This window comes from Podarcis filfolensis (assembly GCF_964270895.1).
Source record: "Podarcis filfolensis genome assembly, chromosome: W".
Lineage (NCBI taxonomy): Eukaryota > Metazoa > Chordata > Lepidosauria > Squamata > Lacertidae > Podarcis > Podarcis filfolensis.
This window is the reverse complement of record NC_139619.1, coordinates 26,734,575-26,878,753: the sequence shown is the minus strand read 5'-3', so window position 1 is coordinate 26,878,753 and position 144,179 is coordinate 26,734,575. Positions and strand designations below refer to the sequence as shown.

The 144,179-nt window shown below is 44.5% G+C and overlaps 1 protein-coding gene across 1 annotated transcript; it reads right to left on the bottom strand.

Annotated features, from left to right (window-relative positions):
• Window positions 1-32,144: 32,144 nt before the first annotated feature.
• On the bottom strand, window positions 32,145-121,383 carry LOC310753720 (steroidogenic factor 1-like). The gene is made up of 7 exons (XM_083595069.1): window positions 121,167-121,383; window positions 96,945-97,086; window positions 89,861-90,447; window positions 84,069-84,218; window positions 58,583-58,702; window positions 57,618-57,765; window positions 32,145-32,430 (listed from the first exon to the last, which is right to left on the bottom strand). Exons 1-7 carry the CDS (start codon window positions 121,269-121,271, stop codon window positions 32,183-32,185), a joined length of 1,500 nt encoding a protein of 499 aa, XP_083451195.1. The 5' UTR covers window positions 121,272-121,383; the 3' UTR covers window positions 32,145-32,182.
• Window positions 121,384-144,179: the final 22,796 nt, after the last annotated feature.

Here is a 144,179-nt window from a genome sequence, read left to right as displayed (position 1 = left end):
TCAGGCGCCTTCTTCCCCTCCATTATTTCATTACTGACCTCCAACAAAGGTTGTATCAAATAATCCTTCAATGTCTTATAGTAGTTAGAGGTCAGTCCATCTGGCCCTGGTGATTTGCCCTGTTTCAGACTCAGGATGGCCTGTTCAATCTCTTGTCGTGTTATTTTGCCATTTAAAATTGTTCTATTTTCTTCTGACAGCTTTGCTAATCCATTTCTCTCCAAAAATTGTGTAATCTCTATTTCATCTTGTGGCCCTTGAGTATATAACTTTTTAAAATACCTCTGGAAGCACTTTCTAATCTCTCCCGGGTTCTGAATGTTCCTTCCTTCAACCTCTAAGTTTGTTACTGTATTTAATCTTTGTCTCCTTTTCAACTGCCAAGCTAGCAGTTTCCCACATTTATTTGCCGATTCAAAAGTTTTTTGTTTCATTGTTTTAATCTTCCATTCTATTTCCTGATTTATCAGCTTGGAATATTGCGCCTGATAAAGTTTAATTTCTCTCAGAATCGGTTGGGACTTCGGGTTAGATCTTAACTTCTTCTCCAACTCTTTGATACTTTCCAGAATTTTATCTTTCTTTTCATTTTGCAGTCTTTTCTTTAAGGAATTCTGTTGAATCAAGAACCCTCTCATCACAGCTTTACTTGCATCCCAGATAGTTCTTTTTTCCACCGTAGTGTTCAAATTAATCTCAAAATAATCCTTTAAGGTTTTTTGGGCCTTCTTTACAATTCTTTGGTCTCTAAACAGGCCATCATTCATCTTCCATCTAAAGGAGCCGATTGGGATCAATGTCATATCCATTCTCAAGGCGTTATGGTCGGAGCATGTTTTGGGGCAGATTTCCACCTTCCTCACCTTAGGTGCCAGACTTCTAGTTATCCATATTTGGTCGATTCGTGTCCAAGTCAGTTGAGCTTCAGAAAAGAATGTTCCTTCTCTTCCCAGGGGGTTTCTAACTCTCCAGATGTCAACCCAGTCCATATTGTCAGTCATTTCAAAAAAGGTCTTAGGTAGTCTTCCCTCTTTAGTAATGTTCTGGTTCTGTGACTTATCCATATTTGTTGATACGACCCCGTTCATGTCCCCCATCATGATGACGTTGTTGTAATCCAGATAATCCAGCATGGTCTCGTGCAACTTCTTATAAAAATCCGATTTTCCTTCATTTGGAGCATAAATTCCTAATATCAAAATTTTTTCTCCTTGATACTGTACTTCTATTGCGAGGATTCTTCCACTTTCATCTTTAAAGAGAAATTTTGGTGAAAGGCTCTCTTTTGCATAGATCACTACACCTCTCTTTTTAACTGTATCCGATGATATAAATTCTTGACCAAGCCTTTTATTTATTAACACCTTTCTATGGAGCCTAATCACATGTGTTTCTTGTAAGCATATAATGTCCAATTGTTCCTCTTTTAAAATATGAAAAATTTTAGACCTTTTTTCGGGACTGTTACAGCCATTTATGTTCCAGCTCAAAAGCTGCAGAGACATCCTGGATAGGTCTGGTTATTCTTTCTGGGGTGGTACCTTGTTCTCCGGTCCTTGAGGATCCGAGGGGGCGGGCTCCTCTGGAAGTTCTGGCGCTGGCAATCCAAGTCCTTTGTGGAGGTCTTCTCCGTGTGCTCCCAAAAACTTGTCTCTATCTTCCACTGTTTTGATTTTGATCTTTCTCCCTCTGTAGGTAAAGGATAATCCTTGTGGAAACTCCCACCTGAAGATAATTGCGTTGCTTCTCAACAGTCTTGCCAATTCCGTGTAGTTAGATCTAAGGTCCAGCAACTGCTTAGGAATGTCCTTGTAGATTTCAATTCTCTTGCCCAAAATGTCTAGTGACTTTTCGTAGTGCAGGCCCAAAATCTTGTCCCTTTCCTCCTTTGATCTCAGTGTTATCAAACAATCTCTGGGCTTCTCTGTCCTTCTGACTCTGCCAAGCCTGAAAGCAGATACAATTTTAAAGTCTTTTTCCTCTAACTTCCAAAACTTGGCAAATTCCTTAGTTAGAAATTCAATAAAATTATCTTCTTCCACCTCTGGTATTGACCGTATCCTCAAGTTGGTCTCCCTGTTTCGCAGTTCTGTCATCAAAAAGTAAATCTGATGTTCTCCAACTTGTTTGCTGAGTGGTCTTACTTCTTTCTCAAGTTCTTCCAATCTTTGACTAGTATCTTCAGCCAGTTTACGATTTTCACCTACAGCCTCCTTTAATTCTCCAATAGACTGGGCATTCTGTGCAACTTGTCCAGTCAGCTTATTCAAGCTTTCTGTGTTCTGTTCAATTTTAGCTGTATGCAAATCAGCCTTCTTGTCCAGAGCCTCCAGTTTCTCCAAAATTTTCTCCAAGACAGAGCTACTTGTCCCTGAAGCCATATCTCCCAGGTGCAGCTCCTCTGTCTCACCCTCCCCTGCCTGTATTAGGGAGGCCGCCTCTATGTCTGGAGGCAAAGTGGAAGGCAAGGCCGGCACAGAAGATCTACGCTGTGAGGCTGCAGATAAAGTTAGAGTTGTTTGTTTAGTCCTTCCTCTTCTCCTTGCGCCACTCATTCCAAAGTTATCTGTAATCCAAGGTCAATCCAAGTTGTTCCCATGAGAAAGCAGAGTCCCAGATACAATAGTCAAACAGAGGCCGGGAAAGGGAAAGTAAAACAAAGTCACTGCTGTAAGTCCAAAATCCTCTAGAGGGAGCTTAATACGTCTTCAGGGAAAAGATCAAATCCAAGTTAAACTTATAAATTTAAATCCATGTCCATCGCCTCCACAATGTATTATTTTTAGCAGAGTAAAACTTAAAGCGAAACAGTGTTTCTTACAGTGCCTTGACTGCAACAGTTTCAAAGTATCCAGTTCCAACTCAGAATGTTTCAAAACCTGAATTCAATGTATCCAAAGTTGCAAACTGGTGCTCATCCAGGCAGCTCCAGCACCAGAGATTCTTATTTATTTTATAATCCACTGGTGCCACAGAAGAAGGATATCAATGCACCCCGAATATAACCAGCAAAAGTCAATAGCTCAAAGTCTTTCACTCAGAAAACTGCTTTAACAGGGTGCCAGCATTTAGTTAACGCATAACTTTTTGTCTCCACTCCTCCTGCTCTTTGCTTAAAGTTCAGTATAGCGGGAGATGGGCTTCCTGCTTATCCTCACTCCGTTTTCAGCCAGATTTCAACTTTTTTAAAAAAGTTTTAAAAGTTTCATAAAGTTCTCAAAAAGTTTCAGAAAGTTGACAAAAGTTTCAGAAAGTTTTCAATGTCCAAATTTACTCACGGGTTGTAGTTTCCAAAGTTCAGAAAAGTTGCAGGAAGAAAGGACAGCGCTGACCGGCAACAGCAACGCGGCTTCACTTCGCTGTTTGCGCAACGACCCACAGCGCCGCTACCCCCTCCGCGATCCGGAGCCCCTTACGGGGTCCCTTCAACGTTTTGGGGGCTGCTTCTGGCGCCCGCCGGGTCCCGAGACCACAGGCTTCTGCCACCTGTGGTTTTCCTGAATGGGTCTCCGCTTCGCCGTAGCGGACGACCCGTTTACAGCGGAGCTCCCTTCTCCTTACTCGGAGAAGGCAGCCATTACCGGTCGCGCCGCCTCATTACAGCTTTTAACCACTTAATTTCTGAATCAACATCGTTTTAGCCTTCAATAATTTTACAATATTTCCTAAGATAGTCCTTAAATTTCTTCCAATCTTCTTCCGCCGTCTCTTTTCCCTGGTCTCGGATTCTGCCGGTCATTTCTGCCAGTCCCATATAGTCTATAACTTTCATCTGCCATTCTTCCACGGTGGGTAGATCTTGTGTCTTCCAATACTTTGCGATGAGTATTCTTGCTGCTGTTGTAGCATACATAAAAAATGTTCTGTCCTTCTTTGGCACCAGTTGGCCGACCATACCCAGGAGAAAGGCCTCTGGTTTCTTCAGGAAGGTATATTTAAATACCTTTTTCATTTCATTATAAATCATTTCCCAGAAAGCCTTGATCCTTGGGCATGTCCACCAAAGGTGAAAGAATGTACCTTCAGTCTCTTTACATTTCCAACACTTATTATCAGGCAAGTGGTAAATTTTTGCGAGCTTGACTGGAGTCATGTACCACCTATAAATCATTTTCATAATATTTTCTTTTAAGGCATTACATGCCGTAAATTTTATACCGGTGGTCCACAACCGTTCCCAGTCCTCAAACATAATGTTATGACCAATATCTTGTGCCCACTTGATCATAGCTGATTTAACTATTTCATCCTGTGTATTCCATTCCAACAGCAAGTTATACATTTTTGACAAGTTCTTAGTTTTGGATTCTAACAATTCTGTCTCCAGTTTTGATTTCTCCACCTGGAAACCAATTTTCCTGTCTGACTTAAAAACCTCCATTATTTGATAGTAATGGAGCCAATCTCGCACTTTATCTTTCAATTTCTCATAACTCTGCAATTTCATTATATCCCCTTCTTGTTCCAAAATTTCCCAATATTTCGGCCATTTAGACTCCATATTAAGTTTTTTCACGGCCTTTGCCTCCATTGGGGACAACCACCTAGGAGTTTTGTTCTCCAGCAGGTCTTTATACCTAATCCAGACATTATACAGTGCTTTCCTGACAATATGGTTTTTAAAAGCTTTATGAGCTTTGACCTTGTCGTACCACAAATATGCATGCCACCCAAAAGTGTTATTGAACCCTTCTAAATCCAAAATATCTGTGTTCTCAAGAAGTAGCCAGTCTTTCAACCAGCAAAAAGCCGCTGATTCATAATAAAGTTTAAAATCTGGCAGGGCAAATCCCCCCCTTTCTTTTGCATCAGTTAATATCTTAAATTTTATCCTGGGCTTCTTGCCCTGCCAGACAAATTTAGAAATATCTTTCTGCCACTTCTTGAAACAGACCATCTTATCAACAATTTGCAATGTTTGGAACAAAAATAACATTCTAGGCAATACATTCATCTTTATAGCTGCAATTCGACCCAACAAGGAAAGCTTCAATTTTGACCAGATTTCTAAATCTTTTTTTACCTCTGTCCAGCATTTTTCATAATTATCTTTAAACAAATTCACATTTTTAGCTGTCATATTAATCCCCAAATATTTCACTTTCTTAACCACAGTTAAACCTGTCTCATTCTGAAACCTCTCCCTTTCCATAGGTGTTAAATTTTTCTCCAATACCTTAGTTTTAGATTTGTTCAATTTAAATCCTGCAACTTGGCCAAAATCTTGAATTAATTCTAAAACCCTTTTAGTACTAGATTCTGGCTCTTGTAACGTAAGTACCAAGTCATCTGCAAATGCTCTCAATTTGTATTGTTTGGCTCCGACCTGTACCCCTTTAACCAGCTGATCCCTTCTGATCATATTCAGCAAGACCTCCAGGACTGATATAAAAAGTAATGGGGAGATTGGGCACCCCTGACGTGTCCCTTTTTCTATCTTAAACTCTTCCGTAACCACATTATTTACAATTAACTTTGCTTTCTGCTCTGAGTATATTGCACCTATACCGTTTTCAAATCCTTGGCCTACCCCCATCCCCTGGAGATTCTTCTTCATAAAACTCCAAGAAATATTGTCAAAGGCTTTCTCCGCGTCCACAAATATCAAAACTGCTTTAGTATTTATGTTCACTTCTAGCTTTTCCAAAATGTCTATTATATTCCTTACATTATCTGACATATGTCTTCTCGGGAGAAAGCCCGCTTGGTCCCTATGAATCTCCTCCATCAAAACTTTTTTCAATCTCTTAGCCAAAATATCAGCAAAGATTTTGTAATCCACATTTAGTAACGAGATAGGGCGGTAGTTCTTAAGTTGGTTCTTTTCAGTCTCAGTCTTCGGTATAAGTGTAATATAAGCTTCTTTCCACGTTTCTGGTGCCCTTTTCCCCTCCAAAATTTCATTACAAACTTCCTTCATAGGTTGTAGTAGCCACTCCTTCAACGTTTTATAGTATCTGGAAGTAAGCCCGTCCGGTCCCGGGGACTTGCCCAGTTCAAAGTATTCAAAGTTTAAGCACATACAAATTTATAATCAAGTAGAATGAGCCTTGCCCATCCCTGTAAATAAAGGGCAGAAAATTTTGGCTGCAAATGGTAGGGCTGAAATGACTGAGAATGTTAAATATCTTATGAATTCTGACTCTCTGGCCATTTTTACCCATACATAAGGGAGCAGGTGATTGTTCCGCAAATGACCAGAGGGGGAGCACACAGAATAATGATAGCCCACATTTTTTAATAGAGACCTGCACCCCAATTTCCTGTACATAAAGAAGACAGTACTCCCTTTGCCTGGGCTGCAGGAAACATGATCCCTTAGAACTGAGTTAACAGAAATTCAATTTGACCAACTTCTATTGCTGGTTTTGGTGAAAACTTGAATTCCTGAGTTTCTCTTTTTTGTTTTAAATCTAATCCTATTTTTTAAATCTATTCCTTACCCTTCCCTTCCTTTATTCAAATGGTAATTTAGCCAAAAGATGCAACACTTTTAATGGTAGAAGAAGAAGAAGAGTTTGGATTTGATATCCCGCTTTATCACTACCCGAAGGAGTCTCAAAGCGGCTAACATTCTCCTTTCCCTTCCTCCCCCACAACAAACACTCTGTGAGGTGAGTGGGGCTGAGAGACTTCAAAGAAGTGTGACTAGCCCAAGGTCACCCAGCAGCTGCATGTGGAGGAGCGGAGACGCGAACCCGGTTCCCAGATTACGAGTCTATCACTCTTAACCACTACACCACACTGGCTCTCTCTATGGTATAAAAGATTTGCTGAAACTTGAACTCTGCACATGCACAGAGGCCATGTCAGCTTAAAATAGATGAGGGGAGAGAGAGGGAAAAGGAAAAAAAGGAGGTTTGGAGAGAGAGCAGACTGCAGGGAGAAATTTATTCAAATTTCTTTATGTAAAACTTGGACCCATTGAGGGAAATCACCCTTATGTGTCCTTTGCTCCAGGGGCTACTTAAGACAAAAGGGTTAAGTACTGGACCATCAAAAGTCAAGAGGTTGCCAAGTTCCAAATTTAACATGCAAATTCTTTTCACAGGTAAATATCAGAGCACTGCCACTGTGAGTTCCTCTCTTGAGTAGTCCCCCCCTCAAAAGGAATTTAAATGAATTTTATAACCGGTTTTGTTTGTGTGCCTATGCATTTTAGGAACAGCATTTCCTGAAAGATTTTCACATGGGGAAAAAATTTTTCCCCTTTCAACAGGATACGTGAACCTCTAAGAAGTCTCAACCCCATTAACAAAGTGTTTGTCCCTTCTTTTCTCCAACAGCACAAATAATAATGAGGGGATTCAAACAGTAATTTAAATATTCTATATCTGAGGTTCTCAGAAAAGTAATTGCATTTGTATTAGTGGCTTTGACAATTTTTAAGTTACAAATAATCTGTTTTCATTTATTAATCTAAGCACAACCAAACATTGTTTGTGGAACGGTATTTGTTTACCTTTTTGCCTGAGTATTTCTTATTAATTGTGTCATTGTGGCTAGTTCAAGGTACTTGCACAACTTTAAATTGCCATTCATTTTTTCTCGGTATTAACTCATTTCCCAGTATTTTGCTATTAACATTCTAGCCGATGTTGTCACATCAAGAAACACTCTTTTATTTTCATTTGGGATACTCATTGTTAGAATGACAAAATAGATAAGCTTCGGGTTTCTTAATTGTGTGTCCTAGCATTTATTTATTTTCGGTTCCTCATAGGTCATGTTGTTGTTTTTTGTGTGTGTGTGTTTTTTTTAACTTTGAGGACATATCCATCATATGTGGAATAAGGTTCCTTCATTTTGTTGCATCTCCAAAACTTATTGCTGATATTTATTTATTCTGACTGATTTGGATGGGATTAGGTACCATATGTAAGTCATTTCCATGAAGTTCTTTTTATCAGATAGCACATGGTGAATTTTAAGCCTTTTTCCAACGTTTTCCCATTTTTCAGTCCAGTAGTAATCTGTGTGGTTTTGATGATATCTTTGTATTATTTAATAATAATAATTCTCTAAATCTGATGTCTTTGTGTCAAGTCCGTTTTCATCTGACTGGTAATCTAATTTTTTATTTTCTTTTTTTTAGATATATATTCACCTTTCTTGTATTTCTACCCTTTTCTTCCTGTATATGTGGAGTAACTAAGTGAAGGAAAGCAAACAAACTTAGCAGATAATAATAATTATATGGAAATGTGATGATAATATTCAAATGAATAAAATGCTTAACACGCTAAGATGTTATTATTTGCAACTTCCCAAGATAACTCAAGGAGATTTTTTGGAGGGGCTTTTGCCCCTTTTCTAACTGTGTCTTTAAGTCGTCCCCCCCCCCAAAGAAAACCTTTACAGGATATCCTTTCTACAGATGTTAATGCAGACCCAATGATGGAAAACCCTCAGCCCAATTCCTCGTGACCACAAGACTATTTATTACCTGCAACAACAACAGACACCAGAGTTTTCAAAGTGGCTACAGCAATCTCTTTCCAAAGGATATAGACTGACAGGGGAGGGGGGGCTGACAAAGGGGGGAAAGTTGAATTGCAAGGACATTCTCTCACTTTTAAACCTCAAGACTGTGCTCCAGGAATGAAAAGATATGTAAAAGATCACAATTGCCTCAAGATATGCAACTGATATTTAATTAGTTTGTTGTGTGATATTATGTAGAAATGCTAAAATGTGTCTGACAGTATGTTATTTCCACAAAGGGGGGACCCAATTATTGTGTGTACTGTAATTGTTTTTATGTTCAATGTATGGTGTCTTATTGCTTACACCAGTGGAGGATTCTCATGCATTTTGAGCCTTTTGATAGATCAGGCTATTGCGTAATCCAGTATTTAGATTAGATCATGTTCCACCTGGCACTCTCTGCAGTGTGCCAACCTTCTGTACCCATTTTTAAATTGTTTTAATTCATTTCACGAAAAATAAAAAAGCAAACTTCAGGATCCATGCAACAGCAGATGCATGAAGGTGTATATGCTTTGGTTTATCCCTTATAGAGTTAAATTGATTAATTTGGACAAGTGCCCATTTTAAGATTTTTTTTATTTTTTTTTACAGATTGGTTTGAAAAGTTGAGAACCATGGTGCTATCTAAATTCTAATTGGACTCAGTTTGAATTTGACAAGTGTATCCAGGCTGCAACTAGCTTTTTCGTCCTTTAAGAGCAAGTGAGCAACTTCCCCACAGTACAAGACTAGAGCCTATAATAAAAAGATCCCATTGAAAGGTCAAGGCAAGGACATCTCTCTCACGACATGTCCAAACCTGTCCAAATCTATGGCAAGGTGACATGGTCTTTATGAAAGCCCTAAAGGGATTCACCAGGGATTGTTGCTGCTGTGGTATGATGGAGGAGAGCTAAGTTTGACGCTTGAGAACACACATACACAAAAGGCATAAATAAAACAAACTGCATTTTTCAATTGTTACTGGACCTTCCTGCTAAGTGAAAAGCATAGACCACTATTGAGTAAATGTTTCTCCCAGAGTGTTAGAATGCCGCAAGTAATTTAGTAACAATGCAACGTGTTATTTTTATGTGATATCCTATATTTACACAAAGGCATCCATTTACAACATACCATGTGATTATTTGTGGGGCAAAATTTTTAAAGAAAAATTCTAGCCCCAAAGGGGGGATATTGTGATAGGAATTTTGAGGTCTTGATATATGGTAACGTTCATAAGTGTAACAACCAAGCACACACATAGACCAGCACAGGAAGACCGACCTGAAACCATTTTGATTCCCAAACTGACCAAATATTTTCCCTGCAAGGAGGGAGGGGGCGTCAGGGAACCTTCCCATTGTCTCAGGAATTGAGTAATCAGCATTTTAATGGGTGACACACTATCAGGAAAGGCAATCAGATAACCTGGCAAATAGGAAAAACTGTGGGAATGTTCAGGGGTGCAGGAGAGGATATATTGTGAGATTATATCCTAATCCAACTTGTGCTAACAGGTTCCCAAAATATCAGCAGAGTTTATAGACATTCCCCTTTAAGTTCGCAACGGTAACGCTTGCACAGGTTCGCTAGAACCTCTATAATAATTACTCTGGTAATTTCCCCTTTTGTTCCCTCTTAAAATACAAGACACGACACAGTCTTCATAAAAGTATAAAAGAGTTTACTCACGTTCTGTTCACAATATGATCCCAGAAGGCAGACAGCTTAAAAAGGTAAAATACATTTAGAATCTATCTTGTAGCAAGATAGTCCTTTTTTTTTATTCTTTTTATTGAGTTTCAGTTACAGCATCGAAGAAAAGAAAACCAACAAAAAAGAAAAAAAACAAAAACACGAAAAACAAGACAACAATTTCAAAAAGAAAAAAGGAGAACAAGAAGGCAAGAAAAAAAATATCCGCATCTAACACCAAAAAGCAACAATCTCTGTTACAATTCTATATCTTATTCATTAAAATTTTATATAATTAGATATTTAGATCTTTCTTCTACACCCCTATTGACCTCCTTCCCTCCCGATTTCGGACTTCTTGATAAAAAGAAATTTTCCATTTTCTGCAGATAATACTTGTTGATAGTTTGCGCATCGTAAGTTTTATAACAGACCTGCTATAGTTTTTAGATTTCTATGGTTTCCTTCAATGTATACCATAAATTTGTTCCAATCACTAATAAACTTTGTATTTTTTTGGTTTCTAATTTTTTGCGTCATTTTTGCTAATTCAACATACTCGAATAATCTTGTTTGCCATTCCCTAACCGTTGGTATGTTTGTACTTTTCCAATTTTGTGCAATTAATATTCTGGCCGCTGCTGTTGAATATTGGAATAAAATCTTATCTTCCTTTTTAATTTCATCCCCAATTATACCTAGTAAAAAGGCCTCCGGTCTTTTAGGGAAAGTATATTTAAATATTTTTTTTAACTCATTATAAATCAAGTCCCAAAATTTCTTCATTTCCTCGCAAGTCCACCACATATGGTAGAAATTGCCTTCTTTGATTTTACACTTCCAGCAGGCCTTATTTCCTGTTTTGTACATTTTTCCTAATTTTGCTGGTGTGATATACCACCTATATATCATCTTCTACAGATTTTCTCTAAGGGTAACACTTGCCGTAAATTTTATTCCATTATTCCATAATTTCGACCATTTTTCATAATCTATATTATATCCCAAGTCCATTGCCCATTTTGTCATAACCTCCTTTATTTCTTCATCTTTGGTGTCCCATTCCAATAGTATATCATACATTTTAGATAATAATTTGGTTTTACCTTCAATTATTTCTATCTGAAATTTGGATTTTTTTTCACTTATCCCTACTTTTTTATCTTCCATCCACATTGCGTTTATTTGATGATATTGTAGCCAGCCTGCTAATTTTTCATTCAAATCCTCATATGTTCTCAATTTCCAGCCGCTTTCTGATCTTATTAGTAGGTCTTCGTAAGTTAATCTTTCTCCTTCCATATTTGTTTTCTTAATTATTAAAATGTCCATTGGCGATAACCACCAGGGTGTTTTCCATTCTAGGAGTTTTTTATTTTTCTCCCAAACTTCGTATAGTGGTCCTCTAATGATGTGGCTTGAAAACCCTTTATGTACCTTTTCTTTATTTAACCACAAGTAGGCGTGCCAGCCGAACCTATTGTTGAACCCTTCTAAGTCTAATAAGTCAGTATTTTCCAAAATTATCCACTCTTTGATCCAACAAAGGCAGGCGGCCTCGAAATATAGTTTCAAATTTGGGACCTGGTGAAAGAACCTCTTTAGAGCAGACCCAGTGACCTCTGAACCTTGGTCACACTTGAACCCTTGCACCTTGGTGGAGAACCTTAGTTCCACCTCTGCAACCCAATCCTTGATCAGTTGCGTTGCGTCCTCCTTCGTTCTCAGCGTTAATGCCCAAGAGTTTTGCGTAAAATCATCTATCAGCGTCAGCAGAAACCTGGCTTTGCCCAGACTTGGCTGTGGCATAGGACCAAAAAGGTCTGCGTGCACAAGCTCAAAAGGCTTTGTGGTTACTCTCTCCACCCTGGGATAACTGTATCCCTTATTCTTGGCTTTCCTGCAAGCCCTGCAATTTAGAAGTTCACCACATTCTCTTACCTTGCACCCTTTGGTGCACTCTGACAACATCTGAATGTCTTCACAGGGGCCATGTGACATTCTCTTGTGCACACGCAAGCACATGAAACATGAGTGCGAATGGTGGCTTTGCCAGCATTCCCCTCACCCTCCAGAGATGTTTCCAGAACAAAGAGGTTGTTCTGATTTCTCTCAACACGTACTAGCTGCTTCCCCCCTCTGGAAATTGTACAGACATTCTTCTCAAAACAAACCATATACCCCTCCTGTAAGAGACAAGGTACAGATAAAAGACAATGTTTTATCCCTGGCGACACGTAGACTTCCAGCTGCGCCTGTAAAACAGAAACAAACACATTTCCCACATTGGTTACACGTCTCTATGACCCATCAGCAAAACACACTGATTTCCCAGCTGAAACAGCTCTGCAGTTCCTTATCTTGACACCAGGTGTCTCAGACACGAGATGTTTGTTTGCAGCAGAGTCTACAACCCAACGCAGCACTCTGTCCTCACTGGAGCTGTCCTTCGCTGTTGCCTTAGCAACAGACTTCCCGCTGCCCCCGTCCTTGGGGCCTTTGCAGGTGTCCTCTAACACTGCCATTGAAGCAGATAGATGATAAACATCGTCCTCCCCCTCTGGTCGTCTCTGCGTTTTCCCACGCCTGCCTCCTCTGCCGGACTGGTTGCCATGGAAACCTGGCTGGTTCCCATGGGAAGCGACCTTGGAAACATCCTGCCCTGTCTCCCTTGCTCTCTGTGGGCAGCAGCGGCGCAGATGGTCAGGGGAATTGCAAACAAAGCAACGACGAACGGAAAACGCCTGAACTGAGCACTCCGCTGGTCTGGCCCCTCTGCAACCTGAGGAACCGCCCGAGCCAGCTTTGCCCTCTCTGAGACGCCGTTCTTCTTCATCCCCCAAACGGCCTGTCACATACTCAAGCGTCAGCTGTTGCGGATCCATCGACTCCAGAGTTAGACACAGATTGTCATAACTCTTGTCCAGAGAGCTGAGCAAGATATAAACCTTCAGCTCCTCCGAAAAGTTCACTTGCAGCAATCTCAGCTGGTTGAACACAGAAAGCATCTCGGTTACATGCTTCCTGATGCCATCCCCAGGACGCAGCTTCATCTCAAACAAGCGTCTGGTGGTGTGTATCTTTGCCCCAGCTGTTGTTCTGTGGTGCACTCGTTCCAGTGCACGGTAGGCCTCAAAAGCAGTCTCAAGCCCTTCTACCAATGGCAGTTGCGAACCCTCCAGACTGAGCACTATAGCTCCCAGGGCCTTTTGATTCCTTCTCTGCGACGCGTGTGCGTTTGCAATATCCGCTGCCGCAGCTCCGGCTGCTGGTTGGGGTAATGGACGCTGTTGGACCGCGTCCCACAAACCCTTGGCTACCAGCCAGGCCTTCAGCTTCCTACTCCACTCCTCCCAGTTCTTGCCGTCCAACTTTTCAAAAGGGACGGAGTACGATTCATGGCTGTCTGCCATCTTCTCCCCCGGGGCCCAGCTTACTTACAAACAGTAGTAGCTTCTCTCGCACCCGGTTCAAGCGCAGACCTTCCAGCGAGCTCCCTGCCTCAAGATCAAAGGCACAGCTCCAGCTGGCTCCAGCTTTTCTCCAGCGTCTCTTCAGCTGGCCGCAGCACACACCGGCACGAACGCAGCTTGCTTCACAGCGTTTGCTGACAACTCCATAACCTATGCGGTGATTGATTAGAAGCTTTGCTTGCCCCCGGAGTCCACACGCTTCCGCTGCGGTGCTCTGCTCCAAAGGGCTCCTCACAGCTTGCTTTAGCAGAGTGGATACGCAGCGTAGAAACAGAAGCAGTTGCCGTGTGTGCGTAACAAATCAGGCTTAACGCACACTTTCTTCCTTATCTTACAAATAGCTTTATTCTCGTAGAAAAACAACAGATCGTAAATCTCCTGGTGACACAGCACTCATTTCTGCTCCTCTCCCGGAACGGAGCAACACACAGACTGAGAGCGACAGAGTAGAACACTCCCCTCAGTATTCTAAACACGCCTCAGAATGTGAGACGTCACTCAGAACTTCTTAACCCTGTAAGTTCTGACTCTCTCCATATGGACGAGCGCCTGACCTGGTTCTGCGACCGCATCAGCTTCCTCATCCTCCTCCAAATTTTAAAATCCAAATCTCAAAAATCTCAAAATACAAAACAATTCTTCACTGCCTTGGGTCACTGTGAACTCTGAGGGAAGGGGGGGGGGGGTTGCTTAATCCCCACTGCACTATGGAACAAAGGACCATGTGCTTACCAGGAAGTTAACTCAGAAAAATACTACTCAACTCAAAATCACAATCCAACGCAATCCTTCAAAAATATGCAGAAATATGCAATACTGGGGCCAATAACCCTTTGTGGGAATGTTCAGGGGTGCAGGAGAGGATATATTGTGAGATTATATCCTAATCCAATTTGTGCTAACAGGTTCCCAAAATATCAGCAGAGTTTATAGACATTCCCCTTTAAGTTCGCAACGGTAACGCTTGCACAGGTTCGCTAGAACCTCTATAATAATTACTCTGGTAATTTCCCCTTTTGTTCCCTCTTAAAATACAAGACACGACACAGTCTTCATAAAAGTATAAAAGAGTTTACTCACGTTCTGTTCACAATATGATCCCAGAAGGCAGACAGCTTAAAAAGGTAAAATACATTTAGAATCTATCTTGTAGCAAGATAGTCCTTATCTCCTCTCTTGGCTGGGAGCCAAGAGAGCATCCTTAGATGTTTCCTCATCGAAGGAAGATGGCAGAGAGAGAGAGAGAGATGGCTGCCTGCCCTGTGCTTTTATCATTTACCTGCACAGGTGAGGCCACACCCACCTCTGGTCACATGCGGAGGAAGTCCGTCCCCAGGAAGTTTACCTGCTTGCTAGACAGACATCCCTCCCCATGTTCTAACATGTGCACTCTAGGAATGTTGTTATTCACTGCTCCTGTGTTTACATCCCACAAAAACAACATTCAAATTTCTGTTTTAGACCGCCTTTTCTGTGATGTAGGTATGATGTATCTGGGGGGTGGTCTTAGGTTACACCCCTTCTGTGATGTATGTATGGTGTTTCTGGGGGTGGTCTTGATCTACAGGGCGGCAATTTCAAAAGTCTATAGAAGGCCTTGCGCGTCATTGTTCTGGGTTCCTCCTCCCTCCTGCGATGTGATGAGTGAGGACCCTGTTGCAACAGATCAATAAAGATCAGGCTTACTAGGTGCTTTGCTTCTCAATATTCTCTGGTTGGCTTCTGTTATTTTCTCCTACCAATAGGGAACCTATGTAAGGACTCTATACGGGCTCTTGGATACCCCATAAGGGAAAAGGGCAGATTTTGTTTACAACAATCCCACCCACTCTAAAAGGCTGTAGAGATAGTTAAAAGCCAAAGGCCTGGTTTTTGCCTAGTGCCTAAAGAGGTGCAATGAAGGTGGCAGGTAAGCCTCGCTGGGGAGAGCATTCCTCAAGCAGGGAGTCACCACAGAAAAGGCCAGTTCTTGTATTGCCGCACTCCAGATATCCCACGGGGGGGGCACACACAAAAAAGCCTCAGGTGACAATTGCAGGGTCCAGGTTGATTCCTGTGGGGGAGGGGCACCATGGTGGGGGGCAGGGATCCTGGTATTTTAAAATGCACCTGCTAGTCTTATGTAGCTATTTCCTCAGCTGAAGAGGAAAAGGCGGGGAAAACAGCAGCAACTGCCACCCTCCGTTGGGTGCCATCTGTCCACAGAGGAGTCAGTTGGGGAGCAAAGTTGTCTGACATGCAACAGACTGAGTCTCTGTTTGCAATCCTTATCCTGGATTCCCTAGACGATAGTTACCATGCTGTGGCAAGCCAGCTGGCAACTTTACCTGCGCAGGAGCTCACTGCTTCAAAGGATTTGGAGACCCTCCAAAATGAATATGATAGGAGGAACGCAGCGGAACCAGCTTGTGTGTTTCAGGGGGGAGCAGTGTGGGACAGCATTCCAGCCTCCAGGGGGAGCCAAGGTGTTGGCAGCTGTGAAGTGCTGGCACTGTGGAAACGAAGGCCACTTGCAGCGTCTTTGTCCAAAGCCTAAAGGGAAACAAAAGAAAAAGCCTGCAGATGGCTGGAAGCAGGGAGGGGGTGAGAAACCCAGGCCTGTGCAAAACAAGACTTTGTTTGCTAGCACTGCTGCTGCAAAGGCCAAAGGCCATTTTATTGTCAATTCTGGAGCCACGAGGCACATCTGTGGAAATCGACACCTGTTTATTTCCTTTACGCCTCAGGATGGGGAATCCAACAGGCTGATGGTAAGACTTTGAGAATTGCAGGAGTCGGGACAGTGAAACTGGCAAGTCTGCACACCACCATCAGCAAAGTACTTTTTGTTCCACATTCTACAGACAATTTCCTCAGCATCCCACAGCTGACTGAGCAAGACTTTGAGATTTTTCTTCAAGAAGGGCATCTGCGTTATTAAGAAGGGCAAAGAGGACATTTTGCATGCTAAGTTTGTAGATGGCTTGGTCTTGCTAAATTATGATGACAAAACTGTTGATGTGTCTAATGTTGAATCTTGTTGTGTTGCACAAACTAACAAAGTTCTTCATTCAGGTTGTATTCACGAACAGCACAGAAGATTTGGTCACATGTCATGGCAGGCACTGGCCAAGATGCCTGGGATGGTTCAGGGTTTAACCACAAAGCCCTGTAAGTTTCACATGAAATGTGTCTCTTGTGCAGAAAACAAAGTGAAGGTTGCTCCCAAAGGCAAGGTGTCTAGCAGACAGGCTTCCAAACCCTATCAGCTAGTCCATGCAGACCTGGTTGGTCCACTTGCGCCCTCTTTGGGTGGAGCAAGGTACTTCATGGTTTTAATTGATTCTTTTTCCAGGTACATTCATGTGTTTATGCTCCAGCAGAAGTCAGAAGCGTTTCCTAGGTTCAAGGCGTTCTGTGCTTGGCTGGAGAATGCTTACAATAAACGCATTGGCTGTTTTCTGATCGAGGCGGTGAATTCACTTCTCAGCAGTTTGAAGCTTTCCTGACTGCGAAGGGAATCCAGCATGACCTCTCAAGTCCCAGATCTCCATGGGAGAATGGACTTTGCAAGTGGACAGGCCAAAATTTGCTGCAAGGCCTAAAAACCTTGTTGCATGATGCCAATCTCCTTGAGAAATATTGGGCTGAGTCTTTGAATACTTTTGTTTATTCATACAACAGGAGACTGTCATCACCTATTGGTTGCACTCCGTATGAGACGATGTTTGGTAAGAAACCTTGTGTCAGGCACATGAGAATCTTTGGTTCTGACATGTGGGTCCACACCCCACAGAGCAGCAAGCTTGGGAAGCGTGGGGCACATGGTTTGTTCATGGTGTACGAAAATGGTGCATACAGGGTATTCATGACTGACTCTCAGTCCGTTAGGATCACAAAGAGTGTTGAGTACAATCCTAAGTGGGGGGGGGGGGGGATGTGGGAATTTTCCTTTTTAAAAACAAAAAATTATTAAATTTTCCATTTTAACAATCCAATCAAATCACATTAAGTATTCCAAATTATACAAATACATATCATATAGTTCAAACAATCTGCCAAATTATAAATTTTTATAATTTTTAAAATGCATCTGCTAGTCGTATGTAGCTATTTCCTCAGCTGAAGAGGAAAAGGCGGGGAAAACAGCAGCAACTGCCACCCTCCGTTGGGTGCCATCTGTCCACAGAGGAGTCAGTTGGGGAGCAAAGTTGTCTGACATGCAACAGACTTTGCAGCTAGCTTTGCAGGCTGCCTGGAGGACTGAGATTGTCCCACAGGCTGGAGGTTTCTGCACTCCTGCTCTGTGGTGTGGCTGCGTCTTACACGGGGGTTTGACTCCTAGGGTTCCACGTATATGCAGAAAACTAGCATTGCTTGCACAAGATCTAGTGGGAAATTGGATGACCCTAGGACAGGCATGGCCAAACTTGGCTCTCCAGATGTTTTGGAACTACAACTCCCATCATCCCAAGCTAACAGGACCAGTGGTCAGGGATGATGGGAATTGTAGTCCCAAAACAGCTGGTGTGCCAAGTTTGGCCAAGCCTGCCCTAGGAGATCTCGCCAGCAGAATGACAAGTAGTCAGAATGCCACCACACACACACACACGGGAGGATCCAGCAGATTTCAGGGACCCCCAAGGCCGTGACCATGAGGGTAGATGTCCTTTCCTAGCTGGTTTCACAAGCCATTGATCACATCCTTCCAAGCCCATTTTCAAAGTCTGAAGAGTTGTTGCAGAGAAAACAGGGTGCCAAATCCCCCCCCCCCTTGCATAGTGTGGCTGTCTCTCACCTGGCTGTTGTAGATTGCATAGACCAGGAATATGTAGAGACCCTGTAGGAAGACAGAGGAAAGAATGACCTGGAAACAGCCGCTGGGCCAGCATCCTTGCTACGTTAGCCCCCCAAACAGACATATAGGGAAGAAGAAGAAGAAGAAGAAGAAGAAGAAGAAGAGGAGGAGTAGGTGGAGGAGGAGGAGGAGGAGGAGGAGGAGGAGGAGGAGTAACTAAGTGAAGGAAAGCAAACAAACTTAGCAGATAATAATAATTATATGGAAATGTGATGATAATATTCAAATGAATAAAATGCTTAACACACTAAGATGTTATTATTTGCAACTTCCCAAGATAACTCAAGGAGATGTAGAGACCCTGTAGGAAGACAGAGGAAAGAATGACCTGGAAACAGCCGCTGGGCCAGCATCCTTGCTTCGTTAGCCCCCCAAACAGACATATAGGGAAGAAGAAGAAGAAGAAGAGGAGGAGGAGGAGGAGGAGGAGGAGGAGGAGGAGGAGGAGGAGGAGTAGGAGTAGTAGTAGTTTGGGTTTGATATCCCGCTTTATCACTACCCGAAGGAGTCTCAAAGCGGCTAACATTCTCCTTTCCCTTCCTCCCCCACAACAAACACTCTGTGAGGTGAGTGGGGCTGAGAGACTTCAAAGAAGTGTGACTAGCCCAAGGTCACCCAGCAGCTGCATGTGGAGGAGCGGAGACGCGAACCCGGTTCCCAGATTACGAATCTACCGCTCTTAACCACTACACCACACTGGCTCTCTCCCAACCAAGGCCAAATGATGTCTCTCTCCCAACCAAGGGGCAGAACTGCCCCTTTCACAAAGAGATGGGCAATTGCCATCCCTTGGCCTGATTTCATGCAACCGTTGGCTTAATTCATCCAGGGGGAAAGGAGGACAAAAGGGGGGGCAGAAAAGAGAAAGTGTGGGGATTGGTAGACAAAGTGAGAGAAAGGGTCCCGTCCATTTTTTATTCCTAGTAACTGAGACAAACTGCCTCCGACTTTGGAGGTAGAACACAGGCCAGTGTGTGTGTATGTGAGCCCCCAAACCAGCCCCCTTTTAAGGCAGCGTACAGCAAAAACTAACTTTTGACCAATATGGCCTCAATACCTAGCCAAATTTTTGTTTCCCTCAGTCCCCCCCACCCCTGCCCACATCCTGAAGAAGAAGAGCTCTGGTGGATTCAGAAGCTTACCTCACTATTTTGTGACATTTTGTCTGGTCATAATGAAGGGCCTTTGGGCATTTTTCAAAATAAAAGTGGCACTGCATGCAGAAGTCTAACCTTCCTCTTCCTCCTCTCAGCACATTTGGCGTTTTCTGCTCTAGAGCTGGCACTTGCAACAAAGAGAGGTTCAGTGATGTCTCAAACAAATACAATACAAATGAATTAACTGTGTGTTGTGTGAAATGACACTTCCTTTGGTCCATTTCTTTCTCTTGCATTCGGAGACAGGAAGCCACCTCAGAAGTCTCAGTTGATGAACCTTCAGAAACACAACTGCAGGCCAAGAGTTTTTCTAGTACATCCCTCCCCCCCCCCAACTTAAGCAACATCCTGCTCTCAAGTCCCTGAGCTCAAAAATTTCAACGGAAGATGTCTCAAAAGCCTCAAAAGGACAGTGTCTCCAGAATGATACTACTGTTTTGTAATAGTCTTCATCAGCTGGAAATAAGATACAAGGCATACAACCGATGAATGATAACAAAACTGAGCTACCTGCATACACATTGTAAAATAAAGCAGAGTATACAAAACACAATAAAAGGTACATACCCAATATTTTCCAACAGAATATGTAAGTGAGATTCATGCTAAGGATCACTCCAATCCAATCAAACCACATTAAGTACTCCAAATTATACAAATACATATCATATAGTCCAAATATTCTGCCAAATTATAAATTTTTGTTGGGGCTTCCCATGCTTCAAGTTCAGTGGGGCTCTAATCATCTTATGTTTCTACTGCCTTGAGTTTCCAATATTTCCTTCTTTAAATCTTCCTGTTGTTATCCTCCCTTCTTTTTGTGGCCTCTGAGTTGTTTCCACAGGTGAGTTGAAATAAACAATAATGTGCTTCTGTGTGAAATTTGTATGACTCTCCTTTTTTTTGCAGCTGGTAAGTCTGTTGTTTGCAGAATGTCCTCACATGCTGGTGTTTATGCCGAATCAATCCAAAGTCCTTCTCTGGTGGCAGACGCCATCTTCACTCAGTTCCGATGAAATAAAATCTGGGCGTTTGCACATTAATTTTCTCAGACAGGTTGCATCAAACATTAGTCTTTCTAGGGGAGATTTGCCAAATCGGACTTAAAATACAGCTATAATAACAAATTAAGAGCTCACCTCCCCCAAGACTATTTATCTCTGCAACTCGTTCTTATCCCGTAATGGCGGATCCCAATTAAAGAACGCGTCACATCACCCTTCTCAGAATCCGTCCAAAGTTTTTTGGTGTCTCTCTAGCGGCTAACAAGATCCTGCTTCTTTCTAATATCAATATTTGGAGAGTCTTTTATCTTCTTCCAAACGTTTCAAAAAACAAAAGCTTTAGTTATATAGTATTATTATTTCCACACAGTTTATATTTTCCCATCTCACTTGCTGTAAATAATGTAAACGGTTCTTCGGGGGATGGGGGTTGTTAGGTATTATCGTAGTAGAAAAAGAAAAAGTTTTATCCCCCCTCCTTTCTATTCCGTTCCAACATACCGGCTTAGATGTTATTCTTAGATGTTATCTTTCTTCCTCTCTGTCACTCTTGGCACCTCAGTGGCTGGCTTAATTGGCAGATTAATTACCCCTTCTTCGCTTGAAGTATGTCCAAAACTTAAATCGAAATTTTTATCTTAAGAAATGGAACTAGGTGCGCTCGCGGAGACAGCGTCCAGGAGATCCGAACTCCCCCGGGGGCTTTCCATCCAGTGCCCCCACCCCCTCCTTCTCTACGAACTTGGGGGTGGTTTGTTGGGCACCGCGGATGAGACTGCATCTTCCCTTCCACCGGGAAGAATTTGGGACAGATTACTCCCATCTCAGCCTCTAAATTACCTCGTGGGAGCTGGAGAAATGGTATTGTCGGCCATCTTCTGTGGCGCCCCTAGCAGAGCCCCCTGAAAATGTGGGAATTTTCCAGAGTCACTCACAAGAGGATGAAGAGGCTGAGGAAGAAGAGGAAGCTGAGGATGATGATCAGAGTTCAGATTCCAGCTCAGTGGGCGGCGCTGCTGCTGATGTCAGCGACAGTGATGACACAGCAGACTACAAGAGCGCAAAGGCCTCAGTCAGACCATCTGATACATCTGACACTGAACTGGAAGAACCACTGTTCACCATTGGCCACTTTTCTCCTAAGAAAGAGGAGATGAGTGCAGAAGACTTGCGTCTAGTACGCAGATCTGAAAGGGCCACAAAAGACAAACCTCCAAACAGATTTGCTGATGAGTTTGCTAGGACAGCAACTGTGGTTCTTGGTAGCTCAGAGAAGGTGTGGGAACCTGCAAGCTTCAAAGAGGTTCAGGTGTTAACCTCTAAAGATGCTGAACCATGGCTTAATGCCATGAAGGCTGAAGTTGATTCCTTGGATAGGAACCAAACCTAGTGCCAGTAGTCCCAGGAATGAGGCTGGTTGGCAGCAAAAGGCCAAGACAGACCAGACTGGCAAGGTTGTCAGACACAAAGCCAGATTGGTCGCCAGAGGTTTTTCACAGGTACCAGGACAGGATTACCACGAGACCTACTCACCCACCGTCAAGTATGAGAGCATTAGGCTAATGCTCAAGATTGCTGCAGAAGAGAAACTGCATGTTTCTCATCACGATGTGAACACAGCTTTTTTGTACAGGGTTTTGGGGGAGGAACTGTATATGCTTCCACCTGATGGAGTGCAGGTACAGAAGGGAATGGTCTGTAAACTACGGAAATGCCTATATGGTCTCAAGCAGAGTGCCAGGTGTTGGAACACAAAACTCACCGAGACATTGCTTTCTCTTGGTTTTCACCAAGGCAAAGCTGATCCATGTGTGTTTGTCAAGGAGGAGGGGCAAAACAAACTGTATTGTTTATGTTTTGTTGATAATCTTCTTTTGTTTTGGAAGAATCAGGCTTTGTACGAAAGCACCCTAGCTCAGCTGAAGGAGCACTTTGACATGAAGGATCTTGGTGAGGTATCCAACTATCTTTCTTTGCAGGTGAAGAAGGACCAAACAGGTAATTTTCTGGTACACCAGACACAGAAAATTGCTGATGTATTGACCAGGCTGAATTTGGTTGATGCAAACCCAGCAGACACACCGATGGTGACAGGTTACCAGGTAGATAGTACTGCTGAAGCATTTTCTGACACCACACTGTACAGATGCATTCTAGGCAAGCTGAATTTCATTGCTAGATGTTCAAGACCTGACATAGCTGTAAGCACTAACCTGCTTAGCAGACATGCCAACAATCCTACTGTTCAGGACTGGAAAGCTCTGAAGCGCATAGCCCACTATTTGAAGGGGACTTTGCACTACAGACTGATGTTCACTAGTCAGAAGACTGCAGGTCTTGAAATCTTTGCAGATGCTTGCTTTGGAAGTGATACCACGGATGGTACAAGCACTTCTGGAGTATGCTACATGTGCAAACATTGTCTGTTTGACTGGTTGTGCAAAAAGCAGACAACAGTAAACCTAAGTTCCTGTGAAGCAGAACTCAATGCCCTGTCATTTTCACTCATGGATTGTGAATGGTTGGTGCAACTGCTTCAGCACATCAGAGCTTCTGTGAAATGTCCTATACAAGTGTATCAAGACAATAGATCCTGGACTTCCGGTCGGCGCCAGCGCTTAATGGTGGTCTCCCGCTGAGCTCCGCTCAGGGAGACTGCTCCACGAGTTCGGGTCTGACCGCTACGGCGAAGCGGGGACCCCTAAAATCACAGGCGCGGAAGCCTGTGAGCACGGAGACTCGGCGGGCACCTTAAGCGCCCCCCTTACTGCAAAGGAGCCTTTTTAAAGGCTCCGGAGCGGCATCGGGTGAGCGCGGTGCTGAGTCGCTACCCAGCCCGTGGAGTGAAGCCGCGTCGCCATTGACAGAGAGCGCCGATTCCTTCCTGACATTTGGAACCTAATTGGATTATCCGTGAGTAAGACTGAACAACAACTTTAAAAGAATACCTGAAAATTGGCTGAAAACGGAGAAGGCAAAAAGTAAGGAAGTCTGCCTTCCCCGGACTGCATGATAGCTAAAGCAACGAAACACAAAGCTGCAATTTGACAGAAAACAGCTTTAAAACTGACTGACTCAGACATTGGATTTAAACCTCCCCCTCAGCAGGCAGGGGCAGGGGGGGGGAAGACTTTGATTTGTACTACCTGCATGAAAGAAGTATAGAAGTGGAGTTTTCTACCGTTTTAAACCCTTGGGAAGGACTGCCTGGAAAGTAAGCCACCGGGACTGAGAACTGTCATTAGAGACTTGCTACAAAGTTGGTGCTTTGCCTTTTTATTACAAAGTGAGGACTTTATTTGTTACAAGTTTGGGACTCTGGAAAAGTTACAAATTGACAGTACTACTATTGGAAATATATTGGAAAATTGGTTGCTACTTTTGAAGGGAATCCTTGTTTCTTTGTATTCTGAGCTTTGGACTGCTCCCTCTAGAGGGTTGTAGGGAAACAGTTATTAATTACACTGTAAAGAACAAGCTGGTGGAGTTTTCCATTTGAAAGTAATTCCCGTGGGAAAGACCTTGGGACATGAGTGGCCCAGCAGAAGAGATAACAACAAGAGCTAAAAGTAAAGCTGCACAGAGAAAAAGGGGCTCAATATCAGGTTCAGCTGCAGCAGGCGTAGTTACAACTTTACCTATGGAGCCAGTGACACAGGCACTAGTCAAAATAAATGAGGCTTTGGAAGCTCTGACAAAGCAGAGCACAGAGAACTCCAAACAGCTGACAGAACTGTCAACAAAATTAGATTTAAATACAGAGACAATAAATAAATTAATTCAAGAAAATGATGTAACCCGAAAGATTGCTGAGGAGGCAAAAATTTCTGCAGAAACTACACAGGAAAAGCTAGTACCAGTCTGCAAAAAGCTGGATGAACATGAGGCGGCCCTGTCTTTATTGGAACTACAGAGAAAAGATAGGAATCTGAGACTGAGATTGATTCCAGAAAGTGAAAAGGATAACTTGATAGACTTTCTTACAAAAGAGTTTTTGGAATTTTGGCAGGAAAATTTGAAAGAGGAGGAATTCAAGATAGTAACCGCCTTTAGACTGGGCAGGAGACAAAATAGAAAGAGTCCAAGGGACTGTTTGATAACTTTAAGATCTAAGGAGGAGAGGGATAAAATACTAAATTTACATTTTCAAAGAACTCTGGAGATTGAAGATTCCTATGTGCAGATATACAAAGACATTCCTAAATATATTTTGGAAGTGAGAGCTCATTACAAGGACTTGGTCACTCTGCTGAGAAAGAATAACATACTATTTAGATCGGAGTTTCCACAAGGCCTGTCTTTCAACTACAAAGGAAAGAAAATTAAAATAAAAACAGTGCAAGATAAAGAACAATTTCTGGAAAGGAACGAGGAGGACCTTCTGAAGGAAGTGGTGGAACCTACAAATCTAGAGGAAGTACCAGATATTTCAAATTTATCTTTTGGGCTTAAAACACCAACAGGAGAAGAACTGCTTGGAGCAGTCGGGGGAACAATTAAGTAAATAACAAGATGTCTCTGCAACTTCTAAGTTGGAACTGTAATGGACTAAATCTTCCCAGAAAAAGGCGTGAGGTTTTTCATATTTTAAAAAAAGAACAATTGGACTTGATTTGTTTGCAAGAAACCCACGTGACTAGAGTACATCGAAAATTACTTATTAATAAAAGATTAGGACAGGAATTTATTTCATCAGACAAAGTGAAGAAAAGAGGAGTGGTGATCTACGCAAAGGAAAAGTTGGCCCCTAAATTAATTTTTAAAGATGAACAAGGAAGATATTTGGCAATTGAAATTCAAGTTCAAGGAGAAAAATTATTGATAATAGGAATTTACGCTCCAAATGAAGGGAAGTCAGAATTCTTTAAGAAATTGCATGAGACATTAATGGACTATTTGGATTACAATGTAATTTTGATGGGAGATATGAATGGAGTGGTCTCTACAAACATGGATAAAGCACAAAGACAGGTAGTCTCCAAGGATGGGAGACTACCAAAGACTTTTTTTGAAATGACAGATAATATGAACCTGATTGACATTTGGAGAACAAGGAACCCTCTTGAGAGGGAGGGAACTTTCTTCTCTGAAGCAAAAATGACCTGGACTAGAATTGACCAAATATGGGTAACTAGTGGGATGGCACCAAAGATAAAGAAAGTGGAAATCTGCCCAAAGACTTGCTCCGACCATAATGCTGTAAAGATGGAGATGAACTTAACAACAGCTGGCTCCTTCAGATGGAGGATGAATGACTCCCTATTTAGAGATGAAGAGGTGTACAAAAAGGCCCAGAAAGCGGTGAAGGACTATTTTGAGATAAATCTGAGAACAGAGGTGGAGAAAAGAGTAATTTGGGACGCAAGTAAAGCCGTCATGCAAGGATTCTTAATACAACAGAATGCTATAAAAAGGAAGAGACAGAATGAGAAGAAGGATAAGATTTTGGAAAGGATAAAAGAAGGAGGAAAAAAACTGAGATCAAAGCCAAAGTCACATGAAATTTTGAGAGAAATTAAGTTTTATCAGAGGCAATATATGGAACTGATGAATCAGGAGATAGAATGGAAAATAAAACAAATGAGACAAAAGACATTTGAATCGGCAGACAAATGTGGGAAACTTCTGGCATGGCAATTGAAGAAGAGACAAAAATTGAATATGGTTACAAGCCTAGAAGTTGAAGGAAAGAACATTTATAAACCAAATGAGATTAGAAACTGTTTTCAGAGTTATTTCAGGGAACTTTATGCACAAGGGCCGGTGAATGAAAAAGAGATAGAAGAATTTCTTAAAAAATATGGATTACAAAAAATTTCTGAACAAAGTAAAATGATATTGAACCAGAAGATAACTGAGCAAGAAATAGAGGGAGCCATTCAAAATATGCAATTGGGAAAATCTCCAGGACCAGATGGACTGACCTCCAGATACTACAAAGCATTGAGAGAATGGTTGATACAACCGCTGAAGGAAGTCTGTAATGAAATTTTAGAAGGGAAGAAGGCACCTGAATCGTGGAAAGAAGCGTATATTACACTTATACCAAAATCTGAGACTGAGAAGAACCAGATCAAGAACTACCGCCCTATATCATTACTTAATGTGGATTACAAATTTTTTGCAGACATTTTGGCAAAAAGATTGAAGAGAGTTTTGGTGGGTGAGATTCATAAAGACCAGGCAGGCTTTCTTCCAGGAAGACACTTATCTGACAATGTGAGAAATATAATAGACATTATGGAGCTACTAGAAGCTAATATTAATACTAAGGCAGTATTAATATTTGTGGACGCGGAGAAAGCCTTTGACAATATCTCTTGGAGTTTTATGAAGAAGAATCTTGAAGGGATGGGGGTAGGCCAAGGTTTTGAGAATGGTATAGGTGCAATTTATTCTGAACAAAAAGCAAAATTAATTGTAAATAATGTGGTTACAGAAGAATTTGCTATTGAAAAAGGGACACGACAGGGGTGCCCAATGTCCCCATTACTTTTTATATCTGTCCTGGAGGTCTTATTAAACATGGTTAGAGGGGACCAGCTGGTTAAAGGGATTCAGGTCGGAGCTAAACAATATAAACTGAGAGCCTTTGCAGATGACTTAGTACTAACTCTACAAGAGCCAGACACTAGTACAAAAAGAGTCTTAGAGCTAATACAAGTATTTGGTCAAGTAGCAGGTTTTAAGCTGAATAAACAGAAAACGAAAGTATTGGAGAAAAATTTAACAGGTGCTGAAAGAGAGAGGTTTTATAGTGAAACTGGATTAATGGTAGCAAAGAAAGTGAAATACCTGGGGATTAATTTAACATCTAAGAATGTGAACTTATTCAAAGACAATTATGAGAAATGTTGGACAGAAGTTAAGAAAGATCTAGAAATATGGTCAAATTTGAGTTTTTCCTTGTTAGGCCGAATTGCTGTTATTAAGATGAATGTTTTGCCGAGAATGTTGTTTTTGTTTCAAACACTGCAGATTGTGGACAAGATGGATTGTTTCAAGAGGTGGCAGAAAGACATATCTAGATTTGTCTGGCAGGGCAAAAAGCCCAGAATAAAATTTAAGATATTAACTGATGCAAAAGAAAGAGGGGGGTTTGCCCTGCCAGACTTAAAACTGTATTATGAATCAGCGGCTTTTTGCTGGCTGAAAAACTGGCTACTTCTTGAGAACACAGACATTTTGGATCTGGAAGGGTTTAACAATAGGTTTGGTTGGCATGCATATATATGGTATGACAAGGTAAAAATTCACAAAGGTTTTAAAAACCATATTGTTAGGAAAGCATTATATAATGTTTGGATTCGGTATAAAGGTTTGCTGGAGAACAAAACCCCTAGGTGGTTGTCACCAATGGAAGCTAAGGAAGTGAAAAAACTTAATATGGAATCTAAATGGCCAAAATACTGGGAAATCATAGAACAAGAGGAGGGAAAAGTGAAATTGCAGAGTTACGAGAAACTGAAGTCTAAAGTAAGAGACTGGCTTCATTATTATCAGATAAATGAAGTTTTCAAACAGGACAGGAAAATCGGCTTTGAGGTGGAGAGATCAAAATTAGAAACTGAATTGTTGGAACCCAATACTAAGAATTTGTCAAGAATGTATGACTTGCTGTTGAAATGGAATACACAAGATGAGATGGTTAAATCAGCTATGATTAAATGGGCACAAGACATTGGTCATGACATTATGTTTGCTGACTGGGAACAGTTATGGACTACCGGTATAAAATTCACGGCATGTAATGCCTTAAGAGAGAACATTATGAAAATGATGTACAGGTGGTACATGACCCCAGTCAAGCTTGCAAAAATCTATCATACGCCCAATAATAAATGCTGGAAATGTAAGGAAACTCAAGGTACTTTCTATCACCTTTGGTGGACGTGCCCAAGGATCAAGGCCTTCTGGGAAATGATCTATAACGAAATCAAGAAAGTACTTAAGTGTACTTTTCATAAGAAACCAGAGGCCTTCCTCCTGGGCATGGTAGGCCAATTGGTGTCAAGGAAAGATAGGACGTTCTTTATGTATGCTACAACAGCAGCAAGAGTTCTTTTAGCAAAGTATTGGAAGACACAAGAACTACCCACGCTGGAAGAGTGGCAGACGAAGGTGATAGACTATATGGGACTGGCTGAGATGACTGGCAGAATCCGTGACCAAGGGAAAGAGACGGTGGAAGAAGATTGGAAGAAATTTAAAATTTATCTTAAGAACTGTTGTAAAATTAATGAGTGTTAAAATGTTATGGGTAATGTAAAACAGAATTGCAGTGACAAATAATTGGGTAAGAGAAAAAGGATTAAAGAAAGTGAATTATAAGTAATTGAAATTAGGAGTTGCTGGGAAAATTTAAAACAGGGATGCAGAAAAGGGAGGCATGGGGAAGTCGTTGAAACAAGGTTTAAGAAAAAGAGGATATGAAATTATACGTGTTTGTATGTTTGTTTGTTTGTGTACTGTCAGCTGTGTTGTGTTTTGATATATGTTGGAAAATCAATAAAAATTTATATATATAAAAAAAGACAATAGATCCTGTTTGGCTTTGCTGAACTCAGAGAGTTGCAAGCAAAGAACCAAATACTTGCAGATTAAATCCTTGTGTTTATACAATTCTTGTTGTCTTTCTGTATGCATTTACCACTACTGTTAGTTATATTACCGTATTTTTCACTCTATAACACGCTCCCAACCATAACACGCACATAGTTTTTAGAGGAGGAAAACAAGAAAAAAAATATTCTAAACGAAACAGTGGATGTATGATTTTTGTGGTTCATGCTGTGGCCACAGACATGTGATCTGACAGTGAGTTTGGGGTAGCCCAATGCAAAAATCCTGAGGATCCATGTGGATCCGTGCTTTGTAACCACGTTTTTGCACCACTGCGGCCCCAGGCAACAGTGGGTGTGTGATTATTTTGGTGCAAGCTGTAGCCATGGACATGCTATGTGATCTGATGGTGAATTTGGGGTGACCCAGTGCAAAAATCTGGAGGATCTGTGTGGATCCGTGCTTTGTAACCATGTTTTAAGTGGGGAGGGAAGGAAAAGCACTCAAGGGACAAGAAACACGCGTGGGGTGGGTGGAGAAGGATGCTGTTAATAATGCAGAAGAGGGGTATAAGAGGAGAAGGCTCTTATAAGAGGAGTGGGGAGGAGAGAGAGACAGAGAGCCTGCTTGCGAAAAACTTTGCTGCTATTTAGCGAGTGGGAAGGAGAGAGAGACAGAGAGCCTGCTTGAAAAAACTTTGCTGCTATTTAGCGAGTGGGGAGGAGAGAGAGAGACAGAGAACCTGCTTGAAAAATCTTTGCTGCTATTTAGCGAGTGGGGAGGAGAGAGAGACAGAGAACCTGCTTGAAAAATCTTTGCTGCTATTTAGCGAGTGGGGAGGAGAGAGGGACAGAGAGCCTGCTTGCTTTAAAGGAGCCAACCGGACAGGAGCCGCTTACATTCGTGTAAGCGGCTCCTCTCCTCTCCCGCTTTGCTCCTTTAAAGCAAGCAGGCTCTCTGTCTCTCTCTCCTCCTCGCTCAGCGGCTCTTCTCCCACTTTGCTGTTTCAAAGCGAGCCACGGAGGAGGGAAGGAAGGGGAACCATGGATCCTCTGCTCACGACTGCAGCAGATTCCCCCGCCATCCGTAGGCATTCACTCCATAACACGCACAGACATTTCCCCTTACTTTCTAGGAGGAAAAAAGTGAGTGTTATGGTGTGAAAAATACGGTAGTTTCCTTATACATTTCCCTTCTTCTTATTTTCATTATCCATCACTGTTCTTAATCTTTCCTGTTATGAGGTTTGTTTCCAATTCTACTGGTTTTACTATTTCATCTTATCTTTCCTGTACACAACATAAATTTTCCCCATTCTAAAGATTATTTGGAAAAACAGGAAAAAAGGAAAAATGGTGGCTCGTATTTTAATTCTGGTGCCCAGACAAATGCCATTGCAGAAGGCCAGCATTTGCCCACTGAAGCCAATTATTGCAGGAGACTAATGAGTCTTTAGCTGAGGATTATGGGGAGGGTGGTGTGTGTGTGCATGCGTGTGCGTGCGTGCGTGTGTGCCCCTGCCTTTCCGTACAGAGCCGGCCAACTGTCCATGCATAAGAATTTCAAACTCCCCCAAACTGCTGCTATTCCCAGGCTCACTTGTGAGGACACTATTCAAACAGCTTCAGCCATGGGAGGTCTGTAAATAGCCTGCCTACCATCTGCTGCAAAAAGATGTCCTTCAGAGAGGGAGAGAAATGTGCAGAGACAGGGATGTGGCCCTGCTGCTGGAAACTTCTTGCACCCAAGGTGTTGACCACCCATATCATGCTCTCATGGCAGGACTCAGCCCTGAACCTGTAATGTAGTGATAAATTGAGCAGAGTCTCTGATCAGGTGCAGAGTGCCTTTCTGCCTACCGCCCTGAATGGTACCCAACCAAAGATGCAGACTTTTTTGAGGAGGGGAGGAAAAGAAAACACGCACACACAGAGCTATAACTGAATTGAAAACTTTATTGGAATGTCTTATTTGGTAAGATAGTTCACCACTAACCAATGCTCAGAAGGACCTTCTGAGTAAAATGTTGAGAAGGGAGACACCTAAGAGCACTTTTTATTTCAGAAAAAACAAACACATACAGGCAGAGCCTGGCACTTCCAAACTGTCTTCTCCAACTCTTTCAAACCAGAAGAGACACACAAAAGTAGTCCAAACATTATATGTGGAGCAGAAAATGCTGCAAAGTGTAATCAAAACCCACAGGGAAATATATATGAGAATGCAACTAACAGATAACCAGCGCAAACTATAAAAGGAGCACCGGACTTGCTCAACTCATAGCTGCAAGGCCTCGGAGAAAGGTCTCCCAAAATGAAGCCCCAAGGGGGAGAGTGGTTTCAGTGTATCTGAGGCACAACAAACTCGCTCTCATGGTGGCCCATGGGCCATAGAAATCATCCTTGTGGCCAACCTGGCCACTACCTGCAGAGGGACAGACGGGGTGCAGGGGCCGTCCAATGGGTAGCTGTACTGGGCCTTTTTCTCTCCATCTTTTCCCAGCCATCTAGCTAGAGGACCATGCCTGGAGAGCAGGTGGGGAGCTCGGGCAGATGCCTCCTCTCTCACACACCCTGGGAGAAGACTCCTCTCCCGCCCAGTTAGGAAAGCCAACCCCCACCCAAAGCATCCCCTAAACAGCCTCCAAGGGCAGTCCCCACACAGCTTAGCCCCATGGCTTTTAGAGAGCGAGAGCCTGGAACTCAGGAGGAATCACACCAAAATGCAGGCAAGGGTTGGGGTTTGCTCCCGCAGCTGCCTGGTGGGGAAACCAGGCGACCTGGAGCTTCTCTATGGCATGTATGAAAGTCAGAACTGGGAGAGGTCGCCTGTGGGGAGGGGATGACAAGACATTCACCCTTCCCTGTCACCCTACACCCCCCCAAACCCGGGGCCTGACCTATCTGCCACCACCCTTGCAGCTCTGCTGCCGTGAGTCTCTTCCCCAGACGAAGGGGGGACAGAGAGCCTTGCTTTGCGCTCTCAAGTCCGCTTGGTGTGGAGCATTTCAATCAGGAGGCTGTTGCAGGGCACGTCCCCGCTCAGGTGCTTGTGGTACAGGTACTCCTCCACTTGCATGCTCAGGGACCGGACGTCAGCCAGCTGCACTAGAAGCTGGCGGAACTTGTCTGTGGCGTGTGGGTAGTTGCAGAGGGTGTACTCCATCAGGGCTGCGTTGGCCTTTTCCTGGGCTTCCTTCACCACACTTGAATTCTCCACGAATTTCACATCTGCAGCAGGGGGGAGGGGGAGGGGAAATAAGGGGGGGAATGCATTGAATGGGGTAACCTCTCTTGAATGGAGGGACTTCCTCCTGGGCACACAGGCCGCAAACATGGAAGGTGTCGCTTGCAAAGCTCGCACAAGCCATCGGCTGAAATCTGCAAAACGGCTGAGGTTGATGGAGAGGCTCCCCTGCGAGGAGAGCCTGCAGCGGTCGGGGCTTTTTAGTGTAGAGGAAAGGGGACCAGAGGCGACCTGATGGAAGCATAAACAATTGCATGTGGTGTGGAGAAAGTGGAGTTTCCCCCCTCCCTCTCGCATTAGGCTGGTAAAGGCTATGCAAGATAAATAAACCATATCTGACAAGCGATCTTCTTCTTACTTTCTGATGTTCCCTAAACAAACCTTCACTTCAAAGCCACTCTGTTGTGTTCCTCTCTAAACACCAGCTGGAGGGATTGGGGCTTAATCTGTTTGGCCTTCCCAGGTGAAAATAGGGCTCAGCTGACATGGAAACCATGATCCAAGGTGCCTCAAGCAGCTCAGCCAAAGAACAAGGGGTAGGAGGATGAGAGAGACGGGTGTGAAGGTGCAGTGATAAGCACATCCCTCTTAAGCTGTCGCCCACCTGCCTGAAAATGTGCCTGCTCTGGGGGACTTCCGGTGCAGCGCGACCTCGTCGCAAGCGGGGATTTTACCGTGAGGGAAATCCCGGGCTATTTGAGAGGATTAGGGGTGCTACAGGGCGCAGTGGCCCCCAAAAATTACCTCTGGTGGGTGTCCAGAAGGGCAGGTTCCCGGCAAGACCAGAAGCGGCAAGCCCGGCCGTCAGGTAACTTCGAAAGAAGTGAAGAGAACGGCGGAGCGGAGTCGCGGGTCGAGGGAAGCCATTATCTACCTCCGAATAGCGAAGCCCCGAGCTTGCCGAGGAAGCGCTACACTCTCAAATTAAAGAAATCCGAAGCTAAATTATCTACAAGCTAATTTGAACAACAAGGAAGCCCTGGAGAGGAAAAGAGAAGCCTGCGGAGTTCAGCTTTAGCCGAAATCAACTCCGACGCAGCACAACCAGCAGAGCTGGAAAGTGAAAGTGAGTTGCCTGTTTCTCTCCCATAAAAAACTGTTTAAAAAGTAACTTCTTATTAGAGACATTATCAAAATAAGGGAGAGCAGAAGAGTAAATTGTATAAATTGGAAGTCCCCGGTGTAACGGAGGGAATAAATTGAGAGAAGGAAAGCTCCTCCATTTTCGCTTACAGAATAAAAGGCATAGAAACGGAAGAGAAGGTTCCGACGCCATTAAGAACTCACAAGCTCAGCAAATAGGAATAATACTAAGAATAAGAACATTTGGGAACAACTTTTGGGAACAACTTTTGGCTACTGTAAAATACATTTATTTTTGATTAGTTTTGCTCCTTTTTCCTTTTTTGAAATCTTTGATATAGAAGAGTTTGAATTGTTGGAGACATATATATAAACTGTTTCTTCCCTTCCCCCCCCATTGGAACAACGAGATATTAATGAGACTCTGAGACCTCTAGTGGCTGAAGGAAGACAACACAAGTTGTTCCTCATTTTTGTCCTTTTTCCTCTCTTGTTTGTACTTTTTACTTTTTCATTCCTCTTTATTTTTTATCCCTTACTGAAGGACTTACCACTTCTTCCAACCTGTTGATAATTGAAGAGTGGATAGAACAGCGGACATTGGACATTGGTTACAAACTGGGTATTTTAAGTATTTCGAACCAGAACTGAGTTATTTTCTACCATGGCTGAAATTAGATATTGAATTGCCTTGCTATTCTTTTTTCTGTTAGTCCTGGAGGTGTACCTCATAGACTGCTTCTGAATTTGAAGATCTCCATCTCTCCTTCTTTATAACTCATTATAAAGTGGAATAACCTGAGTAGAGGCAAGAAGGTGGATAGGAATGGACACTAAATTGATATACAGTTATATCTGAGATTATTGATTGCAAGAGGGTAAAGTTGGGAGGTGGGAGTTGAATCTTAAATAACCAGAAGTGTAAATCCGAAATTGAATAATTGAAAAAGGTTAAATTGGTAAATTCTGAGGGATTGGCAAGAGGTTACTATTCTTATTGGTGGGATTAAATAGAATAAAATGTCTAACCCATTGAAGAAGGGGACTGATGGGGGGACACCTGCGGAGAGGAAAGGGTCTAAGCAAGAAGCAGACTTCAAGGCTGATATTCTAAGAATGTTTGCAGAAATTAGACAGAGCAAAAAGAACCTAGAGTCTAAATTAGAGCAGGTAGACAAAAAAATTGGGAGAATGGATAAAAAATTTGATGAAACAGTTAAGGAACTGAAAGGTCAAATTAAAGAAGTGTTTAGAAGGACACAATCGGTAGAAGAGGGATTGAAGAAGACAAAATTGGAAATGAAAGATGTTAAGCGGGAAGAAGAAAGGATAAGGGCAGAGATGTTAGAACTAAATAAAGCACAAGAGGATATGAAAGATGTAATAGCTATGAATGAATTACGACAGAGGGAGGTTAATCTGAGATTTAGAGCTGTGCCAGAGCTACAAGGAGAAAATATTAAGGAGAAATTGATAAAAGAACTAGCGCAATGGTTGGACCTATCAATAGAAGAAATGGCAAAATCAGTTCAAAACGTATTTAGAATGAGAGTAAAATCAACAAAAGCAAAAAGATTTACAGGAGATTGTCTGATTACATTTAAAGATAGAGAAATGAGAAATATGATCCTACAGAAGAATAGAGAAAAAAGATTGAATATAGATGGGAATTTCATAATTATTTTTAAAGACATACCAATTAGACTACTTAAACAAAGAGATCCCTATAAAGCTCTGGTACAGACATTGAAGAGAAACAACATTGAATTCAGATGGGAGTTCCCAGAAGGAATTACATTCATGTATAGAAGTAAGAGACACAGATTGACAAACCCGGAAGAAACGGGGAAATTCCTGAGAAAGTATAAAGAATTAAGACCAGAAGCAGAAGAAATTAAAGGAGCAGAGGGAGGTTCACCAGGAAAACAAAGACCAGAGGAGGAAGAGGGAGAAAACGGAGGGTATACAGAAGAAGAAGAAGAGGAAGAAGAACTAGCTAAATTATAGGGACTTAAATTAAATTTATTAAAAACTTGAAAATTATGATGCTAAAAATCTGGAACTGGAATATTAATGGGATGAATGAAAAAAAGAAAAGGAATAAAATTGAACAGTATTTAAAAAAGAAAAACTTAGATATCATTTGTTTACAAGAGACACATGTGGCAAGGAGACATAGGAAAGTGCTAATTAACAAAAGATTAGGGAAAGAATTTGTATCTTCGGATAAAGAGAAAAAAAGAGGAGTGGTTATATATATTAAAAACAAAATTGAAGCCCAACAAATTTTTAAAGATGAAGAGGGAAGGATAATCGCGGTTCGAATTAATTGGCAAGGAGAAAGTCTGATTCTAATCGGGATCTATGCGCCAAACGGCAATAAGACAGAATTTTACAAAACCCTAGAAGAAAAACTATTTGAATATATGGATCAGAAAATCATACTAATGGGCGATATGAACGGGGTAGTCTCATTAGAAATGGATAGACTTAGAGAAGGAATAAGTAAGGAGGGGAAGCTACCCAAATCTTTTTTCTCAATGATAAAAAATTATAATTTGATGGATATTTGGCGTCTTAGACATCCGCTAGACAAACAATTCACTTATTATTCTGAACCGAACCAGTCAATGTCAAGAATAGATCAGATCTGGATCTCGAACGAACTGATCCCAAGAACTCAAATAGAAATCCAGCCGAAAGTAATTTCCGACCATAACCCAATAGAATTCCAATTGAAAGGTTTTGAGGAGAGAACCTTTAGATGGAGATTAAAAGATTATCTTATGGATGATCAGAAAATAGTGGAAAATGCGCAAAAGAAGTTAACAGATTATTTTGCTGATAACTGTAACAAGGGAACAAAGTTAAAAGTGGTATGGGATGCAAGTAAGGCAGTAATGAGGGGGTTCTTTATACAGCAAAATGCGATTAAGAATAAAATTAGAGAAAAGGGTAAAGAAGAAATCCTGAAACAAATAATGGATAACAAACAAAAATTAATCAAGAAACCAAATAATTTGAGAATAAAAGAAAACATTAAGGTTTTACAAACCCAGTTTGCGGTTATTATAAATAGAGAAGTGGAATGGAATATTAAGAAATTGAGACAAAAGAACTTCGAATTCTCAAATAAATCAGGAAAGTGGCTGGCATGGCAAATTAAGAAACGAAAGGAACAAAGTACAGTAAACAGAATAATATCAGATGGAGAAGAGATAACTAACCCGAAGGGGATCAGAAAGGGGTTTATTGATTACTACAGAAGTCTATATAAAAATAAAGAAAGAAATAACTGCAGGAAAATAGAAAGATTTTTGAAAGATAAAAAACTGCAGAAGATCCCGACAGATAAAAAAGAACGATTGAACACCCCAATTGAAATAGAAGAAATCAATGAGGCAATAAAAGATTTAAAAAGGGGAAAGGCCCCAGGGCCAGATGGATTCACCGCGTGTTATTATAAAGAATTGAAACCTATATTGATGACACCACTAAAAGAAGTTATGAATAATATCTTAAGAGTAGGAGAAATCCCGGAAACATGGAAAGAGGCATATATTACATTTATCCCTAAACAGGACTCAGACTTAACACAAGTTAAAAACTACAGGCCGATTTCACTGCTAAATACTGACTATAAAATATTTGCAGGAATTTTGGCAAAGAGGATGAAGAACGTATTACTAGAAATTATCCACAAAGACCAGGCGGGCTTTCTTCCAGGCAGGCAGATGAAAGACAATGTAAGAAATATAATTAACATCATAGAATATCTATCTGCCAGGATTGATAAGCAAGCTATAATGATGTTTGTCGATGCGGAGAAGGCGTTCGACAATATAACATGGGACTTTATGTTAAAAAATTTAGAATATATGGAAGTAGGTAAAGAATTCTTTAACGGAATAAGGGCAATCTACACAGAACAAAAAGCAAAACTGATTATAAATAATGTAGTTACAGAAGAAATAAAAATACAGAAAGGAACGAGGCAGGGATGCCCGCTTTCCCCACTATTATTTATAACAGTGTTAGAAGTGCTTCTAAACTCTATTAGACAAAATGAGAAAATAAAAGGAGTGACAATCGGCAAAAGAGAATATAAGACTAAAGCATTTGCAGATGACTTGGTAATCATGATGGAAGAGCCAATAAATACAGTAAAAGAAGTAATGGATGAAATGGAACAATTTGGAGATGTGGCAGGGTTCTAATTAAATAAAAAAAAAACAAAAATGATTGTGAAAAACATGGATCAAAGTGAAATAGAGCTAATACAGCAACAAACACAGATTGAGGTGACTAAAAAGGTTAAATATTTAGGAATATGGCTAACTTCCAAAAATATAGACTTATATAAGAACAACTATGAGTCAGTATGGAATGAAATAAGAAAGGACCTGGAAGTGTGGGGAAGAATGAGACTGTCATTTTGGGGTAGGATTTCCACAATTAAGATGAACGTGCTACCAAAATTGCTATTTTTATTTCAGACCATCCCTATAATTAAGGGGAATAGAATTTTTATAGAGTGGCAAAGAGTGATATCAAGATATATTTGGCAGGGCAAAAAACCTAGAATTTGATTTAAGCTGTTGACAGATATAAGAGAAAGGGGAGGCTTTGCCCTGCCGGATATGAAACTTTATTACGAGGCGTCGTGCCTCTGTTGGCTGAAAGAGTGGATTAAACTAGAAAATAATGAACTCCTTGATTTAGAGGGGTTCGACAATAGATTCGGATGGCACGCTTACTTATGGCATGATAAAAGGAAAGTACACAAAGGTTTTGAGAACCACATCTTCCGAGGTCCTTTAATTCAAATATGGGAGAGGTATAAAAACTTACTAGAACCTAGAATTCCACACTGGCTATCTCCCCTGGAAGTCATGACTGTAAAGAAATTAAATATGAGAGGCAAGTGGATAACATACAATCAACTATTATTTAGGGAAGGAGGCAAATGGAAATTGAATCCATTTGAGCAAGTTAAAGAACATGTACATGACTGGCTGCATTACTTTCAAATTAATGAAATGTTTAGAAAGGAGTGTAAAGAACATGGGTATGCAGATAAGGACTCCAAATTTCAGAGGGAAATTATAGACAATGATGGAAAAATCTTATCCAAAATGTATAAGTTGTTGCTTGAATGGAATCTAAAAGACGAAGAGGTAAAGTCGGTAATGATACACTGGGCCAGAGATGTGGGTCATAACATACAATTTGAGGATTGGGAAAAGCTATGGAAAGAGGGTCTAAACTTCACCGCATGCATGCAACTAAAAGAAAACGTTATGAAAATGTTCTTCAGATGGTATATGACAACCACAAAATTAGCAAAAATGTATAAGACAAGCAACAGGTGTTGGAAGTGTAAAGATAAGGAGGGTTCCTTCCACCATATGTGGTGGGAATGCAGGAAAGTAAAAGACTTCTGGGAAAAAATATATAATGAACTCAAGAAGATACTAAAATACACATTTAAAAAGGAACCAGAAATTTTTTTATTAGGAATTTTAGGAAATGAGATAAAAAGAAAAGATCATAAATTTTTTCATTATGCGGTGACGGCGGCAAGAGTGTTAATGGCTCAGAAGTGGAAACAACAGGAAATACCGACTGTAGAAGAATGGAGAACAAAATTGTTAGATTATGCTGAGTTAGACAAATTGACAGGAAAGATCAGATATATAAGAGACCAAAATTTCATCGAGGACTGGGGGAAATTCGTGGAATATCTGGAAAGTATAAGTAATGGTCAGATAACGCTAAGGGGATTTAAAGAAGCACTGTGAAAAATTATGAAATATTGTCTAAAGGGAATAAATTGATAGATATAAAGAATGTCAATATAAAACTAAGAAATGCGTAATTTAGATGATGGCTACGAATGATTTGCGGAAAAGCTGAAGGAAGTCTAGGAAAAAAGTAAACTGTGAAACAAATGATGTGAACTAATTTGTTTATTGTTTTGATGTAAATCAATAAAAATTATTTCGGAAAAAAAAGAAAATGTGCCTGCTCTAAAGGACTGACAAAACCCGGAACCAGGAGGAAGGGACGTTGGATGAAGATTGGGCTTGTTTGTATTTTTTTTTCTCTACCATTAGAACTGTTTTATAAAATTGAAGAACATTAGGAAAATGTTGGAATGAAATTACTTGGCTTTAGCAAAAATGTTTAAAGAATTATGAAAGAATGTTATGGTTATGAGAAGCTGGTAAGGACAAGATTTAAGTTTTAAGCTTTAAGATTTATCCTATTATAGAAAGAGAAGACTAAAACAGATTAGGGTAATGTAATGACAGAATATTATGAAATATGGAAAGGATTTGCTGGGATAATTAACAACTAGGATACAAAGAAAGGGAGGAGGAGGAGGTCTAAGAAAGAAGGTAATGACAGTTGAGGATTTGGAAATAATGAATTTGTTTTTTAAATGTTTTTAATTGTTTGTGATGTATTGTTGTATTTTTTTTCTTTTTTTCCTTTTTTTGGTTTGAATTTGCATCTGTTTTTGTCTATATTTTATTTTGTAACATTTTGAAAATTCTAATAAATATCATTTTAAAAAAAATATGAAAATGTGCCTGCTCTATGCACACTGCTCTTGAAAACTCGGCAAAAGCTGCCAATGCAAACTTCCTTCCTTGGGCCTGACTACATCTGTGGGGTGTGGAGGGGGGCCACTGGGGGAGGGCAGGGGCCAAGCAACAGCAGTGGGAGGGGGCTTTAGCTCAATGGTGGGCGGCCACCTGTTCCTCCTATTTTTGCCACGCTCAAAAGGGGGAGATGAGACAGGGCCTTTTCAAGGCTAACTGGGAAGACACAGCGGGCCCTCTGGGGGTGTCGCCAAAATCTCTCCTCCCTCCCTCTCACTTCCAACACTCAGCCTAGAACCACAGAATTCTGGCCTCACCTCCAAAAGAGCATTGGAGGGGCTTTGAAAAAATGGCAGACGAGGTGGAGCAGCAACAAACCACAAATACTGTAGAAGAGCCCTTGGATCTCATCAAGCTTAGTCTTGATGAACGAATTGATGCAAAAATGAGAAATGACCGAAAACTTCGAGGCAGATTATTTGCTTGTTACCAGCACTTAAATAAGATTTTGGGTGATGTTGAGGAGACTGTGACAACAATAGAAATGGATGAAGAAACCTATGAAGAGATTTATAAATCTACCAAAAGGAATACAGTGGTACCTCGGGTTAAGTACTTAATTCGTTCCGGAGGTCCGCTCTTAACCTGAAACTGTTCTTAACCTGAAGCACCACTTTAGCTAATGGGGCCTCCTGCTGTCACCGCGCCGCCAGAGCACGATTTCTGTTCTCATCCTGAAGCAAAGTTCTTAACCCGAGGTACTATTTCTGGGTTAGCAGAGTCTGTAACCTGAAGCGTATGTAACCCGAGGTACCACTGTATTCCGATGCTGTTTGTCCGAGGAGATGGAGTTGTACTTGTAGCTCCTCCACTGTGGGTTGGCTGAAACCATGAAGAAAATGGTCATTGTTTCAAAAATGTTGGACCTCTGGACACTGTCTTCTGATACCCTTAAACATTAAGATTCTGCCCTTAATTCTGAAACACCATCCAAACCTGATTTGTTGTGAAGGCGTAAGATCATTTGGCATATAAGTTGATATAAGGGTCTCCCCCCGAAATAGCTTAAGTGCAGGTGTCTTTATGTGTCAGATCAGTGGATATAACCATTTTAGTTGCTCTTGTGGCCGCTGATCTTTTTAAAGAAATAAATCTGTTTGGGGTTTTTTTGTATGTATGTGTCTATAAGCACTTTTCCCATTAAGGGGGGGGGGGAGGGCATTGTGTGGGATGTGAAACACAAAAGCAGTCAAGTACAACATTCCTAGAGTGAACATGTTTACACATGGGGAGGAATGTTTGTTCAGCCAGCAGGTAAACTTCCTGTTTCCTTCTGGGCTGGGACAGACTTCCTTTGCATGTGACTAGAGGTGGGTGTGGCCTCACCTGAGCAGGTAATGACAAAAGCACCGGGCAGGGCAGCCATCTCTCTCTCTCTTTCACCACATGCATCGAAGAAGCAACATCTGCTTAGCCAAAGATGCCCTCTTGGCTTCCAGACAAGAGATGACAAAGGGACTGTCTTCTTATGAGATAGTTTCCAGGTATATGTTACTTTTCTAGACATTTAAATTTTTTATTGATTTACAAATAAAAGATAAACAAAAAATAAGAAGAAAATAAAAAAAAGAAAAAAAAATAGTACACGTTACATGTTTCACATCAGATATTTCACATTTCCATCTCTTATAAGACTTCCTTCAGCTTGTCCGTAAATCTTTCGTGGTAATAATTAAGATTACGCATTTCCTAGCTTATATTGACAATATATATATCTCTCTCTTCTATTCCCTTTAGTCAATAACTCTCCGTCTTTCACAATGCTTCTTTAAATCCCCTTAACGTTGTTTGTCCCTCACTTATATATTCCAGGTAATCTACATATTTTCCCCAATCCTTAATGAACTTTTGGTCTCTTAAGTATCTAATCTTTCCTGTCAATTTATCCAACTCCGCGTAGTCTAATAATTTTGCTCTCCACTCATCCACCGTTGGTATTTCCTGCTGTTTCCACTTCTGGGCTAGCGTTACCCTTGCTGCTGTAACCGCGTAGTACACAAATTTACAATCCTTCTTTTGTATCTCGTTCCCTAGTATCCCCAATAGGAAGATTTCTGGTTTCTTTAAAAACGTATATTTTAGGATCTTCTTGAGTTCAATATATATTTTTTCCCAGAATTCTTTCACTTTTCTACACTCCCACCACATGTGGTAAAAGGAGCCTTCCTTGTCTTTGCATTTCCAGCACTTATTACAAACCTTGTACATTTTCGATAATTTTATAGGTGTTATATACCACCTATAAAACATCTTCATGACATTTTCTTTTATTGTCGTACATGCTGTAAAGTTTAATCCATCTTTCCACAGTTTTTCCCAATCTTCAAATTGTATACTATGCCCCACATCTCTAGCCCAGTGAATCATAACGGACTTGACTTCCTCATCTACTAAATTCCAATCTAACAGCATCTTATACATTTTAGATAAAGTTTTCACATCATTGTCTATAATTTCCGTCTGAAATTTAGAGTCTTTATCCACATATCCTCTTTCTTTGTTGTCTTTTTTAAACATTGCATTTATTTGGAAATACTGTAGCCAATCAAATACTAGTTCTTTAACCTGCCCATAAGGTTTCAACCTCCATTTCCCACCTTCTTTAATTAATAATTGGCTGTATGTTGCCCAGTTACTTCTCATATTAATCTTTTTCACACTTAACACCTCAAGAGGTGATAACCAGTGTGGAACTTTAGGCTCCAACAGGTTTTTGTACCTTTCCCATATTTCAATTAGTGGGCCTCGAAAGATGTGGTTTTCGAATCCCTTATGTACTTTCCTTTTTCCGTGCCACAAGTAGGTGTGCCAACCGAACCTGTTGTCAAAACCCTCCAGATCTAGCAATTCATTGTTCACTAACTTGACCCAGTCTTTCAGCCAGCAAAGACATGATGCCTCATAGTATAATTTCAAATCTGGCAGGGCAAAACCTCCTCTTTCTCTTATATCTGTTAACAATTTAAATTGAATTCTCGGTTTTTTGCCCTGCCAAATATATCTTGAGAGCACCCTTTGCCACTCCTTAAAGACTCCATTCCCCTTAATTATTGGAATGGTCTGGAATAGAAACAACAACCTTGGTAGCACATTCATCTTAATTGTGTTAATCCTTCCCCAAAATGACAGTTTTAGTCTTCCCCACACTTCTAGGTCCTTTCTGATTTCTTTCCACACTGTTTCATAATTGTTCTTATATAAGTCTATATTTTTAGGGGTTACCCAAATTCCAAGATATTTAACTTTTTTAACCACCTCTATCTGTGACTGTTGTTGAATTGTTTCTATTACCCTCTGATCCATATTTTTGGCTATCATTTTCGTTTTCTTCTTATTTAGTTTGAAGCCTGCCACATCTCCGAACAGATCTATTTCCTTTAAGATTTCTTCAATTGTAGTTATGGGATCTTCAGTCATTATTACCAAGTCGTCTGCGAATGCTTTAATTTTGTACTCATTATGACCGATTGTTACTCCTTTTATTGTTTTGTTTTGCCTAATTGAATTCAGAAGGACTTCTAGCACCGTTATAAATAGAAGTGGGGAAAGTGGGCAACCCTGTCTCGTTCCTTTCTGTATCTTTATTTCTTCCGTTACTACATTATTTATGATCAATTTAGCTTTCTGCTCCCTATAAATTGCTTTTATCCCATTAAAAAAATCTTTGCCCACTTCCATATATTCCAAATTTTTCAACATAAAGTCCCATGCCACGTTATCGAATGCTTTCTCTGCGTCCACAAACATCATTATAGCTTGTTTGTCATACCTGGCAGACAGATATTCCAACATATTAATTATGTTCCTTACATTGTCTCTCATCTGCCTGCCAGGGAGAAAACCCGCTTGGTCTTTGTGGATAGTTTCTGATAACAAAATCTTCATCCTCCTCGCCAGAACTCCTGCAAAGATTTTGTAATCTATATTCAGCAGTGAAATCGGTCTATAATTTTTGACTTGGGTTGGATCTGCATCTTGTTTTGGAATAAATGTAACATATGCCTCTTTCCATGTTTCCGGAATTTCTTCTTCTCTTAGGATGTTATTCATAACCTCCTTCAGTGGGTTCACCAAGATGGATTTCATCTCTTTGTAATAACCCGCAGTGAATCCATCAGGTCCTGGGGCTTTTCCTCTCTTCAATTCTTTGATTACTTCTACTATCTCTTCTGTTTCAATAGGAGCGTTCAATTGTTGTTTTTTATCTGTTGGGATTTTCTGCACCCTTTTATCCTTCAGAAATCTCTCTATTCTCCTCAAATTGTTTCTCTCCTTGTTTTTGTAAAGGCTTCTATAGTAGTCCAAGAATTCTTTCCTGATTCCTTTTGGATCGCTTATTTCTTCTCCCTCTACTGTAATTTTATTTATTGTGCTCTGTTCTTTCCTTTTTTTAATTTGCCACGCAAGCCACTTGCCTGGTTTGTTTGAGAATTCAAAGTTCCTTTGTCTTAATCTCTTAATATTCCATTCCACCTCTCTATTTATTATTGTGGCAAACTGGGCTTGTAAGATTTTGATCTTTTCTTTTATTTTCCGACAGTTAGGTTTCTTAATTAGTTTTTGTTCATTGTCCATTATCTGCTTTAAAATTTCCTCTTTTCCTCTCTCTCTATTCCTGTTTTTAATTGCATTCTGCTGGATGAAGTAACCTCTTATTACAGCCTTGCTCGCGTCCCAAACCACTTTACTCTTTGTTCCTTTATCACAATTATCAGCAAAATAATCTGTTAGCTTCTTCTGTGCATTTTCTACAATTTTTTGATCGTCTAAAAGATATTCCTTTAATCTCCATCTAAAAGTTCTTTTCTCAAAACTCTCCAACTCAAATTCAATCGGATTATGGTCTGAAATTACTTTGGGTCTAATTTCTATTTGTTTGGTTCTTGGTGTCAATTCACTTGAAATCCAGACCTGATCTAACCGTGACATCGACTAATTTGGTTCCGAATAGAAAGTGAATTGTTTATCCAACGGGTGTCTAAACCGCCAGATATCTATCAGGTTACAATTTTTTACCATTGAAAAAAAAGATTTTGGTAATTTCCCTTCTTTGCTTGCTCCTTCTCTCCGTCTATCCATTTCTAAGGAAACCACCCCGTTCATATCTCCCATTAAAATAATTTTCTGATCCATGTACTCGAGTAATTTCTCTTCTAGGTTTTCGAAGAATTCAGTTTTGTTACCATTTGGTGCATAGACCCCCACTACGACCAGATTTTCTCCTTGCCAATTGATTCGAATCGCAATCATCCTTCCCTCATCATCCTTAAAGATTTGTTTGGCTTCAATCTTATTTTTAACATACAATACCACCCCTCTTTTCTTTTCTTTATCTGAAGATTCAAATTCATTCCCTAATCTTTTGTTAATTAGAATTTTTTTGTGTCTTCTAGCCACGTGCGTTTCTTGCAAACAAATAATATCCAAATTTTTCTTTTTCAAAAATTGTTCAATTTTATTCCTCTTTTTTTTATTGTTCATCCCATTAATATTCCAGTTCCAAATTTTTAACCCCGTGGTGCCCACCATTTGCGTGAGTTTCCTTTTCTTTATAAATTCGCCGAGTCTCCTTCTTCCTCCTCTTCTTCCTCCTCCGTCTGTCTTCCACTCCTTTCTTCTTCTTCCTCCGTTTTTGGTTCTCCTGGTGATCCTCCCTCCGCTCCCTTAGCTCCATTCACCTCTGATCTTAATTCCTTATATTTCCTCAAAAATTTCCCTGTTTCTTCTAAATTTGACAACCTGTGTCTCTTACTTCTATACACAAATGATATTCCTTCCGGGAACTCCCATCTAAATTCAATTTTATTTTTCTTCAGTGTCTGTACCAGTGATTTATAAGGATCTCTTCGTTTAAGTAATCTAATTGGGATATCTTTAAAAATAATTATGTAGTTCCCATCTATGTTCAGCCTCTTTTCCCTGTTTTTTCCTAATATTCTGTTTCTCATTTCTTTATCCTTGAATGTAATCAGACAATCTCCTGTAAATTTCTTTGCTTTTGTTGTATTCACACGCATTCTAAATGCATTCTGCACATTTTTGGCCATTTCTTCTATTGGTATATCCATCCATTCCGCCAATTCTGCTATCAGCCTCTCTTTGATGTTTTCACCTTGTATCTCTGGCACAGCTCTGAGCCTCAAGTTCACTTCCCTCTGTCGGAGTTCATTCATTGCAATAACATCTTTCATCTCTTCCTGTGCTTTATTTAAGTCCATCATTTCTGCTTTGATCTTTTCTTCCTCCCGTTTAATATCTTTTAATTCCATTCTTGTCTTTTTTAACCCTTCCTCTGCATGTTGAGTTCTCCTAAATACTTCTTTTATTTGACCTTTCAACTCACTAACTGTTTCGTCCATTTTTTTATCCATTTTTTCAATTTTATTATCTACCTGCTCTAGTTTGGACTCTAAGTTTTTCTCACTCTGTTTAATTTCCGCAAACATCCTTAAGATATCTGCTTTGAAATCCGTCTCTTGTTTAGATCCTTTCCTCTCACCAGGAGTCCCTCCATTTGGTCCTTTCTTCACTGTATGAGACATCTTATACTCTTATAGTTCCCCTTTCCCCGTGCAGTACCCTCCTCCTCTTCCCCCCCGCCAGAATTATTCGCTTTAACCCTCTTAAATTATACAGTTTCTGTTTTACAAGTTCTCCAATTCTAGTTCTTTTGCATTACCCTTCTTATCTATATGTAATCATCAATAATAATATTTCTCCCCTTATATATATTTCAAACAGTCAATACAAAGTTCTTATTGTAGAGTCTTCTTGCCTCCACACAAATTGCGCCACTGCAGGGGGTTCTTCTTGCCTCCACTCAGGCTAATCCACACAAATGGGTGGGGGGGACACAAAAATAGCGAAGATAAAAGGTAACAAAAAAAAAAAAAAGAAGGCGATGAGAAGGAAAGAAGGCTAGTTCTTTTGCATTACCCTTCTTATCTATATGTAATCATCAATAATAATATTTCTCCCCTTATATATATTTCAAACAGTCAATACAAAGTTCTTATTGTAGAGTCTTCTTGCCTCCACACAAATTGCGCCACTGCAGGGGGTTCTTCTTGCCTCCACTCAGGCTAATCCACACAAATGAGTGGGGGGGACACAAAAATAGCGAAGATAAAAGGTAACAAAAAAAAGAAGGCGATGAGAAGGAAAGAAGGCTAGTTCTTTTGCATTACCCTTCTTATCTATATGTAATCATCAGTAATAATATTTCTCCCCTTATATATATTTCAAACAGTCAATACAAAGTTCTTATTGTAGAGTCTTCTTGCCTCCACACAAATTGCGCCACTGCAGGGGGTTCTTCTTGCCTCCACTCAGGCTAATCCACACAAATGGGTGGGGGGGGGACACAAAATAGCGAAGATAAAAGGTAACAAAAAAAGAAGGCGATGAGAAGGAAAGAAGGCTAGTTCTTTTGCATTACCCTTCTTATCTATATGTAATCATCAATAATAATATTTCTCCCCTTATATATATTTCAAACAGTCAATACAAAGTTCTTATTGTAGAGTCTTCTTGCCTCCATACAAATTGCGCCACTGCAGGGGGTTCTTCTTGCCTCCACTCAGGCTAATCCACACAAATGAGTGGGGGGGACACAAAAATAGCGAAAATAAAAGGTAACACAAAAAAAAGGAAGGCGATGGGAAGGAAAGAAGGCTAAAAGCCAAGTTGTGCAATCTCAGTCCCACCACTAGATGTCACCAAGTCCCTTTAATATAGCATTGTTTCCAATAATGTAGCCGTATCTTATTTCTCTGGCAACTTAGTTTCTCATACAAATCAAAAATTCCAAAAAGAAGAAGAAAGGAGGTAATATCTACAGGAAATCCAACGTACAGCTAATTTCCACAGCCAGTATTAATGTAGTTAACCTTTTTTAAACTTTCCTCAACGCGCCTCTATCCTCAGTTCTTAATGGCGTCGGAGCCTTCTCTTCCGGTTTCACTGTCCTTTACACTTTAAAGACAAGGTGGAGAAGTACTCCTTTCTCACATTCAAACCCTCCTTTTCCTCAAGGACTCACAGTTCCAACCATTCGCCCCTGGTCCCCCTTCTCTTCCACAATCCTCTTGGTATAAAGTATCTACATAAAACGTTGCTTTTAAGGAAAATTCAGAAAGGGGAAACAGAGTGTCGCTATGGCAACTCACTTTCACTTTCCCCAGCACTGGAATCTTGCTGCGTCAGAATTGATTTCGGATTCGGCTGAACCCCGGTTACTTCTCTTATTGCTCCACGACTTCCTTGTTGTTATAACCATAAAATTCCAAATTCTTTGAGGTCGGAGTCCTTTAATTTGGGAGCGCAGCGCTTTCTCGGCAAGCTCGGGGCTTCGCTACTTGAAGGTGGATAATGGCTTCCCTCGACCTGCTAATCTGCTCCGCCGTTCTCTTCACTTCTTCTGAAGCTACCTGACGGCCGGGTTGATCGCTTCTGGTCGTGCCGGGAACCGGACCTTCTGGACACCCTCCAGAAGTGTTTTTTGGGGGCCTCCACGCCCTGAAGCCCCCCTAATCCTTCAAAATAGCCCTGGATCTCCCTCTCGGTAAGATCCCCACTTGCTGTGAGATCGCGCTGCGTCGGAAGTCCTATGTTACTTTTCTAAGCTAAGTCTGCCTTCTGGAATCCTATTGTGAACAGAATGATATGTGAGTAAACTCTCTTTATACTTTTATAGAAGACTGTGTCGTGTCTTATCTTTTATGAGGGAATAAGGGGAAAATACCAGAACAGTTATTATAGAGGTTTTAGCGAGCCTGAGCAAATGCATCCGCTGCAAGTTTAAAAGGGAGAATGTTACTCTGCTAAATTGTGAACTTGTTAACACATGTTGGAAAGGCTATTATCAGACAATATATCCTCTCCTGCATCCCTGAACAATCCCACACATTAGAAAAGGTTCAGAAAAGGGCCGTCAGAATGACCAAGGGGAGGATGGAGCAATGGATGGAGGCTGCAGCACTGGGGACTTTTTGATTTGGAGAAAAGGTGAGTAAGAGGCAGCGTGGCAGAAGTGTATAAAATGATGGAAGGCACAGAGGAAAGAGAAAGTTTTTCTCCCTCTCTCAAAACAAGAGAACTCCAATGAAGCTGGAGTTTGCTGGCACTGAAGGACAGCAGCACTCCAGAGCCTCAGGCAAAGCACATTCCAAGCACTGCATGGAGATGCCACTCACTGAACCTGGGATTGAACCTGGGACCTCCTGCAGGTGAAGCAGGTGCTCTCCTGCAAAACTACAGCATTTCCCTTAAAAACAACAGTGAGATTTCAGTCCTCAGGGTTCTGAAGAAAGGGCTGGTTTAAATAGGGATGGAGGAAGCTGCTTCACTCACCCACCTAGATCAGTACTGTCTATTTCAGATCTGAAATTGTATCACAATGCAGTTTGTCTCGCCTGGATTTGGGAATGGCTAATGTTAAAAAACACCGACTTGCTGGATCTAGAAGGATTCAATAACAGATACGGCTGGCATGCCCATCTGGGATATGAGAAGGTCCACAAAGGGTTTTTGAACCACATGATCAGGAAATTGCTTTACATGGTGTGGGCCAAATATAAGGACTTACTAGAACCAAAAACGCCATGGTGGCTGTCCCCGGCAGAAGCGTTCTCAGTTTAAAAAAACAGCATGAGAGAAGTAATTGGGCAACTTATAAAGACTTATTGGAAGAAAAAGAAAATAAGCTAAAATTAAAGAAATTTGAAGCAATTCGGACACATTTGATTGATTGGTTGCAGTATTTTCAGTTAAATGAAACATTCCAAAAGGACAAACAGAAAGGCTTTTCCACAGAAATTTCAAGATTTCCACGTACCTACGGGACCGCCTCTCCTGGTATGCACCATGGAGGACCTTAAGGTCCACAAATGACAACATTTTGGAGGTCCCAAGTCACAAGGTGGTTAGATTGGTCTCAACTAGGGCCAGGGCCTTTTCAGTACTGGCCCCGACTTGGTGGAACGCTCTGTCACAAGAAACTAGGGCCCTGCGGGACTTGACATCTTTCCATAGGGTCTGCAAGACAGAGTTGTTTTGCCTGGCCTTTGGTTTGGTCTCAGTCTGACCCTTACGTTTCCCTCCCCTTACGGTTTTGATCTATGGGCTACTTTGAAAATGAGGCTGCATTTTAAATTGCATTTTAACCTGCATTTTAAATTGGTCGGTCCCCCCCATTATGTTTTTATTGTAATTTTACTGGTGTTAGCTGCCCTGAGCCCGGCTCTGGCCAGGGAGGGTGGGGTACAAATAATTTTTAAAATTTTTTATTATTACTGTTTAATAAACACACACACACAAACGCTCTCTAACATGTACAGGTGCCTCCTTGACTGGGAGGTCAGGGAGGAAGAAGTAAAATCTGTCATTGTACAATGGGCCAGAGATTTTGGGCACAACATCCAGATGGAATCATGGGAGAGGTTGTGGAAGGAGGACCTAAAATTCACAGTGTGCTACGATTTGAAAGAGAATTTCATGAAGATGCTCTACAGATGGTACTTAACACCTGTAAAACTGGCCAAAATGTATAAATCTAGATCAAACATCTGTTGGAGATGCAAGGAGGCGGAAGGCACCATGATCCACGTGTGGTGGAATGACAAAAAAATCAGGGAATTTTGGGAAACAATCTACAATGAACTTAAAAAATTGTTTAAATGTTCCTTCCCAAAGAGGCCCGAAGCCTTCTTGCTAGACATAATGAGCAATGAAATCCCTAAACAGGTAAGGAAAATCTTTATGTATGCGGTAACAGCAGCTAGGATTCTAATTGCTAAGGTATGGAAAGGAGATTCTATTCCCTCAAAATTAGACTGGCAAAATAAAATGCTAGAATATGCAGAACTAGCAAGATTCTGAGACCATACAGATCAAGTATTTAATAAAGAGTGGAATATCTACAGAGAATATTTAAACAAACATTGTAATAACATAAATTCTTTGGCAGGCCTGGATTGATTTCTGCATGAATTAAGAAATCATTACAGAATTAAAATAACAGAAGAATTTAGGAGAGAAAAAGTTAAATGCGTAGCGTAATGAAATTTAGGAACCACAGTGGGGGGACCGGAAGTTACGTTAGAATTAGCGATGGATGAACTTAATCTTTTCTTTTTCGGTATGTACGTATGGTGTAGGGAGTATTAATTACTGGATTGCCCTTTGTGGCTTGATGCATCTTGTTTTGTTTTGTATTTGTTTTGTAATGTTATGTTTTTAAAATTAATAAAGCATGGGGGGGGATTCTTAAAAAAAGGATCAGTACTGTCTACACGTACTGGCAGCCATGGCTCTCCATGGCAGGAGATATTTAGCCCCCTCCCAGGCCTACCTACCTGGAGATGCTGCTGAGGATTGAACCCAGGACCTTCTGCACGCAAAGCGGAAGCTCTTCCACTGAGCTATTGCCCTCCCCCAGGAGCCTTTTTGCAAATCTGCTTTTCCTCGAGATCCCTTCCTAGAACCTTCTCTGGAGAAGTGGCTGTTAGAATTCCTGATCTATGATTGCAGTCATGGGATTGTTTATCACATGACAGTATATGTTTTGACTCCACAGAGTGGGAAGTGACAGCAGCAGGATGTTTGTGTCACTGTGTTCCATGAAGTGGGACTATTGTCCTTTGTTCTTTTTCTCTTTGCTGTCTGATGCTAGAGAGGGAGGGAGCCATGTTGCAGTGCTCCGTGTGTGTTTATACTGTATGTAAATAAAGTACAGTGGTACCTCGGGTTACATACACTTCAGGTTGCATACTCCGCTAACCCAGAAATAGTACCTCGGGTTAAGAACTTTGCTTCAGGATGAGAACAGAAATCGTGCTCTGGCAGCGCAGCGGCAGCAGGAGGCCCCATTAGCTAAAGTGGTGCTTCAGGTTAAGAACAGTTCCAGGTTAAGAACGGACCTCCAGAACAAATTAAGTACTTAACCCGAGGTACCACTGTAGATTAGCCAAAATGCTGAGTTGCTCAGGTCTGTTACGCAATGCTGCGAAGACTCTGCGGATCCCTAAGTGTGCCGATGTCGGTTGGCATCGGTCGCTGTGATGTTCGGGCTGAAGAAAGCTTATGAAGCTCCCGAACAAAAGACCAGGAGGGGGAGAACATGCCAGTCAGGCATGTGTCTCTGCCAGGGTCCTACTCGAGTGTACGCTGAACTCCTGACAGTGGCAAGCTCTCATTTTGTAGACTCTCAAGGCATCCAGCAGCAATGTTGGAGATGGGGGCACCATGAGTGGCAGCCCTCCTTCAGGGCCCAGATTCGCTGTCAAAAGGCCCTCAAGTGTCCGCCAATGTCTCAAGAGACATCTCCTTCCCCCAGGGGTCTTGCAGACAACTGTGGACAGCCTGGCTTCAGTGGCACCTCACCCTAAGGCTTGCACACAGTTCCCAGGGGATACAACCGAGCCTAACCACCTTTAACTGAAAACAACAACAACATATTGCTTCCTGCGGGGAGGGCCACTGGTCCCATCCTGCCTCAGGGCTCTTTTGACATTCCCCTGACCTGGGCCTTGTGCTTAGCAGTTGAAGTGCTGACTGCCCCCTTTCATTTCTGAGTCACTGCTGGGATAATCAGGCACACAATTATGGACTCTCTTCATCTGCATAACATTACAGTCATACCTCTTGTTACATTCAGTTCAGGTTACGTTCTTTCAGGATACGTACCGCAGCGACCAGGAAGTAACTGAATGGGTTACTTCCGCGTTTTGCCGCTCGCGCATGCGCAGACACTCAAAATGACGTCACGCGCATACGCAGACGTGGCAACCTGCGCACGCGCAGACACAGGTTGTATTCTGCTCAGGTTGTGAACGGGGCTCCGGAACTGTATTGTGATTTTCATTTTCAGGAGAAAGGGGGGGGGGACACGCAGTCCTCACACTCACACACCCTAGAAGTTACGCTGCTAAAGCCTTCTCTTCCCTACCATCCCCCCACACACACACACACACTTTGAGGTGGCACAAAAATAGAGGGTTCGTCTTGATCAACTCACCTGGTTTGGAGAAGAAACCCTATTCACGATTTAATTGAATATTTGAATAATCTTTTCATTCCTGTAAGGCATAAAGAATGTTGTCGAAATAACATTGACGCACTCCACTGAGAGAGAGCTCCGTCCTGCGACAAAAGCCGCCTCACACACAGGCAGAGCTGCCGGGACCATTTCTATGCCCTTAAGAGTTCTTTGCATTCAGTGCCGCTTTTGTCTGCTGGAGGCGTCAGATAAATTGCAATCGCTTAAGGGAATGCAGGCGCACAAAAGCCGCTCTTGCTCCATGTTAAATAGTGGGGAAGATGGATGAAGGACACAGCTCTGTTAGATTCTCAGCTCTTTATTACAGCAGTTAGAACTGCTCCTGGAGTCAGACTGACTGCAGCCTAGCTGGCTGCTTTATATAATACTAAGTAACTTGTAACAGTAACAACTCCCAACTAGCTAACCAGTCAGTGAGCGACAGTTCTCAGTCCTTCATTTGCATACTGGTGGCCCTGAGTGAGAACTGCAGCTGATCTTAATACAGTCATACCTCGGGTTACAGACACTTCAGGTTGTGTTTTTTGGGGTTGCAGGCAACCGAAACCTGGAAGCACCGGAATGGGTTACTTCCGGCTTTCGGCAGTCGCCCATGAATCGCAATCCGTGCGTGTGCAGACGTGCCACTGCGGGTTGCGGACGTGCCTCCCGCATGGATCATGTTCGCAACCCGAGCGTCCACTGTACATAACACTTCGCATCCCCTCGAGTGGTGTGGAGGGGGGGTGTTGATCCATTAAGCTTCTATTAAGCCCTTCTGGAGAACAAAGCTAACCTGTGCCGCCCCTCATAAATATTGCTGTTCAGAGGAGCCCTAATTTTAATTAAACCTCTTTTACCTGCTCATGAGAAAAATCTATTTAGACTCAAATGGCGCCCTTTCCTCCCCCTTTCGCACGCCTGTGTTTGTGTGTGTGTGTGCGCGTGCGCGCGCACACACACACAGATGCCAAGTGCAGCTTGTGAGCTGGAGGGAGAAAGAGAGAGAGAGAAGACATTCTTTTCTTCAGGGCAAATACAGCCGGCATATATAAGCGAGGAGGTGGCAGCTCCCGTACAGCCGAGCCTGCAGAGGGCACACGGCTTGCAGCATAATCGGCACCATGCTCAGAGAGGGAAGTTGGGCATGGGGCATGGGCAGAGGGCAACCTTTTGTTCCTGATTTTCTTCGGTGAAGGAGAAAAGCTTCCACACCGGCAGGTGGAAGTTTTAACGCAATGCGCAAAAAGGGAAGGGAAGGCATCATGGAGGCGGGGGGGGGGGGTCCTTTGCCGCAAAGCCAAAGAGAAACACCAGTTGCTGAAAACCCACAGGAGAAGAGAGTGCACTGGCACTCAGGTCCTGCCTATGGGCTGCCCATTGGGGCATCTTTGAGACCAGGGTTCTGGACTCGATGGGCCCCCTTTGGCCTGACCCAAGTGCAGAGCTTGTCTTATATGCTCTGAAGAAGATCATTTGACCCAGAATTCTTCCGGCAGGATGAAAGGAAGCCCTTCTTCATACAGTGCATGATTAAACTATGGAACGCTCTCCCCTAGGAGGCAGTGATGGCCACCAACTTAGATGGCTTTAGAAGAGGATTTGACAGATTCGTGGAGGAGGAGGAGAGGGCTATCAAAGGCTAGTACAAAAGCTACTACAAAGGTTATTTCCCGCTTGGACTACTGCAATGCGCTCTACGTGGGGCTACCTTTGAAAGTGACCCAGAAACTACAACTAATCCAGAATGCAGCAGCCAGACTGGAGACTGGGAGCGACCGCCGAGACCACATAACACCAGTCCTGAAAGACCTAGATTGGCTCCCAGTACGTTTCCGAGCACAATTCAAAGTGTTGGTGCTGACCTTGAAAGCCCTAAACGGCCTCGGTTCAGGATATCTGAAGTAGCGTCTCCACCCCCATCGTTCTGCCCGGACACTGAGGTCCAGCGCCGAGGGCCTTCTGGCGGTTCCCTCACTGTGAGAAGCCAAGTTACAGGGAACCAGGCAGAGGGCCTTCTCGGTAGTGGCACCCACCCTGTGGGACGCCCTCCCACCAGGTGTCAAAGAGAACAACAACTACCAGACTTTTAGAAGACATCTGAAGGCAGCCCTGTTTAGGGAAGCTTTTAATGTTTGATGCATTACTGTATTTTAATATTTTGTTGGAAGCCGCCCAGAGTGGCTGGGGAAGCCCAGCCAGATGGGCGGGGTATAAATAATAAATGATGATGATTAGTCACAATGGTTATGCTCCGCTTCCACTGCCTTTGCTCAGTTCCCGAGCTTGAAACCTTGCTCTCTTTGGGAATGGGGACGGCTGCAGTTCCTGTTGCTTTGCACCATGTGGCTAAGGGACAAGGCAGGGAATTGGTGGTATTTAGAAGCTTTTGAGTGTGCTAAATCTGAAGCAGCCAAACCTGCAACGTTCTTTTGTCTGTTTATGGAGCTCATGCTTTGAGTTCAAGATCAAGGAGCTAGAAGAGCTGTGTGTGTCTATACCAGTTCTTAATTTCCATTATTGCTCAAGTTGCAACCTTTAGCTAGCGGTTCTGACTTCCATACCCTAGTCTCTTGACCACTACAGGAAGCGTCCCTAGAGGGATGCCGTACAGAATGTACCATGAAACCGTTTCACAGCTGTGCCACTCTGCAGCTGGGTCATAACTGGCTGATGGGAGACAGGTCCATAGCTAGGGGGTAGTGAGGTGGCCCCCTGCCAGGGGTGCAGGTGGTGGGGGGCCCCTCAAAATTGGCTAAAAATATGTCCATAAATATAAATATTGATTATTGCCTCATAAGAATAGAGAGTGAATTGAATTGGGGGGGGGAGAGAGGTGGAAAGAAGAGCTAATTTGTCCATGGCTAGGGGGCACAATCTGGACTGTTCTGCCAGGGGCGCAAGATCACCTAGCTATAGCTCTGGCAGGAGGGAAGAGTGTTCATGTGCTCAAGCCCTGCTTGTGGGTTTTCCACAGGGGCACCTGGCTGGCCAATGTGGGAACAGGAGGCTGGACTAGGTGGGCCACCGGCCTCATCCAGCCTCACGGCTCGATTTATGCAAAATAAAGAGGCTTGATTTGCATTCAGGTTGCACAAGTCAAGTACAGAATCCTGGGCAGGTTTTAGGCATGAAATGGGCAAACACAGCATTTGCCAAAAGGAGGAAACTTTTCTGAACCTTTTTTCTCAAAGGAGCCTGGACAACAGTTTTGGCAAACGTCAGGAAGGATACTGCTGCTGGTGTCATTTTCCTCAGAGAACTGCAGCGCTGAGCACTTCCACAGAACAGGCAGAAGCTCTGCATTTCAGTTGCTGGGTTCAGTTGCCAAATGGCATTCTACGGGTAGAGGCTGGGATAAAACCGCAAGCCTGAGACCCCAAAGAGCAGCAGCTGCTGCCAGTCAGTGTAGGCAATGCTGGGCCGGACTGACCAAGATCCTGAGACTTCAGCACTAACAAAGCAGCTTCCCAGTGCAGAAAAGGTCACTGCTTGACCCCTGCCGCCCCAGGGCTGGTGTGCAACCTTGCAGGCCTAGCAGATGCAGCCAATACCACCCTCAACCACTGCTGGTGCAACTATTTGTAGGAGAGGTTGTGGGGGGCGAGGTGTCGCGCATACCCACACAGACGGCCCTGCTCCACTGCCATGCGCAGGAGGGGAGGAGGCAAGGCTGCCTGAACTGGTGCAAATCAACTTCTGAGGAGAAAGAAGGGGTCTTTGGGGGCGGGGATCAGAAGCAGGTACCAGACAAGCCAAACCTGGCTCCTCTGCAGACTGCACTCCCACATTTCCCTGCATATATTGTGTCAAGGTCAGATGTTGTGCACAGTTCCTCTGGGCAATAGGCAGGGCTGGAATCTCCTGCAATCTCCAATGTGGCTGACCACATCCGAGGCTGTCCTTGAATTCCTCTGGACACAAACACAGATGAACAGGAACTGCCCCTCACCCCCTCAGCTCTCAACAACATGCTCAAGGAGACCACCAACATCCATGTTTTGGAAAGGCCTGTCCAGCAATGTTCCAGATTACCAGCTGCTGGAAGCCGCAAGGGGGGGGGGCGCTCATTGCTTATGTCCTGCTTGCCTGGGAGGCTGGTTAGCCACTATGAGAACAAGAGGCTGGAATAGATGGACCTGGTCCAGCAGCCAGGCTCTTATCGCGTGCTTCTGGCAGTAGGGAGAAGGCAAAGACAATGGGGGCTCTGCTTCCAGCCCCACCCGCCAAGCAGACGAACCTATAAGCAAAGCAAGTCTCCTCCAAACACCTCATGTGGTTGAGATCTCAGGGTGGGGGGGCTGAAGCACAAAGCTCTCCATGGCAGCCCCTGTTTGCTCTTCCCAGGTGTCTCGCTGCCCCATCCACACCCCTTGGCACTTACCAAGGCTGAAGAGGATGAGGAACTTCAAGCAGACAAACTCCTGCCTGTCCACCTGGAGAGAATGGAAGTGAAACACCAGTTCCTGCACTCTCAGCACCAAGTTGTTCAGGATGGATCCCGCCTGCATGGCAACGGTCGACATGTCTACCTGGAAGAAAGGGGAGATGGGCAGGGCTCAGGACCCCCAAGAAGTACCATCTTGTCAGGGGAACAAGGAGGTTCAAGAGCTGGGTGGTGGGGGACAACCTCCATCAGAAAGACTTTTGAGCAATCAGCTGTTAAGGCTTTAAAGCAGTTAATGGACTCAGTTGTTGCCTAAATTACAATAAATATGGTTATATCTGGGTGCTGGCTTTACACAGAAGGATAAGCAATAACGACCAAAGTCTAACTAGCCAGGAATCCAATGCAGGCTGACTCACAAGTGATGTCCCTTAGCATCCCATAGGGCTTCCTCCCAAGTAAGTGTGCAGAGAACTGCAACCCAAAGTCTAAATATGTGCAATGGAGTACTTGCAGATTCTCTTCCCCCACCCCCATGTTTACTCCCGCCTCTATCTCCCTCTCCCGTGGGGCAGGGGACCTGTGTCCTCTTACACTTTGTACATTCCTGGCAAATCATCGCTCTTATATACCCACAGCAATAACAGCTCTCCATGTGTGCTGTTGTTTATGTAGCCAAAACTGTCCCACCCATGCTTGGTGGTGGTGGTGGGATTTTGGGCGGAAGAATGTAGAGGGAACACCCACACTCCCCCCCCCAAAAAAAAACAGAAGCCCAGTGGGCAAAGAAGGCTGACCAACCTTTGGGGGTGGGGGAGATGAGACAAGGGGGGTGAGCATGGGGAAAGGAAAGGAAGTGGCCAGAATCCTGAGCCGCAGCAGTGGCACTTCATGCTACAACATTTTGTGGCAGTATTTCTGAAAATGGCCATTGTGGAACCTGCAAACACTAGTGCTTTTACCTCCTGGCTTGTCACCAGCAGGATGCTGTGCTCCTTCCCATAATGCACTTGGCGGAAAATGTGGTCAAAGACCAGCAGCTCGCTCCAGCAGTTCTGCAGCAGCTTCATCTGGTCACCCACCTGGGACGAGAAGGAGGAGAAGGAGGAAAAGAAAATAGCTGAGAAGCTTCCTCCAAAGAGGATTAATAGTTGAGATGATGATGATGATGATGATGATGATAATAGCATTTGTATAATAATAATAATAATAATAATAATAATAATAATAATAATAATAATAATAATAGCATTTGTATATCATCCTTCATCCAAAAATCTCTTGGCAATTCACAACATAAAAATACAAAATGAGAACACAAAATACATTAAAAAAACCAAAAAAATAAACCAATAACCTTCCTCCTACAAACACATTTAAAAGGACATAGAATGCCTGGCTGAAGAAACACATTTTCAGCTGACCCCTAAAGATATATAATGCAGGTGCCAGGTGAGCCTCCCTGGGGAGAGCATCCCACAAATGGGGAGCCACTGCAGAAAAGGCCCCTTCTCATGTTGCCATCTTCTGGACCTCTCAAGGAGGAGGCACATGGAGAAGGGCCTCAGAGGATGATCTTGGGGTCCAGGTTAGTTCATATGGGGAGAGGCAGTCCTTGAGGTACTGCAGTCCTGAGCCATTCAGGCTGTAGAGGCCGAAACCAGCACTTTGAATCAGGCTTAGAGACTAACTGGCAGCCAGTGCCATTGGGTCACCCTCAGTGTAACACGCTCAAATTGTCTTGTCCCAGTGAGCGCAACCTGGTCACCAAACTCTGCACTAGCTTAAGTTTCCAAACCATCTTCAGAGGCTGAACTATGCATAGATGACAGAAGTTAGGCTTTCCCTGTCCAGATAAGGACATAGCTGGCCACCAGCCAAAGCTGATGGAAGGTACTCCACACCACCAAGGCCACCTTAGCTTCAAGTGACAGCAATGGATCCAGGGCCCCAAGCTACATACCTGCTTCTTCAGAAGGACTGTGACCCCATCAAGAGCAAGAATCTGACTGGAGTTCTCCACTCATGTTCAAGCCACTTCGTAGCTTGTTTCCTAAGCTCTGGCGTATACCAGGGAGCCAGGTGGGCTCCATGAAGCAGGAGAAGGAACTCCGGGGCATTTGGTGTCAATGGTCTGCGTCATTTGGATATTCCAGGGCTTTGACAAGTGTGGCATGACCTTCAGCATGCAGAGCAGATGTTCTGCCACTGAGCTGGGGCTCTTTCCAGGTCCAGGTCCTGCTAGGTGTTACAGATCAGTTAAACGAGAGGCAACAGGGCTATGCATCTGATGTAAGGACTCTTTTCTCACTTTATAGGCAGGGCCCCAGGACTTCAGCAAGACCTACTGAGGATGCCTGCCTACCATGCACCCTGTAATTCCCCCCTGCCCCCAGCCAGACACACTGATGGGTGCCTTGTGGCTACATACAGCCACTTTTTTAAAAAATTGTGCACAGCACCTGACCTAACACCATTCTGGGATCTTTTAAAAGCACCTAAGAACCAGAGGTGCTTAGAAGGCTGGTCCCCACAGCCAGGTAAGCCCACCTGGGCCACCAATGGAGAAGGCCACCCACCAGCAAACACATGGGCCCCACTTAAACCTGGAGCCAGCCCTGCCATAACTCCACGGGGCAAATGCAAAGTGTCCTTCACTGGCTTCTAGGTCAATTATCACCAACCTGCTACTGTAAAAGGTTTAAGGTGTGCCAGTTGAACATATATTTAAGCCTTAATTGTCACTGACTAATTCTTTTTTTAAATAATTTTTTATCAAATTTTCCATTTTAACAATCCAATCAAATCACATTAAAGATTCCAAATTATACAAATACATATCATATAGTCCAAATATTCTGCCAAATTATAAATTTTTATTGGGACTTCCCATGCTTCAAGTTGGGGGGGGGGGGGCTCTGATCATCTCATATCTCTGCTGCCTTGAGTTTCCAATAGTTCCTTTAAATCTTCCTGTTGTTAAACTTCCTTCTTTCATGGCCTCTGAGTTGTTTCCACAGGCGAGATGAAGTAAGCAATGATGTGTTTCTGTGTGAATTTTTTGTACTTGACTCTCCTATTGTTACAGTATCTCCTCACACGCTGGTGTTTATGCCAAATCAATCCAAAAGTCATTTCGCTGCTGGCAGATGCCATCTTCTCTCAGTTCCGATGAAATCAAATCTAGGCATTTGCTCATTAATTTCCCCAGACCGGTTGCATCAAACATTAGCCTTTCCAGGGGAGATTTGCCAAATCAGACTTAAAGTGCAGATATAATAACAAATTAAGAGCTCACCTCCCCCTATGACTATCTCTGCAGCTCGGTCTTATCCCATAATGGTGGATCTCATTTAAATAATGCATCTCATCACCCTTCTCATAATCCGTCCAAAGTTTTTTTAAGTCTCTCCAGCGGCTAACAAGATCCTGCTTCTTTCTAATATCAATATTTGGAGGGTCTTTTATCTTCTTCCAAGCAATTCAACAAACAAAAGCTTTAATTATATAGTATTGTTATTTCCACACAGTTTATATTTTCCAATCTCACTTGCTGTAAATAATGTAAACAGTTCTTGGGGGGGACGGGATTTGTCAGGTATTGTAATAAATCATAGTAAAATAGGCTTTACCCCCCCTCCTTTTCCATTCCCTTCCAACATACCAACTTAGATGTTATTCTTAGATGTTATTCTTTCTTCCTCTCCATCACTCTTGGCACCTCAGTGGCTGGCTTAATTGGCAGATTAATTTCCCCCTCCTCACTTGAAGCATGTCCAAAATTTAAATCCAATTTTTCATCTTAAGAAATGGAACTTGGTGCGCTTGCGGGGACAGCGTCCAGGAGATCCGAAAACTTAAATCCAATTTTTCATCTTAAGAAATGGAACTTGGTGCGCTCGCACCGAACTCCCTTGGGGGCTTTCCATCCAGTGCCCCCACCCCCTCCTTCTTTACGAACTTGGGGGTAGTTTATTGGGCATCCGCGGATGAGACTGCATCTTCCCTTACACCAGGAAGAATTTGGGAGGCTGATTACTCCCATCTCAGCCTCTAATTACCTCGTGGGAGCTGGAGCGATGGTATTGTCAGCCATCTTCCGTGGCGCCTCAAGCGGAAGTGTCACTGACTAATTCTTGCATCTCCTTGCCATTCTGCTCCCACCATACCGTTTCCCCCAACTAAGATTTCAATTCAGGCATCTGGCAGAATGAGCTGGAGTCGCAGCAATAAATTTCTTGGCCTTTAAGGTTCTCTTGGAAGGAAGGCAGGAAAGAAGGAGGGAAGTGCAATGAATTGTTTCAGCCTCCCTACCTCCTCCTCGAGCTCCAGGGACAGTTTGTGGGGGTAGCTCAGCAAGGCTGGCTTTGGAGACCCCACCACCCACCACCCAGCTACAAAGCAAACACAGCCCACAGCGGGAGAGCAACAATGGCTGCTTGGCTCATCTGCACTCTTATCTGAGTCCCTTCCTGGGCCAAGCATCTCGCCCAGTTCTCAACACAGTGTCTTGCTGGGCACATCCCCCGTCCAACATCCCTGAGGGAGGGAGGGAAAACCACTCCGTTGTTTGCACACAATAAGGCCAGCGTCTCTCAGGAGGCTGCTGTCGATACATTTTGCCCTCCAAGACACAGTACGTGCACCTCCAACAGCCATGGCTCTCCAGGGTCTCAGGAAGGGCGTGACCCCAGCCCTACCTCAAGATGAGGCCATTGGGGATTGAACCAGAGAACTTCTGCATGCAAAGCAGGTGCTCTACCCCCGGAGCTGTGGCCCTTCCTCTGTCAAGACTTGCAAGATGTGCTTTGAATACATGAAACTCCCCAAAAAAACACTTTGGGGCCTCTCCAAACCAGGGATGGACACACACACACACACACACACACACACACACACACTGTCAGGTGTCTTCTGCAATAGTAATAGCTCATTAGTGGTGGATTTGTTCTGGACAAAGTTCTCCGAAAGTTCCCATATTTTTGACACCTGGAGGGGCATCTCTTGTGTTATAGCTCAACAAAAGTGGGACAAAACAAACAAATAAGCAAACAGGAACATTTGTGGTATGCAATGTTGCAGGGTTTCAGCAGGAAGTTATGGGACAGGCACTGATTGGAAAGGAAGCAGTTTGTACCTGCAAACGTTTCAGTGAGGACATACCGCACCAAGTATAGCAAGATTGCCCATAAGTACCCAGATGCCTCCACGAGGAGAACAGGTCATCACAAACACGCCCTCAAATGCAAAGCAAATCCTGGCATCCCCACTGCCCAAGGCGGCTGCCAGCACAGCCAAGCCAGGGGTTCAGCTTCTCCAGGGACACCACCCTCAGAGAACAGTCTTCAGTCTAGGAGGCAGAAGTGAAACTGAGGATGGTACACAGAAGTGAAACTGAGTGTCAGGGGGACCTCCCCCCCCCCAAAAAAAGGAACAGTTCAGTAAGAAGGGCAGTTTATTATTAGTTTAGTGTACGTACTTAGATAACTGTGAATTGTCCCATTGTATAGTTCTCTGGGCAAAGCAGAATAAAAAGTTTATTCCAACCCCCCGAAAGGGTTCAGCTGAGTGGATGGAGAATATTACCATATGTGGTGGACGTGTGATAAAGTGAAGCCATTTTGGGAGTTGATTTATAATGAACTTAAGAAGATAGTAAAATAGACCTTCCCCAAAAAGCCAGAGGCTTTTCTACTTGGCTTGATGGGAAAGGAGATTACCTGTAAGATAAAAGATCAAAGATTATTCATGTATGCCACAGCTGCTGCAAGGACTTTGTTGGCCCAAAATTGGAAATCACAAGAAGTTCCTACCATTGCGGAGTGGCAGGCGAAGATGACAGACTATGCGGAGTTAGCCAAACTGACCGGAAGGATTCGGGATCAGGACAATCAGAGATTCCAGGAAAATTGGAGTAAATTTATTGTATATTTAAAGGACAGCTGTATAAATCTAAAGACACTAGCAGGACTGAAGTAACTCCTACAATGTAGATGATAGAAGATGTGAAAAGATAAAATACGCAAATGGATTTGATAAGGGATACCAACTGAAGGGAGGGAGGGAAGTCATAAGCTCGGCAGAGCAAAAATGTTTATATGTTGATTAATGTATTGAAAGAAAGAATGTGTAAAGAAAATAATAAAAATTTATTGGGGGGGGGGGGAAGGGTTCAGCTGAAACACAGGACAGTCAAAAATACCACAGCAAAATCCAAAATCCAGCAGAGAAAGTAAAACTGACTCTCAATCAAGCTTGTCATAGTCCCAAAAGCTCTGGGCAGTGTCAGTTTGGACAAAGTTACATTATGCCATTCCCTCATTTCTCCCTCTGCCCCACAAAAGAGTGCTACTTGCTACCTTGACCCTCTTTCAAGCTCCCCTCAGTCCACCTGCTTCCTCAAAATGTTGCTACTCTCCTGCAACAGACACCTTGACAGTGTTGGGATTTTTATATCTCACCAGCTGCTAGGAGCAGCACAATGGTTGTTGACATCATGTGATGTCTGTGAGCGTGAGACAGGAAGTCTCTGCTTGTTCTCATGTAACTGGAGAGTTACTTTCACTTCTGAGTGAAGCGGGTGTTGAGTCGTACTTCTGTGCTTGCTGCTCAGGAGAGCAGACATGTTGGATGAGAGCTGCGTGTACAGTCTGTAAATAAAGTAGTGTGTAGACTGCTGACTGTTTCTTTCTTCTGTGATGGGATACCAGAAGACGAGTGTGCTATTCTCAGGATGGAGGGGTCGCTTATTACCCGTCTCTCTGGACTGAGGGCAATTTCCAGCTAGAGAGTGGCACCCTTCCTGGGGGCGTTTTCCCAACAGACAGTGTTGTGGAAATTACGGGGGGGGGGGGGGCACATCTTTCAAGTTGTTAAATGTTACAAATATTAAGCATAAATATATCCTTTCGACTTGACAGCTCAGGGAAGTTACCTAGCTTTAACAATAATCTAAAATCAACTCCTTTGCCAGTTTCCTCCATTTCAATTCCGTAACAACAGTGTTGGCAAAAGTGAGCAGAGCATTTCATGGACTGTGAAGATGCACACACACACACACACACACACACACACACAGCCCTACGCTTCCTCCCGAGAGCTCTGGCTTCTGCACCCATTGTGCAAGGCACTTATAATAGAAAAAAGATGGGTGTGGAACTAGGGAAGCAGAGGACACCGGGATTCCCCAGCAGAGAGTGGCAATAAAGCAGGAGCCAGGAGAAAGATTACTCAGGGAATGGGAGGTGGAGTTGCAGGAGACTTCCAAGACTCAACATTCCTGCCTCAGCCAATGCATAATCCCAGGAGCTGCCCCACTCAAGCAGTTCCTGTTGCTAGCAGAGGGCCAGTGTGGTGTAGTGGTTAAGAGCAGTATGTGTTTGGGGTCTGGATGTGGGTCCTAAAGATAATGTGTATTTCAAATGATTAAATATATTGAAATACAGAACTGGCTCTAAGTTCATTCACAAAACTTTTTGGTTTTTTGGCATTCTCAATATAGGGGGTTCCTTTGCTTTCTAAGTTCACATTTCCTGAGGCATGCTTTAGAAATGTCTGCAGGTGAGAGATCCAAAATGATAAAATACATCCTTTAATAAAATGCAGTCAGGATGCAAAGAAAGAAAGAAAGAAAAAGAGTGGTGGACTGGTAATCTGATGAACGGGGTTTGTGTCTCCGCTCCTCCACATGCAGCTGCTGGGTGACCTTGGGCTAGTCACACTTCTCTGAAGTCTCTCAGCCTCACTCACCTCACAGAGTGTTTGTTGTGGGGGAGGAAGGGAAAGGAGAATGTTAGCCGCTTTGAGACTCCTTCAGGTAGTGAGAAAGCGGGATATCAAACCCAAACTCCTCCTCCTCCTCTTCTTCTTCTTCTTCTTCTTCTTCGTGCTCCTTATTTGCAAAGACGTTAATTACGCCTGCCCACCTAACAAACCTAGAGGGGAAATAGGCCCCCATTGTTGCCATTTTGCAGATGAGCAACTGAGCACGAGTCTAGGCAGACGGGCCCCAAGTACAGCGGTTGAATCTGCAGCCAGCCAACCCAGACCTCAGAGACTACCACTTTCTCTTTCAACCTTGCCAGGAGTCTCCTCTTCCCTCCCTGTCCTACAAGGGTGTAAGCAAAGCACTGTCTCTTCCAGCCCACAGAGTGCAAACAAAGTTTCAAAGTGTGTGCATGGTGCAAACAAGGAAGAAATGAACATGAACAAAGTGCAATTCCCACAGTCTCTTTTTGTCATGAGATCACCTCTTTGCACATGCAGACTGAGAGTTTGCTTTAAGGACCTTCATGCTAATGGCCAAGGCACAGATCTCATCCAGGAGACCTAAGCAGAGACAGCTCACACCAATCAAAACATGATGCTACTGGAGCCCGCTGCTTGATGGTGTTAGGCAATGAACCTCGGTTCACAGCCAAAAAGAGGTATAATCCGTGTGTGTGTGGGTGTGGGTGGGCTAGTGGGGAAAGGAGAAGGGCTTTTAATTGTCTTTGGAAACCTTCATAACAGCAGGATGCAATGTGGGCTAGAACTCCACTGCTTGAAGCTGACAATTAACTCCTTGGTAGTTACAGAAAGTATCTTTTCTGGCATCAAAGCTTTCCAAGAGGAATTAGGCTGGGGGGTGAGAGACACCTACAAGCCCATGTCACTCTGACCGATGACCTTTGGTGCACAGCACTCCAACACAAAGAGCACTGGTTCCAAGTAGCTATTTAGAGGTGCAAATTGTTTCAAGGTCTGGGTAACGTGCTTGGCTTGTGTAACAAGGGTGCTACAGAGTTCAGGGAGTACAGAGGAAATGGGTGCCTTGAACTGCAGGTGGAACAGGCCAAGGACACAAGAAGAGCCCTGTTGTTCAGGCCAAAGGGGCCCATGCAGTCTGGCATCCAGCTCTCACAGTGGACAACCAGGTGCATCTATCGGTAAACCAGCAAGCAGGATTCAATCACAGCAGCCCTCTGTCCCCTCCTGTGATTTCCAGCAACTGGCATTCAGAAGCATTCCTGCCTCCAACTGTGGAGGCAGGGCAGAGCCATCGTGGCACGTAGATGTCAATAGCCCTCCTATCCATGAATCAAGAACTCCACAAGATTTGAAAATCTCAAGCCAAATTCTTCCATGCAAGTCACCAGGAGGGTTTTGAACACACCAGTTTTGCCTCCAAAGGAGTGTGTGTGTTGGAAGACGTGCAGCCTCCGCCAGAGGCAGGTTTAGGGGAGCGGGACCAGTTCAGTTGTGATGGGCACAGAGCACCGTTGGGGACACTGCAACTATGTAGAGGAGGCGGGGGGGGGGTGCTGAATTTGGGCGTTGCACAGGTCACCCATTGCCTCTGCTCCCAAACCAAGGAGAGCCCTGTGGAGCTTGGGGCTGCCAACTGCTTTCACTGCCCTTGCTTCTGCACCATTGAGAGCAGCCACAAAAAGGGGGAAAGGCAGAGGAGAGGCAGAGGCTTTCCCAAGCACCTGATCTCCAAGCCGCAGAAATGTCTGCAGGTGCTCAGCCTGCTGTTTGCAATTTGTGTGTGTGTGTGTGTGTGAGAGAGAGAGAGAGAGAGAGAGAGAGAGAGAGAGAGAGAGGGAGAGAGAGCTATATTCCATGCTAAGGATCATTAGGAATAAGAGTGAAAATAAAACTGCCAGTACCATACTGCCGCTATGCACCTGGAATACTGGTTGCCTCATCTTAAAAAAGGACAGTGTAGAGTTGGGGTGTATGGCATGTTAGGGGAGGGGCAGTACCTCAGGTGGGGGGAACACATGATGCTCCTTCTGAGGTAGTTCATCCCCCTTTGGTCCCCACCCTGCACTCAGCTCTCAACTGTGGCTCCCAGAAGCTGTCAGCATGAGACAGGAGCCACAAGCCCAGCAGCAATGGCTTTGACTGGCTGGCTAAATCAGGTGAGGGGAGCTAATGGGTTTCAAACCCTCAGTGAGTTAGGAACTTCCCCTGCATGCGAAGACAAGGTTCTCACACATTGAACAGATGAGACCAAGAGCGGGTCAAGAAGGCAGTTTCTGCCTGCTCTGCAGAGGAAAGTGAGGGGTAGGTGGGGCTTGTCCACCTGGGAAGGGAGCCCATCTAGAAGAAAGAAAACTGATCTTAAACATCTGATGCCTTGCAAGATATCTTTGGGAGGAAAAAAGGCTAAGGAGCAAACCCAACACAAATGTGGAGTGTGGCGCCTTGCACACCTCCTTCCGGCAACTCCTGCAGCCAAGCTGGTGCCAAACGTCTTGCTCTGCTCTCCTTTGGAAGCAGGCTGAGAGTATCATCTGGGCAGCCCAGAACCTCCAGACACACTGCCTGGGTTCGCATCCCAGGGAGGTCACTTTGGTGCTGCTAAAAAGAAGCAGCTTGCCTTCTCGAGACAGATGGATGCCAACCACAAGGTGGAAAAGGTGCAGAAAAGGGCAACTCAAATGATAGATTGGATGGAGTGACTTGCCTATGAAGAAAGGTTGTAACTTTGGAGACTTTTTAGTTTATAGAGAAAAGGCAAGTCAGAAGCGTCATGACAGAAGCTTGTAAAATTACACATGGTGTGGAGGAATTCCAATGAAGTTGAATATTGGAAGATATTGGAAGAAAAGAAAAGAAAAGTTAAACTATGGAACTCCCTGCCACGGGAGGCAGTGATGACCACCCACTTGGATGGCTTGAAAAGATGACCGGGCAAATTCATGGAGGAGGAAGAGAGGGCTGTCAATGGCTTCTAGCCAGGATGGCTCTGCTCAGCCTCCAAAGTTTCCCATCCTAGGCATCTGACTGGCTGCTCTGAGAGCAGGATGGTGGACTCAATGGACCACTGGCCTGATCCAGCAGCCTCTTCTTGTGCTGTTATGATCACTCAAAATGAAACATGTCCACAAGTCTCTCTGAGAGGCTGCTATGGATGCAGCCACTGCAGCCGGGGTGGGGTGGGGGGAAGAGTTGCAGAGGGCACAATTATTTGGTGAAGATTGGATGTGTCCCCTCGACAATTGGGAAGGGACAAAGCTGGGCCAGGAGATGACAATCGAAACCTTTCACAAATTGAAGGGGTTAATAAGAGGTTAACACCCTTCAGATGTCACAGTGACTGACCTATCCCCTCCCTCAACTACCACCAAGATCATCAGGAAAACAAGATGTTGTTTAATTGCCTGCCTAGATGTCAGTTCAGCACAACAGGCTTGCAACTTTCTCCTTCTCCTTCTCCTCCTCAGTCCCAAGAACTGGGTGTGCAGGACATTTAACCCTACCTAAAAGAAAGCAAAAAATGCAAAGAACTAACTTTGCTCCTTGCACAGCCTTGCCAATGGATGTTATCTGACTACAACTCCTGTCGCTGCGGACCTCTAGCCATGTTGGCTGGGGCTAATGAGAGGAATCTGTCAATTTCAGTTTTGTGTTTTTCTAATATTAAATTCAGCTTTCCACGTTTCCACAAGTAAAAAATAAGAAATCCTCATGAAAATTCATCAGCATTTAATTGTGAATTTCACCTAACAAACACTATTTTTAGATGCACCTTTGATGAACTTAAAACATTCCTGCAATCAGTTTCCCCAAACAGAATGCATTTCTATATCTAATTTTACTAATGCATGCCTTTTTAGGCACACTTCCTCCTAATGTATGCATTCTTGTACTCACTGGATGGAGAACCGCATTACTTAATTCAGAGAAGTACAAATTTTGAAAGATAATTGTGCTTCAACTCACTTAGAATCACAGATTTGTAGGGTTGGAAGGGACCCCAAGGGTCATCTAGTCCAACCCCCTGCAATGCAGGAATCTCAGCTAAAGAATCTATGACTGATGCCCATCCAACTTCTGCTTAAAAACCTCCAAGGAGAGTCCACACCTTCTAAGGAAATCTGTTCCACTGTTGGATAGCTCTTACAGTCAGAAAATTCTTCCCTAATGCTTAGGCAGAATCTCCTTTCTTGTAACTTGAATCTGATAGTTTGGTCCCTGCCCTCTGGAGCAGCTTGCTCTATCTTCCATGTGACAGCCCTTCAGATATCTGAATATGGCCACTTCAGTCTCCTCTTCTCCAGACTAAACATCACCAAATCCCTCAAACATTCATTTTAAGTCTGGGTCTTAAGAACCGTTATCATTGGTCGCCCTCCTCTGCCCCCGTTCCAGCTTCTCAATATCCTTCTGAAGGATACTGTTATTGGTTCTGTTGATGTTTGTGCACAGGCATGGTCCTCACAATAAACGGATTTGATTGTTGTTGTTGTTATTGGTTCAAATTGTGTGAACTGGGTACTTTTTCATCAAAATGCAGACAAAAATTATTCTCTCCCTTATAGTTAATTGGAGTGGAGATTCCCCCTATTACTTGGCATTCCAAGGGAAATGGGTGGTTTCATCTAGGTTTAGCTCAACTAGATTCAAAAACCATCCACATAAGTTAAGCACAAACTCCACAGTGGAAAGGCTGTCCCCACCTGCCCCAGCCAACCTCCGCCACAAATCTATAGGCAAATCAACAAAATGAGCCCATCCAGATGGAGCTGTAAATGTATCATAACTTTCAGTTTTAGTATCAGATAATATTGCTGCTGAAACATCGCATTGTTGTTCCTGTATACACATTGCTATAAGAAGCGGGGGTATATTATTATTACTGTTTTTTCATTGTTCTGGTGTATTTTGATATTTTGCTGGGAAAGCTATGGTTTTCCCAGTAGTGACGTATGGAAGTGAGAGCTGGACCATAAAGAAGACTGACCACTGAAGAATTGATGCTTTTGAATTATGGTGCTGGAGGAGACTCTTGAGAGTCCCATGGACTGCAAGAAGATCAAAACCTATCCATTCTTAAGGAAATCAGCCCTGAGTGCTCACTGGAAGGACAGATCCTGAAGCTGAGGCTCCAAGACTTTGGCCACCTCATGAGAAGAGAAAAGTCCCTGGAAAAGACCCTGATGTTGGGAAAGATGGAGGGCACAAGGAGAAGGGGACAACAGAGGACGAGATGGTTGGACAGTGTTCTCGAAGCTACGAACATGAGTTTGACCAAACTGTGGGAGGCAGAGGAAGACAGGAGTGCCTGGCGTGCTCTGGTCCAGGGGGTCACGAAGAGTCGGACACGACTAAACAACTAAACAACAACAAATTTTGCTATTATTATTACTGGTTTTTTAAATTTTTCTGGTGTATTTTGCTATATATTCACAATAAATAAATAAATAAATAGACCACAAACCTGTCATGAGTCAACAGTGTGATGCAGCAGCAGCAAAAAGAAAAAAAGGGGGGGGGGGAGGACAGGCGTACCTTGGTTGTCGAATGCCTTGGTACTCATCCGTTTTGGCTCCCGAACACTGCAAACCCGGAAGTGTGTGTTCCGGCTTTCGAATGTTCTTTGGAAGCCGAACGTCTGACGTGGCTTCTGCAGCTTCTGATTGAGTGCAGGATGCTCTTGCAGCCAATCAGAAGTCACGCCTTGGTTGTCGAACATTTTCAGAAGTTGAATGGACTCCTGGAACAGATTCCGTTCAACAACCAAGGTACGACTGTAATGCAATGCTATGTTGCGTCAACAGAAGTCTAGTGTCCCGATCATTGGAAGTCATAGTATTGCTCTATTCTGCCTTGGACAGATCCCACCTGGAGTCTTGTGTCCAGTTCTGGGTGCCACAATTTAAGAAGGATGTTGACAAGTTGAAATGTGTGCAGGGGAGGGTGACCAAGATCAACGGTCTCAAAACCAGTGCTATTTTTCCAGAAAAAGAGGTGCCGCAACTCACCCTGAACGCCTCTATTGTTCTCTTATAATGGCAATGGTGCCCACCTGAGAGGTGCAGGAACTAAGTTCTGGTGAGTTCCGGGGGGGGGGGGGGAGCTCTGTTCACAATCAAGACTTATGATGAAAGCTTGAAGGATTTGGGGATTTTAAGCCTGGAGAAGAAAAGACTAAGAGGTGATGGGATAGCCGTCTTCAAATATATGAAGGATTCTCACTTGGCAAATGAAGCCATCTGCTTTTCTGCTTCTCTGATGGGTGGGACCCGAACCAATGGATTCAACTTTTTAAAAAATGGGATTCCAACAAAACACTAGGAAGAACTTTCTAACAGTAAGAACTGTCCAGCAGTGGAATAGACTACCTGGGAAGGTGGTGGTGGGCTCTCCTTCTTTGAAGGTTTTTAAGCAGAGGTTGGCCATCTGTCCTGGATGCTTTAGCTGAGATTCCTGCTTTGCAGGGGGTTGGAGGTCCCTTCCAACTCTACAATTCTATGATTCTATGAAGCTCTACAGCTGAGTCCAAGAGCAGCCATGGCCCTCCTTTGCAGACCATCCCACTACAGACTCTCCAATGAGCTTTCAAAGTATTTATCAGACACAGGAGAGCCCCAGGGAAGAAGGCTTCCATCAGGAAACTAGCCACAGATCTTGGAAGCAAACGAAGTTCCAAAACTGGTCATTGTACATTCATGATGGTATCAGTAGAGATGTAAAAATTCCAGAAATTTTGATGCCACGAGAAAAAAATGTTCCCCTCCCCCTGTTTTTTTCCAGAAAAAATAGAAATTTTGGGAAAATTGAAAAAATGTTCAGTGTAGAGTAGTTTTACAAATTGCATGAAATGCAATGTATGTAAAAGTATTATGCTTGCAATGAAACAGGTAACCACCCCGCTTTCCCTCAAAAGCAACAAAAAAAAGCAAGAAACCATCAACATAAAAAATAATCAGATTTGCCCCTTAGCACCAACAGCAAATGAAGTTAAGGTCCACCTCAATATTTAAGCCCCATAGAAGGTCTATCCTTTGAGTAGTGCTTAAAAAAGAAAAGAAACAGAAGACACAACATATGTGTCAGAGCTGCCCAAGGTCCCAGCTCACAAAGGACCAACGCTGCTTCGTTGTTAAGTACAAAAGTCTTTATTGAAGTTCAGTTTCACTTCCAGAGCCGCAGCGCGCAGCTCTACGTCTCAACTGTCAGACCGCTGATGCTCCGTCTGAGTCTCCTCCCCCCCTGACACCAATTTAAGATTCTAGCCTTACCCCACCTCTTCCTCAGTTCCTTCCGCCTCTGGTTCCGCCTGGCCGTTGGGGTCTCGCCCTTTCTAGACTCTTCTGACGCTGAGTCCCCTGAGCCTTCCCCCTCCCTCCGGCGGGCTTTAGGAGCTGGTTCCCCATCCGGGTCTCCTGCTGTTCCCCGCGCCTGTACATTTGAACTTGGCGCGCGCGCCCAGCCGGTAACTTTTCTCCTGACCGTTTCACTGCTGCTGCTGTCACTGCTTCCCCCTCTGGGGGGGGGGGCTAGCTGCAACTGACCTCCCCTCCGTTGGAGGCGTGGTCAGCCCTGACTCACTCTCTCTCCCCGCTGGAGGAGACGCTGGCCCTGACACATGTGACTCTTCCCCCCCACTACACTCTGGTGGGGAAACTGGTCCCAATCCCCCACTGCTGCTTTGGGGTTCCCCTCTGGCTCCTTGTTTCTGGTGCGTCCCCCCTGGGACCCCCCTCGCCCTGACCATAGGCGCCCCCTTCTGGGAATCTTCTGATTCGCTGGAGAAGCTCATGGAATCTCTCGGGCCACTGTCATACTCCCCTACGTTGCCCTCGGATTCTTCCCCTTCGCTCTCCATTTCCTCTCTCCCCAGTGCTCCTGCTCCTGAGTCCCTGACATCCATCCCCCCCTCGAAGCCCCCCTTCCCCCCTCCCCCTCTTCGGGTGTGGGTTCCGGGTGCTCCAGTGCTGTGGGTGTGAGTGCGGGATACCATTCTTCCCCCCCGGTGCGCAGCCGGTCCGCGGGATCCGGCCAGACCGCAATGGGCTTGTCGACGTCGATTTCTTCTGCTTCCATCTCTCTGCTGTTGTGCTCGAATCCAGGATCCTCCCCCAACACGTCCATGTCCTCCCCTCCCCCGGGTACCTCTGGTGAGACTGCGTGTAAAGGTCCCCGCAGCAGCTCCCTGCGCCACCCCACCTCCAGTTGAGTGTCCCACCAATAGGAGCGGTCTGTGGCAAACCCCGAGAGTGACCCCTCCGGGGAGCTTGTTTCCGGCGGCGTCTCTTCAGCTGATGAAAAACCCTGGAACGTACTGGCTGAAAGTGTGGGTGTGAAAAGCCAGTCGTCGAAATACTCTGCCGGCATAGGTCTGTGTGGGAAGAGTGCATGGAACTCGTCTTTGAGGTAGTGCTCCTCCACGGCATAGCACGGTACCCATCTGTTGGCGCTGGCTGGGGTACCTTCCCTGGCGAGGAGATATTCCACCCCCTCTTCCCCCCACCTCGAGTCCAAAATCTCCGTGACCTCGTTGAGTGGCGTCGCCCTCCGTGACCCCTCCCTCTTTGGAGATTCGTTAAGTGGGTCTGGCGTGTTCCCTGGCGCCTGAAACCTGTGGGGTGCCCTGTAGGGTGTGAGCACTGACCTATGAAAGACTGGATGCATTCTGGAGCCCTCCGGGAGTGTCAACCGGAAGGCCAATGGGTTGACTTGTGCCGCGACCTGGTAAGGCCCCAGCTGCTTGTGTTTGAGCTTCCTCTTAGCTAACGTCCTGGCCGGCACTGCATGGGCCGCTAACCAGACCCAGTCCCCCACCTGAATGTCTTTCCCAACTCTCCTGTGCTTGTCTGCCTGCATTTTGTAGGCGTGTTTCGCCAGTTCTAAGTGCCTGCGGAGTTGCTCGTGGACCTCCTGTAACTCTGCTGCTAAGTGCTCTGCTCCCCGTGGCTCCCCCACCCCCTCAGGCTCTAACCCCGGGAAGGTTCTGGGATGCCGCCCATTGTTGGCGAAGAACGGTGTCACCCCTGTAGACGCGTGCTTCGTGTTGTTGTAGGCAAACTCGGCCAGCGGTAAGTAGTCCACCCAGGTCGAGGGTTGTTGATTCGTATAGCATCGCAGGTACTGCTGCATGATGGCGTTGACCCTCTCCGCCTGTCCGTTGGTCTGCGGATGTCGTGCCGACGCTAAGTTGATCTTGACGTTCAGGATGCCCAGTAGCTTCTGCCAGAAGCTCGAGATGAATTGGCGACCCCGGTCGGACAGGATGGACCGCGGCAAGCCATGCGCCTTGAACACGTGGTCTATGAACAGCTTGGCGGTCTGTTCCGCTGTGGCCACCTTCGCGCAAGGAATGAAGTGCGCCATCTTGGTGAACATGTCTACGACCACGAGTACGGCTGTTTTGCCTCGCGAACTGGGCAGATCTGTGACAAAGTCCAGGGCCACTCTCTCCCACGGTTCGAACGGCGTCTGTAGGGGTTCCAGCAGACCCGCCGGCTTCCTGTGTACTGGCTTGGCCCTTTGGCAGGTGTCACACCTGGAGACGTAATCCGCGACTTCACCCCTCATCTTGGGCCACCAAAAGTCTCTGGTTACCAATTCCGCCGTCTTGTCCTTGCCGAAGTGCCCAGCGCTGGGCGCGTCGTGTAACTGCTGCAGGACTTTCGCGCGGAGGTCGTCTCCGGGTACGTAGAGAGCCCCTTTGCGTATGAGCAGTCCGTCTCGTATCTGGAACTCGTCGTCCTTCGCTGTGCCTCTTCGCACCTCCTCCATTTTGGATTGCGCGAACGAATCCGTCTGCAGCGCTCGACGCGCCGTGTCCAGGTCCACTGCGGCTGAAGCGCACGCCCACGCTTTCGGTGCGAAAATGTGTTTGGCCGCCACCGGTGCCGCTTCCTCGAGATACTGCGGCTTCCTGGATAGTGCATCCGCCATGACGTTGGTGTCACCCGGGACGTATTCTATCCGGAAATCGAAATCCGCAAAGAACTCCGCCCAGCGGATGTGTCTCTGGTTCAGGAATCGCGCCGTGCGCCAGTACTCCAGGTTCTTATGGTCCGTGCGGACCTGCACTGTGTGTCTGGCTCCGACTAGGAAGTGCCGCCATGCCTTGAAGGCTGCATGAATGGCCAGCAACTCCCTGTCCCAGATGGTGTAGTTCTGTTCCGACTTGCTGAGTTTCCTGGAGTAGAACGCACACGGCCTCCAGTTCCCTTGCGGATCTTGCTGCAACAGGACCGCCCCCACCGCTCTGTCCGAGGCGTCCGTCTCAACCCTCATTGGCTTGCTGGGGTTTACGTGTAGCAGCTGTTCTTCGGACGCGAAGAGACGCTTGAGTCTCCGAAAGGACTGCTCCGCCTGGTCCGTCCAGGTGAACTTCTTCTTCTTGGAGCTGAGTGTGTCCGTGATTGCCGCCGTCTCCTTCGCGAACCCCTTGATGAACTTGCGATAAAAGTTGGCGAAGCCGACGAACTTCTGGACCTCCTTCCGATTGCGCGGGCTCTTCCAGTCCAATACCGCGCGGACCTTGGTGCTGTCCATGGCGAGTCCCTTGTCGGACAGCTTGTAGCCCAGGAAATCCACCTCCGTCATGTCGAACTGGCACTTCTCTAGTTTGGCGTAAAGTCTGTGCTCCCGTAGCCTCTGCAGGACCTCCTTGACGTCCCCCTCGTGAGCCTCCTGCGATTCCGAGAAGATAAGGATGTCGTCTAGGAAGCAGACGCACTTCTTGTAGAGGAGTCCCGCTAACACGTGATGCATGAAAGCTTGGAATGTATGGGAGCCATTTTGTAGACCAAACGGCATTACGCGATATTCATAGGTGCCTAAAGGTGTAAACATGGCCGTCTTCCACTCATCGCCCTCCCGCATGCGTATAAGGTTGTACGCCCCTCGTAGATCCAACTTGGTGAAGAGTCGTCCCTTCCTCACCGTCGCGAGCAGGTCGTCGATCTTGGGCATGGGGAATGCTGTGGGCTTCGTCCTGGAATTTATGATCCTATAATCAACTACAAGCCTGCGTTGGGGCGTGTCTTTCTTCTTCACGAAAAACACGGGACTGCCCCCCACTGCTTTGGATTCTTGGATGAATCCCCGCTTCAAGTTGTGATCTATGAACTCCCTGAGTTCTTGCAGTTCGTCCTCAGACATGGAATACAGTTTTCCAGTCGGCAGCGTCGCCCCCGGCAGGAGGTCAATCTTGCAGTCGTAAGGCCTGTGGGGCGGCAGCTTATCCGCTTCCCTCTCGCAGAAGACCTCCAAAAACTCCTTGTACTTGTTGGGTACCGCTTGCACCATGCCTAGGTGTAGCTGCGGATCATCCTCTTGCCCCTCCTCTTCCTGGCCAGTCCGGATGCAGTGTTCTGCGCAGTAGGAAGAGCAGAAGGTTAATTGCCGCTGGTACCATGCTAATGCCGGGCTGTGCCTATCCAGCCAACTCATGCCCAACACTATGGGCGTGTCCGACAGGTGGGTGACGTTGAAGCTGATGACTTCGCGGTGGTTTCCAATTTGCATTACCATAGGCGGTGTTTGCTGTATCACCTCTCCTCCCAGTATCTTCCTGCCGTCGACCGTGACCACGTTTAGGGGCATCGTGGCTGGCAGGAGTGCTATGCGATGTTGCTTGATGAAGTCCACTCCTACAAAGTCTGCGTTGCTCCCAGAGTCGATGGTGATTGGGACTTCCAGGGTGAGCCCATTGGGCAGCTGGAGCGATGCGGTGAGTTGCACCACTGGTTTGGGTGGGAGGGGATCTGTGGGCTGTAAAATCTCTGGGGACTGCTTCACTGACTCGCCTGGCTGGGCCCCAGTGCTTCTGTTTCCAACCAGGCTTCTTCTTCCCCCTGCAGTTGTTCTTGCTGCTGAAATGCTCCCTTTACTGTTGCTGAGGCTGCAGTGTGCTTCCGGATCCTCTGGGGACACTCTTTGGCCATGTGCTGTGCACTGTCGCAGATGTAACACTTCCTGCTCCCTCTAGGAGTCTCGCCTTGACTGCTCCTGGTGTTTGGGCTCTGTTTGCTGTCTGAGCCCTAGCACCACCTATCTCCATCGGCTCTTCTCCCCTCCCCAGTGGAGGCGTGGATAACGCGCTCCCTGTCTCTTTGGGTAGGAAGGAAGTTGTTCTGGCTGGAGTGTTCGCCCTGCGCCCCTCCTCTCTGCTCCAAGGGCGGTCTTCCAGGCGCACTCCTATCGCTAGTGCTCTTTGGACGACCTCTGCGGTGCTTTTAGGTCTTTCTCCTCTTGCCAGCTCATCTTTCACGGCCCCATTCAGTCCCTCCCAGAACAGATCCCTGACGGCAATGGAGTCTTTCTCCCACCCGAGCACGTTCACTAACGCAAAAAAGTGTGAGTGATATTGCCTCACCGTGGCTTTCCCTTGCTGCAGCCCATGCATTTCCCTCCGAGCCACATCCACATCTACCGTTGATTTAAAACAAGCGTCCATAGCTTTGATAAATGCGTCAGCATCTCGGAGGGCTGGATCATTTTCGCGCCACAAATTCCGCAGCCACGCTTTAGCTTCCCCATGCAGATGAGTAATTATGAATCCCACTTTCTCTTCCTCATCTCTAAAGTCTTTCCGAAGCAAATTGAGCGCGTAAACTATGTCGGCTCTGAAGTTAGGGTACTGCTGCAGGTTCCCGTCGAAGTGGGCTACTATGCTGCCCCCCCCTTCCCGAGGCCAACTCCCTCCGGCTTGGATCCTGGCAGCCCCTCTTTGCCCCAACGTTCCCACCTGGTTTGTAGATCCCAGCAGAGCGCTACTGCTTCGTCTTCTTTTTTTCTGGATGCCTCTACTTCTGCATACAGCCTCGTGACTGCGCTTTGCAGTTCTTTCACCTGTTCCTCTGTAGTCATCTTTGCTAATCTTCGTGAGCTCGCAAAACGCCAAGTCTTGCCCCTCGCTGCACCAACTCACGCTGCGAGGGTTAATTCAGATGAGACGGAGCATACTGTCAGAGCTGCCCAAGGTCCCAGCTCACAAAGGACCAACGCTGCTTCGTTGTTAAGTACAAAAGTCTTTATTGAAGTTCAGTTTCACTTCCAGAGCCGCAGCGCGCAGCTCTACGTCTCAACTGTCAGACCGCTGATGCTCCGTCTGAGTCTCCTCCCCCCTGACACCAATTTAAGATTCTAGCCTTACTCCACCTCTTCCTCAGTTCCTTCCGCCTCTGGTTCCGCCTGGCCGTTGGGGTCTCGCCCTTTCTAGACTCTTCTGACGCTGAGTCCCCTGAGCCTTCCCCCTCCCTCCGGCGGGCTTTAGGAGCTGGTTCCCCATCCGGGTCTCCTGCTGTTCCCCGCGCCTGTACATTTGAACTTGGCGCGCGCGCCCAGCCGGTAACTTTTCTCCTGACTGTTTCACTGCTGCTGCTGTCACTGCTTCCCCCTCTGGGGGGGGGGCTAGCTGCAACTGACCTCCCCTCCGTTGGAGGCGTGGTCAGCCCTGACTCACTCTCTCTCCCCGCTGGAGGAGACGCTGGCCCTGACACATGTGACTCTTCCCCCCCCCACTACGCTCTGGTGGGGAAACTGGTCCCAATCCCCCACTGCTGCTTTGGGGTTCCCCTCTGGCTCCTTGTTTCTGGTGCGTCCCCCCTGGGACCCCCCTTGCCCTGACCATAGGTGCCCCCTTCTGGGAATCTTCTGATTCGCTGGAGAAGCTCATGGAATCTCTCGGGCCACTGTCATACTCCCCTACGCTGCCCTCGGATTCTTCCCCTTCGCTCTCCATTTCCTCTCTCCCCAGTGCTCCTGCTCCTGAGTCCCTGACAATATGCATGCAGTTTCTTCTATCTCATTTCCTGAACTACTGCTATCATTTCCATTTCTTCTTCCTCTTTGTCATTTTTCTCATTGACTTCTAAAAAACAGCTTTCAATTTTTTTGCATGCCAGGCCCAGAAGTGTTGCACTAAGGCTCAAACTCTGTTTGAAAGGAAAAGGAGTGTGTGTGGGTTTTTTAATTGAATTTGTTATTATATATTATAAACTGCATGATAGTAAGACAGCTTCTAAACAGTTAACAAAAATATACAACAGAACATTAAAATGATTGATAAAACACAGTTAAAAGCAGGTATTTAAGAGTATTCAAAAGATGATTAAAGTCAGCAGTGGTTAAAAGGAAGTAAATCACATGCAGCTTCTATGTGTTCAGATGGGCTGTTTACAACAGCCCTAACAAAAATGTTTTGAGCAGTTGCTGGAAAGAGTACAGTGAGAGCACCTGCCTCCTGGTGTCAGTGGGGGGGAATTGAAAAATTGGGGGGGGGGGGGACGGGACCAGGCTGTTTTTCTGTTTTTTCCCAAAGCCGTTTTTTTCAAGAAAAATTGGAAAAAAAATGTGTGGAATATTGAAACTTTATCAAACTATTTTTTAAAAAAAATTCCGGGGGAAAAGAGTTTTGGGGAAAAACAGAAAAAAACCTGGGTTTTTTTTTATTTTTCCGGGGGGTTTTCCAGGCCTTCCCATCTCTAGGTATCAGGGTGGTTATAGGTTATCCCACTTTCAGGACAGTTTGCCCCTGCAAAAGTTTCAGGGAGCACAACTGGTGCAGGCCCCATAACTTCCTGCTGAAATCCTATAACATTTCATACCAGAAATGTGAGGGCTATTGTGTGGAGCGGTGGGCTGGGGCGTCTTTTCATTCAGCATCTGTTGCACAAGAGTTGCTCCTTCAGGTAGTAATAGCACAATAACACTGCAGAACAACTAATAAAGCAGAATGATATTTGGACAGTCTGGTGCAACTCCACCACAAACGCGCTCTTATTGTGTCAGTGAAATGCTGCAAAATAGAACCCACACACCAGTCTGGAGGGAGAGCCCAGACACTGCAATTGTCCAATCTATCGGCAGGAGGCGGGGAGTGGGGTGGAGGGGGTCTTAGCTTCTACCACCAAGGCACTTTCCTGCCCTCTCCAATTATTTCAGAGTCACTTTTGCAAAACATTTCCCATCTCCCACAGTTTGAACACAACACCACTCCCTGCCCCCGTGTCGACTCATCAATTCACAGCACTGATCACTTGCACAGTACTAATATCTTCAAATGTTTTATCTTTTTTTTTATTACAGTGGACACTCGGGTTGCAAACGTGATCTGTGCAGGAAGCACGTTCGCAACCCGCAGCATCCACAACCCACAGCGCCGTGTCTGCGCACGCACGGGTCACAATTCGGCACTTCTGCACATGCGCAAAGCGCGATTTAGTGCTTCTGCGCAAGCACAAGTGCTGAAACCCAGAAATAACCTGTTCCGGTACTTCCAGGTTCGGCGCGGTGCGCAACCTGAACCATCTGCAACCCGAGGTATGACTGTATCATCATCATTAGCATTAGCATTTATATCCCAGCTTTCCCCCCCAAGGAGCTCAAAGTGGTGTACATGGTTTTCTCCCCTTCCTCATTCAATTCCCACGACAACCCTGTGAGGTGGGTTAGGCTGAGAGAGGCAGTGAATGGACCAAGGTCACACCCAGTGAGCTTCATGGCAGCCAGGTGGGGATTTTAACCCTGGTCTCTCCCAGGTCTTAGTCTGACACTCTTAATGACTACACCACAATGGTTCTTTCTTGTAGCCAGCCTCAGATTTCTCCATCCACACCCTGCTGGCCATTCAAATACAAATCACAAGACCTCAGCCCAGATCAAGCCACAGCACCCATCCCGTCAGATTCCCATTGCTTGGAGCCACCCTCAAGGCTCCCATCACCGGGAGAAATCCATCTCTATATAATTTATTAAATTATAGGTTGTCACTGGAAGAGGACAGAAGAGCCCAAACCCAGGAAAAACCCCAGGAGCAATCTATTCCACCTCCCTGCCCAGAGGTGAGGGTCTACTTTGAAATCACAAGCGGGAGAAGCTTGTGAACTTGGGATTCGGCTGGCACCTTCTGCGCCTCCCCTACTCGCAGGGAAACCCTGTTTTGGGGATCCGGAGCGATGTGGGGTGAGTGGCGCGGTGCTTCGAATTGACTGCTTCTTTCACGGAGTGAAGCCGCATTGCTGTTGCCGGAGAGCGCTGACTTTTTCCTGTGGACAATTGGATTTTAAACAACTACCCGTGAGTAGAACGGAAAATTGGATGTTTAAATACCTTAATTTGGCATCGAAACGGGGAAGGTCTTAAACAGGAAGTCCGCCTTCCCCTTTTGTAAATAGATTGAAGCAAAGACGTTATAAGCTAAAGTCTTTGAAAGCTTTTGGCAAAGGATTAAATTTTCATCGGTTAAAACTACAAAACCCCCCTTGGAAGCAGGAGAAGAGGGGGGAAATTTTGGACTTAGCGAGCCTGCAGGAGAGAGTGAAAAACCAAATTACCACTGCTCCAAACCTGGAAAAGGGCTGCCAGAAAGAGTGAAGTTTTGGGAGAGTCCATTGACTGCGAACAGAACATTTTTGACAGCTAGTTATATAAGAGAAAGATACTGTTTCCATTGTCCTCTTCTGCGTTTAAAAAGGAGGAAAAGTAACTGGAAATTGAAACTATTTTTATGGCTTGAATTGTGTTCGAAAGGATTGATACAAGTGGAGACTGTTTTCCTCTAGAGGGAGTCTTTGAAACTGTCACAGGAGTGCAACTGGGGAATCACCAGCTGCAAGATAAGTAATTGTGAGAACCAGAGATTGACCTTGGACCATTCAAAATGTTGACAGGAGAAGCCATTGTGACGGTATTATGTAAGATAAGCTACTCGCTGGAACAGCTTCATAAGAAGACGGATGACATGTCTTTTAAAATTGACAACTTGGATCAAAAAGTGACTAATTGGAGTCAAAAAGTGAGCACCAACACAGAAACAATTCAGGACTTGGTACAAGAATCTACTTTGGCAGGACAGATTGTGGAGGAGAAAGAGAAAGCTGTGGTTGTTGAGCCTAAAGTAATACAAGCGGGATCCTCAGCCTTACAGAAGCAAATTGAGGATTACAAATTGAGGCCTTCTATGATTGAATCTAGAAAAAGCCAGATTTTGAGGATTGGATCCCAGCTTGGACGGACGAAGGAAAGTTGGAAAGATCCCTCTATGCAGGGATTAACTGACTTTTGGGGCATGGACTTGGGTCTGGAGGAGATTGGAGTTCTGGGGGCCTTTGGATTTGGAAGAATTTTGAAACATGTCATGAAACATCTTATAGACCTCAGCTTCAACTATGGAAATTTGGCTGACCTGTCCGGAAGGAATAAAAGCATTGTTAGGTTGGAGTCTTCCCGAGATCTGCTCTTTGGCATTAAAGAATATGAAGAAGACCTGCAGAAGGGACCTGGAAAAGAGTTAAGAGCCTCGGACATAAGATCTCCAGGTTGATGGACTATATGGAATTGACGGAAAGGACTGGCAGAATCCGAAACCAGGGAGAGGAGATGGTGGAAGAAGATTAGAGAATTTAAAGTTTATATATAGAAATACTGTAAAATTAATGAATGATAGAAAAATGGTGGAAAGGAATTTTATGGCCTTAGCAGAAATATTATAAGGAGTTAAGCATATATAAGTATTTTAGTTTTAATGATAAAAAATATGTTAAGATATTTATAATATGACAGAAAATAGAGAAAGATGGAAAGGATTTGCTGAAACAGTTAATAGAAGTGGAATACAAAAAGGGAGGTGAGAGGAAGTCGAGGAAACAAGGGAATGAAAGCTAGAGTATGGAAAAGGTGTGATGTATGCTTTTAAATGGTTATTGTTTTGTTTTGTTTAGGGTTAAGGTGGGTTAGGGTTTAGTTTAGTTTAGTTTAATGTGTTTAGGTTGTGTTTTGTATTGCTTATATATTGTATTGTATTGTTTCTTTTCTATTTTTTGTTTTTTTTCTCTTGTCTTTTTTCTTTTTCTTTTCCTTTTCTGTAATCTTTAAAAGTAAAAAATATTATTTTTAAAAAAACAAAAACAGAGGTGAGGGCCTAAGGCACGCCCCCTATCGGTGACCCCGGGGGAGTTCCTAGTTGATGTGCATCAGCAGGACTCCCCCTACTGGTGGTTAACCCTTCCTGGACTTCAAGCGGATGGGCTGAAGCCGGATATAGTCGGTTAGGACCAATGCCTAAGCCAATACCGTTCATCACCTGTAACCAATAAAGTTGTGGTCTTATTTAGCCCATTAACCTTAATAATTGTGTCATGTGTCTTTATTTCCACTGGGGGGGAGGCATGAACTCGCCACGCAAGCAGGACATTTGCGGGGGGGGGGGGTGTTAGCAGTTCTCTCCCACTGTTGAGCCCCAGGCAACTAGTATTCACTCTGGAGGTGCCATCATGACTAGTAGCCACTGTTCACCTTACACCCCACGCATTTGCCTAACCCTCCTTTTACTGTTATATCACATTTATATTCTACCTTGGCCTCCCCTCTATTTTATCCTCAAAACTACCGGTATGCTGTGAGGTACACACTGGTGTTAAGTTCGTCATCATTTCAGGACAGACCGCTAAGAGAATTTTGCTCCCAATCTACTGTTAACTTTTTCCTAGTCTGACACTCTAACCATTGAGCTCTGCACATGCTCAAAGCAGGCCTCGCTTCAGCCAGCTCCAGCCACAGTTCAACCTTCCTCCTCACCACCCACCCCCACCCCCGGGACCAAACAAAGCAACCGCTGGAAACATGTCCAAGTCGGGGAGATGTAGGTCGTGGGAAGCCATTTCCTCTCAGGGTTCATCCCCCGCCCCGCGAAAAGCAACAACCCCCCCCCCTCACCTCCAGCTCTTTGAAGAAGATGCAGCTGCGTGCCCACTCCACGATGGCGAAGAGGGTCTGATCTGCCATCTTACACATGAGGCCAAAGGCGCTGAGCTTGTTGTGGAGGCCCTTGCTCTGCTCCTCCTGTAGGCAGGACAGGATGCAGGCCTTTTTTTTAATAAATATTTATTAAGTTTTCCAATTTTATGCAAATACAAAAAGAAAAAGAAAAGGAAAAATATTGAAAACAAATCAATTTCAATAACAATTTTTCAGTAACATGTTTCTTTGACTTCCTCATACCTCCCCTTCTTGTTTTCTAGTTCAAATTGTTAATCCAGCAAATCCTAATCTCTTAACATTCCTTTTAAAATAACACCTTATTTTCCACTCAACTTTTTAAATTTTATGACTTAAACAATTTTAATCCCTATTATCTTTATCATAACAGCTAGAGACCACAAAAGTTCAATCCAACATCTTTTCAGAGTTCATTAATTTTGTAGTATTTCTGTAAATAGTCCTTAAATTTCTTCCAATCTTCTTCTGCCGACTCTTCTCCCTGGTCGCGGATTCTGCCAGTCATTTCTGCCAGTCCCATACAGTCAATCAACTTCATCTGCCATTCTTCCAGAGTGGGTAGATCTTGAGTCTTCCAGTGCTTTGCTATAAGTATTCTTGCTGCCGTTGTAGCATACATAAAAAAAGTTCTGTCCTTCTTTGGCACCAAATGGCCGACTATGCCCAAAAGAAAAGCCTCTGGTTTTTTCAAGAAGGTATACTTAAATACCTTTTTCATTTCATTATAAATCATTTCCCAGAAAGCCTTAATCTTTGGGCACGTCCACCAAAGGTGAAAGAATGTACCTTCAACCTCCTTACATTTCCAACATTTATTATCGGGCAAATGATATATTTTTGCAAGCTTGACTGGGGTCATGTACCACCTGTATATCATTTTCATAATATTCTCTCTTAAGGCATTACATGCTGTAAATTTCATACCTGTGGTCCATAACTGTTCCCAGTCAGCAAACATAATGTTGTGTCCAACATCTTGTGCCCATTTAATCATAGCTGACTTAACCGTTTCATCCTGTGTATTCCATTTCAGCAGCAAGTTATACATTTTTGACATAATCTTAGTTTTAGATTCTAGCACTTCTGTTTCTAATTTAGATTTTTCCACCTGGAAGCCAATTTTCTTGTCCAAATTGTAAGCCTCCATTATCTGAAAATAATGGAGCCAGTCTCGCACTTTATTTTTTAGTTTCTCAAAGCTCTGCAATTTCAGTCTATCTCCTTCTTGTTCCAAAATTTCCCAATATTTTGGCCATTTGGCCTCCATATTGAGCTTTTTCTGGGCTTTCGCTTCCATTGGTGACAACCACCTTGGGGTCTTATTTTCCAGTAAATCCTTGTATCTGATCCAAACATTAAACAAAGATCTCCTAACAATGTGATTTTTAAATGCTTTATGAGCTTTAACCTTATCATACCACAAATATGCATGCCATCCAAAAACGTTGTTAAAACCTTCTAAATCCAAAATGTCTGTGTTTTCAAGAAGCAGCCAGTCTTTCAACCAGCAGAATGCTGCTGATTCATAGTACAGTCTGAAGTCTGGCAGGGCAAAGCCACCCCTTTCTTTTGCATCAGTTAAAATCTTATATTTTATCCTGGGCTTCTTGCCCTGCCAGACAAATTTAGAAATGTCTTTCTGCCACTTCTTAAAACAATCCATCTTGTCCACAATTTGTAATGTTTGAAACAAAAATAACATTTTAGGCAATACATTCATCTTTATAGCTGCTATTCGACCCATCAAGGAAAGCTTCAAATTTGACCATATTTCGAGATCTTTTTTCACTTCTGACCAGCATTTCTCATAGTTATTTTTAAATAAGTTCCCATTTTTAGATGTCATATTGATCCCCAGATATTTCACTTTCTTCACCACAGTCAAACCTGTTTCATTCTGAAATTTCTCTTTTTCAAACAATGTCAAATTTTTCTCTAAAACCTTAGTTTTGGACTTGTTCAGTTTAAATCCTGCCACCTGACCAAATTCTTGAATTAATTCTAAAACTCTTTTGGTACTAGATTCTGGCTCCTGTAACGTCAAAACTAGGTCATCTGCAAATGCTCTCAATTTATACTGCTTGGCTCCGACCTGTATGCCTTTAACCAACCGGTCCCTTCTAATCATATTCAGCAGAACCTCCAGGACCGATATAAAAAGTAAAGGGGAAATTGGGCACCCTTGTCGTGTCCCTTTTTCAATCTTAAATTGCTCCGTAACTACATTATTTACAATTAATTTAGCCTTTTGTTCAGAATATATTGCACTTATACCATTTTCAAAACCTTGGCCTACCCCCATACCCTGTAAGTTCTTTTTCATAAAACTCCAAGAAATGTTGTCAAAGGCTTTCTCCGCGTCCACAAATATCAGAACAGCTTTAGTATTTATGTTCACATCTAACTTTTCCAAAATATCAATTACATTCCTCAAGTTATCCGATATATGTCTTCCCGGCAGAAAGCCCGCTTGGTCCTTATGTATCTCTTCAATCAATACTCTTTTCAGTCTCTTGGCCAAAATATCAGCAAAGATTTTGTAATCCACATTTAATAAGGATATGGGACGGTAGTTTTTAAGTTGAGTCTTTTCAGTCTCTGTTTTCGGTATAAGTGTAATGTAGGCCTCTTTCCACGATTCTGGTGCCCTTTTCCCTTCTAGAATCTCGTTGCAGACTTCCTTCAGAGGTTGGATTAACCAGTTCTTCAGAGATCTATAGTATCTGGAAGTCAACCCATCTGGTCCCGGAGATTTGCCCAATTGCATATTTGAAATGGCACCTTCTATCTCCTGATCTGTTATTTTACAGTTCAACAATATTTTACTTTCCTGTGAAATTTTTTGTAATCCATTTGTTTTCAAAAATCCATCAATGTCCCTTTCGTTCTGTGGCCCTTGTGTGTATAGTTGCTTGAAATACTTCTGAAAACAGTTTCTGATCTCATTTGGATTATTTATGTCTTTCCCTTCTACTTCCAGGTTTGTAATTGTATTTAATTTTTGTCTTTTTTTCAGTTGCCAAGCCAGTAACTTCCCACATTTGTCCGCCGATTCAAATGTCTTCTGTCTCATTTGTTTAATTTTCCATTCTATTTCTTGATTCATCAATTCCATATATTGTATTTGATAGACCTTTATTTCTCTCAAAATCTCTTGTGACTTTGGCTTGGCTCTCAATTTTTTCTCACCTTCTTTAATTTTCTCCAAAATTTTATCTTTTTTCTTATTTTGCCTTCTCTTTTTTAATGCATTCTGTTGTATCAAAAACCCTCTCATCACGGCTTTACTAGCATCCCAAATTACTCTTTTTTCCACATTTGTTGGCAAATTTAATTCAAAGTAGTCTTTTAGAGTCTTTTGGGCCTTGTTGTATACTTCTTCATCTCTAAGTAATGGGTCATTCATCCTCCATCTGAAGGTGCCGGTTGTTGTTGGCTTCATCTCCATCTTTACAGCATTATGGTCAGAGCAAGTTTTAGGGCAGATCTCCACTTTTTTTATCTTTGGTGCCATTCCTCTAGTAGTCCAAATTTGGTCAATTCTGGTCCATGTCATCTTGGCTTCAGAGAAAAATGTTCCCTCTCTCTCCAAAGGGTTCTTAGTTCTCCAAATATCGATCAAGTCCATATTATCAATCATTTCAAAGAAAGTTTTTGGTAGTCTACCATCTTTGGTGACTACCTGTTTTTGCGCCTTGTCCATATTAGTGGATACAACTCCATTCATGTCCCCCATCAAAATTATATTATAGTCCATAAAGTCCATCAAAGTCTCATGCAACTTCTTGAAAAATTCCGACTTCCCCTCATTTGGTGCATATACACCTACTATCAAAAATTTCTCTCCTTGAAACTGAATTTCAATAGTCAAATATCTTCCTTGTTCATCTTTGAGAATAAATTTCAGTGAAAGTTTCTCCTTTGCGTAAATCACCACTCCTCTCTTTTTAACTTTATCAGACGAGATAAATTCTTGCCCTAATCTTTTATTAACAAGTATTTTCCTGTGTAGCCTCGTAACATGTGTTTCTTGTAAACAAATCAAGTCCAAATGTTCTTTCTTTAATATATGAAAAATCTCTTTTCTCTTTCTAGGAGAGTTCAGTCCATTACAATTCCAACTTAGAAGTTGCAGAGACATGATTGGTTAATTAGTTTTCCCTCCTACTGCACCAAGTTGTTGTCAATCTCTTGCTTTGTTCTTTCCTTGTCTTCTGCCGAGTCTGAATGCACTCACTATCTTAAATTCTTCCTCCCCCAGATCCTTCTGCCAAAATTGTGACAATTCCTTTGTGAGAAATTCTGCCAAATTATATTTCTCACTTTCTGGCACACCTCTTATTCTTAAATTTCTCGCCTTTCTTTCAAGGTCTATCATGGACAGTGTCAAATCATGCTCTTCTAACTTTTTATATACCGGTGGAATCTGTTCCTGAACAGCAGTTGCAATTTCCTTGGCCTCTTCAGCCAGTTTTCTAGTTGAAGCCGATTCTTCCAGTAGTTTTTCAATAGACTGTGTATTAGAGTTCACCTTTTTCCCTAGTTCATTAATACTTGAGGTATTCAAATTAATACTTGAGGTGTTCACATCAATTTTTGCAGAAGCCTCAGCTACTTGTCTATTTGTCTCTTCCACCTTATTGGCCAACTTCTCCAAAGATGCATCAATCTTACCCAATGCTTGGGCCAAAAGTTCATCAGTTGACATAACCTTTAATTTTACCTGTGGGGCAACAGCTCCTGCTGTGCCCGCTACACCCCCTGTTGAAGGCCTTCTTGTAGTGTCAGCTTTGTAGTGTCTACCAGACCTGGTAGTTTTTTCCTGTGTCAACTCTGTTTTTTTTATCATCTGCCATAACACTCACATACACTCCCAAGGTCAGTCACACACTTGGAGAATTTGTTTGGGGAAAGGAGAAATTTTCCCACAGCAGTACTTGTTGTCTAGAATGTCATTGCAACATAGTCACCTCTAGGGGTCACAAGTCCAACTTTTTGTTGCAACTTTATAACAAATAAAGTTCTAATAAAGTCCCAGTATCTTAGTATCAAGTTTTCAGTCCCAAAAGGTTACTTTCATTTCCAAAGTATTTTATCCACACTGTATCCTTTGCAGAGCTAAATCAAACTTTTTTTTTCCACTCTCCGTTTGACAGTTCCCTCTAATCGGCTTCCCTGTCATAGGCAGTCCGTTCCCAGGTTTTAAAGTCAGCAGATATATTTTAAAATTTCCTTTCCTTGCAGGGCAAATATCTTTCAAGTGTCTCCCCACTGTTCCTGCCAACAGTGGGGGAATTTTCCTTTTTGATGCTGGATTTTAATCCTTCCAAAAACTCGTCTTTCTTAGTCACAGCTTTACAGTCTCTTTGCTTTTGATCTGTTAACAGTCCGGGAAGGCAGACTTCCTGTTTTTACCTTTCCCGTTTCGGCCGAATTCTTTAATAATTTTCTTCCGAATATATGTCAAAATCCTACTCACGGGTAGTTGTTTTCAAGTCCAATTATCCAGTAAAGAAATCAGCGCTCTCCGACCCTGGCTGTGCGGCTTCACTTCGCGGAGACGGGTAGACAGCTCTCAGCTCTGCACCCCTCACCCCCGGTCCGATCCGGAGCCTTTAAAAAGGCTCCTTTGCAGCGGGGGGGGGGGGGCGCAAATGGAGCCCGCCGAGCCTTCAGTTCACAGGCTTCCCCGCCTGTGATTTTTTTCGGGTCCCCGCTTCGCCGTTGACTTGCGCCTCGTCGGGCTCCTGCTCCAGCAACTTCAGGATCACGTCGGGCATGTCGGCCCCAGTGGCTGGGGAGCCGCCACTGGGGTAGACCTCTGGGTAGGGGTACGGCAGGGCTGCCTCATTTGGATGCATCACGTATGGGTTCGGGAACTCGGACTTGATGGCCCAGCTGGCGAAGGGCGGGTAGTGGTAACCCGAAAGCGGCCCGTGACCCAAGGACACCGGCATGGCCAGCGCGGGCGTCCCGTAGGAGCTGCACTCATAGTCGATGGGCGTCATGGCGGTGGAGCTGCTTATCCCGCTGCCACCGCCACCGCTGCCACTGCTGGAGCTGCTGCTGCTCGGCGGGGGTAGCCCCTTTGCCACCTCAGGCTGGTGGTGTTGGCTCAGGCCGTGGAGCAAGGCCGACAGCCCGCCGGACTCCTCCGCCACCTGCACCGGGGACACGATGGGCGGCTGGGCCGCCGTCTCCAGTTTGAAGCTGTTGGTGTGGATCAGCGCCTTCTTCTGCTGTTTCATGGCTCGGTCCTGCTTGTACATGGGCCTGAACCTGTTCCAGCCACCCCGCATGCGGTTGGCACGCACGGCTGGAGGGAGGAGGAAGGGAGGAGAAGAAGGGGCAAAGGGAGAGAAAGCGGGGAAAAGGCGTCAGACAAAATCCGGCCAGGAAGGCCCAGTGTTATGTATTGAAGTTCTCACCCTGGCCAACAGGGGTATTGTGTATATAGTTTTCACTCAGGTCCACATAAGTTAATTTAGGCGGGAAACCCTGGGCTGTTGTTGTTACAATGCTGACAGCTGGCTGCCTATAAAAGCAGGCCGGCTGAGCTGTTTGCTGTTCAGTTCAGTTCCAGCTTACTTATAAAGAACTACTTGGAGAAATCTCTGTGTTGTCTGCTATGTCCACCCACTATTTAATACTGACGATGGGGATGGGATCAGATGGACATCAGAGCACAGCCACATTTGGACACTCACTGAGCAAAATCACTGAACAGAACCCAATTCAGAGCTGACCATACTGGCTAGAGCACTGTGTTCCATCCATCGCCCACCACGTCGGCATCGGAACCATGGCTTCACTCGTGCCTCTACTGCCATTTGCCCCAGCCTCTGAATCATGGGACTCCTATCTTGCTCGGTTCGGCTGCTGCCTCCAAGCAAACGAGCTGACGGAAGGGTCAGAGGAGCGTAAGTGGGGCCTATTCCTCAGCCTCTGCGAGCCCGAGGTGTTCGAGACAGCCCGAGTTTTGGTCGTGCCACTAGCAGTCCAGGCAGCGCCATGGGACGTGCTAAAAGAGAAGCTAAAAAACCACTACGCCCCGAAGCCATCCAAAATTGCTGTCATAGTGGCATAGTGATTAGTTTACTAGGACCTGGGAGAGACCTGGGTTCAAATCCTCCCACTCGGCCTCGAAGCTCCCTGGGTGTGGCATTAGAGGCCAGCCCATAGAAACCAACTCCTAGGGGTCGAGGTCCCTTTGCCCACCCCCTAACAAAATATTTGAGGGGGACAGTTCCCCCCCGCCCCCGGTTGATGGGCATTGCTACTCAAGTGATGTGATGTGTGTGCAGGAAGGGGCTTACCTGCCCTCCCACAATATTTCATACAAGTTTGCCCCCTGGACCAGTCACTGCTTGTCACCCTAGCCTACCTCACAGGGTTGTCGTTGGGATTAGATTGCGCCACTCTGGACGCTACGTGGATGTCACATTGAGCTTCTCCGAGGAAAAGAGGAGATATAAATGCAAGTAATGAATGAAAAAATAGCATCCAACCAGGGAGTTGTGTTGGAATGTGTGCCCCTCCTTCTCTTTCGTTCCCTTTTTCATGCACCCATTTGCTCCACGCAGAATAATAGAAGAACATAAGAACGTGGGGCAGTTGCCTTTTGCCAAGTCAGAGACTCCTGGTCTATAGAGCTCGGAATTGTCTACACTGACTGGCAGCATCTCCTCATGAGTCTTCTCCCAGCCCTGCTTCCTGGAGATGTACCTGGGGACTAAGCCTGGGACCTTCTGAACTATAGCCCTTCTCCGCCCCTCACGGCGACCCCTGGTGGATAAAGCCACGTGAAGGCCAGTCGCAAGGCATCAAAGGGTATGGGCACTCTGCATGCACTCAAAGGCACTGCAATGGTATTGCTAGAGAGTGTTGCGATGGGATTCAATCGGGAAGGGAGAACCCTGTACCTCTGCCACCTTAAGCTCCTTGGAGAACGAGGTGGGATATAAATGCAAACAAAGAAATATTTTGGACTACAACTCCCATCAACCACCATCAGCTGGGGCTGATGGGAATTGTAGCTCAGAAACCTCCAGGATGAGGCCCAAGGTTTCATCACACCTGCTCCGCCAAGGCACAGAACAGAAGAATCTGGCGGACACTGGTGGGGGTTCTAGCTAAGGGCCCATCTAACCCACCGGTATTGTCTGCTGTGCTGGCAGCAGCTCTCCGGCCAAGGGTCCTTTTAAACGGGGGGGGGGGGGGTGCCAGGGATTGAACCTGGAGCCTTTGGCATGCAAAGTGGGGGCACTTCACCACCGAGCAGATCTCTCCCCCCCCCCATGGCGCCTGCTATCAGAGGGGTTCCAGCCAGCCAGGTTCTGCACAATGGGCGTGCCCAATGGACTCCAGTGAGTCGGGACCGTGGCCGAGACACTCGGTACTGCTCAGGATAGGAGGCTATTTCCTTGCAACGGTAGAAAAAGCTGAGCACCTGCCGGAATAAATGTCCGGACTGCTGGGATTTAAACAAAAAACAAATCTTAATATTATTTTTATTCCTTTCCCCTGGGATCTTTGGAAAGGGAAGTGTCTGCTAGGGTTAGAACTTTTTTACAACCTCATGTTCCTGTAGCTTAGTTAGATGAACTTTTGCCTAAAAACAAAGGAATGAACTGTCATTTCCAAACCTTTTGAAAAAAGGTCACCCTGAAATCAATACATCAATTTTTGTATATGTAACTGTATAATGTATTATGCATAGCATGTATACAGGAAAAATAGAGCTTGCAAATTTTCTAATACATGTACAATGTTTTATACATGGTTCATCACTTCTATTGCTGAGAATAAATTGAGGATCTTGTGCGACATTGTAATGATTATGATTATGATTATATTTATACCCTGCCCATCCAGCTGGGTTTCTCCAACCACAATTGTATATTGCCACAGAAAGAAATATTAAAAATTAAGAAGTTTAGTTGTTTGCCCAAAAATCTTTCCCTATAGACCAATATTTGGATTCTTCTTGAACATTCGCCACAGTTTTAGGAAGTTCCAGGCAGTTGTAAAAGTTATAAACAGTTCCATGAAGTTTTTAAAAGTGCTGATAGTTATGAGTAGTAACTTTACATATACAGTGTTTCCAACTTTTCATTTCAGGGCAACCTTTTTCCATAGTCCCTTTTTCAGTGTTTTTAAGCAAAAGTGCATCCCATTATGATACAGGAAATTGGTATACCCCTAGTGCCCAAACAAACACACAGACACGCCTTCTTGGCACTGCCTGCTTTCATCCACATGCCTTGGGATATGTGTAGAAGGTGCTTCTGAGCATGTACAAAGTATCTCCCGCACACATACACGGAAACCCTATCTCCACTGGCTTATCACACAGCTCACCCATAAGCATGTCTGAGTCTGTATGTGCAACTGGAGATGGTGAAGGGACAATCACCCTTAACAAAATTTGAAAATTACAATGGGTAGAGCAGGGAAAGGATTAGATTTTAATTATACTCTATATTGCTTAATGTAGGTTATCAATGGATCTATGGAACCCCTCAAAAAGATATGGGAACTATATATTTGCACACAAATATGGGGGTATTTTTTGGGAAGGACGGGAATAAAATTTGGGAATCACAGTTCTTAAAATCTGCTTCCAGATTTCTTTGGGAAAACTCCTTGAAATTATTTCACAGATGGTATTGCACTCCTTTGCAAATGTCAAAAGTATTTCCTTCTTTATCACCTACTAGTTGGAGGGACTGCAATAAACTTCGTACATATTATCATTTACTGTAATTTGGTGCAAGATTTTTGGAATTTATTCTTGACATGAATGATAAATATTGCTAAAGAAACTATTGTTCGTTGCCCAAAATTAATGTTACTGAATATTTTTGATGATACAAATGTAAATATATTGTCAAAAGAATCGGTCTTATATATGACCTTGGCAGCATGAATAAGACAGTTTGAGCATATAATGCCAACTGTGGCTCAACTGGCTGCCACTTAGTTTTCAGGCCCAATTCAGTGCTGGTTTTGACCTATAAAGCCTTAAATGGCTCAGGAGCACCACTCCTCAAGGACCGCTTCTATCCATAAGCTCTGAGGCCCTTTTTCATGTGGCCCCTCCACGAGAGATCCAGAGGGCAGCAAGATGAGAAGCGGCCTTTCCTGTGGTGGCTCCCCACTTGTGGGATACTCTCCCCATGGGGGGCTAGCCTGGTGCCATCTCTACATATCTTTAAGTGCCAGGCAAAAACATTCCTCTTCAGCCAGACCTTTGGCTAATTTTATTATGTTTTTAGATATGCTGTAAGCCACCCAAAGTGGCTGGGGAAACCAAACCAGATGGGTGGGGTATAATTATCATCATCATCATCATCTGTGGCCTTTTAAACTGTGGGGGGACATTGTTTTTTAATTGTTACTAAGGGATGTATTTTTTGTGATTTTATATTGTACACTGCCCTGTGATCCTCGGATGAAGGGCAGTCTAGAAATGTAATTAATTAATTAATTAATTAATTAATTAATAATAATAATTTCAACTCAGTGGAACACAGCCCAAAATCTTACACTGGACACTTTGTACCACACACTCTGGAATACAGCTTTAATGGAGAGAAGCACACATATCTGAGATTTTGAAGACGAGTAGAACCGCCGGACACTTTATATGATTTGGCATTCCTTTATGACATAGGCAACAGAACCATCATTTTCAAGACAACCCTCATCGCAAGCCTGGCAACTATGGAACTAGCCTTAATGATCTGATAAAATTGGTAGTCTTTACTTGGGCTTTGTTGGGAGGAAGCCAAAGGGTCGTCTAGCCCAACCCCCGCAGTGCAGGAATCACAACTACGGAACCCCTGACAGGTGGCTCTCCAACCTCTGCTTCAAAGCCTCCGAGGAAGGAGAGACCATCACCTCCCGCGGGAGACCCTTCCACTGTCAAACAGCTTTGGCTGTCAGAAATTTCTTCCTGATGCTGAGTCTGAATGAATCTCCTTTCTTGTCGCTTGAAACCATGGGTTCGGGTCCTACCCTCCGGAGCAGGAGAAAACAAGCATGGTCCATTTTCCATGCGACAACCCTTTATGTATTTGAAGATGGCTCTCATATGATCTCTCTGTGTGTCTATTTTTATCTTATTTTTATTATTTGAAACCCCAACTGGTTCCCGGAGACACATGTCCTTCCAGACCTAGACTACTATGCTGTGGAGCAGCCTCCTGCGGGACCAGCGCCCAGCCTCGCCTCCTCCTTTCCACCCCATGGAGGAATTTACTTTCACTTTATGTCGTTCAAAGCCGCCGCCCCATCCTGCTCTCCAGGCTGCCACGCCGCTGCAAGCTACAGGCAGCCCTCAGCTCTCCAAGGCAGGAAGGTCCCCACGAACAAGACAGCAACCCGCAGCGGCAGCGGCAGCGGAAACAGAGCTGGAAAGTCGGGTTTTAAACTGGGAGTACCAGCAAATAGTGTGCATTGAATCGGTACTGCGGCTTTTTAATTGCTAGACTCTAAATGGGAAATATACCAATCTTCAGCTCACTCAGTGGAAACAGAGCTGGAAAGTCGGGTTTTAAAAGCAATATAAAAATAAATGCGGGTTTTTTTCAGGACTTCTCCAGCAAAGCGCACCGAGCATCAGGAATTGGGCCTGGGCAATGAGACGTGGGGAGGGAGTCCTGTCAGATTTAATTATCGCCCCATTGCTAGCCCTTTCTCAAAGAGTCAGCATTATGACGCGGGTGGGGCGGCGGGCACGAAACGCTCTTTGGACATAAGAGCGTCAGAAGAGGCTGCACAGGCATTTTGCCTCAAGAACATAAGAGGAGCCCAAGCGGGGGGGGGGGGGCATCCAGCCCCGCATCCTGTTCTCACAGTGGCCACCCAGATACCCCCATGGGAAACATGCAAGCAGGATCTGAGCACGTCTGAAAGCATTGCTGCCATTGATAGCCTTATCATCCTGCATGAATTCGTCCAATCCTCTTTTAAAGCCTTCCAGGTTGGTTACCATCACTGGCTCCTGAGGAACCACAAGAATACTGTCATCATTATCCGACTTTCCCAATGATAACGGCCTTAGGGGGCCTCCACTCAAATGGAACACTGAATTAATAGTAATAAGGATATTGTGGCTTGCAACTAAGCTTGACAGCATACACAGAAAAAGCACTCAGCTCCTTTACATTTTACATGGTCCCACTTCCAAGAGTCCTTGCAGGGTAAGGTCCCTGCCCTCCTTCTAGAGACCCACACGGGACACATGGAAACCCAGCAGAAGGAGAAGGGGGGGATTACTAGGGGACGGGGTGGGTAGAGGGGAAAGAGGCTAAAGATATAAAGGAAGCAGATCTAGAACATCTCAAAAAGTCTCTTTTAAACCACCTGGCACTGTTGTTTGGGTGGACGCTGTGTGTGGAGGCGCGCTCTTTTCAAAAACGCACGTCCTGGCCAGGGAAGGTTTTGCATTCTAGGCAAGAAATGCATGTATACCTATATGTTTTGCTTCCCCGCCCCCTCAGAGGTAGAAAAGCAACGGGGGTTAAGAGGGGGAACGAGGAAGAAAATGGCTGGTAGGAGTCAAGTCACCAGTCCTTCCACCCACTCCCGCCCATGTCAAGTCTCACGTCCCCACATCTTGTTTGGGCTGAAGCAGAAGCCCTCCTGGCCGCGGTTAACTCAGAGGCAGCAGCATCCAGGACATAGGCTGGATATCAGGATCCCTCCCCCACCCACTTGGCAGAAGGCACTTTCCCGTCAGCACCTACCTTCTGTGTTGCAAAGACTCACCCCCTCCCACCCGCCCAAGACTATGCCAACTGGAGTCACCTTCGAGTTTCATGCCCACCACAAGGCACTTCTGGAACCGGCAATAGGGACACCTCTTGCGTTGTGTCTTGTCGATCTTGCAATTCTGGCTCTCCGTACACGTGTAGTGCTTGTTATTCTGCACTGTTCTCTTGAAGAAGCCCTGAGGAGAAGGAGAAGAAGAAGAAGAAGAAGAAGAAGAGGAGGAGGAGGAGGAGGAGGAGGAGGAGAGTTTGGATTTGATATCCCGCTTTATCACAATCTCCTTTTCCCATCCTCCCCCACAACAAACACTCTGTGAGGTGAGTGGGGCTGAGAGACTTCAGAGAAGTGTGACTAGTCCGACTTCCGGTCGGCGCCAGCGTTCAATGGCGGTCTCCCGCTGAGCTCCGCTCAGGGAGACTGCTCCACGAGTTTGGGTCTGACCTCTACGGCGAAGCAGGGACCCCTAAAATCACAGGCGCGGAAGTCTGTGAACACGGAGGCTCGGTGGGTACCTTAAGCGCCCCCCTTACTGCAAAGGAGCCTTTTTAAAGGCTCCGGAGCGGCATCGGGTGTGAGTGCGGTGCTGAGAGTCGCTACCCAGCCCGTGGAGTGAAGCCGCGTCGCCATGGACGGAGAGCGCCGATTCCTTCCTGATATTTGGAACTCAATTTGATTACCCGTGAGTAGGATTGAACAACAACTTTAAAATAACCTTTGAAATTCGGCTGAAAACGGGGAAGGTAAAAAGTAAGGAAGTCTGCCTTCTCCAGACTGCATGAGAGCTAAAGCAACGAAATACAAAGCTGCAATTTGACAGGAAACAATTTTAAAACTGATTAACTCGGACACTGAATTTGAACCTCCCCCTTAGCAAGCAGAAGCCGGGGGGGAAGATTTAATTTGCATTACCTGCATGAAAGAAGTAAAGAAGTGGAATTTTCTGCCGTTTTAAATCCTTGGGAAGGACTGCCTGGAAAGTAAGTCACCGGGACTGAGAACTGCCATTAGAGATTTGTTATAAAGTTGGTGCTTTGCCTATTTACTATAAAGTGGGGACTTTATTTGTTATAAGTTTGGGACTTTGCAGAAGTTACTAATTGACAGCTCTACTATTGGAAACATATTGGAAAATTTGTTGCTACTTTTGAAGGGAATCCTTGTTTCTTTGTATTTTGGACTTTGGACTGCTCCCTCTACAGGGTTGTAGGGAAATAGTTACAAATTAGATTGTAAAGAGCAAGCCAGTGGAGTTTTCCATCTAAAAGCAATTCCCGTGGGAAAGACCTTGGGACATGAGTGGCCCAGCAGAAGAGATAACAACAAGAGCTAAAAGTAAAGCTGCACAAAAGAAAAGGGGCTCTATATCAGGTTCAACTCCAGCAGGCGCAGTTGGACAGGAAAAAGTGACAACTATACCTATGGAGCCAGTGACACAGGCATTAGTCAAAATAAATGAGGCCTTGGAAGCTCTGACTAAGCAGAGCACAGAAAATTCCAAACAGTTGACAGAACTGTCAACAAAATTAGATTTAAATACCAAAAGTGTCACGTCCAATACAGAGACAATAAATAAATTAATTGAAGAAAATGTTACAATTCGAAAGATTGCTGAAGAGGCAAAAATTTCTGCAGAAACTACACAGGAAAAGTTAGTACCAGTCTGCAAAAAGCTGGATGAGCATGAGGCGGCCCTGTCTTTACTGGAATTGCAGAGAAAAGAGAGGAATCTGAGACTGAGACTGGTTCCAGAAAGTGAAAATGATAATTTGATAGACTTTCTCACAAAAGAGTTTTTGGAATTTTGGCAAGGAAATTTGAAGGAGGAGGAATTCAAGATAGTAACTGCTTGTAGATTGGGCAGGAGACAAAATAGAAAGAGTCCAAGGGATTGTCTGATAACTTTAAGATCTAAGGAGGAGAGGGATAAAATATTAAATCTACACTTTCAAAGAACTCTGGAGATTAAAGAGTCCTATGTGCAGATATATAAAGATATCCCTAAATATATTTTGGAGGTGAGAGCTCATTACAAGGACTTGGTCACTCTGTTGAGAAAGAATAATATATTATTTAGATGGGAGTTTCCACAAGGCTTGTCTTTTAACTACAAAGGAAAGAAAATTAAAATAAAAACAGTGCAAGACAAAGAACAATTTTTGGGAAGGAACGAGGAAGACTTCTTGAAGGAAGTGGTGGAACCTACAAATGCAAAGGAAGTAACAGATATTTTAAATTTAACATTTGGGCTCAAAACACCGACAGAGGAAGAACAACTGCTTGGGGCAGTTGGGGGAACAATTAAGTAAATAACAAGATGGCTCTGCAATTTCTAAGTTGGAATTGTAATGGACTGAATCTTCCCAGAAAAAGGCGTGAGGTTTTTCATATTTTAAAAAGAGAACAATTGGATTTGATTTGTTTGCAAGAAACCCACGTGACCAGAGTACACCGAAAATTACTTATTAATAAAAGATTAGGACAGGAATTTATTTCATCAGATAAAGTGAAGAAAAGAGGAGTGGTGATCTATGCAAAGGAAAAGTTGGCCCCTAAGTTAATTTTTAAAGATGAACAAGGAAGATATTTGGCAATTGAAATACAAGTCCAAGGAGAAAAATTATTGATAATAGGAATTTATGCTCCAAATGAAGGGAAGTCAGAATTTTTCAAGAAATTGCATGAGACATTAATGGACTATCTGGATTACAATGTAATTATGATGGGAGATATGAATGGAGTGGTCTCTACAAACATGGATAAAGCACAAAGACAGGTGGTTTCCAAGGATGGGAGACTACCAAAGACTTTTTTTGAAATGACAGACAATATGGACCTGTTTGACATTTGGAGAACAAGGAACCCTCTTGAGAGGGAGGGAACTTTCTTCTCTGAAGCAAAAATGACCTGGACTAGAATTGACCAAATTTGGGTAACTAGTGGGATGGCACCAAAGATAAAAAAAAGGGGAAATCTGCCCAAAGACTTGCTCCGACCATAATGCTGAAAAGATGGAGATGAACTTAACAACAGCTGGCTCCTTCAGATGGAGGATGAATGACTCCCTATTTAGAGATGAAGAGGTGTACAAAAAGGCCCAGAAAGCGGTGAAGGATTACTTTGAGATAAATCTGAGAACAGAGGTGGAGAAAAGAGTAATTTGGGACGCAAGTAAAGCCGTTATGCGAGGATTTTTAATACAGCAGAATGCTATAAAAAGGAAGAGACAGAATGAGAAGAAGGACAAGATTCTGGAAAGGATAAAAGAAGGAGAGAAAAAACTGAGATCAAAGCCAAAGTCACATGAAATTTTGAGAGAAATTAAGTTTTATCAGAGGCAATATATGGAACTGATGAATCAGGAGATAGAATGGAAAATAAAACAAATGAGACAAAGGACATTTGAATCGGCAGATAAATGTGGGAAACTTCTGGCATGGCAATTGAAGAAGAGACAAAAACTGAATATGGTTACAAGCCTAGAAGTTGAAGGAAGGAATATTTATAAACCAAATGAGATTAGAAACTGTTTTCAGAGTTATTTCAGGAGACTTTACGCACAAGGGCCGGTGAATGAAAAAGAGATAGAAGAATTTCTTAAAAAATATGGATTACAAAAAATTTCTGAACAAAGTAAAGTGATTTTGAACCAGAAGATAACTGAGCAAGAAATAGAGGGAGCCATTCAAAATATGCAATTGGGAAAATCTCCAGGACCAGATGGATTGACTTCCAGATACTACAAAGTGTTGGGATACTGCCAGGGAGATAGAGTCCATCTGAAGCTGCCAAGCTCGGTGCCGGACGATCCATCGACCTCCCGTAGTCTCGCGGTATCAGCTATTTAGCGACACTAAGCCTCTGGCTTAGTGCACACTCTTAACAGCAGAATTCACACAGCAAGAAGTTGCACAGCATGAGAGCAGAACATGCATATTTACAGTTTATTTGGCGTTGGTCATAACAAAAGAAAACATGACCGTCTGCTCCGACTGCTCAGGCAAAACAGACAGAAAACGAAAGGAACATATAGCATAAACATCCTGTGAGACAGGAACTTACGCAGGCTGTTATACAAAACATCCTGCTCCCTTTTAAGGTGGAACGGAAATATCCTAACATCCTCCCCCTTTCCGTGTAACCTGTAGTACCTGTGGTTCAACCCAATTGCAACCTTTGTACGTAAACCTTAAGTTGTTCTCTGTTAACAACCTTAGACAACAGATCAGCAGGAATTTCATTTCCTGGCATGTAGGACACCTGAATGAGTCCTTTCTGAATACACTCTCTTGCACGATGTAGCTTAATCTGCAAGTACTTGGTCCTTTGCTTGCCACTCTCCGAGTTCAGCAAAGCCAAACAGGATCTATTGTCTTGATACACTTGTATAGGACATTTCACAGAAACCCCAATGTCCTTAAACAGTTGCATCAACCATTCACAATCCATGAGTGAAAATGACAGAGCATTGAGTTCTGCTTCACAGGAACTTAGGCTAACTGTCGTCTGCTTTTTGCACAACCAGTCAAACAGGCAGTGGTTGTACATGTAGCATACTCCAGAAGTGCTTGTACCATCCGTGGTGTCACTTCCAAAACTTGCATCTGCAAAGATTTCAAGACCTCCAGTCTTCTGACTGGTGAACCTCAGCCTGTAGTGCATAGTCCCTTTCAAATACCGGGCTATGCGCTTCAGAGCTTTCCAATCCTGAACAGTAGGATTGTTAGCATGTCTGCTAAGCAGGTTAGTGCTTACAGCAATGTCAGGTCTTGAACATCTAGCAATGAAATCCAACTTGCCTAGAATGCATCTGTACAGCGTTGTGTCAGAAAACGCTTCAGCAGTACTGTCTACCTGGTAACCTGTCACCATCGGTGTGTCTGCTGGGTTTGCATCAACCAAATTCAACCTGGTTAATACATCAGCAATTTTCTGTGTTTGGTGTACCAGAAAATTACCTGCTTGGTCCCTCTCCACCTGCAGAGAAAGATAGTTGGATACCTCACCAAGATCCTTCATGTCAAAGTGCTCCTTCAGCTGAGCTAGGGTGCTTTGGTAGAAAGCCTGATTCTTCCAAAACATCAGAAGATCATCAACAAAACATAAACAATACAGTTTGTTTTGCCCCTCCTCCTTGACAAACACACACGGATCAGCTTTGCCCGGTGAAAACCTAGAGAAAGCAACGTTTCAGTGAGTTTTGTGTTCCAACACCTGGCACTCTGCTTGAGACCATATAAGGATTTCCGCAGTTTACAGACCATTCCCTTCTGTATCTGCATCCCGTCAGGTGGAAGCATGTATAGCTCCTCCCCCAAAATCCCGTACAAAAAAGCTGTATTTATGTCATGATGGGAAACATGCAGTTTCTCCTCCGCAGCGATCTTGAGCATCAGCCGAATGCTCTCATATTTGACCGTGGGTGAGTAGGTCTCGTGGTAATCCTGCCCTGGTACCTGTGAAAAACCTCTGGCAACCAACCTGGCTTTGTGTCTGACAACCTTGCCATTCTGGTCTGTCTTGGCCTTGAAGACCCATTTGCTGCCAACCAGTCTCATTCCTGGGACTACCGGTACCAGCTCCCAAGTTTGGTTCCTGTTCAAGGAATCAACTTCAGCCTTCATGGCATTAAGCCAAGGCTCAGCATCTTTAGAGGTTAACTCCTGGACCTCTTTGAAGCTTGAAGGTTCCCACACCTTCTCTGAGCTACTAAGAACAGCAGTTGCCGTCTTAGCAAACTCATCAGCAAATCTCTTTGGAGGTTTGCCTTTGGTCGCCCTTTCAGACCTGCGAACCAGACGCAAGTCTTCTGGACTCATCTCCTCCTTCTTAGGAGAAAAGTGACCAATGGTGAACAGTGGTTCTTCCAGTTCATTGTCAGACGCATCAGATGGTCTGACTGAGGCCTTTGCGCTCTTGTAGTCTGCTGTGTCATCACTGTCACTGACAGCAGCAGCAGCGCCGCCCACTGAACTGGAATCCGAACTCTGATCATCATCATCATCATCATCATCATCCTCAGTTTCCTCAGCTTTCTCAGCATGATCTGCTTTCTTCACATCACCTTCATCCTCCTCTGGGTAACTCTGGAAAATTCCCACATTTTCCCCCCACTTAGGATTGTACTCAACACTCCTTGTGAACTTTATGGATTTTGAGTTAGTCATCCATACTCTGTATGCACCTTTATCGTACCCCATGAACAAACCATGTGCCCCACGCTTCCCAAGCTTGTTGCTTTGCGGGGTGTGTACCCACATGTCAGAACCAAAGATTCTCAAGTGCTTGGTGTTAGGTTTCTTACCAAACATTTTCTCATAGGGAGTGCAGCCAATAGGTGATGACAGTCTGCGATTAAAAGTGTAAACCAAATTCGAGAGAGCCTCCCCCCAAAACTTCTCAGGGAGGTTGGCATCATGCAACAAGGTTTTTATTCCTTGCAGCAACGTTTGATTTGCTCTCTCCGCAAGCCCATTCATCCATGGCGATCTAGGCGTTGACAAGTCATGCTGGATTCCCTTCTCAGTCAGGAAAGCTTCAAACTGCTGAGAAGTGAACTCCCCGCCCCGATCAGTAAACAGACAGCCAATACGTTTACCATGAGCATTCTCCAACCAAGCACAGAATGCCTTGAACCTAGGAAATGCTTGCGATTTCTGCTCGAGCACAAACACATGAATGTACCTGGAAAAAGAATCAATTAGAACCATGAAGTACCTTGCTCCTCCCAAAGAGGGCGCTAGAGGACCTACCAGGTCTGCGTGAACTAGCTGGTAGGGTTTGGAAGCCTGCCTGCTAGACTCCTTGCCTTTTGGAGCAACCTTCACCTTGTTCTCTGCACAAGATACACATTTCATGTGAAATTTACAAGGTTTGATGTCCAAACCTTCAACCAACCCAGGCATCTTGGCTAGCGCTTGCCAAGAGAGGTGACAAAATCTTCGATGTGCATCATGAATGCATCCTGCATGAAGAACCTTGTTAGTTTTTGCAACACAACAAGTATCAGCATTAGACACAGCAACATCATCATAAGTTAGACAGAACAAACCATCCAACAACTTTGCATGCAAAAAGTCCTCTTTGCCTTTTCTGATGACACAGACATTCCTCTTGAATGTAATTTCCAAAACCACGCCGATTTAGCTGTGGGACACTAAGCAAATTGTCCACAGCTCCTGGAACAAAAAGAACATTACTAATTGTAGTATGCAAACTTTCAAGTTTCACAGTCCCAACTCCTGTAGCTTGCAAAGTCCTTCCATCAGCCAGCTGGACCTCTCCATCTTGAGGTGTGAAGGAGACAAACAGATGGCGGTCTTTGGTGAGATGGCGCGTGGCCGCAGAGTCAACAATAAACCTGGCCTTCCCCTTCGAAGCAGATTTGCTGGCAAACAAAACCTTGTTTTCCACCAGCGTGGGCTTTTGCAGCTTGCCTTTAGCCTTTGGTGAAGCTGTGCCAGCATACATAGCCTTGTTTTCACTGGCGAGGGCTTTTGAAACTTGCCCCCCTGCTCCTGGCCATCAGACGTGCCTTTAGCCTTTGGTGAAGCTGTGCCAGCAAACAAAGCCTTGTTTTCCACTGGCGTGGGCCTTTCACCCCCCTTCTGCTTCGGGCCATCTGCAGGCATCCGTCTCTGTTTACGTCTGGCCTTCCGGCCTCTGCAAAGTTGACCTTGGCTCCCATGGGAAACAGAGCTCTCAGCTGCCGACTCCTTGGCTCCCCCTGGAGGCTGGAATGCTGCCTGGGATGACATCACAGTCAGCTCCCCCTGCAGCTTGCAACCGGTGCCCTCGGCATCCTTGCATTCACTCGCATTCTGGGAAACAGCCAGGACCTCCGATGCATTCAAACACTGGGCTGGGATTATTGGCTGGTGGGCCTTTTTTAAAGCATCCCACATATCACGTGCCGTGAGATTTCCAGCAAGCGTCTTTATTTCCTCCAGAGAGACGGATAAAACTATAATATCCACGGCCTTCAAATTCTGGCCCTGCCATTTCTCTGTCCGAGGAACTGGAGTGGCTTCTGATATAGTATGCCAGACTCCAAACTGACGCAGCAAACTCTCACACCATTTTGCCCAGGTCTCATAATTGTCCCGATTTAATTTTGGACACTCAGCAGCTTCAGAGGCTTGGAAAAACTCCATTCCACCTCTTAACATCAGCCGTGAGTCTTCTTCACTTCAGAGACTCCTTATCTTGGCACCCATAAATCACGAAGCCTGCTTGGCTCGGCTCCCAGGCCAATTAGGCCAGCCGGACATCAAAGACGCTGCCGCGGCAACAGAAAAGCCTCTTCTTTCGCTTTTCCAACATACCTTTCAGCAGTCTGTCGCAGTCTTACTCTCCTGCAAGTGCCGTGAATCTGGGCCCGAAACCTGTTGTTGGGATACTGCCAGGGAGATAGAGTCCATCTGAAGCTGCCAAGCTCGGTGCCGGACGATCCATCGACCTCCCGTAGTCTCGCAGTATCAGCTATTTAGCGACACTAAGCCTCTGGCTTAGTGCACACTCTTAACAGCAGAATTCACACAGCAAGAAGTTGCACAGCATGAGAGCAGAACATGCATATTTACAGTTTATTTGGCGTTGGTCATAACAAAAGAAAACATGACCGTCTGCTCCGACTGCTCAGGCAAAACAGACAGAAAACGAAAGGAACATATAGCATAAACATCCTGTGAGACAGGAACTTACGCAGGCTGTTATACAAAACATCCTGCTCCCTTTTAAGGTGGAACGGAAATATCCTAACAGGATACAACCGTTGGCTGGTACAACCGTTGAAGGAAGTCTGTAATGAAATTTTAGAGGGGAAGAAGGCACCCGAATCGTGGAAAGAAGCGTATATTACACTTATACCAAAATCGGAGACTGAGAAGAACCAGATTAAGAACTACCACCCTATATCATTACTTAATGTGGATTACAAAATTTTTGCAGACATTTTGGCAAAAAGATTGAAGAGAGTTTTGGTGGGAGAGATTCATAAAGACCAGGCTGGCTTTCTTCCAGGAAGACATTTATCTGACAATGTGAGAAATATAATAGATATTATGGAATTATTAGAAGCTAATATTAATACTAAGGCAGTATTAATATTTGTGGATGCCGAGAAAGCCTTTGACAATATCTCTTGGAGTTTTATGAAAAAGAATCTTGAAGGGATGGGGGTAGGCCAAGGCTTTGAGAATGGTATAGGTGCAATTTATTTTGAACAAAAAGCAAAATTAATTGTAAATAATGTGGTCACTGAAGAATTTGCTATTGAAAAAGGGACACGACAGGGGTGCCCAATATCCCCATTACTTTTTATATCTGTCTTGGAGGTTTTATTAAACATGATCAGAGGGGACCAGCTGGTTAAAGGGATTCAGGTCGGAGCTAAACAATATAAACTGAGAGCGTTTGCAGATGACCTAGTATTAACTTTACAAGAGCCAGACACTAGTACGAAAAGAGTTTTAGAGCTAATACAAGTATTTGGTCAAGTAGCAGGTTTTAAGCTGAATAAACAGAAAACGAAAGTACTGGAGAAAAATCTAACAGATGCTGAAAGAGAGAGGTTCCACAGTGAAACCGGATTAATGGTAGCAAAGAAAGTGAAATACCTGGGGATTAATTTGACATCTAAGAATGTGAATTTATTTAAAGACAATTATGAGAAATGTTGGACAGAAGTTAAGAAAGATCTAGAAATATGGTCAAATTTGAGACTTTCCTTGTTAGGCCGAATTGCTGTTATCAAGATGAATGTTTTGCCGAGAATGCTGTTTTTGTTTCAAACATTGCAGATAGTGGATAAAATGGACTGTTTCAAGAGGTGGCAGAAAGAGATATCTAGATTTGTCTGGCAGGGCAAAAAGCCCAGAATAAAATTTAAGATATTAACTGATGTAAAAGAAAGAGGGGGATTTGCCCTGCCAGACTTAAAACTGTATTATGAATCAGCGGCTTTTTGCTGGCTGAAAAACTGTCTGCTTCTTGAAAACACAGACATTTTGGATCTGGAAGGGTTCAATAACAGGTTTGGTTGGCATGCATATATATGGTATGACAAGGTTAAAATTCACCAAGGTTTCAAAAACCATATTGTTAGGAAAGCACTATATAATGTTTGGATTCGGTATAAAGATTTGTTGGAAAACAAAACCCCTAGGTGGTTGTCACCAATGGAAGCTAAGGAAGTGAAAAAACTTAATATGGAATCTAAATGGCCAAAATACTGGGAAATTATAGAACAAGAGGAGGGAAAAGTGAAACTACAGAGTTATGAGAAATTGAAGTCTAAAGTAAGAGACTGGCTTCATTATTACCAGATAAATGAAGTATTCAAACAGGACAGGAAAATTGGCTTTCAGGTGGAGAGATCAAAATTAGAAACAGAATTGTTAGAACCCAATACTAAGAATGTGTCAAGAATGTATAACTTGCTGTTGAAATGGAATACACAGGATGAGACGGTTAAATCAGCTATGATTAAATGGGCACAAGATATTGGTCATGACATTATGTTTGCTGACTGGGAACAGTTATGGACCACCGGTATAAAGTTTACGGCATGTAATGCCTTAAGAGAGAATATTATGAAAATGATATATAGGTGGTACATGACCCCAGTCAAGCTTGCAAAAATTTATCATTTGTCCAATAATAAATGCTGGAAATGTAATGAAACTGAAGGTACTTTTTACCATCTTTGGTGGACGTGCCCAAGGATTAAGGTCTTCTGGGAAATGATCTATAATGAAATTAAGAAGGCCCTTAAGTGTACCTTTCACAAGAAACCAGAGGCCTTTCTCCTGGGCATGGTAGGCCAAATGGTGTCAAGGAAGGATAGGACGTTTTTCATGTATGCTACAACAGCAGCAAGAGTTCTTTTAGCAAAGTATTGGAAGACACAAGAACTACCCACGCTGGAAGAGTGGCAGACGAAGGTGATAGACTATATGGGACTGGCTGAGATGACTGGCAGAATCCGCGACCAAGGAAAAGAGACGGTGGAAGAAGATTGGAAGAAATTTAAAGTTTATCTTAAGAACTGTTGTAAAATTAATGAGTGCTAAAATGTCATGGGTAATGTAAAACAGAATTGCAGTGATAAATGAGTGGGTGAGAGAAAAAGGATTTAAGAAAGTGAATCATAAGTAATTGAAATCAGGGGTTGCTGAAAAATTTAAAATAGGGATGCAGAAAAGGGAGGTATGGGGAAGTAGTTGAAATAAAGTTTAAGAAAAAGAGGTTATGAAATTATACGTGTTTATATGTTTGTTTGTCTATGTATTGTCAGTTGTAATGTGTTTTAATTTATGTTGGAAAATCATTAAAAAATTTACAAAAAAAAAAAAAGAGAAGTGTGACTAGTCCAAGGTCACCCAGCAGCTGCATGTGGAGGAGTGGGGAAGCGAACCGGGTTCACCAGATTATGAGTCCACCGTTCTTAACATCTTAACACCACATCTTAATAAAATGTGCGGGGGAAGTGTGAGAAGTTCAAGGAGTTTGGAAGTGCGAAGAATTCCCCAGAAACAGGGATCACAGGTGGGTCCCACACTCCTTGCCTTGAAGACCCCACCCTGCCCAAAGCAGCTGTCACTTGGGAGGAGAATTCAAAAATGCTCTCTGAGGACTTCCGGTCAGCGCCAGCACTTAATGGCGGATTTCTCCCTGAGCTCCGGGAGAGATCTGCTTCGTGGGTTCGGGTCCAGCAGCCACGGCGGAGCGGGGACCCTCAAAAATCACAGGCGCGTAGCCTGTGAACTGGAGACTCGGCGGGCACCTTTGCGCCCCCCCGACGTTGTGAAATAGCCTTTTTAAAGGCTACGGAACAGCGGAGGGTGTGTGGGGCGGTGCCGAGAGTCGCTTTTACCCAGCCTGCGAAGTGAAGCCGCGTCGCCATTAGCGGAGAGCGCTGATTTCTTCCGGTGAATTTGGATTAAAAAGAGCAACTTTCCGTGAGTAGGATTGAACTTCAAAATATAAATTGGACGTTAAATTTAAGGAAATTGGGCACCGAGACGGACAAGCACTAAAAAGGAAGTCTGCTTTCCGTTCTGTAGCAAGATCAAAGCGAAAGGCATTCAAGCTGTAACTTTTTGAAAGGAGAGTTGTGGGAACTAAGAAATCCACCACCAAGCTAAGAACTCCCTCCCCGAAGGCAGGAGGGGGGGGAAGAAGACTTTAGAGTGTTTTCCTGCCTGTTTAAAAGAAATTGAACTGTTTACCGCTGCACTTAAACCTGGGGATCGGACTGCCGGAGAAAAGGAACCGGCTAAGGACTGTCGCTACAAGAAGGTAAAAAAGTAACTGTAATATTGACTTTGGCTACTCTCAACTTGAAATACTTTACTTCACAGTAAAGTTATATGCAGGACACTATTGATTTGGATCTTTTAAAAAGAAAAAAGAATAATTGAAAGGGACTAGGAGGGCTTTTGTTTGGGACCAACTTGAAGGCAAAGAATTGGCTTTACGCCCTCTAGAGGACTTGCGAATAGTTTCAGCAACAAGTGGAGCTTAAAACTTGAGAACTTTTGTCCGACAGCTTAAGAGTGTGGGAATGACCTTGAGTGAAAGATTTTGTTATGGCAGATGGTAAAGAGAAAGAGGACTCACAAGAAACAACCTTGAGATCTGGCAGACAATACAAAGTCGATCTTTCTATGCAAAGAAGGGCTTCTGTATCAGGAGCCTCTGGAACTGCAGCTGTCTCAAAGGCAAAAGTGAAAATAATGTCTTCAGAAGAAGCATTTGCTAAGGTATTGGGGAAAATAAATGACTCTTTGGAGGAACTAAAAAAGCAAGGCGCAGAAACTAGAGTACAAGTTGCTGAAACAAATAAGAAAATTGAAGAAATCTCTGGGAAAATTGATTTAAATACAAAAAGTATAACTGACCTTGGGAACAAAGTGAACTCTAATGCAGAAGCAATTGGGAAATTATTGGAGGATTCATCTACAACACGAAAGATAGCTGAGGAAGCTAAAGAAATTGCAACTGCTGCCGAGGAAAAGTTCCCACCGGTGTACAGGAAACTAGATGAGTACGAGCTGGCACTCTCTATGCAAGATATGCAACGCAAGGAGAGGAACCTAAGGATCAGACTTGTGCCGGAAAAGGAAGGAGACAACTTGGTGGATTACTTGACAAAAGAATTCTCTGACTTTTGGAAGCAGGAGCTGGATAAGGAAGAATTTAAGATAGAGAGTGCATTTAGACTGGGTATAAGGCAGAGGAAGAACAGACCCAGAGATTGCTTAATAACTTTAAGATCAAAGGAGGAGAGAGATAAAATACTGAACCTGCATTACCAAACAACCCTTCAAATTGAAGATTTTCATATTGAGATTTTTAAAGATATTCCCAAAAGTATTTTGGATGCAAGAGGATTCTACAAGGACTTGGTGACGCTGCTGAAAAGAAACTACATACCATTCAGGTGGGAGTTTCCTCAAGGCTTGTCTTTTAAATATAAGGGGAAGAAAAGAAGAATAAAGACAGTGAGTGATAAAGACAAGTTTTTAGGAGAACACGAAGAAGACCTACAGAAAGAGACGTTTCCAGGACAAGGGCATCCTTCAAGCAAGGGATCATTAGACACGGATACGGAATCACCGACAAAATAGGAACAACAACTGGGAGCTGTAGGAGGAAAGAGTAAATAGCCCCATCATGGCTCTGCAACTTTTAACCTGGAATTGTAACGGTTTAAATATTCCCAGAAAAAGAAAAAATATATTTCATGCTTTAAAGAAAGACCAATTGGACTTGATTTGTCTACAAGAGACCCATGTGACAAGAGCACATAGGAAACTATTAATAAATAAAAGATTGGGACAAGAATTTATATCTTCAGACAGAGTAAAAAAGAGAGGAGTGGTGATCTACGCAAAGGAAAATTTGCAACCGAAACAAATTTTTAAAGATGACCAAGGAAGATATTTGGCAATTGAAATTCAATCTCAAGGAGAAAAGTTTTTGATAGTGGGAATCTATGCACCAAATGAAGGGAAAGCTGAATTCTTTAAGAAGTTGCATGAAACTTTGATGGACTACATGGATTACAATTTAATTATGATGGGAGACATGAATGGAGTAGTTTCAACAAATATGGACAAAGCACAAAGACAGGTAGTTACAAAAGACGGAAGACTACCAAAAACTTTCTTTGAAATGACTGACAATATGGACTTGATTGACATTTGGAGAACAAAACACCCATTAGAAAGAGAGGGAACCTTCTTTTCTGAAGCCAAAATGACATGGACACGGATTGACCAAATTTGGGTGGCTAGCAGTATGGCGCCGAACATAAAGAAAGTGGAAATCTGCCCAAAAACCTTCTCCGACCACAACGCAGTAAAGATGGTGATGAAGCAAACAACAACTGGTTCCTTCAGATGGAGAATGAATGACACCTTATTTAGAGGAGAGGAGATTTGTAAGAAGGCCCAAAAAACTTTGAAAGATTATTTTGAAATTAACTTAAGGACTAAAGTAGAAAAAAGAATAGTATGGGACGCAAGTAAAGCCGTGATGAGAGGGTTTTTGATACAACAAAATACACTAAAGAAAAGAAAGCAAAATGAGAGGAAAGAGAAAATCTTGGAAAAGATAAAAGAAGGGGAAAGGAAACTAAGATTGAAGCCAAAATCGCAAGAGATTTTAAGAGAAATTAAATTATATCAAACACAATATATGGAACTGATGAATCAAGAAATAGAATGGAAAATTAAACAAATGAGACAAAAGACTTTTGAATCTGCAGATAAATGTGGCAAGTTATTGGCTTGGCAAATAAAGAAGAGACAAAAACTCAACACGGTAACAAACATAGAAGTGGAAGGAAAGAACATATGTAACCCAGCGGAAATTAGGAACTGCTTTCAGAGCTATTTTAGACAACTGTACACACAAGGGCCGCAGAAAGAAACGGACATACAACAATTCCTCGAGAAAAATGGGCTGAAAAAGATTTCGCAGGAAAGTAAGACAATTTTGAACCAGGAGATATCAGCACAAGAAATAGAAGATGCCATTCGAAGCATGACGTTGGGCAAATCTCCTGGACCGGATGGACTGACTTCCAAATATTACAAAGTTTTGAAGGAAGGGTTGATACAACCTTTGAAGGAAGTCTGTAACGAGATTATGGAGGGGAGAAGGGCACCCGACACGTGGAGGGAGGCTTATATCACACTTATACCAAAGACAGAGACTGAAAAGACCCAACTTAAGAACTACCGACCCATCTCGCTACTAAATGTGGATTACAAAATCTTTGCTGATATTTTAGCAAAGAGATTGAAAAGAGTTTTGATGGAGGAGATTCATGGGGACCAAGCGGGCTTTCTCCCGAAAAGGCATTTGTCGGATAACGTAAGGAATATAATTGACATTTTGGAGAAGTTGGAAGTGAATATAAACACTAAGGCTGTTTTGATATTTGTGGATGCCGAGAAAGCCTTTGACAATATATCTTGGAGTTTTATGTTGAAGAACCTCCGGGGGATGGGGGTAGGCCAAGGGTTTGAAAATGGTATAGGTGCAATATACTCTGAACAGAAAGCAAAATTAATTGTAAATAATGTGGTTACAGAAGAGTTCAAGATTGAAAAAGGGACACGTCAGGGGTGCCCTATCTCCCCACTACTTTTTATATCGGTCTTGGAGGTTTTGCTTAATATGATTAGGAGGGACCAGTTGGTCAAGGGGATTCAGGTCGGAGCTAAACAATATAAACTGAGAGCATTTGCAGATGACCTAGTACTTACATTACAAGAGCCAGAAGCTAGCACGAAAAGAGTTTTGGAAACAATCCAAGAGTTTGGTCAAATGGCAGGATTTAAATTGAACAAGTTAAAGACTAAGGTATTGGAGAAAAATTTAACACAGGTTGAAAAAGAAAGGTTTCAGAATGAGACAGGGTTGACTGCGGTTAAAAAAGTGAAATATTTGGGTATAAATATGACAGCTAAGAATGTGAACCTATTTAAAGATAATTATGAAAAAACTTGGACAGAAGTGAAAAAAGATTTGGAGATTTGGTCAAATTTGAAGCTTTCCTTGTTAGGTCGAATTGCAGTTATAAAAATGAATGTATTGCCAAGAATGTTGTTTTTGTTCCAAGCATTACAAATAATGGAAAAAATGGACTGTTTCAAGAAGTGGCAAAAAGATATATCTAAATTTGTCTGGCAGGGCAAGAAGCCCAGAATTAAATTTAAGATATTAACGGATTCAAAGGAAAGAGGGGGGTTTGCCCTGCCAGACTTTAAACTGTACTATGAAGCGGCAGCTTTCTGCTGGCTAAAAGATTGGCTGCTTCTTGAAAATACAGACATTTTGGATTTGGAAGGTTTTAACAATATTTTTGGGTGGCATGCATATTTGTGGTATGACAAGGTTAAAGCGCATAAAAGTTTTAAAAACCATATTGTCAGAAAAGCACTATTAAATGTCTGGACCAGATATAAAGATTTGCTGGAAAACAAAACTCCAAGGTGGCTGTCGCCAATGGAAGCTAAGGCAGTTAAAAAGTTAAATATGGAGTCGAAGTGGCCAAGATACTGGGAAATTTTGGAAAAGGAAGGGGACAAACTGAGATTGCAGAGTTTTGAGAAACTAAAAGGGAAGGTGAGAGATTGGTTGCACTATCACCAAATAAATGAAGCGTTTAAATTGGACAGTAAAATTGGCTTCCAGGTGGAAAAATCAAAATTGGAGACTGAATTGTTAGAATCCAGTACTAAGAATTTGTCAAAAATGTACAATTTACTGCTGAAATGGAATACACAAGATGAAACGGTTAAATCAACTATGATTAAATGGGCTCAGGACATTGGTCATAATATTTTGTTTGCGGATTGGGAAAAGTTGTGGACCACCGGGATGAAATTTACGGCATGTAATGCCTTAAGAGAAAATATTATGAAAATGATCTATAGGTGGTACATAACCCCAGTCAAGCTTGCAAAGATTTACCATTTGCCTGATAATAAATGTTGGAAATGTAAAGAAACTGAAGGCACATTTTTTCACCTTTGGTGGACGTGCCCGAAGATTAAGGCATTCTGGGAAATGATCTATAATGAACTTAAAAAGGTATTTAAATATACCTTCCCTAAGAAACCAGAGGCCTTTCTCTTGGGTATTGTCGGCCAAGGGGTGTTAAGGACAGATATAATTTTCTTTATGTATGCTACAACAGCAGCTAGAATACTCATTGCAAAGTACTGGAAGACACAAGATCTACCCACACTGGAAGAATGGCAGATGAAGGTGATTGACTACATGGGCTTGGCAGAAATGACGAGCAGAATCCGAAACCAGGGAAGAGAAGCAGCGGAAGAGGAATGGAAAAAGTTCAAGGATTATCTAAAGAAATATTATAAAATTAATGATAGTTAGAATGATGTTGGACTGGAAAGTAAATGGTTACTATTAGTAATGGTTAAGACAAGGAGAATAAGGAAGATTAGCTTAAATTTAAATTAAAATAAGGGAAGATTTGCTGAGTAAGTGATTAGAACCTGGAATACAGAAAAGGGAGGCATGAGGAAGTCGGGGAAGAAAGGTTTAAGAAATTAAGATATGAAATGGTACTCGTTTTTTTTTCTTTTTTTTGTTTTGTTTTTGTTTTTGTTTGTTTATGTATTTGTTGTATTTATGTTATGTTTGTGTGGTTATAAAAACTGCTTAATAAAAAATATTTAAAAAAACAAAAAAACAAAAATGCTCTCTGAGTATGCCCAGTGGAACTGTTTACGGGATCACCTCTCCTGGTATGCCCCGCAGAGGTCCTTAAGGTCCATGAATAATCATAGTTTAGAGGTCCTGGGTGTGGGATGTGAAACACAAGAGCAGTCAAGTACAACATTCCTAGAGTGAACATGTTTACACATGGGGAGGGATGTTTGTCCAGCCAGCAGGTAAACTTCCTGTTTCCTTCTGGGCTGGGACAGACTTCCTCTGCATATGACTAGAGGTGGGTGTGGCCTCACCTGTGCAGGTAATGACAAAAGCACAGGGCAGGGCAGCCATCTCTCTCTCTTTCACCACATGCATCGAAGACACAACATCTACTAAGCCAAAGATGCCCTCTTGGCTTCCCAAGAGAGGACAAAGGGACTGTCTTCTTAAGAGATAGATTCCAAGTGTATGTTACTTCATTAAGCTAAGTCTGCCTTCTGGGATCTGAATGTGAACAGAATGTGAGTAAACTCTTTTTATACTTTTGTAAAAGACTGTGTCGTCTCTTCTATTTTATGAGGGAATAAGGCGAAATTACCAGAACAGTTATTATAGAGGCTTTAGCGAGCCTGAGCAAACGCTGCCGTTGCAAACTTAAAATAAAGGGGAATGTGTTACTCTGCTGAAATTGGGGAACTTGTTAACACAAGTTGGATAAGGATATAATCAGACAATATATCCTCTCCTGCATCCCTGAACATTCCCACACTGGGCCCTAAGGAAGTCAGATTATCCTCCACCAGGGCCAGGGCCTTCTCAGTGATGGCTCCGACCTGGTGGAATGTTCTGTCCCATGAGACCAGGGCCCTGCAGGATTTAATTCCTTCCGCAGGGCCTGTAAAACAGAGCTATTCCACCTGGCTCTCAATTTGAACTTAGCCTAATCTTTTATTCCCCTTTCTTCACTCCCCCTCCCCTTTTTATGAAGATTACCTGCTCTGGGATCCCACAGCTCATTCTCCCCTGGTCTCCTCGCTGGCCCAAATAGGACTAACTCAGCCAGCTAGCCCTGGTGATCATCTAATGTTTGTTGGATGGATTCCCCCCCCCCCCAATTGATTTTTGAATTCTGAGTTTATTGTTATTCACGTTTTATACTTTATTTTAAGCTGTTTTTTGTTGCCTCAATTAAGTGCTTTAAATTTGTTGTTAGCCGCCCTGAGCCCGGTTTTCTGAACTGGGAAGGGTGGGGTATAAATAAAAATTTATTATTATTATTATAGCTCTCGCTTTAGTACAGTAAATATGCCAGACCTTCCAGAGCAGAGCCTATGATTCTGAGGAACTCACGGTGAACCCGACACAGATGAAGCTCGGGTGCAGGAGGGAGAAGACTGTACCACCTGAGGCCCTTCTTCGTTTGCCCCCTCCACTGGAGACCTGGAGAGCTGCAGTAGGAGAACGGGCCTTTTCAGTGGTGGCTCCCCGCTTGCTGAACGCTCTCCCCAGGGAGGCTCGGCTGTCGCCTCCAATACATATCTGCGGCGCCTGGCGAAAATGTTTTACTTCAGCCAGGCATTCAGCCAATTAACATTCTGTGTCCTTTTAAATGTGTTTAGATAGCTAGCTCTGCTCCTTGTCTCAAAACCCAGTTCCCTCTGGCGCTCTTTGGGACACAAGGGGGGCAACTGGGAAAGCAGCAGGGTGGAATCGGGAGACCTGAATATGTGTGAGAGTGTATCCCACTACACATGTACCAAAGCATTATGATCATCAACTCTGCTCTGGGAAGGGTGACTGTAACCATTTTTGCATCCTTTATCACGGGTATCTGAAGGACTGTTCAAGGAACAGCAACACTGCAAAGGGGAGACCAACCTGGCCCCATCCGTGGGCCAGTCAGGAAGCAACTGCTCCAACACTTGCTTTCCTCTGCCTTCCTCCTTGTTTATTTCTTTTGTGCCATGTCTCTCTGGTGGTGAGTCTGTGGGCATAGACTGTTTTTGTCTTTACAGCTGATAGACACTTTGGGGCCCTTTGTAAGATGATAGTGATACTATTAGTAATCATAAATCCATTTAATTTCCCTCTGATTTCACAGTTAACATTCTCTCTGTCTTTCAATCATTTTATTTGTGTGCTGCCTTTCCAAAGTTAAAACCATATTCAAGGCAGCTTACAACATGTAAAAAAACCCACACAATTACAAACATTCCAAAGTAGTCATAAATAATAAACAACAACAACAACAATCTCTAAACAATACCACAACCCAAGAGTCATGTCCCCATATGCATCTGATGAAGAAGCTTATACCATGTTAATTTTTTTGGTCTTAGCAGTTCAGGAAAATGGAAATCTGCTTCATACCTAGGCAGAACTTTGGTTCACCTGACTCAACACTGCCTGTATGGACTGGCAGCAGAGCTCACGGGCAGGGGTCATTCCCAGCGCTACTTAGAAAAGCTGGAGATCGAACATGTGGCTTTTAAAATAAAATAATAGTTTCCACGTTTGGATGTTTGCTTATTATAAAGTACCTGTTGTAAATTATCACAGTTTGGAACTACATGCAGAAGACCACACATCGCACCAGGAGTGAAATCATATCATATCATATCATATCCACATGAGGCAGCTTGGAAATGGAAGAGGGAGACGTTTGAGCAAAGCAGGGATGGAGCAACGGTGAGAGGAGGAGGGAAATGTGGCACAACCGGGGAGAGTTTCAGGGCTGAGCAGGGACAATAACCGGAGCACCCTGGACCCAAGCACTTGATAGCAAAGGGTACAACTCCCATCACCCCTAACCAGTCCGGTGGCCATGCTGACTGGGGCAGAGGAGAATTGGGAAGCCAGGGACCCCTTTGGGGACCACAGCTCCAATATAATTAGCATCTAATCAAGCTGTCCCATTCTGGCCCCCACCATCGCCACCTCCCTGACTCCTATCAAGGAGGGGCGACAAGCACCCAAAACTCTGAGGTCCAGCTCCGAGGGCCTTCTGGCAGTTCCCTCACTGCGAGAAGTGAAGCTACAGGGAACCAGGCAGAGGGCCTTCTCGGTAGTGGCGCCTGCCCTGTGGAACACCCCCCCATCAGGAGATCAGTAATTATATAACATTTAGGAAACATCTGAAGGCAACCCTGTATAGGGAAGCTCTGTAAGGTGTAATGTTTTACTGTGTTTTACTATTTTTTATATATATATATACTGAAAGCCACCCACAGAGTGGCTGGGGCAACCCAATTAAATGGGCGGAGTAAAAATATTTTTTTCTTATTATTATTCCAATTCCATCACATCACATCACCATCACCACCTCCACATAAGGAGAAGAACCACATTATATTGTGATTATTTTAAATAAAGCACATTTCCGCAAGTCATTTTGTCTTGTGAACTTCTGCACGCCGCCGATGACGTCACAACCTCAGGCAATTAAATAAAAAGATCTTCGACTCAGAACAGGGGGGGCGGCTCAGCTCCAGGGATGAATCCCTAGAAGAGGTGGCCTCACCCTGGGGAAAGGGAGCCTCAAGAGCGCGCCTCTTCTCAGAATGCAAGATGGGCACGGTTCTTCAGTTGGCTCCACTGCCCAGACCCCCTCGCTTCAGCCCCGGCACCTGTCTGCAGATACCCCATGCCCTGTCATATTCTGCCTCCTGGAATCTAACCTTCAGCCAGGATGTTAAACTGCAAGAACCACGGGGGGGGGGGGGGAGCAGAGCCGGCTTACCACACAATTGTTAATTCTGAATTTCAGATTGTTGTAAGCCGCCCTGGGACCTACTGGTGAAGAGTGAGCAATACATTTAATAATTCTAATTATAATTCTGAAGTGTAAGTGAAGGAATACACTTTTTCCAGCGAGAGACTGAGACAGGGTGGCAGATCTTTCTTAAGACTAGAGTTTCTCACAGGGCCTAACTGGCAACCCACCCACCCCCGCAAGGCGCTTAGGGCATTATCAGACCCCAGGGAAAGCGCATCTCCCTTTCGCTGGTGGTGAGGGTGGGGGCGGCCGGGCCTTCAAGCTGGAGCTGCTGATCCCCCCCCCCCACACACACACACATGATGGGGGGCACCTCCGGAAGTTTGAAGAGACTCCATGGACCTTGCCCTTCCTTTGTGGGAGCCTCACGACAAATGTGACAGACATACCCCGAGACACATCCTGGTAAACTGAGGCTTCCGTCTTTGGGCCTCTCCCTCCCCCACCTTCCTTGATCCTACCATTAAGGTGGGAATCTCAAAAGCACCGTCTCAAAACAAGCAAGCAAGCAAGCAAAAACACCTTTAGAGACAGCAAGGGAGGACGGGGAAACTGGAAAGAAACTAAACCGAACTGAACGAAGAAAAACAGAATAATGTCTTCCCAAATAAATAAATCCACAAAGCAGAAAAATGACCAAGAACAGACATTTTTATTTTATTTTTTTTATTATTATTATTAATAATAATAATAATACCCCGCCCATCTGGCTGAGTTTCCCCAGCCACTCTGGGCAGCTCCCAATGGAGTGTTAAAAACAATACAGCATTAAATATTAAAAACTTCCCTAAACAGGGCTGCCTTCAGATGTCTTTTAAAAATAAGATAGCTGCTTATTTCCTTGACATCTAATGGGAGGGCGTTCCACAGGGCGGGCGCCACTACCGAGAAGGCCCTCTGCCTGGTTCCCTGTAACCTCACTTTAAAGGGATGCCCTTGCTGGGTGCCATCATTTGGTGGGGGGGGGTGGAGGGCAATATTCGCCTCATCCCCCCCCCATTTCTCCCTAACCCTTCTCGCACCCACCGCTTGCAAAGCGGCCCTTCCCAGCAGGGGCCCCCGCCGAGCACCGTCCTCTGGCGGCCTCCGGAGACCCTGTTTGGCGCAAACCCGTTCCTGGAGAGAAGGACGGAGCGGGCCAGCCGGGTCTGGTCCTGAGCACCACTAGGCCTTTTGCACAGAAGGGCCGAGTGCAGCGCTCCGGGGCTCCATTTGGTTCACCCCCTCGACTCCAGGGAAAGAGGCGCGCAGGGTCCTCGGGCGTCTTTCGCGCAGCCATATATTTTCCCGCGCCTAAAAATATACAAGGCACTTTCTTGGAAAATAATTGCCATCACATCCACACCCCGACGTGCACATGCTGCTCACCGGAAAGCGTCCCCAGATCCCCAACCGCCAAACGCTCCCCTAGGTTCAGTTTTTTAATAATATTAACTGCTAAGACTTGCGGTTCCCCAAAAGACGAATCTCCTTCATTGAATCACCTTTTGAGAACTCCAGACCGGGATGCATTTTCCCGGACACATTTCCTGATCGAGTCGCCCGCAAACCAGTCGATTTCGTTTATTCCGGAAGCATTTTATTCATTCTCAGATAAGATTTCCAAAGAATTCCTACCGCGCATTTTTCGAAAAGAGTTTTAGGGACGAAAAGGCCGCGCAGGGGAAGCATTTGCCCCCCGGCCCCCACCCCCTCCCCGGAGCAGACTTAGGGAACGTATCGCTCCTGAATGGGAGTGACATCAAATCGGCGTTACATGCGATTTTGGGCGCCGGATCACGGACTCCTTAAAACTCGCGATCCGTAAAATCGGGGTTCGAAGAGAAGTGATAAACATTCGCAGTCCTCCTGTGGCCTCTAAAATATCACAAATGATCGAAAACAAAACCCCCAAAGGAACTGAGGCCGTATTGTGGGTTCTACAGGGCGAGCGTTGTGGGGCTGCGCTACAGAGATGGGCCCGAGAAAATTAAGATGAGTGACGGCTTCTACAGGTCGAAATATGTACCGGGATTTTCAACAGAATATGGGAAAGGTTCTGGGGTTAATGAAATACTGTTCTGAAGCGCTGGGTAATCCAGAGTTCGATGTGGATGGCTTGGTGCTTAAGAAAAATATATTTAACAATAATTTTGGAGCTATTTTAATCAATATAATGATTTGCATTTATGTTGCTAATATTAGTAGCATGGCTTAATTTTAATGATTATTTTTAATAATACTGAAGCAGTTATCACTATTTCATATAACCATGAAGTAGTGATAGCGATAATAATTCAAATTTTGTTTGCATCCTAACTATTTCATTTTCAATCCTGTACTCACCGTTTTGCCCTGCAAATATTTGTAAACCCCATCCCTAGCCGAGAGATGAACCTCTTTTAAATACGCACGTCCAGCGTCATGTATTAAAATACGCCACCATAATTTTCTGCACTGACGGTTTTGCTCTGGGGTGTTTTAGGGCGCTGCAGTTAAGAAGCCCAGGGCGATAGCCAATTTTCAATGCGGCATTTATTATGATAATCCCATCCGGGGGTCATTATTCAGTCGGCGGGTGGAGCGGAGTTCATTGGGGAAGGGGGAGCCTGCATTTTTTTAAAAGAAGGGCATCCGACCCCACAAGCCCACGCTGCTGCCCTGAAACATTTTTGGGGGTTCAAATTTGGGGATCCCTGATCTCAAACCTCTTCCCTCTCTCCTTCCTAAGAAGAAGACCACTAAGCCCCTTTCTCGACTGCGGAAGGCAGTCCCGAGCGGGTCGCTGTCCCTCGACGGCCGGCCCTTACCTTGCAACTCTCGCAGGTGAGCAGTCCGTAATGGTAACCGGATACCTTGTCCTCGCAGACTGGGCAAAGCTCGTCCAGATCATCGTCGTAGGAGCAATCCATCATCTCCTTTGAAAGTAGGAGAGCCGGGCAGCGTCTGAGCCTTAATCGGCGGTGATGGTGGCGGCGGGTCCGGGACCTAAGGGCGGACTGGCAGCGGCACCGACCGACCGACCGATGGGCAGGGGAGGGCAGCCGCCTTTATAACTGGGCGGGGAGGCTGCCCTAGCCCAGTCTCTTCCACCGCCTCTTGAGGTGGGGGGGGATGGGGGTGGGCGGGGGTAAGAAGCGCCCAGCCGAGGAAGGAGGGCGCTGGGGAGTGGAGAGTTAGGGCTCCATTATACCCATGGGGTGGGGCGTCGGGAGTCAGAACCCCCACCCACCCGATGGGGGCAGTGCTCCCCCCCACCGCGGCCTTTTGAGCAGATCTCCGCTTGCCCCACCTCCTGGCGCAGCCCGACGACGAAACGTCCCATCCTCATCAGCCCAGCTGGAGACTGGCTTCCATGCACTTGAGGCCCCGACGGGCCGCACTGGCTACTCAGGAGCAACAGTGGAGGCGAAAGGGCTACATTGGCTCCCAGTACCTTTCCAAGCACAATTCAAAGTGCTGGTGCTGACCCTTAAAGCCCTAAACGGCCTCCGTCCAGGATATCTGAAGGAGTGTCTCAACCCCCATCGTTCTGCCTGGACACTGAGGTCCAGCGCCGAGGGCCTTCTGTTGGTTCCCTCCCTGGTTTCCCACCCACCACCCCCCACTCCAGATTGGAGCGACCGAAACTCTGTGCTCCTCGGGAAAACATGGGGCGGGGGCATGGGGGGGTATTCAGCGGCCTTCTCCTCTTGGGGGGAAAAGTCTCCCTCCGGGTTTGTTTTCTCTCACCCTGGATGGTTGGGTGGGTGCACGCGTGTGTGACATCGACCGGGCCTCCCCAGTGGCGCACTTCGCTCCTCACGGTCAGCCCGGGGAACTGGCCAGCAGCCCAAAGCGCGCAGACTGAGGCGCCGCGGAGATTCAGCCGGGCCGGTTCGCCTCGGCCAGGAGACTTCCTGGATTTCAGGGGAGTCCGGGACCGAGCAAAAGTGTGGGGGAGGGAGGAGGGAAAATTACACCCCCCCCTTCCAAAATGTGTTTCGGATTGTTTTCAGGAAAAAACCAAACAAGACTCGGAAGGATCTTTTCTTTGCCTGTGTCGAAAGAGAACACGCGTCAGCCGGAGAACTTCATGCCATGGTTGCTTCTGCACCATTGAGAGCAGCCACAAAAAGGGGGAAGGCAGAGGAGAGGCAGAGGCTTTCCCAAGCACCTGATCTCCAAGCTGCAGAAATGTCTGCAGGTGCTCAGCCTGCTGTTTGCAATTTGTGTGTGTGTGTGTGTGTGAGAGAGAGAGAGAGAGAGAGAGAGAGAGAGAGAGGGAGAGATAGCTATATTCCATGCTAAGGATCATTAGGAATAAGAGTGAAAATAAAACTGCCAGTACCATACTGCCGCTATGCACCTGGAATACTGGTTGCCTCATCTTAAAAAAGGACAGTGTAGAGTTGGGGTGTATGGCATGTTAGGGGAGGGGCAGTACCTCAGGTGGGGGGAACACATGATGCTCCTTCTGAGGTAGTTCATCCCCCTTTGGTCCCCACCCTGCACTCAGCTCTCAACTGTGGCTCCCAGAAGCTGTCAGCATGAGACAGGAGCCACAAGCCCAGCAGCAATGGCTTCGACTGGCTGGCTAAATCAGGTGAGGGGAGCTAATGGGTTTCAAACCCTCAGTGAGTTAGGAACTTCCCCTGCATGCGAAGACAAGGTTCTCACACATTGAACAGATGAGACCAAGAGCGGGTCAAGAAGGCAGTTTCTGCCTGCTCTGCAGAGGAAAGTGAGGGGTAGGTGGGGCTTGTCCACCTGGGAAGGGAGCCCATCTAGAAGAAAGAAAACTGATCTTAAACATCTGATGCCTTGCAAGATATCTTTGGGAGGAAAAAAGGCTAAGGAGCAAACCCAACACAAATGTGGAGTGTGGCGCCTTGCACACCTCCTTCCGGCAACTCCTGCAGCCAAGCTGGTGCCAAACGTCTTGCTCTGCTCTCCTTTGGAAGCAGGCTGAGAGTATCATCTGGGCAGCCCAGAACCTCCAGACACACTGCCTGGGTTCGCATCCCAGGGAGGTCACTTTGGTGCTGCTAAAAAGAAGCAGCTTGCCTTCTCGAGACAGATGGATGCCAACCACAAGGTGGAAAAGGTGCAGAAAAGGGCAACTCAAATGATAGATTGGATGGAGTGACTTGCCTATGAAGAAAGGTTGTAACTTTGGAGACTTTTTAGTTTATAGAGAAAAGGCAAGTCAGAAGCGTCATGACAGAAGCTTGTAAAATTACACATGGTGTGGAGGAATTCCAATGAAGTTGAATATTGGAAGATATTGGAAGAAAAGAAAAGAAAAGTTAAACTATGGAACTCCCTGCCACGGGAGGCAGTGATGACCACCCACTTGGATGGCTTGAAAAGATGACCGGGCAAATTCATGGAGGAGGAAGAGAGGGCTGTCAATGGCTTCTAGCCAGGATGGCTCTGCTCAGCCTCCAAAGTTTCCCATCCTAGGCATCTGACTGGCTGCTCTGAGAGCAGGATGGTGGACTCAATGGACCACTGGCCTGATCCAGCAGCCTCTTCTTGTGCTGTTATGATCACTCAAAATGAAACATGTCCACAAGTCTCTCTGAGAGGCTGCTATGGATGCAGCCACTGCAGCCGGGGTGGGGTGGGGGGAAGAGTTGCAGAGGGCACAATTATTTGGTGAAGATTGGATGTGTCCCCTCGACAATTGGGAAGGGACAAAGCTGGGCCAGGAGATGACAATCGAAACCTTTCACAAATTGAAGGGGTTAATAAGAGGTTAACACCCTTCAGATGTCACAGTGACTGACCTATCCCCTCCCTCAACTACCACCAAGATCATCAGGAAAACAAGATGTTGTTTAATTGCCTGCCTAGATGTCAGTTCAGCACAACAGGCTTGCAACTTTCTCCTTCTCCTTCTCCTCCTCAGTCCCAAGAACTGGGTGTGCAGGACATTTAACCCTACCTAAAAGAAAGCAAAAAATGCAAAGAACTAACTTTGCTCCTTGCACAGCCTTGCCAATGGATGTTATCTGACTACAACTCCTGTCGCTGCGGACCTCTAGCCATGTTGGCTGGGGCTAATGAGAGGAATCTGTCAATTTCAGTTTTGTGTTTTTCTAATATTAAATTCAGCTTTCCACGTTTCCACAAGTAAAAAATAAGAAATCCTCATGAAAATTCATCAGCATTTAATTGTGAATTTCACCTAACAAACACTATTTTTAGATGCACCTTTGATGAACTTAAAACATTCCTGCAATCAGTTTCCCCAAACAGAATGCATTTCTATATCTAATTTTACTAATGCATGCCTTTTTAGGCACACTTCCTCCTAATGTATGCATTCTTGTACTCACTGGATGGAGAACCGCATTACTTAATTCAGAGAAGTACAAATTTTGAAAGATAATTGTGCTTCAACTCACTTAGAATCACAGATTTGTAGGGTTGGAAGGGACCCCAAGGGTCATCTAGTCCAACCCCCTGCAATGCAGGAATCTCAGCTAAAGAATCTATGACTGATGCCCATCCAACTTCTGCTTAAAAACCTCCAAGGAGAGTCCACACCTTCTAAGGAAATCTGTTCCACTGTTGGATAGCTCTTACAGTCAGAAAATTCTTCCCTAATGCTTAGGCAGAATCTCCTTTCTTGTAACTTGAATCTGATAGTTTGGTCCCTGCCCTCTGGAGCAGCTTGCTCTATCTTCCATGTGACAGCCCTTCAGATATCTGAATATGGCCACTTCAGTCTCCTCTTCTCCAGACTAAACATCACCAAATCCCTCAAACATTCATTTTAAGTCTGGGTCTTAAGAACCGTTATCATTGGTCGCCCTCCTCTGCCCCCGTTCCAGCTTCTCAATATCCTTCTGAAGGATACTGTTATTGGTTCTGTTGATGTTTGTGCACAGGCATGGTCCTCACAATAAACGGATTTGATTGTTGTTGTTGTTATTGGTTCAAATTGTGTGAACTGGGTACTTTTTCATCAAAATGCAGACAAAAATTATTCTCTCCCTTATAGTTAATTGGAGTGGAGATTCCCCCTATTACTTGGCATTCCAAGGGAAATGGGTGGTTTCATCTAGGTTTAGCTCAACTAGATTCAAAAACCATCCACATAAGTTAAGCACAAACTCCACAGTGGAAAGGCTGTCCCCACCTGCCCCAGCCAACCTCCGCCACAAATCTATAGGCAAATCAACAAAATGAGCCCATCCAGATGGAGCTGTAAATGTATCATAACTTTCAGTTTTAGTATCAGATAATATTGCTGCTGAAACATCGCATTGTTGTTCCTGTATACACATTGCTATAAGAAGCGGGGGTATATTATTATTACTGTTTTTTCATTGTTCTGGTGTATTTTGATATTTTGCTGGGAAAGCTATGGTTTTCCCAGTAGTGACGTATGGAAGTGAGAGCTGGACCATAAAGAAGACTGACCACTGAAGAATTGATGCTTTTGAATTATGGTGCTGGAGGAGACTCTTGAGAGTCCCATGGACTGCAAGAAGATCAAAACCTATCCATTCTTAAGGAAATCAGCCCTGAGTGCTCACTGGAAGGACAGATCCTGAAGCTGAGGCTCCAAGACTTTGGCCACCTCATGAGAAGAGAAAAGTCCCTGGAAAAGACCCTGATGTTGGGAAAGATGGAGGGCACAAGGAGAAGGGGACAACAGAGGACGAGATGGTTGGACAGTGTTCTCGAAGCTACGAACATGAGTTTGACCAAACTGTGGGAGGCAGAGGAAGACAGGAGTGCCTGGCGTGCTCTGGTCCAGGGGGTCACGAAGAGTCGGACACGACTAAACAACTAAACAACAACAAATTTTGCTATTATTATTACTGGTTTTTTAAATTTTTCTGGTGTATTTTGCTATATATTCACAATAAATAAATAAATAAATAGACCACAAACCTGTCATGAGTCAACAGTGTGATGCAGCAGCAGCAAAAAGAAAAAAAGGGGGGGGGGGAGGACAGGCGTACCTTGGTTGTCGAATGCCTTGGTACTCATCCGTTTTGGCTCCCGAACACTGCAAACCCGGAAGTGTGTGTTCCGGCTTTCGAATGTTCTTTGGAAGCCGAACGTCTGACGTGGCTTCTGCAGCTTCTGATTGAGTGCAGGATGCTCTTGCAGCCAATCAGAAGTCACGCCTTGGTTGTCGAACATTTTCAGAAGTTGAATGGACTCCTGGAACAGATTCCGTTCAACAACCAAGGTACGACTGTAATGCAATGCTATGTTGCGTCAACAGAAGTCTAGTGTCCCGATCATTGGAAGTCATAGTATTGCTCTATTCTGCCTTGGACAGATCCCACCTGGAGTCTTGTGTCCAGTTCTGGGTGCCACAATTTAAGAAGGATGTTGACAAGTTGAAATGTGTGCAGGGGAGGGTGACCAAGATCAACGGTCTCAAAACCAGTGCTATTTTTCCAGAAAAAGAGGTGCCGCAACTCACCCTGAACGCCTCTATTGTTCTCTTATAATGGCAATGGTGCCCACCTGAGAGGTGCAGGAACTAAGTTCTGGTGAGTTCCGGGGGGGGGGGGGGAGCTCTGTTCACAATCAAGACTTATGATGAAAGCTTGAAGGATTTGGGGATTTTAAGCCTGGAGAAGAAAAGACTAAGAGGTGATGGGATAGCCGTCTTCAAATATATGAAGGATTCTCACTTGGCAAATGAAGCCATCTGCTTTTCTGCTTCTCTGATGGGTGGGACCCGAACCAATGGATTCAACTTTTTAAAAAATGGGATTCCAACAAAACACTAGGAAGAACTTTCTAACAGTAAGAACTGTCCAGCAGTGGAATAGACTACCTGGGAAGGTGGTGGTGGGCTCTCCTTCTTTGAAGGTTTTTAAGCAGAGGTTGGCCATCTGTCCTGGATGCTTTAGCTGAGATTCCTGCTTTGCAGGGGGTTGGAGGTCCCTTCCAACTCTACAATTCTATGATTCTATGAAGCTCTACAGCTGAGTCCAAGAGCAGCCATGGCCCTCCTTTGCAGACCATCCCACTACAGACTCTCCAATGAGCTTTCAAAGTATTTATCAGACACAGGAGAGCCCCAGGGAAGAAGGCTTCCATCAGGAAACTAGCCACAGATCTTGGAAGCAAACGAAGTTCCAAAACTGGTCATTGTACATTCATGATGGTATCAGTAGAGATGTAAAAATTCCAGAAATTTTGATGCCACGAGAAAAAAATGTTCCCCTCCCCCTGTTTTTTTCCAGAAAAAATAGAAATTTTGGGAAAATTGAAAAAATGTTCAGTGTAGAGTAGTTTTACAAATTGCATGAAATGCAATGTATGTAAAAGTATTATGCTTGCAATGAAACAGGTAACCACCCCGCTTTCCCTCAAAAGCAACAAAAAAAAGCAAGAAACCATCAACATAAAAAATAATCAGATTTGCCCCTTAGCACCAACAGCAAATGAAGTTAAGGTCCACCTCAATATTTAAGCCCCATAGAAGGTCTATCCTTTGAGTAGTGCTTAAAAAAGAAAAGAAACAGAAGACACAACATATGTGTCAGAGCTGCCCAAGGTCCCAGCTCACAAAGGACCAACGCTGCTTCGTTGTTAAGTACAAAAGTCTTTATTGAAGTTCAGTTTCACTTCCAGAGCCGCAGCGCGCAGCTCTACGTCTCAACTGTCAGACCGCTGATGCTCCGTCTGAGTCTCCTCCCCCCCTGACACCAATTTAAGATTCTAGCCTTACCCCACCTCTTCCTCAGTTCCTTCCGCCTCTGGTTCCGCCTGGCCGTTGGGGTCTCGCCCTTTCTAGACTCTTCTGACGCTGAGTCCCCTGAGCCTTCCCCCTCCCTCCGGCGGGCTTTAGGAGCTGGTTCCCCATCCGGGTCTCCTGCTGTTCCCCGCGCCTGTACATTTGAACTTGGCGCGCGCGCCCAGCCGGTAACTTTTCTCCTGACCGTTTCACTGCTGCTGCTGTCACTGCTTCCCCCTCTGGGGGGGGGGGCTAGCTGCAACTGACCTCCCCTCCGTTGGAGGCGTGGTCAGCCCTGACTCACTCTCTCTCCCCGCTGGAGGAGACGCTGGCCCTGACACATGTGACTCTTCCCCCCCACTACACTCTGGTGGGGAAACTGGTCCCAATCCCCCACTGCTGCTTTGGGGTTCCCCTCTGGCTCCTTGTTTCTGGTGCGTCCCCCCTGGGACCCCCCTCGCCCTGACCATAGGCGCCCCCTTCTGGGAATCTTCTGATTCGCTGGAGAAGCTCATGGAATCTCTCGGGCCACTGTCATACTCCCCTACGTTGCCCTCGGATTCTTCCCCTTCGCTCTCCATTTCCTCTCTCCCCAGTGCTCCTGCTCCTGAGTCCCTGACATCCATCCCCCCCTCGAAGCCCCCCTTCCCCCCTCCCCCTCTTCGGGTGTGGGTTCCGGGTGCTCCAGTGCTGTGGGTGTGAGTGCGGGATACCATTCTTCCCCCCCGGTGCGCAGCCGGTCCGCGGGATCCGGCCAGACCGCAATGGGCTTGTCGACGTCGATTTCTTCTGCTTCCATCTCTCTGCTGTTGTGCTCGAATCCAGGATCCTCCCCCAACACGTCCATGTCCTCCCCTCCCCCGGGTACCTCTGGTGAGACTGCGTGTAAAGGTCCCCGCAGCAGCTCCCTGCGCCACCCCACCTCCAGTTGAGTGTCCCACCAATAGGAGCGGTCTGTGGCAAACCCCGAGAGTGACCCCTCCGGGGAGCTTGTTTCCGGCGGCGTCTCTTCAGCTGATGAAAAACCCTGGAACGTACTGGCTGAAAGTGTGGGTGTGAAAAGCCAGTCGTCGAAATACTCTGCCGGCATAGGTCTGTGTGGGAAGAGTGCATGGAACTCGTCTTTGAGGTAGTGCTCCTCCACGGCATAGCACGGTACCCATCTGTTGGCGCTGGCTGGGGTACCTTCCCTGGCGAGGAGATATTCCACCCCCTCTTCCCCCCACCTCGAGTCCAAAATCTCCGTGACCTCGTTGAGTGGCGTCGCCCTCCGTGACCCCTCCCTCTTTGGAGATTCGTTAAGTGGGTCTGGCGTGTTCCCTGGCGCCTGAAACCTGTGGGGTGCCCTGTAGGGTGTGAGCACTGACCTATGAAAGACTGGATGCATTCTGGAGCCCTCCGGGAGTGTCAACCGGAAGGCCAATGGGTTGACTTGTGCCGCGACCTGGTAAGGCCCCAGCTGCTTGTGTTTGAGCTTCCTCTTAGCTAACGTCCTGGCCGGCACTGCATGGGCCGCTAACCAGACCCAGTCCCCCACCTGAATGTCTTTCCCAACTCTCCTGTGCTTGTCTGCCTGCATTTTGTAGGCGTGTTTCGCCAGTTCTAAGTGCCTGCGGAGTTGCTCGTGGACCTCCTGTAACTCTGCTGCTAAGTGCTCTGCTCCCCGTGGCTCCCCCACCCCCTCAGGCTCTAACCCCGGGAAGGTTCTGGGATGCCGCCCATTGTTGGCGAAGAACGGTGTCACCCCTGTAGACGCGTGCTTCGTGTTGTTGTAGGCAAACTCGGCCAGCGGTAAGTAGTCCACCCAGGTCGAGGGTTGTTGATTCGTATAGCATCGCAGGTACTGCTGCATGATGGCGTTGACCCTCTCCGCCTGTCCGTTGGTCTGCGGATGTCGTGCCGACGCTAAGTTGATCTTGACGTTCAGGATGCCCAGTAGCTTCTGCCAGAAGCTCGAGATGAATTGGCGACCCCGGTCGGACAGGATGGACCGCGGCAAGCCATGCGCCTTGAACACGTGGTCTATGAACAGCTTGGCGGTCTGTTCCGCTGTGGCCACCTTCGCGCAAGGAATGAAGTGCGCCATCTTGGTGAACATGTCTACGACCACGAGTACGGCTGTTTTGCCTCGCGAACTGGGCAGATCTGTGACAAAGTCCAGGGCCACTCTCTCCCACGGTTCGAACGGCGTCTGTAGGGGTTCCAGCAGACCCGCCGGCTTCCTGTGTACTGGCTTGGCCCTTTGGCAGGTGTCACACCTGGAGACGTAATCCGCGACTTCACCCCTCATCTTGGGCCACCAAAAGTCTCTGGTTACCAATTCCGCCGTCTTGTCCTTGCCGAAGTGCCCAGCGCTGGGCGCGTCGTGTAACTGCTGCAGGACTTTCGCGCGGAGGTCGTCTCCGGGTACGTAGAGAGCCCCTTTGCGTATGAGCAGTCCGTCTCGTATCTGGAACTCGTCGTCCTTCGCTGTGCCTCTTCGCACCTCCTCCATTTTGGATTGCGCGAACGAATCCGTCTGCAGCGCTCGACGCGCCGTGTCCAGGTCCACTGCGGCTGAAGCGCACGCCCACGCTTTCGGTGCGAAAATGTGTTTGGCCGCCACCGGTGCCGCTTCCTCGAGATACTGCGGCTTCCTGGATAGTGCATCCGCCATGACGTTGGTGTCACCCGGGACGTATTCTATCCGGAAATCGAAATCCGCAAAGAACTCCGCCCAGCGGATGTGTCTCTGGTTCAGGAATCGCGCCGTGCGCCAGTACTCCAGGTTCTTATGGTCCGTGCGGACCTGCACTGTGTGTCTGGCTCCGACTAGGAAGTGCCGCCATGCCTTGAAGGCTGCATGAATGGCCAGCAACTCCCTGTCCCAGATGGTGTAGTTCTGTTCCGACTTGCTGAGTTTCCTGGAGTAGAACGCACACGGCCTCCAGTTCCCTTGCGGATCTTGCTGCAACAGGACCGCCCCCACCGCTCTGTCCGAGGCGTCCGTCTCAACCCTCATTGGCTTGCTGGGGTTTACGTGTAGCAGCTGTTCTTCGGACGCGAAGAGACGCTTGAGTCTCCGAAAGGACTGCTCCGCCTGGTCCGTCCAGGTGAACTTCTTCTTCTTGGAGCTGAGTGTGTCCGTGATTGCCGCCGTCTCCTTCGCGAACCCCTTGATGAACTTGCGATAAAAGTTGGCGAAGCCGACGAACTTCTGGACCTCCTTCCGATTGCGCGGGCTCTTCCAGTCCAATACCGCGCGGACCTTGGTGCTGTCCATGGCGAGTCCCTTGTCGGACAGCTTGTAGCCCAGGAAATCCACCTCCGTCATGTCGAACTGGCACTTCTCTAGTTTGGCGTAAAGTCTGTGCTCCCGTAGCCTCTGCAGGACCTCCTTGACGTCCCCCTCGTGAGCCTCCTGCGATTCCGAGAAGATAAGGATGTCGTCTAGGAAGCAGACGCACTTCTTGTAGAGGAGTCCCGCTAACACGTGATGCATGAAAGCTTGGAATGTATGGGAGCCATTTTGTAGACCAAACGGCATTACGCGATATTCATAGGTGCCTAAAGGTGTAAACATGGCCGTCTTCCACTCATCGCCCTCCCGCATGCGTATAAGGTTGTACGCCCCTCGTAGATCCAACTTGGTGAAGAGTCGTCCCTTCCTCACCGTCGCGAGCAGGTCGTCGATCTTGGGCATGGGGAATGCTGTGGGCTTCGTCCTGGAATTTATGATCCTATAATCAACTACAAGCCTGCGTTGGGGCGTGTCTTTCTTCTTCACGAAAAACACGGGACTGCCCCCCACTGCTTTGGATTCTTGGATGAATCCCCGCTTCAAGTTGTGATCTATGAACTCCCTGAGTTCTTGCAGTTCGTCCTCAGACATGGAATACAGTTTTCCAGTCGGCAGCGTCGCCCCCGGCAGGAGGTCAATCTTGCAGTCGTAAGGCCTGTGGGGCGGCAGCTTATCCGCTTCCCTCTCGCAGAAGACCTCCAAAAACTCCTTGTACTTGTTGGGTACCGCTTGCACCATGCCTAGGTGTAGCTGCGGATCATCCTCTTGCCCCTCCTCTTCCTGGCCAGTCCGGATGCAGTGTTCTGCGCAGTAGGAAGAGCAGAAGGTTAATTGCCGCTGGTACCATGCTAATGCCGGGCTGTGCCTATCCAGCCAACTCATGCCCAACACTATGGGCGTGTCCGACAGGTGGGTGACGTTGAAGCTGATGACTTCGCGGTGGTTTCCAATTTGCATTACCATAGGCGGTGTTTGCTGTATCACCTCTCCTCCCAGTATCTTCCTGCCGTCGACCGTGACCACGTTTAGGGGCATCGTGGCTGGCAGGAGTGCTATGCGATGTTGCTTGATGAAGTCCACTCCTACAAAGTCTGCGTTGCTCCCAGAGTCGATGGTGATTGGGACTTCCAGGGTGAGCCCATTGGGCAGCTGGAGCGATGCGGTGAGTTGCACCACTGGTTTGGGTGGGAGGGGATCTGTGGGCTGTAAAATCTCTGGGGACTGCTTCACTGACTCGCCTGGCTGGGCCCCAGTGCTTCTGTTTCCAACCAGGCTTCTTCTTCCCCCTGCAGTTGTTCTTGCTGCTGAAATGCTCCCTTTACTGTTGCTGAGGCTGCAGTGTGCTTCCGGATCCTCTGGGGACACTCTTTGGCCATGTGCTGTGCACTGTCGCAGATGTAACACTTCCTGCTCCCTCTAGGAGTCTCGCCTTGACTGCTCCTGGTGTTTGGGCTCTGTTTGCTGTCTGAGCCCTAGCACCACCTATCTCCATCGGCTCTTCTCCCCTCCCCAGTGGAGGCGTGGATAACGCGCTCCCTGTCTCTTTGGGTAGGAAGGAAGTTGTTCTGGCTGGAGTGTTCGCCCTGCGCCCCTCCTCTCTGCTCCAAGGGCGGTCTTCCAGGCGCACTCCTATCGCTAGTGCTCTTTGGACGACCTCTGCGGTGCTTTTAGGTCTTTCTCCTCTTGCCAGCTCATCTTTCACGGCCCCATTCAGTCCCTCCCAGAACAGATCCCTGACGGCAATGGAGTCTTTCTCCCACCCGAGCACGTTCACTAACGCAAAAAAGTGTGAGTGATATTGCCTCACCGTGGCTTTCCCTTGCTGCAGCCCATGCATTTCCCTCCGAGCCACATCCACATCTACCGTTGATTTAAAACAAGCGTCCATAGCTTTGATAAATGCGTCAGCATCTCGGAGGGCTGGATCATTTTCGCGCCACAAATTCCGCAGCCACGCTTTAGCTTCCCCATGCAGATGAGTAATTATGAATCCCACTTTCTCTTCCTCATCTCTAAAGTCTTTCCGAAGCAAATTGAGCGCGTAAACTATGTCGGCTCTGAAGTTAGGGTACTGCTGCAGGTTCCCGTCGAAGTGGGCTACTATGCTGCCCCCCCCTTCCCGAGGCCAACTCCCTCCGGCTTGGATCCTGGCAGCCCCTCTTTGCCCCAACGTTCCCACCTGGTTTGTAGATCCCAGCAGAGCGCTACTGCTTCGTCTTCTTTTTTTCTGGATGCCTCTACTTCTGCATACAGCCTCGTGACTGCGCTTTGCAGTTCTTTCACCTGTTCCTCTGTAGTCATCTTTGCTAATCTTCGTGAGCTCGCAAAACGCCAAGTCTTGCCCCTCGCTGCACCAACTCACGCTGCGAGGGTTAATTCAGATGAGACGGAGCATACTGTCAGAGCTGCCCAAGGTCCCAGCTCACAAAGGACCAACGCTGCTTCGTTGTTAAGTACAAAAGTCTTTATTGAAGTTCAGTTTCACTTCCAGAGCCGCAGCGCGCAGCTCTACGTCTCAACTGTCAGACCGCCGATGCTCCGTCTGAGTCTCCTCCCCCCTGACACCAATTTAAGATTCTAGCCTTACTCCACCTCTTCCTCAGTTCCTTCCGCCTCTGGTTCCGCCTGGCCGTTGGGGTCTCGCCCTTTCTAGACTCTTCTGACGCTGAGTCCCCTGAGCCTTCCCCCTCCCTCCGGCGGGCTTTAGGAGCTGGTTCCCCATCCGGGTCTCCTGCTGTTCCCCGCGCCTGTACATTTGAACTTGGCGCGCGCGCCCAGCCGGTAACTTTTCTCCTGACCGTTTCACTGCTGCTGCTGTCACTGCTTCCCCCTCTGGGGGGGGGGGCTAGCTGCAACTGACCTCCCCTCCGTTGGAGGCGTGGTCAGCCCTGACTCACTCTCTCTCCCCGCTGGAGGAGACGCTGGCCCTGACACATGTGACTCTTCCCCCCCACCACTACGCTCTGGTGGGGAAACTGGTCCCAATCCCCCACTGCTGCTTTGGGGTTCCCCTCTGGCTCCTTGTTTCTGGTGCGTCCCCCCTGGGACCCCCCTTGCCCTGACCATAGGTGCCCCCTTCTGGGAATCTTCTGATTCGCTGGAGAAGCTCATGGAATCTCTCGGGCCACTGTCATACTCCCCTACGCTGCCCTCGGATTCTTCCCCTTCGCTCTCCATTTCCTCTCTCCCCAGTGCTCCTGCTCCTGAGTCCCTGACAATATGCATGCAGTTTCTTCTATCTCATTTCCTGAACTACTGCTATCATTTCCATTTCTTCTTCCTCTTTGTCATTTTTCTCATCGACTTCTAAAAAACAGCTTTCAATTTTTTTGCATGCCAGGCCCAGAAGTGTTGCACTAAGGCTCAAACTCTGTTTGAAAGGAAAAGGAGTGTGTGTGGGTTTTTTAATTGAATTTGTTATTATATATTATAAACTGCATGATAGTAAGACAGCTTCTAAACAGTTAACAAAAATATACAACAGAACATTAAAATGATTGATAAAACACAGTTAAAAGCAGGTATTTAAGAGTATTCAAAAGATGATTAAAGTCAGCAGTGGTTAAAAGGAAGTAAATCACATGCAGCTTCTATGTGTTCAGATGGGCTGTTTACAACAGCCCTAACAAAAATGTTTTGAGCAGTTGCTGGAAAGAGTACAGTGAGAGCACCTGCCTCCTGGTGTCAGTGGGGGGGAATTGAAAAATTGGGGGGGGGGGGGACGGGACCAGGCTGTTTTTCTGTTTTTTCCCAAAGCCGTTTTTTTCAAGAAAAATTGGGAAAAAAATGTGTGGAATATTGAAACTTTATCAAACTATTTTTTAAAAAAAATTCCGGGGGAAAAGAGTTTTGGGGAAAAACAGAAAAAAACCTGGGTTTTTTTTTATTTTTCCGGGGGGTTTTCCAGGCCTTCCCATCTCTAGGTATCAGGGTGGTTATAGGTTATCCCACTTTCAGGACAGTTTGCCCCTGCAAAAGTTTCAGGGAGCACAACTGGTGCAGGCCCCATAACTTCCTGCTGAAATCCTATAACATTTCATACCAGAAATGTGAGGGCTATTGTGTGGAGCGGTGGGCTGGGGCGTCTTTTCATTCAGCATCTGTTGCACAAGAGTTGCTCCTTCAGGTAGTAATAGCACAATAACACTGCAGAACAACTAATAAAGCAGAATGATATTTGGACAGTCTGGTGCAACTCCACCACAAACGCGCTCTTATTGTGTCAGTGAAATGCTGCAAAATAGAACCCACACACCAGTCTGGAGGGAGAGCCCAGACACTGCAATTGTCCAATCTATCGGCAGGAGGCGGGGAGTGGGGTGGAGGGGGTCTTAGCTTCTACCACCAAGGCACTTTCCTGCCCTCTCCAATTATTTCAGAGTCACTTTTGCAAAACATTTCCCATCTCCCACAGTTTGAACACAACACCACTCCCTGCCCCCGTGTCGACTCATCAATTCACAGCACTGATCACTTGCACAGTACTAATATCTTCAAATGTTTTATCTTTTTTTTTATTACAGTGGACACTCGGGTTGCAAACGTGATCTGTGCAGGAAGCACGTTCGCAACCCGCAGCATCCACAACCCACAGCGCCGTGTCTGCGCACGCACGGGTCACAATTCGGCACTTCTGCACATGCGCAAAGCGCGATTTAGTGCTTCTGCGCAAGCACAAGTGCTGAAACCCAGAAATAACCTGTTCCGGTACTTCCAGGTTCGGCGCGGTGCGCAACCTGAACCATCTGCAACCCGAGGTATGACTGTATCATCATCATTAGCATTAGCATTTATATCCCAGCTTTCCCCCCCAAGGAGCTCAAAGTGGTGTACATGGTTTTCTCCCCTTCCTCATTCAATTCCCACGACAACCCTGTGAGGTGGGTTAGGCTGAGAGAGGCAGTGAATGGACCAAGGTCACACCCAGTGAGCTTCATGGCAGCCAGGTGGGGATTTTAACCCTGGTCTCTCCCAGGTCTTAGTCTGACACTCTTAATGACTACACCACAATGGTTCTTTCTTGTAGCCAGCCTCAGATTTCTCCATCCACACCCTGCTGGCCATTCAAATACAAATCACAAGACCTCAGCCCAGATCAAGCCACAGCACCCATCCCGTCAGATTCCCATTGCTTGGAGCCACCCTCAAGGCTCCCATCACCGGGAGAAATCCATCTCTATATAATTTATTAAATTATAGGTTGTCACTGGAAGAGGACAGAAGAGCCCAAACCCAGGAAAAACCCCAGGAGCAATCTATTCCACCTCCCTGCCCAGAGGTGAGGGTCTACTTTGAAATCACAAGCGGGAGAAGCTTGTGAACTTGGGATTCGGCTGGCACCTTCTGCGCCTCCCCTACTCGCAGGGAAACCCTGTTTTGGGGATCCGGAGCGATGTGGGGTGAGTGGCGCGGTGCTTCGAATTGACTGCTTCTTTCACGGAGTGAAGCCGCATTGCTGTTGCCGGAGAGCGCTGACTTTTTCCTGTGGACAATTGGATTTTAAACAACTACCCGTGAGTAGAACGGAAAATTGGATGTTTAAATACCTTAATTTGGCATCGAAACGGGGAAGGTCTTAAACAGGAAGTCCGCCTTCCCCTTTTGTAAATAGATTGAAGCAAAGACGTTATAAGCTAAAGTCTTTGAAAGCTTTTGGCAAAGGATTAAATTTTCATCGGTTAAAACTACAAAACCCCCCTTGGAAGCAGGAGAAGAGGGGGGAAATTTTGGACTTAGCGAGCCTGCAGGAGAGAGTGAAAAACCAAATTACCACTGCTCCAAACCTGGAAAAGGGCTGCCAGAAAGAGTGAAGTTTTGGGAGAGTCCATTGACTGCGAACAGAACATTTTTGACAGCTAGTTATATAAGAGAAAGATACTGTTTCCATTGTCCTCTTCTGCGTTTAAAAAGGAGGGAAAGTAACTGGAAATTGAAACTATTTTTATGGCTTGAATTGTGTTCGAAAGGATTGATACAAGTGGAGACTGTTTTCCTCTAGAGGGAGTCTTTGAAACTGTCACAGGAGTGCAACTGGGGAATCACCAGCTGCAAGATAAGTAATTGTGAGAACCAGAGATTGACCTTGGACCATTCAAAATGTTGACAGGAGAAGCCATTGTGACGGTATTATGTAAGATAAGCTACTCGCTGGAACAGCTTCATAAGAAGACGGATGACATGTCTTTTAAAATTGACAACTTGGATCAAAAAGTGACTAATTGGAGTCAAAAAGTGAGCACCAACACAGAAACAATTCAGGACTTGGTACAAGAATCTACTTTGGCAGGACAGATTGTGGAGGAGAAAGAGAAAGCTGTGGTTGTTGAGCCTAAAGTAATACAAGCGGGATCCTCAGCCTTACAGAAGCAAATTGAGGATTACAAATTGAGGCCTTCTATGATTGAATCTAGAAAAAGCCAGATTTTGAGGATTGGATCCCAGCTTGGACGGACGAAGGAAAGTTGGAAAGATCCCTCTATGCAGGGATTAACTGACTTTTGGGGCATGGACTTGGGTCTGGAGGAGATTGGAGTTCTGCGGGCCTTTGGATTTGGAAGAATTTTGAAACATGTCATGAAACATCTTATAGACCTCAGCTTCAACTATGGAAATTTGGCTGACCTGTCCGGAAGGAATAAAAGCATTGTTAGGTTGGAGTCTTCCCGAGATCTGCTCTTTGGCATTAAAGAATATGAAGAAGACCTGCAGAAGGGACCTGGAAAAGAGTTAAGAGCCTCGGACATAAGATCTCCAGGTTGATGGACTATATGGAATTGACGGAAAGGACTGGCAGAATCCGAAACCAGGGAGAGGAGATGGTGGAAGAAGATTAGAGAATTTAAAGTTTATATATAGAAATACTGTAAAATTAATGAATGATAGAAAAATGGTGGAAAGGAATTTTATGGCCTTAGCAGAAATATTATAAGGAGTTAAGCATATATAAGTATTTTAGTTTTAATGATAAAAAATATGTTAAGATATTTATAATATGACAGAAAATAGAGAAAGATGGAAAGGATTTGCTGAAACAGTTAACAGAAGTGGAATACAAAAAGGGAGGTGAGAGGAAGTCGAGGAAACAAGGGAATGAAAGCTAGAGTATGGAAAAGGTGTGATGTATGCTTTTAAATGGTTATTGTTTTGTTTTGTTTAGGGTTAAGGTGGGTTAGGGTTTAGTTTAGTTTAGTTTAATGTGTTTAGGTTGTGTTTTGTATTGCTTATATATTGTATTGTATTGTTTCTTTTCTATTTTTTGTTTTTTTTCTCTTGTCTTTTTTCTTTTTCTTTTCCTTTTCTGTAATCTTTAAAAGTAATAAATATTATTTTTAAAAAAACAAAAACAGAGGTGAGGGCCTAAGGCACGCCCCCTATCGGTGTCCCCGGGGGAGTTCCTAGTTGATGTGCATCAGCAGGACTCCCCCTACTGGTGGTTAACCCTTCCTGGACTTCAAGCGGATGGGCTGAAGCCGGATATAGTCGGTTAGGACCAATGCCTAAGCCAATACCGTTCATCACCTGTAACCAATAAAGTTGTGGTCTTATTTAGCCCATTAACCTTAATAATCGTGTCATGTGTCTTTATTTCCACTGGGGGGGAGGCATGAACTCGCCACGCAAGCAGGACATTTGCGGGGGGGGGGGTGTTAGCAGTTCTCTCCCACTGTTGAGCCCCAGGCAACTAGTATTCACTCTGGAGGTGCCATCATGACTAGTAGCCACTGTTCACCTTACACCCCACGCATTTGCCTAACCCTCCTTTTACTGTTATATCACATTTATATTCTACCTTGGCCTCCCCTCTATTTTATCCTCAAAACTACCGGTATGCTGTGAGGTACACACTGGTGTTAAGTTCGTCATCATTTCAGGACAGACCGCTAAGAGAATTTTGCTCCCAATCTACTGTTAACTTTTTCCTAGTCTGACACTCTAACCATTGAGCTCTGCACGTGCTCAAAGCAGGCCTCGCTTCAGCCAGCTCCAGCCACAGTTCAACCTTCCTCCTCACCACCCACCCCCACCCCCGGGACCAAACAAAGCAACCGCTGGAAACATGTCCAAGTCGGGGAGATGTAGGTCGTGGGAAGCCATTTCCTCTCAGGGTTCATCCCCCGCCCCGCGAAAAGCAACAACCCCCCCCTCACCTCCAGCTCTTTGAAGAAGATGCAGCTGCGTGCCCACTCCACGATGGCGAAGAGGGTCTGATCTGCCATCTTACACATGAGGCCAAAGGCGCTGAGCTTGTTGTGGAGGCCCTTGCTCTGCTCCTCCTGCAGGCAGGACAGGATGCAGGCCTTTTTTTTTATAAATATTTATTAAGTTTTCCAATTTTATGCAAATACAAAAAGAAAAAGAAAAGGAAAAATATTGAAAACAAATCAATTTCAATAACAATTTTTCAGTAACATGTTTCTTTGACTTCCTCATACCTCCCCTTCTTGTTTTCTAGTTCAAATTGTTAATCCAGCAAATCCTAATCTCTTAACATTCCTTTTAAAATAACACCTTATTTTCCACTCAACTTTTTAAATTTTATGACTTAAACAATTTTAATCCCTATTATCTTTATCATAACAGCTAGAGACCACAAAAGTTCAATCCAACATCTTTTCAGAGTTCATTAATTTTGTAGTATTTCTGTAAATAGTCCTTAAATTTCTTCCAATCTTCTTCTGCCGACTCTTCTCCCTGGTCGCGGATTCTGCCAGTCATTTCTGCCAGTCCCATACAGTCAATCAACTTCATCTGCCATTCTTCCAGAGTGGGTAGATCTTGAGTCTTCCAGTGCTTTGCTATAAGTATTCTTGCTGCCGTTGTAGCATACATAAAAAAAGTTCTGTCCTTCTTTGGCACCAAATGGCCGACTATGCCCAAAAGAAAAGCCTCTGGTTTTTTCAAGAAGGTATACTTAAATACCTTTTTCATTTCATTATAAATCATTTCCCAGAAAGCCTTAATCTTTGGGCACGTCCACCAAAGGTGAAAGAATGTACCTTCAACCTCCTTACATTTCCAACATTTATTATCGGGCAAATGATATATTTTTGCAAGCTTGACTGGGGTCATGTACCACCTGTATATCATTTTCATAATATTCTCTCTTAAGGCATTACATGCCGTAAATTTCATACCTGTGGTCCATAACTGTTCCCAGTCAGCAAACATAATGTTGTGTCCAACATCTTGTGCCCATTTAATCATAGCTGACTTAACCGTTTCATCCTGTGTATTCCATTTCAGCAGCAAGTTATACATTTTTGACATAATCTTAGTTTTAGATTCTAGCACTTCTGTTTCTAATTTAGATTTTTCCACCTGGAAGCCAATTTTCTTGTCCAAATTGTAAGCCTCCATTATCTGAAAATAATGGAGCCAGTCTCGCACTTTATTTTTTAGTTTCTCAAAGCTCTGCAATTTCAGTCTATCTCCTTCTTGTTCCAAAATTTCCCAATATTTTGGCCATTTGGCCTCCATATTGAGCTTTTTCTGGGCTTTCGCTTCCATTGGTGACAACCACCTTGGGGTCTTATTTTCCAGTAAATCCTTGTATCTGATCCAAACATTAAACAAAGATCTCCTAACAATGTGATTTTTAAATGCTTTATGAGCTTTAACCTTATCATACCACAAATATGCATGCCATCCAAAAACGTTGTTAAAACCTTCTAAATCCAAAATGTCTGTGTTTTCAAGAAGCAGCCAGTCTTTCAACCAGCAGAATGCTGCTGATTCATAGTACAGTCTGAAGTCTGGCAGGGCAAAGCCACCCCTTTCTTTTGCATCAGTTAAAATCTTATATTTTATCCTGGGCTTCTTGCCCTGCCAGACAAATTTAGAAATGTCTTTCTGCCACTTCTTAAAACAATCCATCTTGTCCACAATTTGTAATGTTTGAAACAAAAATAACATTTTAGGCAATACATTCATCTTTATAGCTGCTATTCGACCCATCAAGGAAAGCTTCAAATTTGACCATATTTCGAGATCTTTTTTCACTTCTGACCAGCATTTCTCATAGTTATTTTTAAATAAGTTCCCATTTTTAGATGTCATATTGATCCCCAGATATTTCACTTTCTTCACCACAGTCAAACCTGTTTCATTCTGAAATTTCTCTTTTTCAAACAATGTCAAATTTTTCTCTAAAACCTTAGTTTTGGACTTGTTCAGTTTAAATCCTGCCACCTGACCAAATTCTTGAATTAATTCTAAAACTCTTTTGGTACTAGATTCTGGCTCCTGTAACGTCAAAACTAGGTCATCTGCAAATGCTCTCAATTTATACTGCTTGGCTCCGACCTGTATGCCTTTAACCAACCGGTCCCTTCTAATCATATTCAGCAGAACCTCCAGGACCGATATAAAAAGTAAAGGGGAAATTGGGCACCCTTGTCGTGTCCCTTTTTCAATCTTAAATTGCTCCGTAACTACATTATTTACAATTAATTTAGCCTTTTGTTCAGAATATATTGCACTTATACCATTTTCAAAACCTTGGCCTACCCCCATACCCTGTAAGTTCTTTTTCATAAAACTCCAAGAAATGTTGTCAAAGGCTTTCTCCGCGTCCACAAATATCAGAACAGCTTTAGTATTTATGTTCACATCTAACTTTTCCAAAATATCAATTACATTCCTCAAGTTATCCGATATATGTCTTCCCGGCAGAAAGCCCGCTTGGTCCTTATGTATCTCTTCAATCAATACTCTTTTCAGTCTCTTGGCCAAAATATCAGCAAAGATTTTGTAATCCACATTTAATAAGGATATGGGACGGTAGTTTTTAAGTTGAGTCTTTTCAGTCTCTGTTTTCGGTATAAGTGTAATGTAGGCCTCTTTCCACGATTCTGGTGCCCTTTTCCCTTCTAGAATCTCGTTGCAGACTTCCTTCAGAGGTTGGATTAACCAGTTCTTCAGAGATCTATAGTATCTGGAAGTCAACCCATCTGGTCCCGGAGATTTGCCCAATTGCATATTTGAAATGGCACCTTCTATCTCCTGATCTGTTATTTTACAGTTCAACAATATTTTACTTTCCTGTGAAATTTTTTGTAATCCATTTGTTTTCAAAAATCCATCAATGTCCCTTTCGTTCTGTGGCCCTTGTGTGTATAGTTGCTTGAAATACTTCTGAAAACAGTTTCTGATCTCATTTGGATTATTTATGTCTTTCCCTTCTACTTCCAGGTTTGTAATTGTATTTAATTTTTGTCTTTTTTTCAGTTGCCAAGCCAGTAACTTCCCACATTTGTCCGCCGATTCAAATGTCTTCTGTCTCATTTGTTTAATTTTCCATTCTATTTCTTGATTCATCAATTCCATATATTGTATTTGATAGACCTTTATTTCTCTCAAAATCTCTTGTGACTTTGGCTTGGCTCTCAATTTTTTCTCACCTTCTTTAATTTTCTCCAAAATTTTATCTTTTTTCTTATTTTGCCTTCTCTTTTTTAATGCATTCTGTTGTATCAAAAACCCTCTCATCACGGCTTTACTAGCATCCCAAATTACTCTTTTTTCCACATTTGTTGGCAAATTTAATTCAAAGTAGTCTTTTAGAGTCTTTTGGGCCTTGTTGTATACTTCTTCATCTCTAAGTAATGGGTCATTCATCCTCCATCTGAAGGTGCCGGTTGTTGTTGGCTTCATCTCCATCTTTACAGCATTATGGTCAGAGCAAGTTTTAGGGCAGATCTCCACTTTTTTTATCTTTGGTGCCATTCCTCTAGTAGTCCAAATTTGGTCAATTCTGGTCCATGTCATCTTGGCTTCAGAGAAAAATGTTCCCTCTCTCTCCAAAGGGTTCTTAGTTCTCCAAATATCGATCAAGTCCATATTATCAATCATTTCAAAGAAAGTTTTTGGTAGTCTACCATCTTTGGTGACTACCTGTTTTTGCGCCTTGTCCATATTAGTGGATACAACTCCATTCATGTCCCCCATCAAAATTATATTATAGTCCATAAAGTCCATCAAAGTCTCATGCAACTTCTTGAAAAATTCCGACTTCCCCTCATTTGGTGCATATACACCTACTATCAAAAATTTCTCTCCTTGAAACTGAATTTCAATAGTCAAATATCTTCCTTGTTCATCTTTGAGAATAAATTTCAGTGAAAGTTTCTCCTTTGCGTAAATCACCACTCCTCTCTTTTTAACTTTATCAGACGAGATAAATTCTTGCCCTAATCTTTTATTAACAAGTATTTTCCTGTGTAGCCTCGTAACATGTGTTTCTTGTAAACAAATCAAGTCCAAATGTTCTTTCTTTAATATATGAAAAATCTCTTTTCTCTTTCTAGGAGAGTTCAGTCCATTACAATTCCAACTTAGAAGTTGCAGAGACATGATTGGTTAATTAGTTTTCCCTCCTACTGCACCAAGTTGTTGTCAATCTCTTGCTTTGTTCTTTCCTTGTCTTCTGCCGAGTCTGAATGCACTCACTATCTTAAATTCTTCCTCCCCCAGATCCTTCTGCCAAAATTGTGACAATTCCTTTGTGAGAAATTCTGCCAAATTATATTTCTCACTTTCTGGCACACCTCTTATTCTTAAATTTCTCGCCTTTCTTTCAAGGTCTATCATGGACAGTGTCAAATCATGCTCTTCTAACTTTTTATATACCGGTGGAATCTGTTCCTGAACAGCAGTTGCAATTTCCTTGGCCTCTTCAGCCAGTTTTCTAGTTGAAGCCGATTCTTCCAGTAGTTTTTCAATAGACTGTGTATTAGAGTTCACCTTTTTCCCTAGTTCATTAATACTTGAGGTATTCAAATTAATACTTGAGGTGTTCACATCAATTTTTGCAGAAGCCTCAGCTACTTGTCTATTTGTCTCTTC

Bases quoted from the DNA above. Each gene is read 5' to 3' on its own strand.
- LOC310753720 (XM_083595069.1), bottom strand. From the start codon at position 121,271: ATGATGGATTGCTCCTACGACGATGATCTGGACGAGCTTTGCCCAGTC. The intron at 58,703-84,068 runs GTGAGGGGGGGG...TTCTCGTCCCAG, and splicing joins TCTTCTTCAAAGAGCTGGAG to GTGGGTGACCAGATGAAGCT. The intron at 57,766-58,582 runs GTAAAAGCACTA...CCTTTCTTCCAG, and splicing joins TGCTGGTGACAAGCCAGGAG to GTAGACATGTCGACCGTTGC.